General features: G+C 42.7%; 4 protein-coding genes across 7 annotated transcripts in view; 1 reads left to right on the plus strand and 3 right to left on the minus strand.

Annotated features, from left to right (window-relative positions):
• Positions 1–6,384: 6,384 nt before the first annotated feature.
• Positions 6,385–11,975, minus strand: RPL15 (ribosomal protein L15). Of its 2 annotated transcripts, none has more exons than XM_042043213.1 (4): positions 11,921–11,975; positions 10,323–10,507; positions 8,838–8,974; positions 6,385–6,741 (listed from the first exon to the last, which is right to left on the minus strand). In XM_042043213.1, exons 2-4 carry the CDS (start codon positions 10,492–10,494, stop codon positions 6,436–6,438), a joined length of 615 nt encoding a protein of 204 aa, XP_041899147.1. In that variant the 5' UTR covers positions 10,495–10,507; positions 11,921–11,975; the 3' UTR covers positions 6,385–6,435. The 2 variants fall into 2 exon arrangements, with proteins under 2 accessions (XP_041899147.1, XP_041899149.1); XM_042043215.1 differs by having other exon boundaries at positions 10,323–10,504; positions 11,921–11,958.
• An 83-nt stretch (positions 11,976–12,058) lies between these two features.
• Positions 12,059–25,513, plus strand: NKIRAS1 (NFKB inhibitor interacting Ras like 1). Its single transcript, XM_042043216.1, has 5 exons — positions 12,059–12,154; positions 13,178–13,271; positions 13,948–14,072; positions 21,781–22,022; positions 24,874–25,513. Exons 3-5 carry the CDS (start codon positions 13,979–13,981, stop codon positions 25,111–25,113), a joined length of 576 nt encoding a protein of 191 aa, XP_041899150.1. The 5' UTR covers positions 12,059–12,154; positions 13,178–13,271; positions 13,948–13,978; the 3' UTR covers positions 25,114–25,513.
• Positions 25,514–28,994: 3,481 nt separating this feature from the next.
• UBE2E1 (ubiquitin conjugating enzyme E2 E1) lies at positions 28,995–73,110 on the minus strand. 3 transcript variants are annotated; one of them, XM_042043212.1, is made up of 8 exons: positions 72,916–73,110; positions 72,751–72,787; positions 72,175–72,239; positions 70,726–70,904; positions 68,572–68,622; positions 37,868–38,000; positions 30,816–30,963; positions 28,995–29,930 (listed from the first exon to the last, which is right to left on the minus strand). In XM_042043212.1, exons 1-8 carry the CDS (start codon positions 73,093–73,095, stop codon positions 29,833–29,835), a joined length of 891 nt encoding a protein of 296 aa, XP_041899146.1. In that variant the 5' UTR covers positions 73,096–73,110; the 3' UTR covers positions 28,995–29,832. The 3 variants fall into 3 exon arrangements, with proteins under 3 accessions (XP_041899146.1, XP_041899144.1, XP_041899145.1); XM_042043210.1 differs by lacking the exons at positions 72,175–72,239; positions 72,751–72,787 and having other exon boundaries at positions 70,726–70,814; XM_042043211.1 differs by lacking the exons at positions 72,751–72,787; positions 72,916–73,110 and having other exon boundaries at positions 70,726–70,814; positions 72,175–72,289.
• A 63,772-nt stretch (positions 73,111–136,882) lies between these two features.
• The window catches only part of LOC121671596 (ubiquitin-conjugating enzyme E2 E2), a 204,567-nt gene continuing 197,270 nt past the window's right edge, over positions 136,883–144,179 (minus strand). Inside the window, exon 6 of the mRNA XM_042043565.1 lies at positions 136,883–137,664. Within this exon, the coding sequence (XP_041899499.1) occupies positions 137,567–137,664 (98 nt within the window). The 3' untranslated portion in view covers positions 136,883–137,566. The remainder of the gene's footprint in view (positions 137,665–144,179) is intronic.

A 144,179-nucleotide genomic window follows, 5' to 3' on the forward strand; every position in this document is an offset into this window, starting at 1 on the left:
CCCACCTCAGAGCTGGCCAGCTCAGACCCACTGCTCTCCCACCTCGGCTCCTCCCTGCCGTGCCTGACAGACCGTCAGAATCAGCTCATGACAACAGCGTTGGCCCACGAAGCTGAGCAGCTCATCTTTTACAAACCAAACAACTACAACTTTGGCAATCTCACTCCTGTTGAACAACAGCAACAACAACAAAAAGAACCGAGTCAGCAGCAAGCAGTAGCCCGTTGCACAGAGCTGTAAATAAACCCAGGAGAAACGAGATGGGTCAGCTTGGGTTGGCTAGGGGTGCTGGTCCAGTGTTACCACTTCAGGGTGGGCCAAAGTGGGGAAAGATGGAAGGCAGTCACTTCCCTGGTTCTCTGTCTCACACCCTGAATAGGACAAAATTGCTTCAGCCTTTACTGCTATTACAAACTTCCTGTGAAACTACCATACAATTCAATATTCAAACTGTAATGCAATTAAGGTCATTTTAGGGCAACTTGCAGAATCTGCGAAAACCATCAAGTTTCATATCTGTGATTCCTTTCCACGCTGTCATAATTTGGCTAACGTAATTATTCATGCTCAAAACTTTTCTTATTTTAAAATTATTTGTTCTTAAAATAGGTTAAAATTCAGAATGTAGTCAGAATAGCACCTACTAGAAGGTGAGATTTGCTACAGAGGCATTTTGAAGTTTTCAGTTCTAAACAGATGGGGCCATCGCTGGAGAAAATAGAACTCATGTATGCCATATGCTTTACATAGTTTTATGATTCTCGTATTTTTTACTAAACTAGCCAATGAAAGTAATAACCATAGTGGAGATTTTCATTTAGCCTCAGGAGTCAGAACAGTGATTCAGTTGTTCACGGTGTTCTCTTTTTACCTTCTCAGCAACATAAATCATAAATCTAAGAATTGGGTTTTCAGTGTAACTTACAGTAATCAACTTGTGTTTCCCATTGATATAACTATTGCTTTAAAATTGATGTTTACAATGGACAGCAATCACCTTCCCAGCACAAATCATTGGTGCTAACATGAAAATCTTAGTATCTTACCATTAGCTCATATGGGTTTTTAGTCTCTCCCTCTTAAGAATGGACTACCAGGCATCTATCAGAAATAAAACTACTTAGGTTAAGATTGGGGACTAGATTCAACACGACCAATTGAATCAAGTATTTTCTATAATTCTATTTAAAAAAACCCCAAAGCTCAAGAAAGTTCCTTTTACTTGCACGGACTTTTCCTGCGTAGCTGAATCCTGCTTTGTGTCTTTTTCTGTAAAAAAGATCTTAAACAGATATTCTCCACCAACACCTGTAGCAGTAACTTACAAAGTGAAAATAATACAAAATTTTCTGTTTTGCTTAAAAGGTTCACTGCGGCTTTGTTTAACTGTGCTTTGGCAAAACCACTTTCCAAATAGATGCAAACAAAGCAACTTATAAAACATTATTTTTATATATGGCTCTGGAAGAACTAAGAACACAAAGCTCAAAACACAGAATTTATAAAGGTTGTGTAACTTGCCATCTAAACTTATCTGACTAATCATGAAACCCGTGAGAGAGGCAGGTGGATTGTAACAGCAGATGAGTTGAAGGGCCACGATTCTCGTACAAGGAAAGGGTTCAAATAATTGCTTGTTAGTCACAGAAAAACAATGCTGCAAGAAAACTGTATGAATAAATGAACAAGTGAACACTGAACTAATGAGCTACTTCCTCTGTTTGGTGGATGAGCTCTCAGGGGATGACGACTCATTTTCATTACACGTGTGAACACTATGCAGAGTTAACAGGGTCTTGGTTTCTGTCTGCTGCTCTGTTGACACACAGCCTGGTGACAAGGCCTGGGACATGGAGGGCTTGAGCACTGGACACAGTACATTTATTTCACAGCACCAAATGAGAACTGTCCTCCTGCTCTGGATTTGGTGAAGTGCAGCTGCTGCCTGGTGTTTCAGGGAAGCAGAATGATACCAGAGACACAGGCACGTGGAGCTGTAGGTTTGTCCAGCCAGGTTTGTACCGTGGGGACTGCCCCACACAGACCTGGCTGATGAGCCCTGTGAGACCCTGGCTAGCTGTAGCCTCCTCTATCAGGTGTTCCTGTCACCAGGCAGCACCAAGGTACTAACAAGCCCCACTGAAAGACAGCTTGTCTTCTTTGTTCTCCTCCTTTATTTTTTTTCTCTTCTATGTGCCTCTCCACTCTTGTGTTTCCAAGAGAACTCCTCAACTTGCACATGGACAGCCAGCTTGGGTCCAGAGGCATTCCTCTGCTGCTCTTGTGCAAGGAGATACAAACTGCAAAACCCCTATGGAGTCAGCTATGGTCCAGCATATTAACTAGCGAGGGTTTTCCCAAAGCCAGGCACCAGAAATGCAAGGAGACCTGAGAGGGCTTGGAAGAGGGGTACCTGCCATCTGAGAGAGCAGGGTCAGCCAGCATTGGTCTTATCAGAGCCAGGCTTAATTTCATCACTCATCTGCTCCCTGATCCCCAGGATACCCCTGCTCTCCATTCCCCTGAATGATGGATGGATGACAGTATTTAATGAGATTGAATGCCATCTTCATTACAATAAGAGCCTTTAATTACATCACTGAACATCATTTGATACCAAAGAAAACCATGCTCTCCTAAATTTCAGGCAGTGACAAGGAGTCCAGAAGAACTGGGTTGCAGTCCTGGCTTTGCCAGAGGCCTCTTCTGGCCCATTAGGTAAGAGCAGGATAGCCACTGAATTAAAGGTTGTGTAAGCAGCGTAGCTCAGACACTTCCTAACTGTAGGGAGCGAGACTCTGCAACCTAAACACTCTGTGTGTAATTATTAAATTGAAGCTGATTCAGAACCCTGACACATGAAGAGAACGACCTACAGGCTCTCCATCCTTTCATACAGCTTTACATTTCAAACAATTACTTTAAAAGGATTGGATCAAAAAGTTGGTGCTTGCTCAAAGCCCCAGAAAAGAGCATCCAATTCAAATCCAAATTGGGTATTTTTGTGGCTGCAGCAGTGTTTCCATCACTCTGACTATTTTGGCTTGATACTCTCCGAACTAGACTTGTGTCTGCTGGAAAAGAAAAGAGATGTACAAAAATATGGTGTTTTTTCCCAGCTTGGAGAGTGAGTAGATAATAGAGTAGGAATCAGGCTCTATTTTTAGAGCCTCGCTTTTTAATTCATTAGCTGCACAGAACTCTTCACAGGCAGTCACTTTTCTCTACTGGGTCAAGGCTAGTGAACAACTGCTGCATTACAAGGACAGAGATAAGTGAGAAAGTCAAGCTATAACTCTCCTCCATCACTAATTACTTCATTCTAAGGCCCCCACAAAAATCACCAGTGAAATTCCATGACCTTCTGCTGCAAGGAAGGAGCCAACTGCCTCCTCCACCAGCATCTGTGCCTTCCGCAGGCATCACGCCAGTGTCCCTCTCCCAGCAGCACACAGCTGCCTCGCAGAGATTCCCAATGCTTTGGAGACAAAGCAAGGAAACAATTACACTCACTGTTGATTAGTGAGTCCCTACTTTTCAACCTAGCTAGTGTTGCCAAGTAATGAGCACTTCTATTAAGTATGTGGAAGGGAGTACTACTTGTTTATTTAAAGAACATCCTAAATCACACAATCTGTTTTTACACATCCCACCCTTCAGGACAGAAATAGCGCCCTTGCCAGGCCCTCACCTTGTACCAAAAGCTGACTGATTAGCTAAACTAGGCAGCTGACACAAAAGTGAAATCCAGCCTAATAAAAGCTAACAGTCAACTATTTTCAACAGCACCTAAAACCGGGCTGAACCAGGCTGGTACTGTACAGCCCCATTTCTCTGCAGTGTAACTGTGGTATTCATTTTGTCTTGCTTAGAAACCAGACAGCTCTATTAATTACATCCAAAACGTGCCTGCTCAGACTGAGAAATGATCAGTCCTGCACACAGAGCCAAGTAGATGGCTTGGAAACAGATTACTGGATTCCTCTATGTCTTAATAGATTAGTCTTAATAGATTTGCCTAGTGAAATTCCTGAAGCTTCCTCTTCCCTCCCCCTGCCCTCCTTCAGCTACAGCTTAGTGTCCCTGTTTCAGGCAGACCCTTGGTGTCTGGGGAGTGTTGAACTCAAGTTACAGCCTCTCACTAGGACAGTCTCAGATGACTGGTTTCTACCACAATCTTAAGGAACACAGGCTACTAGCAATCTCTTGAACTTGCAAAACAGGTTCAAGAATCAAGCAGGAAAGGCAGAGATCACATAACCTTTCTCTAACCCTGACTTCTCAAGCCAACAACCCCAAACAAAAGAAGTTTTTCCTCAATGTTTTGCCTTTTTAAAATAAAGATTTTAATAAAAGATAATTTGTCTTACCACTTCACATAAATTTTGCAACACAATGTCCCTTCAAACTCAAAATCATTTTTAAGAGCGTAAGACACTTCCAGTGTGGAATAACACTAAGGAAATCTGATTTCTCAAAGACTTGGAATGAGCTGTACATACCCAGAGCATCTTTGAAGGCACTACCATCTGTTTCAAATTCCTTCACTGGTCTGACAGACACCATGGTACACTGTCATCAGCAGTTTTCAATAAACTTTGGAGGGGACAGTGCTTTCCCCCTTATTTTAAAGCTCAAAGAGTTACAGGACCAAGGGCCAGCCTCAGGCAGGTCACTGAAGACACCTGCCACGTGCTGCATGGTTTGAAGGCTGTCAAAGGATACAGCATTAGTGCTGACTGCCCCATCACCTACTGTCACCTTCCCCCATCAGTGGCAAGGGTCCAAACAACTTAACAACCCCTAGTACAGTATCATCAGTCTTGAAGTTGTTGCCTTAAAAAAACCCCAACCAACCAAAAAAAAAATCATAGATTCAGGTTGAAGGGACCTTAAAGCCAGTTCCAAATCTCCTGCCACGGGCAGGGACGCCTTTTTCTAGACCATGTTGCTCAAACAGACAAAAGAAATTCCAGAGGAATGGACACTCTGGCCATACTGGCACTACCTTAAACCCTTAAATCTACAAACCAGACAGATCAGCCCCCTCTCTGCAATAACCTCATCCATGCTCGGGAGAGACTTCACTCATCAAATTTGCTCTGAGAAACTTCCTGTTCTACACCATTACAGGAGCTGCTTTCAAGAACACCAGAGATACTTCAAAGGAGAGGCTAAAAATATCTCCCTTCTTTAAAGCAGACAGCTTTAACAATTTTTAACAGAGATTACTTTGCCTTTTTCTTGTTTGAACCAAACAAAACACATCATTAAAGAATTGCCACCTTGAGCTGTTCTTCCTGGCTTTAAGAACACACTGCCAAAACATCTCTTCTTCAGACTACCACCCTCCTGTAGGAACTTTAACTAAAGAGGAGTATTAAGTGAATTTCTCAGTTGAAGGGAAAAATCTTGACATGCTTTAAGTCTCAGGAGAAAAAAAAGAAAAAAATCAATCCACATCCCAAGCTGCTGGAAGACACAGCTACTTTTTGGGCCTTCTATCAATGCCTTTTCCTATCACTACCCAACAGACATAGTACACAATCTGTGGAAGCTAGGACAGCCATCCACCTAATTTACCAGGAACTGCATTTCATCTCTTGGCTTTTATGTGAAAGCTGACTTCATGCTGAAAGGTCACACTGTAATTTCACAAAAAGTAGTCAAAAATACATTCACCTATAACTGTTATCCAAATGTGGTTATTTCTACCACCTAACCATGCAGAGAAATCAGAATGCAGCTCTTTAACAGAGAGACATGTTTTCTGTTCTGGCAGCAAAAGGAAGGTTTAAGAAACTGTTCCCCCTCAATCTTGACAAATGAAATGATACCTACTCTACAGTCAGTATTTTACTATTCAGCCTAAAACCTTATCATTCTTTGTGATGTGTCCACATTTTTAATACCGTGTACTTCAATGACCAGAGCAAGCTTTACCTTTCCATTCTGTGCTTAGTTGATTCAGACAATGTAGCTGAGAGGCCCGAGAGCTGGTTTGACACTGAAGATGTAAAAAACCCAGAACTTGAAAAATAAAATTGCCATTAGTATTTAATCACCTATAAAAAATAAATGAGCACTTTCAGTTTACATCTCATTGCACAAGATCAAAGCTGGCCTTCAGTCTAAGCACAGGACGCAGAGACCCCAACCTACAGACAGTGACAAGATCACGGACCAGCCCTTGGGCTTTCAATACACACAGCACACACCCTTCCATGTTGAAAGTGAAACCCACCACAGACCTCTATACTCAGGGCCCACAGTCTTCACAAGTATCAAATTACATTTCCAAAAGCCTGTCTAAATATGGAAACATCTGAACTCCTGGAGAATTCTACACTTATCCACATAACTCAAGAAGCAGCAGAAGCACTGTTAAATTTAACAACCTGCATGAGCTTTATTAGATGGCCACGTTTACAAGAATTAGCGGTAGCGGTGCAGCTGCAGGGTGTTGCGCCTTCTCCAGGCCGCACGGCGTGAGCCACCGATGGTGTGGTGGAATTTGTGGCCCTTGCCAAGCCCACGGCTCTTGCGCCCAGCTGACGTCAGCCCACGCATCTCTCTGTGCTTGTGGACGGGCTTGGTGATCCATTGGGTGTCAGGGTTCCGCCTGATGGTCTTATGGAAGGGATCAATCAGGATCACTTCAAAAAACTTGTAAGTGGAATCTTCACCCACCCAATACGAGTTCAAGACTCTCAGAGCGCCACAGTGACGGCCAGCACGTTCCTAGAGGAAAAAATGAATGCAAAAGGCTGTAAAACCATGGATGCAGCACACTCTTCATGCAGAAAGATGACTAACTCAAACATAAAATTTCAATTTTCCCCAAGAGAACCTCTTTTCCTACAAAAAATCCTCCCCATCCAGTTGCAAAGGTACAAGAAAAGTAATAGCTGAAAAGAATGCTGTGTTACAAAAAAAAAAAAGGCCGTTCGGATTCCTGCATGAAACAGGTTTTAATGACCATGAGCAGGAAGGTGCTTGGTTGACAAAAGAAAGAACTCTCTGTACACAGAAGCACCCAGTCAGTAAATATACAATGTTAAAAATAACTTCAACGTGAAGATGAAGAGCACGAGCTGCACTTGAGCTCACGGAACAATCTTTTGTGGGAAGTTATGAAAGACTGATTAATTTGCGCATCCAAAGCTACAGGGGAGAAAGGCATTTCTGCAGAGAGTAAGCCTGTACTGGTAGGAGTAAAGGAATAGCTGATGTAACAAATCTTTGTACTACTGCTGGCATATTAGTGCTCGCTATTCCTATCCTCACTTGTGGTTGGAAAGACGCAATCTTAGTTTAGAAAACAAAACAAAGCAGAAAATAGCAATTATAGCTATTATGCCATCTGCCTCTCCCATCAAGAATGCTCCGTACTTAAAACACCCTACGTGCGTTCAGTTGTAGGACTTTATCCTTATCATGGGGAAGCACGAACCAATGGACCCCATTCATCTTCTTCCCCAATGTAATCCTAACCTATTGCTACAGGCTTCCCTAAACAGCACTTGACTATTTCCTGCACACGGAGTAACATTTTTTCAAGTCCTCATTTTCTTCTAGTGTGAGAGCAACACCTATATGAAACATTAGAACACCAGCCACCCTCGACCAGCTTCTATTCGAGGATGGGAGCTCCAACTGAGGCTCTACGTTTCTATAATCTGAAAAATATAACTCTTCAGGAAAGACTGTTGTCAGATTCAGAAAATTCAAGCTAAAACTGAGGACAAATAACTTCTTCCATAATTGTCGTGAGCATGTAATTAGCCATCGGGTATCTGGGAGTAACATATATGAAGAGAATGCCATGAGCACTGAAAACAGAATTGCATTTTTAATTCAAACTCATCACCTTTGTTTCTTTTAAATAAGCATATCCCATTTACATTTTTTCATTGGGGGAAAAAAAAAAATCCCACCATATTCAACTTTCAGAAGTCACTCAGAAGTATTTTTTAAGTCCTGAGAACAGAAAAGTCTTCTGCTTCAAGACGGAAAGGCAGTGACACTCTCCCTTCTTCCACAATGTCTCATTTGAGAATGCAGACTGGTATTAACTAACCCACTGAAAAAGTTCTTTTTGTAAAGGTGAGAACTGTATCTCTTCCAGACTACTGCTGTGACAGCAGTAAAGTTTACAAGATCTCATCGAATCAAAGCTTACATTTTGAGTACTTCAGTAACAATATCTCACCTAAAAATAAATTAACCCCCAACCTGTGTGCTTGTGAGATACCAAAGCTTTTTATAAAGAAGCAGGTGGTCTCTGGCATGCTGCCTTCAGCTCCTGCAATACAGCTAAGTATGCTGTGCAACACTACTACTACACAAACAGGCACTACAGGCCTTAAGTCAGGAAATCACGTGTACTTTGTGAAAGGACCATCAGCTACAGCTGGTGATCCACACCACGTGGCAGGGAACACAAGAGTGGGATTTACTGACAAGTTAAGACACCTTAGCACACACAAATTCTTATGTCTCATGCCTAGCTCTTTATTTCACTGTGGCTTGGACTAGTTATGTGTTTTTCGTAACAAATATTGTGGCATACTTTACAAGTATACACTATGAACGTCACTAAACCAGCCAAGTGGTTCCCACAGACCCCATTTTTAAAGTCTGAATAGTTTTTTATTGTCTCAATAAAGCTTTTAAAGACATTCTGGTGCCTTCCTGCCACCATTATTCAAAATCTTTTACCCAACTTACTAACAAAGCAGCTGGTTTGGTTTATATTTTTTGTCTCTGAGTATTTTCAGCTTTTACAGACTAAAACTTTCCAACCCATATTTGTGAGCAATAACCAAAATACTCACCTCTGCTACAGACTGAAGACTCCGAGCAAACTTGAGCTGGTTAACACCATGATGTACAGGTTTACCATAGGTTGCACCTTTCGGGACTGGGCGTTTGCGACCACCACGGCGAACACGGACACGGTAGATAACGTAACCTAAAACAAACAGTGCCTTAGGAACAAGAACAATTCTAGTAGCAATTTTCATCCCTGTACCCAAAAATTTACACGAAATGCTGCAACACGAAGTCATTATACCAATTCTTACCGAAATTTACAATTCAAGGTGGATAGTACAAGATGTTTTTGTCATTTTCATTACAACTGAGTAAGGCGAGTGATATCCTGTCACAACTATTTCTTGGTTCCAAACCAGAGCTTATGGCACCTGGTTAGTCTGTTTTAGTCCCAAACAGACTAAAATCAGCTACAACTATATTGTAATACAATCATAAAACCCCACCAAAACCACTACCCAAACCCCACAATTTAGATGGCAGCACTCACAAAGCACTGAAGCACAAGCCATCCACAAACCCTGCTGAAATCTGGTCACTGAGAAATGAGGAAACTAGATGAACAGTGACAGAAATGCCAAGTCTTAGCTTTTTATTTTCTTGTGAATAAACATACCGGGTTTTTAACTGGATTTCCTCAAGTTACTCATGGATGACCACTTTTCCCATTTCTTTCCCTGACAAGTAACTGTTTTCCAATGACAGTACGAACTCCATCACCTTGCCCAAGTACATGCAGCTGTAACAGTCATAGTACGGCTTGTGTTGGAAGGAGCCTTAAAGACCTCTCAATTCCAACCCCCCTGCCATGGACAGGGACACCTTCCACCAGACCAGTCTGCTCAGAGCTCCATCCAGCCTGCACTTGAACACTGCCAGGGATGGGGTATTCAACTTCTCTAGGCAACCTGTTCCAGTGCCTCACCACCCTCACAGTAAAGAGTATCTTCCTAATATCTAATCTAAACCTACTCTTTCAGTTTGAAGCCATTCCCCCTTGTCCTGTCACTACATGCTCTTGTGCAAGTCTCCATCCAGATCCCTTGTAGCTCTTTTCAGGTGCTAGGTCACAATTCAGTCACCCTGAAAAAAGTCAAAGTAACACATGACAAAACTTGGGCAGAGAAAGGACACCCCCCAACCCTAGGATACTAAAACCACTGCTCAATTCTGTGGAACTTTGCACGAGAACAAAAACTGAGGCCAAAGCCCACTTGATCTTCACCTGCCAGAACAGCCACAGAAGGCACAGATGCAAAATTAAGTGAAGTTAAGGTTTTAAGGCTTTTAAAAGTTTAGGTTTAAGTTTAAGGCTGTGGGCACTGCTACCGACTGAGAACATTTATGATATTCTTTTCATTTCACGCAGGACACTTCCATTTATTGGGGGATACTTCAGTTCCAGATTTTGTTTTTCTGCTGTCACTGAAGGAAGCCAATGTCACTCCATCGTGAGGCACACGGACTTCACCTCTCCGTGCCATTACCTTGCTTGGCCTTGTATCCCAGCCTGCGGGCTTTATCGGGTCGTGTAGGGCGTGGGGCCCGATGCAAGGCCGACAGCTGGCGGTACTGCCAGCAGCGCACGCGCAGCAGGAACCGCATCACGTCCGACTGCTTCTTCCTCCATAGCTCCTGGATGTACTTGTAGGCACCCATGGCTGTCTACCTGCTGGACAGAGAGCTCAGTGAAAACAATGCACCAAAAGCAATTCCCAGTTTGAACATCTTCCAAGGGTAGCACTGCACAAAACCACACATGGAACAGCACTGAGAGACAGGGACCTCCGAAGCGTCTTTGTACCACTGACACCCGAGAACATGGATCACACCGGGCAGCCTTCAGCATGACATGCTGCAGTCACCATTCCCAGCAATTTTCTTCCTTTTTGCATGTTCTGAAGTGTTAAACTCCTCAACTGAAAATTTTCAGATGTGTTATGTCTGACACTACCAAACCCAATGATTAATACCTGAAACAAGTTGTAAATATCAATCTATAAAGAACCACGGGTCTGCAAGGAGTGTGGCCTTTACTGTTAACTCTTACTTTAATAAGGTTTTACTTCTAAGTGAAAGCTGAACAGTTTCATTAGTAAGTGGAAATTTAACTGTTGCTTAAGAAATGAACTAGATTGGGACTTTTGCTTCCTTAGAGCTACTCACTTGGTGTCTCCCACATCTCAGGAGAGACAAGGCCTTCATCCGCATCTGCTGAAACTGGGCTTTAAGTAGAATGGGATGTACGGATCATGCAATACTAAACAAGAAGTGTCATAACTTAGTGTCGTACTGCTGCTGACATTTGTGTTTTGCTCCACAGAGGCCCTGTGGGTTTTTTAAAGGTTTTTTACATTGTTTCTGCTGAACACCATCGGGGTCAGTTTGTATTGACTTCAGCAGAGCAAGGACTCAACACGAAGTTCCTACAGATCAAATTTTGCTCTTAAGAAAATAATGACTATTACAAAGTCCCTCTTCTGAGCTGAAATTGTCTTAAAAGATGAAGGCATTTTAAAAAATCAAATATTACTTAATTTTTACTCATGCTTACTGCTGTCTTCCTGAAAACCTCTGAGGCCTTACACATGTGCAGCAATCAGCACGTGTACCTGAACCCCATCAAGCCCCCACCTAACTCACCATCAGATACACGCAGCTCACTTTATTTACATTTAAAAACACGCCGAAAACAGTTCGTGTGTGACTTTGGATACCCCTCTTGTTTGAACGTGCCCAGCTATGGTTCATCCATTCCTACTCCCAGCCACCCCATCTTTTCACTGCATAATGGCACAAAACCCCCACGAACAAACCGCAAACCAGGGCGCGCCGTCTATCACCGACCTGCGCCCGCTCTGCCGCGCCAGGGCCACCCTGGGTGGCCCGTTCCCCTCCCCGCCCCGGCCCACCGAGGCGCAGCCCGCGGGCCCTCCTCCACCGGCCTCCCAGAGGCGCCGCGCCGCAGGAGCAGCCCCATCCCACCCGGAGCCCGGCGGGCGCGGCGGCGGGACGGGCGGATGGACGCTCGGATCCCGGGATGGGCACGGATTGAGGGAAAGGCCGCGCGCGGACCGGCCCTCACCTGATGGCGCCCAGCACCGGAAAGGAAGAACCCTGCTACCCACAACCCCTCGGGGCCACCCCGCACTTCTGGCGGCGGCAGCGGTGCCTCACGGGTAATGTAGTCCGGCGGGGCCGCGAGCCGCGCGTCCCTCCCCGCTCGGCCCGGCGCGGCCCGGCCCCCCCGCGCCCGCCAATGGGAGCCGGGGGCGGGGCCCGCGCGGGTCAATGGGGCCGGGCCGGACGCTCTGTCCAGGTGCGCGCTCGCGGCGGGGGGGGCGGCCTCGGGGGCGCGCTCTGGGGCCGGGGCGCGCTCTGGGGCCAGGGCATTGGGGCGCGGCCCGCCCGAGGGCTGGACGTGGGGCAGGGGCTTGGCGCGATGCGGCATCCCCTGAGACACCCCCTCCCCCCAACCCCCGTAAGAGCCCCAGGTTAGGGATTGGGGTGGGGACTTTGCTTAAAACCCTGAAAAGAAGCCTTTAAAAAAAGCTCTAAAATAATAATAATTTTTAAAATCGTAAGATTATGAAGAACGGCAGAGGGAGCTGGGTTTGTTTAGCCTGGAGGAGGCTCAGAGGGAACCTCATCCCTCTCTACAACTCTCTGAAAGGAGGCTGTAGTGAGGTGGGGGTCAGTCTCTTCTACTGTGACTGCAGTGAGAGGACCAGAGGAGATGGCCTTCAGCCGAGCCAGGGGAGACTCAGATTAGGTATTAGAAGAAAAATTTTCACTGTTACGACAGTCAGGCATTGGAATAGGTTGCCCAGGCAGATTGTGGGGTCACCATCCCTGGAGGGGTTTAAAAGGCGTCTGGATCTGGTGCTGGATGATGTGGTTTAGTGGTTGCAGTGGTAGTTCTGGGTTGATGTTTGGACTGGATGTTCTTAAAGGTCTCTTCCAACCTGATGATTCAATTGTATTCTAAATAATAAACCCTAAGGGCAAAAACAAAACCCTAAAAACAATCCTAAAACCTTTTCAGTGGAGGATAGGGAGAGGGCACCATGGAGTCCCTGGTTCTGCAGGCTTTATGCACTGATCTGCTCCTGTCCCTGCTCCCATCCCTCCTGTATATGGCATGGCACAGGTTGGACGGGGTGTTGAGCAACCTGGTCTCATTGGTGGCATCCCTACCCATGGCAGGGGGCTGGAAGGAGAGGATCTTTAAACTACATTCCAACCCAAGCCATTCTATGATCCTGTGAGTTAGGCTTTCCCAGCCTGCAAGTCCTTTCTGCCTCCCTACCTGCGGCTGCGGGATGACCTTTCTGTTTTTCAGTGTATGCTTTTCAGAGCACCCTGGCTTGTGAAGCATTACCTGGTTAAACTGGAATTGAAGCAGGACAGTGCCAACCCCTCCTGGTCCAGAAAAGGTATTCTTCAGCTCTCTCTATGGGAAATGGCTCCAAAGAGCCAACTGAGTCAGGGCCTGCAGCCCTGCCATGGCTCACTGGCAGAGGGAAGTGCCCCTGGCTGCTGGATGCCTCCTGCTAGAACCAACCCCCACCCATCCAAACTGATTTAAAGCAGACTGAAAAAACCTGCTTCTGCATTTGCTTTCCTCTGCTTCTGCCTTTAATGCTCCTGTTTTGTAGTTCCTATTCTGTAAAAGCTACAAACTTTCTGTGAGTGAAATAAAAAGGAAGGAACCACCAGTTTCTCGCATTTCCAGAAGCCATCCTGGTACCATGAGATTCCATCAAGCCCACTGCAAGCCCAGGAAGCCCGATAACGCCGTGCACACACACGCCAACAAACACAGCCCCTGCCCCAGGGTGTGCATGCTCCAGCGCTCCCAGTCTCCCAGAGCCTGACAGGACAAGTGTCGAGGCTGCAGCCAAGCATCAGCACCACTGGCAGCAGCCTAAAACCTGAAAAAATGGTGTGGGAGGAAACTCTAGTCCTAAAAATATCAGTCGCTGGCGAGCGCTGGGAGGGAGCTGTGCCCCCGCTGCTTTGCGCTTTGCCTTGCGCCTTCCGTGGGCTTCGCTCCCGCAGGGTGCCCATCCCTGCGCCATGCTAGGCTAACAGCCTCCCGTGTCTGCACAGGGCTCCGCTGCGGAACCGGCCCTCGGCAAAGATGGGGAAGGGCTACAAGGTGGTGGTCTGTGGAATGGCCTCAGTGGGAAAGACTGCGATTTTGGAGCAGCTTCTCTATGGAAAGCATACTGTTGGTGAGACATTTTTACTTTTGGGGGGAGGTTGTTTCCTTTTCTAGCATCTTGTTCTGTGTGAGCCCCCAAACACCAATAATCGAGGACTGTGAACTGCGCTGAGGTGAAGGAGGAAATTAATGTGGTTTTGTGGCATCTCTTGGCTGTTCTTAAAATTCATAGTCCCTTACTTAAGGATTTTTAAAAGAGCCTTGGAGAAGAACCTGTTCTGTGATGTTCCCAGTAATAAAACACAAGAATGTTTAAAAAGAAACAAACACTGAAAGTAGGTGATGTGCCTCCTGCCTATTTACAAAAGAAATATCTCATTCCATGAAAGATGCCGTAGATGCCTGAAAAATAAATAGCTGTCACATGATGAGTGTAGACTCTGTTTAGACTTCTGTTTCATCTTCTTAAAGCTTTATTTTGCTTGGTCTTGGCTAACATTTAATCAAAGCTCTGGAAAGAAAAACAGCTCAGCTTTAGGTTCCACATTCTGTGCTGAGCTTCGAAGGCCAAGCGTCTCGGCTCTCTAAGAAATCCTCCTGTGGAAAACAGACTTGACAGAGGAACAGAGGATGCCTGATATTTGCTGTGCACAAAAGAAAGGGGACACAGGCAAAGGTGGCATGTTTCCCTCTGTTTCCACATTTGGCTTTGAAACAAAGTGCAATGATCATCAGGCTGACAAATTATTCCTGCCTCACCTAGAAACAAGGGGTGGCACCAGGGCTTTGACTGATGTTTAGTCACTTTGCATTTTTTTCTTGAGCCGGTAAATTAGACGTGTGGATAAGTTGTTGGATAAACGTGAGGATTTCTAGGATGCTGCTTTGCAGCACTGCACCTTTAAAATGTGTGGATGGGAGGAATTTGCTGGCAAAGCGTGATACAGAACTGTGTGCTAATACCCGTGTTTAAAAGGAGGATTTCCTCTAATGTTGCAGCAACATCTGTTTCCAGCATCCTACCGAGAGCTAGGCACGTAGCCCCGCGTAGCTTTCAACGTGAAGGTTGCAAAACCTGCAGGCTGAAGGTTTTTCCCTCTGCTACCAACCTGCCTCTCCTCTGTGCCGGGCTGGCTGACTGTCAGAGACACCCCAGCAGCATGAGCAAGGCCACGTTACTTAAATCGTATTGCCTTGCATTAATTCCTGCCTCCTATTAGCAAGCCAGGCAGGAAGGATATTTGGGTGTTGCTGATCAGAGGAGCTATTTATGGAGCCAGCCATGTACATGATTATACAGCATCATGGACACTGGCTGACATAACCGGAGGGAGGCCTCGTGCCTGGGGTTTAGCCGTGGGTGTCCTTCTGTCACTCCCAAATGCTCTGCTCCAGCTTGGCCATTGAGCAATGTGGACCCCCTCCCCCAGCCCCCACCCTTAAAAAGATCAGTTTTCCTGGCCTGCAGCTCTGCTCTTATTTTTTTGAGTTACTGGTAAGGGAAGGAGCAGCTGATACCGGATGGAGAGTGCAAGGGGAGAAGGAAGAGGTAGTTTCCTGTTTTCTGTGATTTTGGTCAAATCTTATTCCTAAGACATTCAGAGAAAGAGGGCAAATAGCAGAGTCAAGATTAATAATTGAGAGTGTCATCAGGGAGCTGCTGCAGCCCCAAGAGATGAGTGCCCATGGCCCAGCAATTTTGATATCCCCTACATAGGCCATCAGGCACATTTGGGGGGATGTACCGATAAGCTGGTGCTTTTTGCAGTCCTGCTGAGTGGTCACCATCCTCCCTGCCTCTTCCTCAGCATGTAGGCAGTTGTGGCAGAGGGTGCCTGGAGTATGGGCTGCTGGAAATGGTTCCCAGAAGACCTTCAGCTACTGTTCCACTCTGTATTGATTTAACTCCCGAATTGCAGAGGCAGGGTGCCATTGTGAGGATCTCGCTATGCAAGGACTGAGTTTGGGGAATGGCGAGTGTTTGACTGCTCCTTAGCTGAGCTGCTATAAACTGCACAACAGTGCTACCATTGCAGGGGTGGCCCTTCCACACCTAAAACATGATTACAGGACCTTGATCCTTGTTTCCTAAAGCTTACGAGCTCCAGAAAGCTGACATGTACATCTTGGCTGCTGGCCTTTTTGGCTGGAGGCAAGAAAGGACTAGTGTGTTTGCTGAAAGCCTATCTGTTCAGAGCCAACCATCAAGGCAGCTCACCGGGCATGGCAACACGGACACAAGCTGTTTCAAAACCTGTGCTTCCTGACTGACGTCAGGAGCAGCTCTGCAGCCGCTCCAAGGGCCCGGGAGCCATGGGGAGGACAGCCGAGCCAACACAGGGAGTCATTCCGTTCCGATGGCAGGCACATCCTCCTCTCAGTGACAAGAGGCATGCTAGAACGTGGTTGGAGGCTCAGAGCACGAGACCTGCTACCATACTGAGGTGTCGCAGCCACTGTCATGGGGGTCTCCTCCTGGCCGTAAATCAGCCATGAGTCTGTCAGTGCTCACGTGCCTCCTGTTGACTTTCCTGTAAAAAGGAGTGGTGGCACAGCTGGTGTCAGGGAAGTGATTAGAGTCCTTGGAGTTTTACACTGTTATGTAAAGCCCTTGGCTTTGAGCCCATGCTCCTGGCTGTGTGTTTGGTGATGGTGCTGTAAAGCCAGTTGCACTGTGTTTCTTTTCCTAGGAAAACATGCACCTTCAGGTCTCCCTGGCTTCTCATAGATTAAGTCCCTAAGTGCCAGTGTTACTTACATGGTCAGCAGCTAGCACTCTTGCAAAGGCACTAAGATTGCTTGAGGTCAAAGAGGAAGAAGTATTCAGGAAGGAGGAATACCCCAAAAAAGGAGTATGTGTCCCTGTAGCATGTGAGCAACAGTGTCTGGTATTGGATTTTGTGCTAGGCTTTAAACTGCAACAGAGTTTGCCTTGTGTCCCAAGATGGGAAAAGAGAGGATAAATAGACGAGAGACACTCTCAGAGCCATGGAAAATAATGTAGTTATTGCATGGCAGATACTCTTGCTAAACTAATACAAGGAATTAGAAAAAAACCAAAAGGAAATGTTTGAAATGGATGCAGATTTAGCTTTGTAGGGACTATATTGCCAGAGGTCAGGACAAATAGTTGTTAAGTTGCACATATTTATGTAGTACATATACAAGTACAGCAGTGTGCCCAGGTGGCCAAGAAGGCCAATGGCATCAGGAATGGTGAGACCAGCAGGACCAAGGCAGTGATCGTCCCCCTGTGCTCAGCACTGGTGAGGCAGCACCTTGAATCCTGTGTTCAGTTTTGGGCTCCTCTCTACAAGAAAGACACTGAGGGGCTGGAGTGTGTCCAGAGAAGGAAAATTGAGCAGGTGAAGGGAAGGGCCTGGTGCACTGCTCTGATGAGGAGCAGCTGAGGGAGCTGGGAGTGTTCAGCCCAGAGGAAAGGAGGCTCCAAAGGGGGACCTTATTGCTCTCTGCAGATACCTGACAGGAGGGCATAGCCAGGTGGGGGTCGGTCTCTTCTCCCAAGTAACAAGCAACAGGACAAGAGGAAATGGCCTCAAGTTATGCCAGGGGAGGTTTAGATTGGATATTAGGAAAAATTTCTTCACTGAAAGGGTGTTCAGCCATTGGAGCAGGCTGCCCAGGGAAGTGGTGGAATCACCATTCCTGAAGTGTTCAAAAACCATGTAGATACGGCGCTTGGGGACATGGTTGAGTGGGCTTGCCAGTGCTGGTTTAACAGTTTGGCTCGATGATCTTAGAAGTCTTTTTCAGCCTTAACTGTTCTATGATTCTGTGATTGCCTCGTACCTGGGATGATCTCTCTTTTTGTGACTTAAGTGTTGTGTTTGTCCAAATCCTCACCTTCTCTTGCTGTCCTGAAGAAAGAGGAGCCAGTCTTATCTCCTCAGTCATGAAAAAGGTCCTTGACTGGCAGCAGAAGATTGTCCCACTACATACCTGTGGTACCTGGCACTGCTTGGCCCGACCTCTCTTGACCAGGCTAGCAGGAGACTTACTGGCTTAGCTTTGGCACAGGACATCTGTAAAGAGGATGGGTATTTTTCCTTAAACAGTGTTCCTGTTCAGTGATGGTGCAGACAGGAGTCTTCCTTCTGCCTTTAAAATATTTCTGGCCTCTCAGCCTATGTTAAAGCTTATCAGATCAACAGGAAGAGATGAGAACTCTCCGTTGCAGAAAACTTACCTCTGCCTCCTGGCTGTGTAAATATGGTCAGGTTATTCATAAGCAGCTACTTCAGATCCTCTTACTAGCTAGGAATGAAAACACCATATATTAGTGTGGCAGAAGCCATAATGAGAGAATTTGCCTCACTTGGTCCAGCTGGAGGGATTTGGGATTTTGGCTTACACACTTTGGACGTGCAGGCTAATTAACCTAATTATGTGTTCATAGAATCATAGAATGGTTTGTGTTGGAAGGGACCTTAAAGATCATCTCCTTCCAACCCCTTTGCCATGGGCAGAGACACCTTTTACATCTTCACTTTTTAAATTAAAACTACCTCGTGATAGAGGTGCAGTCAGCCTTGCATTTTAGAAACAGATGTAAATGGAACTGAATATTTGTAACTGAGGGTCACAACTTGGCTATTCATTGGTGAGACCAGTACTTCCCTAGCAGTTAAATCTAAACAGATCAGCTCCTTTTGAGGTCTGTCCAGCTCTTTCCCAAGTCAGGGATCCTCTGATACACTGTCATTTGAGATATAAGTAAGCAAAGCCTGTTATTCTGCACTTCACAAACATAAGGAATAGCAGGCTTTAGGAGCTCTTTGCTGAATTCCTCTGGAAAAAGACAAAAAGAGATAACACAGGAGATTATCAGAAGTACTCAAGAAGACATAAAATTTGTACTGCATTAATGCTCGAGATCCAACTGGGAACTTTTGAAATTCCATCCCTCTTGAAATTTTGATTTACTTGGGTATTTGCAATCTATCTGCTCTGCCTAGCCTAAGTATGCAGTATTCATTAGTATATTGAGCCTTTTCTTTACTTCATTGGGAAGCCACAAGGGGTTGGAACAAAACCCAATTTATGACTGAGGCTTCCCATTGCAGTTCCTCTGTGGCAGCAGTCGGTAACAAACAAAGACCTTCCTGCCTCTCCTAAGATTTGCACCAGCTGAGTAGGTGCTAGAGAGTGGCATCACTTCTGTCTATTCCTCCTTTCCCTCTCCAACTTTTTTACGCTTTAGTTTTCAAAGGAAGCATGATACTGTGCACAATCCTGTTAGTTCCCCTTCACCCCTGTAACTTCTGAACCTGAAAGCTGGCCCACTGTAGTGCTCTGCTCCACAGAAAACCTACTCAAGCTGGCAGCAGTCTGCAGGTAAGTGACTTCCCAGCACAAGCTGCCCTTGCCCACCCAGGTAGAGAAGGTGGAAGGATGCCTGGGGGTGCCAGTGTAGGAAAGGAGAATCAGGATCTTTGTGGCAGGGAGGATGGGATGGTGCCAGCACCTTTCTAGGACACTGACTAGTGTTGCTACTCTTACAGCAACTTGCTTGACCCATGTTTGAATGGAGACCTAGGAAGTGTTTGAATGGGATGGTACTAACAAGAAGTGCAAACGTCATTGTTGGCAAGATGTGGCTGGTACGTGGTCGGGGCTTTAGGAGCAGGGCCTAGAATAAGGTGAGACAGGTATTTTTAAAAATTATCTGTGTTTACTAAGGAAACTACTTGCATATACTCCCTCCCCCAGTGCACGCAGGTGAAATTTCACCTCTGGAATCTGATACTGGTGGATAAATTTCAACTCTCTCCTAAGTGCCCCTCCTATTTGACATCAAAATTTGTTGCTCTATTCTGCTGAGTTAAGTCCCAGGTCTTAAATTTTCCTCCTCATTTTAAAATAAGATGTTAAAAGACATACTTTTCACTGCTGCTTTTAATGCCATTAGGAAGAGATTGTCTCAGGATAATGTGGATATATTAGAGGCTGTTGAATTATAGTGTAGCATTTAGAGGATGAAAAACTGTATAATATTATGTGTTGCTTTTTAAAAAGAAAACTTAGGTACTTATGGTTCCTTTCTTCTTGCCAAAGCTGTACTTACTGATGCTAGATATTTCCTTGACCTGTTTGTACAATGCAATGAGGCAGAGCAAGAATATAGTGCTGTGTTTAAACAACAGTGCTGTATCCAGAAAGGGCTCTGTTACTAGCTCCGTCTTTAAAAATGCCCCTTTAACACATTCTACAATCACACAGAATGCATTTGTGCTTCCTCTTTTTATTAACCTTTGCTTTGTCCTTCTGTTCGTAGTTTTGCTCCCACACATTACCGTGGCTATATTTGGAGGCAAGATAAGTTAAATCATTGGAAACCTAGTAAGAGTTTGATCTATGAAGACTGCACAGAGAGGGGCAAAAAGAACAGCTTGTGCCACTTTCCTGCACAGGAATGCTGCATACATCATATAAAACCATCAGCGTGGGTGGAATGCTTTAGCTTGTTTGTCAATGTGAAGTGTTTTGAATAGTGTCATTGAATATAGCAAAATCCTTATTTTCATAGGCCAGATAATCCCTCGTGTTTTCTTAAACAATGCACTAAAATGGTCCCTTTTTGGCAGACAAAGAGAATAAAGCAGGACTGATTATTGTAGTCCTGCAACAGCAAACAATTGTATATAGGAGTGCAGGGGAGGCAAAAACGTGAGTTGCAGAAGGTTTGTATGAATACTTAAAACCAGCTCCAGAAGTGGCCCACTATACATAGTGGGCTATACATATATACATATAGCTACATATATACATATATATATATACATATGTATATGTAGCTATATGTATATACATATATACATATAGCTACACTATACATAGATTGTTTCGACCTGTAACCTTATGCACCTGCATCCAGGAGGAACACAAAGCTAACGTGATTTATGTGTTCTCAGGTTTGGCTTAGAAAACATAATTTTAATCAGTTCAAAGCAAGCTGCCTTGAATTACCTCACATTTACCTTGGGGAGAAGCAGAGGGAAGGAGGGCCAGTATGCAGATAAGGTGGAACAGGTGATACATATATGAAAGCTTGTTACCTTATGCATGCTCTTGCCTTGCAGTAAATGAACTTGCTCCTATTAGCAAATCTGAGTCATTTTAGATCCCTAGGGGATCGAAAAAGCTCACTGTGTATTTGAGTAAATAGAGTATGCAACTTTGTTTGCCTGCAAACATCCCCTTCCCTTTCTGGCTTATTTTCACTTATTGGCTAGTTGTACCACCAATACACATTCGTTTACAGAATTGTTCCTTTGGCTCCTGCTTCTGCAATATGATCCAGCTCATTATGAGGCAAAGAAGTAGGCTTAAGATGTTAGCACTTGACTGTCTGGTGTTACCTGGCTGTTGTACCAAAAGGGTATGTTTGGGCAGGCTCGTTTTGCAGCATGTTTGGCACAGAACTGGTACAACTGGGTGGTTGGAGTTTGGGAAACTTGGGAGGAGAGCATGTATCTTATCCTATTGTGAATGTACATGTTGTATAGATTAATTTTACAGGCATAATCATGTGCTTACATGTTAGTATATTTACAGCGTCAGTATTGGAAAGAGCTAGTGCAGTCATCTATGAATATAGCCCTCTATGGACATGCCAGGCAAGGTCAAGGCCTGGTCAAATCACTCTGTAAAACACTCACTGAAAGCTACTGTGGGGCACAATTCTGCTGCACTGCAAAGAATTCCTATAGTGGAGCTGTTCTTATAGCAGTGGAACGTTCCTGCTTGTTTTCAAACAGGCTTAGAAGAGGGTGCCACAATGGAAGATGTGTATTTGGCATCGGTGGAGACAGACCGAGGCGTGAAGGAACAGCTGCGGCTTTATGACACCAGGGGTCTGCAGGAGGGCGTGGAGCTGCCCAAGCACTATTTCTCTGTGGCTGACGGCTTCGTTCTGGTATATGCCGTGACCAGCCTCGAAGCCTTCCAAAGAGTCGAACTGCTCAAAAAGGAGATTGATGTCTTCAGAGACAAAAAGGAGGTAAATGCATGGTTGGCTAAATGCTGTGTCAGCGATAGGAAGTTAAGGTCACAAAGCCCAGCTTTTGTTTCTGTAAACGTTGTGTACAAAGGAAAATGGATGCACCCAGAGCCTTGGGCAACCCAGCAAAAAGGAGGCCTTCTCATGCCAGGGAAGCCTAATTCACATGCCATGCAGGTCATGCAAAAGAATGCTTTTTTTTTTTCCTTGTCCTTATTTCCTCTACTACAGCTAAAATTCAGTCAGCTGAATGCACCAGCCAGGACACTTATGACTAATAAAACATATGGTCTACAGCAGTGCAGCTCATATGTTTTTTTAGATATTGTACAGGGGAAGTCAAGTGCATAGAATAATATAACGAAGGGCATTATCTTTGCTTGTTTTGTATTCATGTACTTGATGGCTTACAAACTAGTGTAATTGACAATGGGTCTCCCAGACATTAGTCAATTGGCAAAGCAGCTTTAATGTATTTTAACAACCATATTGAATCAATTCAATTGTGTGAAATGACGGCTCTATTTTCCCTTAGAAAGCAGCTAGTGTTTTCAGCTGACAGTGTTCCAGCTTAGCTAAACAAATATAACTTGCATGTGGCATTAGCATTATGGCTTTTCCTACAGTATCTTTATATTCTCGAATAGTTTTCCCTGTTAAATGTCTTCAGCCTACAGCTTTCCAAATGCCTGTTTTATGCTGTTTAAAAGAAAAAAAAAAAGCATGAAGAATTAATTGGATAATGGTAGGGAGAGACTTTGCAAAAATGTAACTTGTTTTGTACTGACAGCACAAGGGTGGAGGAAGGCAGGCTCGAGTGTGACGGCAGATGAATGTGCAGTCACAGGAGAGGTATGTTAGGTGGTAGGGCTGGTGTGAGCTGCAGACTGTCACGTATATCAGGGATACAGGAGTCAAGCATAACTGCCCTGCAGGGCAAGGAAAGGTGGACACGCAGGGAATTTTTCCCAGGCACTGTGTTTTGCAAGGGCCCTGATTTGTTACTATACAGCATGTTGTAATGCAGAGGGGGAGTCACAGTCCCAACAGGATCTGTGTCCTGCTCTTCTGTGTTACCCGGCAGAAATCTCCTCTCTCATTGCATGAAGGTGCTTTAGAAAACAGCCAGTTTGCTCATCCTTTTGGAGAGCTTAAAATTGTGATTTCGACTGAGGCTAACATAGTTAAAGTGGTGGCCACAATAAGATGGATAAAATAGTTTTCATTCCTGTGATTTCCATGAAAAATAGGCTTTGAGGTATACAAGGTGAGACTGGGAGTCCTACCTTAAGGTAACTGTTAATCAGCAGATTAATGATTCTATGACTTAAAGCCTGGGCTCTACTAGAATGAATTCTTTACTGAATTGGGGATGTGTCTCCACACAGGGTGCTTCTGAGCTGGCAGAACTTCAACTTGTTGAATGGCACAGTCCCCTGTGGTGTGGCAGATGACAGAAAGCACTGATGGCTGGTTCCTTGCCTCTGCTGGCTGTGGGGGCTCTCCAGCACGCACCTTAAAGCCTGGCCAAATTTTACACTAAATAGAGGTTTTGTTCTGTTATACTGACAGAGCTTTGCCACAGCTAAAATTCAGCTGGAGCATGCATTAAATACACATGAAGATTATAGCTTCTTTCAAAGCCCTCACAGAGAGGAAAAAAAAAACCCCTAAACAGCATTTTTCCAAACACCCTGGACTGCTGTAGAAAAGAAAGGAAACCTCAGACCTCACAGGAACAGGACAAACATCTCTAGCTGGAAAGAAGTAGAAGGCATCCTGGAGTGAGCCTGACGAACAGGAAAGAGCAAGCAGGTGTGGCCACAGCAAACCCCACAAATCAGCAAGAGAGGACTTTATCACTTGATCTTTGTCAAACCACTAGTGTAGAGATGAAAACAGAGTTTGACTAAGGACCTTGAACTAAAAATGTAGGCATGGTTTCCCCTAAGAGCTGGTGCTGGTAAAATATTTTTAGAAAACAGTGAACTTAAAATAAGGAGGAGCAGTAGCTTCACATAGCCAGCACTGCCTTTGGCACTTCTAAGAGCTGAAGTACTGGGAAGGCTTCATGTACTTACTGAGTTCAGCCACCCTGGGCTGTCTGGGTAATATACAAGTCACTTGATGGATCCTTACAACTGCAGATCTGAGTTGATACCGCTGTGCTGCTCTTCTTAGCTAACCAGCTGCTCTTGAAACTGCTCCCCAGAGGATGCTCCTGGTGCTTATCTGCCCCTTTCAGCAGACAGTCCCCTTCAGTCCTTCGGGTGGCTCTTGCTGCCTGGGGCTGGGAAGCCAGTGGGGCTGGGCTGGGAAAGGGGCCCCACAGCCCGGCCTGCCCGGGCTGCTGGCACGGTTGGCTTTATTTATGTTGCGGGATGGGGCTTGGGAAAGAAACAAACAGGGCAAAATCCACCACTATGGGGTCCAGGCTCTCTGCTGCTGTGCATTTTGTCATCTCTCAAGCATCCACTGCTCTGACCTACTCGGATGTCATGCTCTTATCATTTGTCCAGGGCAGCTCAATTGCCAAGTGGAGAATAGGGCTGTTTAACTTTGGATCTCTTAGGTATTGTTTCCCTTCAAGCAATCGTCGGGGGGTTGGGAGTGGGGAGGCGAGAAGGGGAAGTCCTGCATATCCTATGATGAAAACAAGCTTCCAACCCATAACTAGATGAGGCTAATTCATATCCCAGACCCTGATCTTCCAAACTACATGCAACTTACCTTGTGCCAGTGCTAAGTTACAGAACAAGTCTGAACTGTGTTGCTACTTGCCTGCTGTTTAAAAGGATTGTGAGTGGTGGATGGTTTTGGTATAAAACTCACCCTCTTGTTTGGTTTGTAGGTTACACTTATTGTCTTGGGAAACAAAACTGACCTCCTGGACCAAAGGCAAGTGGAAACAGAAGCAGCACAGCAATGGGCAAGGGCTGAGAAAGTGAGACTGTGGGAAGTGACTGTGACAGATCGGAAAACACTGCTTGAACCCTTCACCTTCTTAGCTAGCAAACTGTCCCAGTCCCAGAACAAATCAACATTTCCCTTGCCTGGAAGGAAGAGCAAAGGGAATAACTGTGATAACTAGACTAGCTTAGCATTGTCTCCTGCTGCCAGGTCACAGTCTAAGTCCTTTTTGTGCCATTTGCTTCTTGCAGTTTCACTTAAAGCAATAATATCATTCAGCAATAAAATCAGCAAGCTTATAGCTAAGAGGTATCCTTCCTTCCCATAGACTTGGCTTGAAAAAGCTGCTGGTGGTAAAAGTGTCAAAAAGCGCTTTATGAGAGTAGTTATTTTGCATCCAGGGCTATGGAGGAGGAAGGGATAGATGGATACCTCTCTAGCAGGGGCTTTTAGCATGCCTGGGTATAGCTATGTTGAGGGACAAATCAACAAGCTTACCAGTATATAATCCCCCTGCAGATCTATAGCCTGTAGTCACAAAAAGTATTAGCTGCAATAAAGCATTCAATTTGGAAAGGTGATATGTTTGAAATGGCAACAGTTCTTTTACCTTGACCTTAAACAGGGACATGGGGCTTTTTGATGCTTCAAGAGGCTGAGATCAGTGTTTCCTGTAGAAGGGTATGGGGCAGGAGGAGCAATTACCAGATTTAGCCACTGATGTTCTGCTAGTGTCTGGAAGAAAAAAACCCCAACAAAATTATACAAAACCACCCCCCACATCTTCTGGGAAATACTAGAAGAGATCTACCCCAACACAAACCTTGTCAACAAAGTCTAGTAAGCAGTGCTTTCAGGTCCGGAATTCATGTGTAGAAACCAGAAATGCCCTCAGAGCACTCATTGATTGAACAACAACCTAAGGACAACATAGCTGTGGGTTTGTTCCAGCATGTCCACTACCAATCAGTCACATACCCATAGGTGGTAATTTTACTGAGAATTATATGGATCGATTTTGTACGCAGGAGGTCTTGCTGGGCTCTGCTTAGGGCACACTTTCCTGGCTGCTCAGCCAAGCTGCAGCAATCCACCCTCCCTAGGCCAGATAACAACTGGTACAAAGTGCTGTACTACTCTGCATGTGAGGGCTAAGGAGGGTAGGAGGCTGCCTTTTTCGGAGACATCCCTGTGGCAAATACCCAGAAATACCTGTACAAATGGCCCCAGTCTTAATGTGCTGCACATGGTCCAGCTGCAGGAGCGCAACTGCACGTGCTCTATTTGACCCAACACTGGCAAACCTGTGCTGCAGGAATCTGCTGTCCCAGGTCAGCTTGTCAGTAAACTGAACAAAAGGCGATATATAGTGACAGAATGAACAACTTTTCCCAGAGACAGCGGCCAGGTTTTGGCACCTAACAACCTCCTGTACTAATTGATTCTAGCTTGTCTTTGTATTTGAAGGCAAGAGCAGGGAGAGAGAGTGAAGTATGCAGTTTCTGTGTTTTCCACTAAATTAATGCTGTTTTGAACAAATACTGGGAATTTCACTGTGAATCAGCAAAACCACAAGCACTATTTGCACTGTCATACCATAACTGCTAAATAATGTGCTTAATGATCACAATTAAGCTTATAGTATTGCTCTTCCTGAATACTGATTAATAAAGTCTGCCAGCATTATTAATGTCAGAGCAGCAGTACACTTCATTAAAAATTAAGCAGGAATCCCTACCATTACAATGAAGGTAGACGAAACTGTTTATGTGCTTTGCTCAATATAGTTTGAATGGCTGTGGCCAAGGAGTAAGATAAGAGAGCAATTATGAATGAGCAAGCTCTTGTAATGCCCTGCTAGGAACATACAATTGTTTCCATTGCAACACTGCAGCTGAGTAAGCACTATAGCATGACCTCCCCCCACCTGGCCAGTAATAGTCACTGTCCTTGGGGATGCTGCAGGATGACACTCCCTCCTCACTCATTTCCTACGAACACACGTGTACTCCCGGCTTCTCCCTACCCAGAAGACTCCGTATCTGCATGCTTGGGAAGTGGAGGTGACTTCAGAGCAGCAGTGGTTCACCTCCTTGCTGCAACCCCTTACCACGGAATGGGTCATGTTCCTCCTCTTCAGCTCTGCATAACCCTGCTTCTGGAAGGGACTTGAATCAGCCTTGGATCAATCAAAATAAGTGAAAACGTCTACTAACAGCACATCACTAAAGCTAACCCTTGAGCCAAGGGAGTGCAGGTTGACAAGTCAGAATGAACTTAAAATGCCTGGAGATGGAACAAACGGGGATGACTGGTTCCTGTCCAGCTCTGCATGCTGTAGACTCGGTGCCCATTATACTGCCAAGACTGATGTCACCTCTAGGCTGCCAGAGCTGTGCAGTGCAAGTGTAGCTTGCTCACTCACTCCCCTGGCCTCCCAGGACTCAGCAGTGTTTTAAGACAGACAAGAGAAAAAAGATCTTCTAAATGACTACAGCCATTTTTCCAAATAGGTTACATAAAGGCAAACACATTTTCTTTGATTTGGCTAAATTTAGAGTTTAGATAATTTGAGGCATTCAGATTAAAAAAATCACCACCCACTGTTCTCTTTCATAAACTTATTCTGATGTTTTTCTAAATACCGTAGTGTTTTACTGACAAGTGATGGCAAATGTAGTGTCTCCTCTGCAAACAATGTGCACACAGTGGCTGGTACTGAGTAAAAATGAAACTTGCTGTAGTAGTTTTACATAGGGTTAATAAGCAAAGTACAGAGTATAATGTAGTAGCTAATGGGCAGAACACCTATTTTGTTCTTACTGCTCCACTGACTCAAATGCTGTTCTAGGTCACGGGGATCACCTACCTTCTGCAAAACTGGAGTCCCTTCACAAGATAATGGAGAAAAATTATTATAAAGAAGAAAAACAAATTACTAAACTAAACCATCTTTCTCTGTTCCTCTTAAGCCATTACCCTGCTGAATCAACACCATACAAATCAGTCACCCCCACCAGGTACAACAGTTAATTTGACATGTCCTGGTGGCACAAAGCAAGAAGCTGGCAAAAACCTACGAGATTAAGCCATTTACCTTTTTACTCAGTAGAGTAAAGACTACCAGAGATGCTCCTGGTGTGATGTAGCTACATACCAAATAGGCAAACAGCTGAGGGAGCTCATACACCAAAACATGTGCTGTGTCGAAAGACAGCAGTTCAGATGATCAGGGTAAGGTGCCACTACCCACAGCCACCCAGCAAAGGAAAGGACACCTCTAATTAACAGATTACTTTGGACCAAGTTAGATTTGCTCTGTATCTAGAAAGGAGGAGAAGTATGTAAATGAAATATATACAGAATTTATTTTAAAGTACCAAACCAAATCCAAGAGCGCAGATGACCACACAGCACTCACAAGAATGTTGCAAAGTGAAGCACTTGCCATGTGAAAATGAATCTGTGCTTCCGGCCTTTACCTTAAGGGAGTGGTCAGAAATGCCATATCCACAACTAACTGCCCTGTTGCTACATACCTCAATGTAAACACTGTCTCTAGGAGATAATCTTTATAGGTAGTTAAAGGATCTACAGATTTAAGTCTCCTTTATAGTCTTTTATGGTGTTGTCTGTTAGCTTACCAGGACACGATTCCTTCTCCTCTTCCAAGTGTGAATAGACCACTCCATCAGAAAAGCACCAAGACATTCTTTTCTTCCGCTTCTTTCCCTTCCAGATGGCTTACACGTTTCTGGTTGTACTTTCAAACAACATGCCAGTCCTGCAGAGGCAATGCTGTGAAAACTTAAGCTATAAAGTAACTATCATGGACTCTGTAGCAAGTTACCTCCTCATGGCCAGGTCCCTGCACAACACTTAGTGAACAGTTGTGAAGGTCTTACGCTGTCATTCATTGTATGGTTGTCTAGAACTGTCTTCCTAAAATAGCAGCAGTCAGAGCACTCACTTGCAGCTCTCCCTTGTCCTTAACCATAGCAGAAATTCTCCAAAGCGTACAGAGACATGGTTCTGGCAAGGGACAATGACAAAGCAAGGGACTAAGCAGAAATCTTTTCTTCTTCTTTTTTTTTTAAACATCTTTTTATTAGCACAGTAACAAATGCAGACTTAAGTAGCCCACAACATACAACCAATCCACTGAGTGACTCCTATTCCACACCTTACAGTTAAACAGCTTAAGGTATTTCACTACAGGTTACCGTAAGTCCTGATTAAACCCTTTATTCTTTTCACAAAGATAGATTGGCTTATAAAATAATACATTAACTACTTCTCATTTCATATATGAGGCCATATATCCACCTCTCCATATCACAGATCATGAGATGACAGTCTTTAAAAAGGATTTGTTAAATACCAATGTGCCCTCCATAGGGAAAAACAATCCAAACATCTTTTTACAAAAAAAAAAAAAAAAAACAACCCCAAAAAAAAAAGAAACTCAACCCAGAACAAAATAAATCCCTCAAACCCAAACAAAAACCAAAAACAGTGTGTAGAGTCTTGAAAGGACTTTTACATAAACGTCAACCTATGTACCTGTACAAAATTAAGCTGTTTTAATCTTTTACATATTGCAAGCAAACGGAAAACCAAAGAAGTCTAAGAAGTTTACATTCTTCTCGGTACTATATGTGAGCTAATATTGCTGAACTAATTACAGTCTTAAAGTATGCTATTCCAAATCCTAGCTGTCTACTGTAGCAAGATACCTTAAGTTACAACAACAAAATCTTAGGAAATAAAAGACTGAATAAAATCTGTTATAGAAATACCCTACTCTTTACCAGCACCCTCCCTCCCCCCACCCCTTCAAAATCATAAGCAGCTCTTTCCATCACAGACAAATAATGTAAGAGTTTGACAAAAATCCAATTTATGTAGCATATCTTTTGGTCCATTGTCTGGCCATTCTGTCATGCTCTGCTCTGTTAGTCATATACTGAGTGGCAATGCTTCCAACCAGGGGGTCAGCTGAAAAGGAAACACACCGCTTATTCAGACAAGTTACCGAATAAAAACTTGTAAATAAAGCTCAAGTGTGAATTTAATACGAGGCAAACACACAGGTAAGGTACACTGTAACAATCTAAACATACTGAATTGATAATCTGTATCTTCTCTACTTTTGTGTTTTTATGGTGATGTACTAATCTGTAACTTAATAGAGTGAAATGCCAATAAAGTTTTAAGATGTTTAAGACACAGCACTGAGGGTTTTCACCAATTCATGCATTTCAGGTTTGTTTTATTCCTTCTAAGAGTGCCTGAGATGATCATGCTAAGTGTACTTGTAACAATATAAAGCTGCCTTCAAGGAAAGATCACATCTCAAGAAGGGGTTTAATTTTCCCAACAGGTTTACTACAGTGTGAAATCTGGCCTCTCATCGTTAGACACATAAAAATGCAACCTGTAAAATGACTTTGGAAATTAAGACATATTCCTCTTAACTAGTGTGGACAGCGGGTGGGTTAGAGCAGCAGTGATGACCACTTGTGGCATAGCTGGTCACTGGTTTTATATGGACAATGGAAAGTAAAAGGCCAACCCCCCTGTTTTTGGAACTGTGTTCATGGGTCTTCAAGCTCCATTACTGAATCACTGTAGCCCTACAGACCAGTGGAGACTGGGTTTGGAAGGGGAAGGAGTTTTCACGTGCTTGTTTCCCCATGGCCTGAGAAGCAGCAATCAGCAGGCTGGTAGGGTATATCCCCCTCCAGCACCTCCAGGCCCTCTCTGACTGCCCGGGAGAGGGAAATGTGCTGGAGGCTGGAGCCAAGCTGGCCATACCAATGAGATGAGGAGGGCCACGTTTTTTAGGTGCTGGGAGGAGTGCAAGGCGGCAGGTGGACTTACCGGGGTTACAGTCTGTGAGGAGGGAGCAGATGGAGAGGAGTACTTTAGAAATGGTTAATGCTGGACTCCAGTTGTCTTTTAAAATGTCCAGGCAGATGACGCCTTGGCTGTTAATGTTACAGTGGTAGATCCTTGTCCGGAACGTTACCTGCAAGAGAGGGGTGTGAGCAGGTGTGCCGGCGTGCCACAGGCTGTGGGGAGGGACAGCACAGGAGTACCAAGCGAGGGAGTGAAGCAGCGCCCGGGCGCGCCGGCCGAGCCGGGTCCCGGGCTGACCCACGCCGGGCTCCCCGGGCCGCCGCCGCCCTCTCGCGGCGGAAACAAAAAAGAGCCGGATTTAGAACAAAAATGATTAACAGTCTCAGGAGCCAACTTCCACGGTCAATGCAAAACCCAGGCTCTGGTGGGTTTAATTTTTTTTTTTCCCCCCACTTTTTTTTTTTTCTTAAATTAATTTTTGCCTTTTTGTTCCCAGTGAAAAAAGGGCCCGGGGCCTAAACACCAGCATTTTTCTCTTTCTGGGCTTCCACGGATTTCTAAAATCCTCCAGACAGGCCAAGGCACTTGGAATGACAGCTTCCATCACTTCTAAGAGGCTCAGCGATCAAGGGGAATGTTAGTTAGATTTACTTATTTTCGTGATGTGACTGAGCTAGGCAGCTTGCCACAGAAGTTATCCGAAAGGGAAACACAAGCACCAGGAGCCATTCTCAGAACAAATTTGGTGCAGTTTGCATGGGTTAAGATTATGCACATGAATAAAGGCTGGTGGGTTCACATCCTAAATCCTCATAATTTGTCAACTATCCTCACCTAGAAATTCTATTGTCTGTTTATAGGTCACAGGAGTATTTGCAGAACACATTCGGTAAGCGTGCGGTATGACAAGAACACGCTAGTGCTTTCTCTAGAGGTGTGACCAGCCCACACATAAAACTTGCCAGTCAATCCTCATTTTTTTCTACTGCCTTTCTGATGCAAAGAATTTGCCTGCAACCCTCGCTCTCACAGGCTTGGGCAGCAGGCCCAAGTGACACCCAAGTGTGGGGTGACACAGCTACAGAACCCTGGTGACTGGCATGTCCCTGTGCACTGAATCCATGCAGTGTTTCCAAGAATGCTCCTGATGCACAGAGCACACGGGCTATTTTTGAACTTGCAAAAGTGGTTACTTGTCACACAGGAGACACCCACACTGCATGCTTGGGGAGATTTTGTGCTTTGTTTCTTGTGAGCTGCTTGGATTTTGGATTAAAACAGGAAGCAAACAAAGGAAACCCCAAATCCCTGCATGTTTGCACATTATGGGGGAAATAGTAAAATGCCTGTAAGAGAGCAGAGATGTGTCACCCTCCCACACCTTCTGCAACAAGCTGTCACTCCAAAACCAAGAACTCCTGATGCTTTCTACCTAGGGAGCCTTAGAGGTATAGCAGACAAGAAACCTAAATGACCTTTGTTTCCCAGATCATCTAATCTTCCGAGGAAAGGCAGCAATTACTCCCGGCAGTCATGTGGAAGTCCACGTGCAGCAGCCTGAGCAGTGGGCGGATCTGCCTCTGCCGCACCTGCCCCAGCCCACACTGTTCAGGGCACGTTCGTGGCATTTGCGGTTGCTGGCAGTGGCTCTGCCCTGGGTTCCTGAGCAGCCCTCAGCCCAGCCCTGCTGCTTGCTCAGTGTTTCTGTGTTTGACCTGCACCTTTGGGCTCCTTCCAAGAAGGTTTCTAACTGTAAGCGAGGTAACAATTTTGACAGATTAAACACTTCCAGAAGGGGAAGCATGGAGTATTTCCAAGTTAATACAATAAGGACCAAATAAACAGAGGTCAACAGGTCTAATTTGTAAAGACAGAAAGTTGTTAATCCTGATTCTCAGCACAAAAGCTAAATACTGTGTAGACAGTCTCTCAGTCCAGTTGACTAATAACTGATAACAAAGCATGAATGCTGCTTGCCTTTAAGAATAAGACTTACTTTTTAATTATTTTTCATGAATGAGGGGAAAGTGAAAATGAAAGAAGACTGCCTTATACTTGCAGAACATCCTGGTTCCTTAACACACCTTAAGATATAATCCTTATGGCACTAAAAGCAGTTTTCTCCAGTTAGAGGAATTCTACCAAGCACTGTGGAAAAAAATCTAAATTTGTTTTCACTTTAGCAGTAACTCAGAACTGGGATGGTGTTAGACACATGCAGTCCATCATGTTTGCCATTCACAATTTTTGCTGATGGCACAAAAGCCAGCAGTGCAGGGAACCCAAATGGAACTGGAATAGGGAGAAATTGGAGGCCCACTTGAAAACAAGCAAAAATATTTAAAGTAAATGTTCATTACACCCTAAAGATGAAAAAAAATTCTCACATAAACCTAGTACATTCAGACCAAAATCAAAAGAAACTGAGTTACTTAGAAGGTAGTGAAGAGAACAGCATGTGGAATAACAGAAAAATATAGTGTAACTGAACAATCCTTTGGAAATGTCCCACCTGAGATTACATTAATGCAGTAACTATACAGAGTTAAGCACAGCTTTTGAAAAGACATAAAAGAAGCTAATCTCAACCTTACCCTGAAGTGATAGTAGAGGTTAATTTACACAAGCAGCAGAATAGGAGTGGGTGGAAGGAAGTGGTTAGAGGTTATTAATACAAATGATCACAGCACACACACCAGATCAACACAAGTTACTGTTTTCACCTCAGTAAATGAAATATAACCCAACTGTAATGTAACTCTTGGGAAAATGCCCGTTGTAATAGTACAAATACTGAATTCTTAAATTCTAATTATACTTGTTTATTGGATTCTCCTAAATCCAGGCTCACCCAGCATGTGCCTGATTCATTTGCTATCTGAAACACATGCAAAACCAGAATACAACACAAAATGCGAAAACATAAAAAGCAGAGAACAGATTAACATTTTCAAGGTGTTGTATAGAATGCTTGGTTAAATGCAAAAGAACTTCATTATACATATTTAGGACATGAAAGAGAGTATCTGTCCCTGTATCAGATTTCTCCCACTGAAGTTCCTTGTACCATGCAACGCATTTCCAAGTCAAATTTTTAAATCTTTCATTTCTCCAACCTCAAGCACAGTAGTGCAGTCCCTCTTAATATCCTCACAGGAATCTAAGTATCACTTCTAGCACAGTCTTCTGGCTCTCCTACAGCAACATCCTCTCCAAAAACATTTGCTCCAACATACTGAATCGAACCCTCAGCTAGAGCTAGACCCAGTCCTCAAAGGCTGCACCTGTATATCCTTCATTACACGCCTCTAGGATGCTCATCAACCACACAGTATTTGTCAGTGTTTATGCCTCAACACCTTCTCTCATACATATTCCTAAGGGCTTGGAAGCTTGCCAGGATGACCATTTTCACCTCATTTTATTTAAGAAAGTAAATCCTTTAATGACATTTCATTTTCAGGTTATGAAATGTGTTCAGCTACAGGCCCTTCACGATCAGGCAGGCCACCACAGCAGCAACTGCCCCCAAAGGAGTTACCAAAGACTTAAAGAGGCCATAGAGGTTTTCTTCTACTGGTCCCACCAAGGAAGATTCAAGGGATACTAGTCCTTTTTCCTTACAGAGCTTAATATTTTCAGAGATCAAGGCTTCTAAAATGACATTCTACTCTATTCTAAAATGACTACTGTTCTGTGAGTCCTTATCATCAAAAGTGATATACACTGGGTTTTGTTTCAACTAGCTGTTTCTTTATTTCTTGCCCTAAAAGGCACTTACAGGAAGGCTACTGTAATTACATTAGCCTACCACTTAAACACGATCCACAGACAGTATTTACTCACTACTGCAAGCAGTTGGACAATCTGAAATCAACAAAATAGCAGGAATAAAGCAGGAGCAATATGATAATCATATTTTCCACATTACCATTAACACTAGTGTAAATTTTAATACAGGAGCAGCTTTGGTTCTCGAAGGAAGGTTCTTCATTTCAACCTTAAGTGCCCAAGCATAACAAGTGTGTCCTATTATAGCACCACCATGCTTTCTCCTAAATCCCATCTCAATGAGACTGAAGCTGTATGTATTTTACTTCTGTACACAGATTGTGGTTTGTAAACCAACTCGGACTTCACTAGATGAAAGACTCCATTTTAATGAAACTGCTACAATTCAGTGAATCACCATTAAACTCATCTTTTAAGGCCTCAATAAGTGTTGCCTATTTGTTTGGTTTTTTAATCCCACCCTTCTTTTCATCTGGGTGAGGGTTTAGATCTGAAGATAAAGACAAAGGTATCCTAGTCAGAAGCACCGAGCAGAAAGCAGGGCTGAGCTGGAATGACACAACTGTTTATTTGGTTCTGCATTGGGAAACTTGGCTGTCTCAGCAGCACTGGTAGTTACAGTATGGCCTTGCAAGGCATCCTACTTGACTGTTGAAGCAGCATGGTGGGAACACATCTGAGAGCAAGGGCTGCATCTGGCTGGGGAGTTTGTACCATCTACCCTGCCAGTGGTACATACTTCTACTCAGATGGAGCTGCTGAAGGGAGAGGCTGCAGAGTGGACCTCAGACTGCAGGCAGTGCCAAGACCTTTCTCCTAGGCAGGACGAGCAGTAGACCTGCCTGCAAAAGGTGTTGCCCAGGTAGAGGACCTCCTGCAGCAGCTGGCTGAGCTATAGGAGGCAGTGAGAAGCCTGCATGGCATCAGGGCTGCTGAGGAGGAGTCAGACAGCTGGTCCCAAGCACAGTCTGCACTGGACCTACAGCCCATGGCCAAACAGCCAGAAACTCCCGCTGGCACACACGGATGGGATGGGGGCCAAAAATGCAAAAGAATGGAAGCTTGCCACAGCAAGGACCTGCAGGAAGAGACTTGCCCCCAAAGCCTGAGGTGTCCCTGCAGAACCACTTTGCTGCTCTGAGATTGGAAAGACCCACGATAACAGAAAAGACACTGAAGCCAAATAAGGCAGTCCTGAGAGTTAAGGAAAGGACTCTGGAGCATGGGTATTTTTTTCATCAATCCTCCTGGTCAAAGGGAAAGGGTTCAAAAGGGCTAGTCAAATCTAGCAAACCGACAAATGGTTATGGGACTGGTGCCACAGCCGGGGGTTTGACCGGGCTTGCTTTGGGAAACCTGGTCTGCTGGGCACTGATGGGATCCATCTTTCAGAGAAGGGGAAGGGGCCTGCATGGATGAACAAGGAGCTCCTGGACAAACTCAAACACACAAAGGAACTGTACAGAAAGTGGAAGCAAGGACAGGTAGCCTAGGAGGAACAGAGAGAGGTGGGCCTGTGAACTCATGAAGTTCAGCAAGGCCATGTGTAAGGTCCTTGCATCTGTATCTGGGCAATCAAAATCACTTGTGAGATCCCACCTGGAGCACTGCATCCAGCTCTGGGGCCCCCAACATGAGAAGGATGTGGACCTGTTGGAGTGAGTCCAGAGGAGGGCAATCAAGACAATCAAAGGGCTGGAGCACCTCTCATATAAAGAGAGGTTGAGAGAGTTGGGCTTGTTCAGCCTGGAGAAGAGAAGGTTCTAGAGAGACCTTAGAGCAGCCTTCCAGCACCAAAAGGGGCCTACAGGAGAGGTGGAGAGAGACTTTTTACAAGGGCATGGACAAGGAGTCATAGCCTTAAAATGAAAAAGGGTTAATTAAGAGGGGATATTAGGAGTAAATCCTTTATTGTGAGGGTGGTGAGGCACTGGAACAGGCTGCCCAGAAAAGTTGTGGATGCTCCATCCCTGGAAATGTTCAAGGCCACGTTGGACAGAGCTTTGAACAACGTGGTCTAGTGGAAGGCATACCTTCCCACAGCAAGTAGTTTGGAACAGATGATCTTTAAGGCCCCTTCCAACCCAAACCATTCCATGATTCTATGATGAACAAGCCTGACCTGTAGCATAGAAAGCAAAGGTGTAACAACGCACACATGGGAAAGCAAAAAATCTCTCTTTAAATGCTTACTGGGCTCACAACATAATAAATTGCGTACAGTTGGTTGGACAACAAATTATTCAGCAAATTAAACAACAACAACCCTACTCTAAAGTGAATTGAATTCTAACATGAGAGAACCATCTGTGTTGCCAGAGAATCTCCAAAAAGAGATGGACAGATGTCAGCAGGAAAGCACTAGAGATGTCCCAAGGTAGACCACGCTGTTTGTGAACCGGAACCCTATCTTAGGGGTAGAATTGAAGGACCTGTTGGTACTACCGAAACCCTGAAGTTATGTGAGCAAGAACAGGCAAACAGTTTCCTTAATTTGGCAAGCTTGTATTAATTTGTCTTGCATAAGCAATTAGCATTGCTCTGCTGAGATGGACTGATGGCCTGAAGAAGTCCTTTCTGCTGCAGACTAGACCAAAGCCTGAAAGATGGTGCAGTCATTGGCATGTATCTCATCAATCAAACAACTTTTAAGTAGAAAGTTAAACATGCACATAAATGCTTTCAGATACAAGACAAACACCAAGTGTATACACAAGCACCTCGTAACCCAACACTCTTCCTGTGGTCACATATTGGAACCACCGGATAACATTTACTCACACTGGTATTTGCCTTAGAGCACTGGAACACAACAACACTGGAATGTAAGAGCTTCACAAATATAACACACCTACAGAAAGTTTGTTACTGTACAAACAGGTGAACAACACAAGTGTCCAACAAAACTGAAAAATTAAATACTACTTTATCAGCTAAAACACATGTAACTTATGCTTACAGTACCTAGGTGGTTTGAGAAACAAGTATTTGTAGTATTTCTCCTCAAGTTTATCTACTTCTCAGTTTCTCAGTCCTGTCCCAATGCTTGCACTAAATGCTTAGGACTTCTTAGAAGCAGGAAAAAAGAAAACAAGCTCTAAAGTAATTATCAAGAGGACTGGAAAAGCTGTTAACATTAGCTAATAGAAACTAATTTAATGTCTAAAATGAGCTTAAGTTTGTTCTTAAGAGTGGATTTCAAATGGGCTGTATTCCATTAACACTGCATGCTATCCATGTTTAGCACTCATGACTTAAGATGGTAGCTACAGATCTCTTACCTTTGGAGGCTTGAAGGGGTATTCTGGCGTAAACGTGATGTCAAGGAAGAAAACACCTCCCTCATAGACCGAACCTGGAGGTCCTAGAATGGTTGATCTCCATTCGTAGATGTTATCACCTTTGGGGCCAGCGCTAAGAGATAAAAACCAAAATCATTTAGAAATACTACCACAGCTCAAATAAATACGACTTCTTACATTCTTCAAGTATGATATAGAAGAAATATTTCAGTCTTACTCTTCATACACCACCTGAAGTAGAGATCGGGATTAAAAGAAGATTGAATGCTCTCAAATACTCAGAGATCTTACCTGAAGTTACCAGCGTTCCAGCCTGTTTAACAAAGCTGAGAAGCTAGAGGTGGGGTACGGTTCCATCTTCTCTCTCTCGACAGTTACAAGAGCAGCATTGCCCAGAACTACTCCTAAACATACTACACTATCAATACAACACAAGAGCTAAGTTTCAAAGAAAAATTTCCTACTGTATTTCAGAAATGGCTCTTCCATCTCAGTCTTAATAAAACTGTATCACATTAAAGACTGTACTAAACAAATTAAGGATTTTTGTTCATTTTTAAAATCTTGTTTGTTCTTTAAATTAAAATATATCCTGCACTATTGTTAAACAAAGGCTCATAGTATAATTGAAGGAAGCCAAATTAATGATGACACTCTTAAATATCAAAATTTTCTACATTTCTATAATTTTGCTGCACTGATTTCTAAGATGAGGCCACATGATCTTACCTTGTTGATATTGCTTGCATTGTGGAACTGCCTTTTTTAGGGGGAATTAAAATCACTGTGTCAAATTAAAACAGCACTTTCTCAAATTAGCTCTGCCTAATTTGAGACTGCCTAACCTGCCAGCAGCTCACTACAAGCAGTACAAACTAAAGGTGTTGCAAAGATCAAATGTCTGCTTGTTAAAATTAGTTTTACTTATATCCTCAGACACTTGCACTCTGTAGCGTGCCATATGTCACTGAGTATTTCTAAGTACAGCTCAACCTGTAAAGCCATTAATGGTGTAGGACTCCACTGCTGCCTCTTCCCTTCTGTACTGCTATGGTAGTATCTTATTTGTAAGATGCCAGAGCTGGAAAAACCCTTTGCATAACAGGAGGTGGTGACACAGCTTTTTCCATCATGGACATACCACGGTTTCAGAAATCTCTTCTCCCCTTCTTCTGAAGGGGATGGATCTTAATGTTCCTAATACAATGAAAACTAGCCTTGCTCTTCTTTCCCCCTTCTTTTAACAAGGCTCCCCTAAGACAGAAGGAAAAAAACAGGCTCTTTTCATATTACAACAATCACAGAGCAGCATTACTTGAGAGGGAGGGCAATACAATAAATTCAATATACACATGACAATATGCATTTGATTAATGTGCAAGGAACCAGAGTAATCACTAAGTGTTAATAACAATGTAACAAATAGAAATACAATTGCAAGAACATAAATTGTCATAATAACAGTGATCAGAGACACATTTTTTTTCCCTGCTCTTCCCAATACTGGTGAACATGTTCTCGACAGCAGGGGAATCCAGAGAGAGAAAGGGAATTAATTCTGTTATCAAACCTAATGTTTTGGGTTTTTTTCAGATTAACCTAGTAATAAAATTTCACAAATATGCTGGTGCTAGGTAATTCAACAATCATGAAGTTATGACTAAAAGCATGCTTCCAGGGAAAGGAAAGCAGTAAAGGAAGACAGATTCTCTGCAAATGATGCACCAGCCACAAGGGAAAGATTTTTCTCTCCAGAACACAAAACCCAGCACAGCTCAAGATCAGTATTAAATTAAAGTAAAAGCCATTCCATCCTGAACACTCCTGGCATCCCACTCCACCTTAATGACTTGTCCCTGTCCTGTGCAAGTCTATATATTTGGGCAGTCAGTACTCTCCAGCTACCACTTGTGCATTAGACTGGAAAAGTGTTGTATTTCGACAGGAAGCTCTACCTCTGGAAAGACACCAACTTAACTGTGCAAACTTACTGAAAAGGACTCTCTGGGGCACCCTTAGCCACTGCTCCAAGGAATCACCTCTTTATGTACCTATTAGCAACCTCCTGACATACTGTCATTACTGCAAGTTGCACCGGCAATCATCCTCCCCTCCCTCCCCTAAAGATGGAGCTACTGAACGGGAACAGGTACTTGAGCTTTGTTAGCACCGATTTAGTGTTGGAATTTATATCACCAGAACTGCCAATGGGGAGCACTTCAGCACTCAAGAAATGTGATGTGCGATTAGCACTGAATACAGCCCTCTGAACCAACGAGAAATATTTCAACATTTCGCATTTTATTTCCAGCTTCAGCCCAAAGGACTGTCAATAAAAAAATCCCACAGACTTAAAAAATATATTATCATTAGTAATAGTCCTAGAAATCTCTTGTATCCTATTAGGTTTCCAATTAGAGCTATCACTGCACACAAGTAATATACTGCCATATTAAGAGCACAACATCTTTGTAAGACATCAGTAGGCTTTAACAATGATGTACTAAGCTTTCCTTTTAAGCTTTTCATAATTCAATTAACAGAGTAAAACAGCTGTGCATGTCCAACTTTTAGACATTAACACTGATTTCTTATAAAAGACAGACTGAAACAGGAAGATGCAAGTCAGCTTCAAGTATGATACTGCTTAGATTTAACTTAGGATTAGTAATATCAAACAGCTCATGAAGACCTAGTGCATAATAGAAAAGTGACAATACTTGACCACAGTGTAAGAACAGTGGCATTAACTTTTGGTGGAGATACAGAAACCGTCACAGGTTAAAGATCACATTCTTTGTTTAAAATCCTTGCAATTATCTGCTTTGAAAAGAAATTCACTGATGCATGGACACAAGGCTCACTGGCACAGCTGTCACCTTGCCTGATATGTGCCACCAGTGCTCAAATTAAGTGTCTAGATCTACTAATACTACATTTTGAAGCTGTCCAACATATGACCACTGGGAAGGCAATTTTAACCAATTAAATAGAAATAGTTTCCACTGCAAGACGAGAGTTTCTGTATTAACTCAGCAGCCCACAACCTCTTCACTTCCAAAGAAAGAAATGAGTAAAAGACCAGCAATTCAGAGTGAAAAATGACATCCAAAAGAAAACTGAAAAGATCCCAACCCATTATTATCCTATCAAGCAGCATGTGTTACATTGCAGTGCAACTGAGATCTCTCTTGGAAAAACAGTGATATGCTCAGTGAAGACACACTGCACCCACTGTAACAACTTATCCTGATCATTCCCAATGATGCTGGCTTATCCCCCAGACAGATGTTATGACAGAAACACTCCTTGGGAAACCTCCCAGTGGCAAGGTATTGTTCAAGGAATATCTAATTTTCCAAGTCAAGAGGCAGGAAAATGCAAGGCATTACCTTCTGGTAGACGCAAGGCAGGGATAAAGTCTCAGCACAAGCGAGACCAAGCTCAAAGTCCTGCATGGGCCAAGTCCCAACCAGCCTTGTGCTGCTTTGGAAAAACCTGATCTTGCCCTGCCTCTCTTTGCTGGCAGGTGCCATATTCTTTCTCAACTTAAAAATCCAATAGGTAAATTAGAAACACCTAGAGCAGAGGCTAGGGAGCAGAACAATGCCTAGGTAAATTAGCTGCAGATGCCTTGCAGTACTGAGCAACTGTAAACACAGAACTCCATCTCAGAGATTCAGTGTTCATGGAGAAGACACACACACACATGCACTTTCACATATGGAAAAAGCTGAAATGACAGACAGTCTGCAAGAACACCCAGCATGTGACTTTTTTGTATTAAGCCAGCCAGAGACAACCTCCATCACAGGTCTGCAATACATGACACCACCCCAATATTTTGCACACACAAACTCAGCTTCCTCCTCTGCCCTGGCACCCTGGGCAAATCACTCAAAATACGCCTATGCCACGGAGGGAAGGCAGGACTTCTTGGTGTTCACCACATACCGCTAATGTATAAAAATCCCTGGGAACACAGCGATGGTGCTTTCCAGAAGAATGACTCAGAGTCTGTTGTTTATGTAAACATGCTAGTTCATTTGGAAACTACCCGGTCCTTTCTAGGAGTTTGACCGAATGATAATTTAAGTGCTCCTTTCAGTGAAAGTTCAGACTGGCAAATAGTTTAATTCCTCTTCTTTGAGATACAGAAGACACACAATAGCAGATCACTGCAGTGATAAATCAATATAGTTGATGCTACAAACACTAGGTTAATACCCTGATGTACCAAAGCAGTACATATTCCTTTTAAAAGCTAACTAATTTAACAGAGTAGTTTAGAAGTGCCAGAGACTGCTATTCATCAGGGTGATGAGAAGAAAGGCAATTCCATGGTATGATGAAGGAAATAACACCTAATGAAAACCTACAGTATGTTTCAGTTAAAATTGCAAGTAACAAACCCACGAACTCATACACCAACTACTCCATATCCCTATTGCTATTTTTGAGGCTACTTCGCCCTAAACATGAAGAGTCTGATGAAAGTAGTTAAGCTGTTTGGAAGCTGCACACTTGAGGAAAATAAATATAAATTCTAAAAACACCGCAGACATGACCTTTTCCAAGGGACACAGCTCAGATCAGAGAACAAACAACATATTAACGGTACATGGGAATTTCAGGGTGGCAGAGAATCTAATTATCTCTAAAGTAAAACTGCACCTTTACAAACTGACAGCAATATCAATTTTTTTGCTGTTGCTTTGTTTTCTAGTAAGAAACACTTAATGGCTGAACATAGAAGTGCATCTTAGTTATGGACTTACTAGGCAGCTTTAGGAAATAGCTAAATGTTAGAAGGTCCCTTTGCTCCTTCCCCCCCTGCCCCCTTTTTTTTTTTTTTTTTTTTTTCTTTTTCTCCAAAGATGCAAGCCCAAAACACATTAGAAGTTTTGGCTGCCAGGCAGGCAGCATATCATTCTCACCTGAAGTTCTGCTGCACCTTGATTTTCCCTTCTAACCCACCCCACTCCTGACCTCAGGGTAAATATACTTCCTTTTCTTGTAGCCCACTGGGTGGGTCCACACTGAATTTGTTCACTTATATTGTTAGACTGAATCTGGTGGAGAGATTAGAAAAGCACCCCAGAAATACTGGATCACTGGGGAAGGCAGGTGCCACCTCTACAAAGAAGCAGGACAGCTCATCTATCTTAGCCATTGAAAACAAACACCTCCAAAATCCCCCATCCAAAGAAATTTTGCTCTACAGATCTTTAAGCAAGCTGTCTTAACATAGGAGTGCTGATGAACAGAGTGAAAACCAACAAAACAAAATGTAGCTAATCCTTTGGTCTAAACATCACTTCAAAACCTTCATATTAATGCACAGTTCTAATTTTAGAAATAAACTGTCACCTTCTGCACATGCTTTAGCTACCAAAATCTATTATTATTATTTTTATTACTACAGCACTGAGACATTCCATTCATAGGCAGGACCCCACTATGCCAAGCCTGCTACAATACAATCCAAAGACCTGTGTACACAATTTACAAAGGTTTTTCAATTATAAAATAAGCATTAAAACATTACACAGTTATTAGGAAGAAATTCAAATAGACAAAACAGAAGTAGTTAAAAGGATACCCGGGGCCATCCATTTCATTGCTATTTTTTTGACAAAGTAGTTTAAAAGTGAGATGCCTCCCATTTTTAAGTCAAAGAATGGAAATTAAAGGAAAAGAAAGGAAAAAAAAATCACAACACAAGACAACTACTCCTGGGCAACCATGGAAAATTAAAGGTAATATACTGAACTACTACGTGCCTATGCGTATCAGCAGCAATTTTTGTCCACTGTCATTACACACAACCAAGCTGCTCCTCTGTGTTAACACAAAAATGATGGATTGAGATCAGATGAAATTCCTGCAGGCTCAATGAGAGACAGAGGGAAAAGACAGCAAGAGAAAAAGTTGCAGCCGGCTTTAGTTAAAACATGGGAAGGGAGCAAAGGAGGTAGAGGTAAAATTGCAAAAATAGAACTTAATTCTCCTTCTAGCTCATGTTCAGGGATATGGTTTTCAAGTACAAAACTGTAAATATTATTTTTCTTGTAAGTCATTGAAAGTATTGTGTTTTCTGTCTTCAATTTAAAATGGTAGTCACAATATTATTGCACAAGTATAAGTCCCTTACAAATCCCACCACGTTTCTAACAGAGTTAGAAATAATATCATTCTTCTCTGCATTTTCATGCACAAAATTTCTGTTTTAGCATCCGGGAAAGCTTTTCCCTTAAGTATCAGCCTAAGGTAAAATTAGGAAGGTTTGAACAATTGCACAAAGCTTAAACTGGAGGATAAATGGTGCAGTGAATTACTTTCCTACTAGGTTAAAAAAGGAACTAAATAACTAAATAGCTCTGATAATGGAGCTGATAAGGTGTAATGCAGGGATTTATGGGACCTCGAGGAAGACTGATCAGGGGGATTTCTTCGTGAGAAGAAAAAAAAAAAAAAGACTGTTTTCCAATTTATAAAAAAAATACTTGGCAATAAGATCACACAACAACCAAGAGTTACCACAGCCAAGATCTCATTCTTTTTCTATTACAAGAGGAACAGAAATGCCGTGGGGTACTTGCAAATTTAGGACTTTTACCTGAAGTATTTTGGTCTCTGCAAAATACTACTGTGAAGTTACTACTAAATTACTTGGTGAAAAGGCCAACCCTCTTAAACAATTTCACTGCAGAGTTTGATTTTTAAACCAGGCTTCAAAGATTTAAAATAAAATCTCAGTTTTGACCTCAGGGAGGTCAGGAGAAGATTTATGATATTCTCAGGAGTGTGCTACAGCTCTATTTAGTTCAACAATAATCACTCCAATTTAGGAGCAAGTCCTTATAAAAAGGGTCAAGAGAAATTAATCCATTTAGCATTGGTTCCAAAATTGAAAATAAATCCAGCCTGCTCAGTTCTCAAGGGTTTCAGTTTTTCTTTCCAGTGGCTTCTTCCTAGCCTTCTCTACTGCAAAGTACAGGAAGTTTGTCCCACTACATACATGTAGGAACATTTTCAGTGTCAAACATGACTGCAGAGAGGCTGTTTCTGTAAGTCTGAGACTTTAGTATGTACAGTATGGAAATACAGAAAATGCCAAACTAAGTAATCAATAAAATTATTTTCATTGTATGCAAATCTTTTTCTTTTCTCCTCATAGTTTTAGTTTGAGGCCGTGACCAAAAATTAAATGAATTAAAACATCACAGTTTATATGTGACCTTACATGTCCCATTAAATAACACCCTGCATAAGAAACAATAAAACAAATTGGGAAAGAGTAACAGAGAATCTGACCCACCTAACAATTAGCAATGTCTTATTTGAAATGACAAGATGATGTGATGGTAGAATCTGTGGTCTGCCAACATAACCTTATGTTATTTTTAAATCAGTTTCCTTCCTGCCATTTGTCTACTGACTAACAACTACCAACATGGGGACAGAAATTCCTACACATCATCAGACTGCATTTCCAAATTATTTATGTATTTATAGCACAGACATATAATTTACAATTGGTAAGCAAAACCAGGTGGTTTCACAAATGCACTATTTCTGCAACTACACCATTTTTTGGCGGCCTCTTCATATTCCAACAGGTTTTTGGAAATTGGTATAGAAATATAACTAGTGAGCCTATTTATTTCTGTAATTTTAAACAAACTAAACTGGTTGCCTAGCATCAAATTGACAGATCTATAATTAAGGACAAATAAAAGACAACCAATACTACTAACAAATATGAAAGTTCTTGTGTCACCAATCTCAAATGTGGTATACTCCTCAAAAGAAAACAAATCTACTTCCTCCTGGCACTTACTGGGATACAGTAGGTTACTCATACATGGAAAGGAAACTACCCTCTCTGACAACTAAACGGTTCAATAATACCCCCTTTCCCTCCATAAGCCCTAGAGGTGCTACACTGAATGATAACAGGGCTCTTTCCTAAATACTGTGCTTTATCCATTAAAGAAATGGAAATTTACTACAATTAACCTGCCATTCGAGAATCAAGCTGGGACCTACATCTGTGTTTGTGTCTATCATGCCCATCTCCTGTCTCGTTCTCATCAGTGTGAGAATACGGAAGCCAATCTCACTACGCAGATACAAACACCCAGCACATCATAAATATTTAGGAGCCCTGTAGTACATCAATTGTAAAAGTAATAAATTTGAACCCACATGATCTGGATGCTTCTGTCTCTTCACAAGTCACTTGCCCTGTCAAGGAAAAAAAAAAAAAATAGAGGATCCCACCTATTTCATAAGTCTACCTATCCAGCACTGAGCTAACACAGTGGACTGTTTATTTTGGACTTTATCATCCATTTGCCATACCGATTTCATTATAATTCTATAGATCAAGAAATGCATACCCTAAATAAGTTAGATTAAAGGGCAACAGCAGCTACAAACCAGCTTGAAAAAACCAGCCCCAGAAAGTTAAAGATGATGTGTTAACACTTGGCAAGATGCCCCTGCTATGCTGAAAATTGAAAGCAAACAAGACTCTTGAGCTTCCCCAAACTAATAAGGACAAGGCTCTTGAGGCTTCACCCAACTGCCTCCTTGAGCTAACTTTCTTACTTCCATGGGGAGGAAAAGGGCTACTTGAAAGAGAGGAGACAATACATTGCCAGACTAGAGATGCACTACCATCTCTCTTGCACTGAATGGTAGGAATTCTGCTAAAAGTCTGTACTCAGAACAGATGAAGTAATATTTTAAGATTACTAGTTTATATGCAACTTTTAAGTTTTCAAGACAACATAACCTAAGGGAAAAAAAATCTGCTCCTGTACCACATGCTCCTAAACTGACGTACCTGTCCCATCACCTACCTACCAGCCAACCAACTCCCCCTAAAAACACGCTACAAATTAGAACAATCCATGAGCCAACCAACAAAGAGAGTCCCCTCCCCTTTAGATAGGTAGAGTCAACATCACTTAACCAGAGAAACAGGCCATCCCAGTAGCTTGGCTTCACATCTTTGTATTGCTTCCCATCAGCATACCAATGCTGATACCGATAACATCATGTTGCTAAACAAAATACAGCATGTCTTGAAGGACATATCTTAAAGATATATAAAAGACAGAAAGAAAAAAAAGTCTAATCTCGATGTCTTCCCCTTCTTCTTTACCTACATTAAACCTCCTTTCCTTGCCATTCACTAAATAAATCAAGATCATTGCATTTGAATTAACCTATTTCACTGTGTGTACTAACAGCAAAACTACACAAACTAGCCATTAACAGCTCAAAATTTGGTTACTCAAAACAACAACAAAATATTCTCAATTATGCTGTACTACCCACAGCAACTCTTTCCTGATTTTCACAGTTCTAAACTATCAAAATTACCTGGCAGAAAAGTAAAGTAACTTGAAAGCACTGCCTTTGAGTTTTGAAACTCTGGCATGCACAGACTAGAAACAGAAATCTAAGATGAGAATTTGCTTTAAGTAAAACAAGATTACCTCTACACTGTAATAGAGCATAGCTGCCAGCCCACTACATAGCAGCCACTAAAAATGGCTTATATACCACTGCAAGTTGTTCTCATTAAGAACACGAGCCAGTCACAACACCTAGCCAACATTTACTGTAGTAGATGCAAATATTTTGAAGGTGATAAGAGGGAAAAACTCTTAAAAAACCCCAAAAATCTATCAAGAGATTTAAGAAGAAAAATAGAACTTCAATTTTTCTACAGCAGATTCACATGCATAAGGATAGCCTAAACAAGCATTTGCAATGGCTTTCCGAAGTTTGTTAATTTGTTTTCAAAGTATTAGGAACATTAAATTTAATCTACATTAGGAGCCACAAGAGGACTAAGCAGTGCTTTTAAATAAAGTATACAGTTTTGTGGTCAATTTGCATGCCTTAACTTGAAGAACAGATTGTCCTTAACAAATTATTGGTTTTTTTCTCCAGAACCCTATTTGGCAATTGATATTAAGCAACTTCTCTGTGCAAAGCAAAAGAACTCACATGGATGAATTTTGAACTTCCCAATGCCTTTACTTCATGACCCTTTTACTTGGAAGCATGTCCCAAATGTAAGGAAACATTAATGACAATGAAGCCATGAAGTGACAAGCAATAATAGTTTCAAGTTAGGGCATTACATCACTTACACCTTTTATGAAAAACACGTTACATTCACACAAGCCAACACTTGGTGTCTTCTCCTCCCTAATTTCAACCAAAGAGAGATGACTTAGCAACAACTTAATAAGCTGAAAGACAACTCCCACGTGTGGCAGTTAAGTTCTGCTGACAGAGGGCCACAGCATGCAGGGAACAGGGAATTACCAGGGAGCACAAGAAATCCAGGCATCTTCTTCAACATCACTCCTGGTCCCACATGGCTTAGAAACTTGCTCCTTCAGCTGATCACTGACATTCTTAGTTTAAATTAAATTTAAACTTTTGCTGCCATGAAAAAAAAAAAACCAAAAACCACAAAACCAAAACATGCTAAATTCACACTTTAAGTACCTGAAACCACTGATATTAAATAATACTTCATGTATGTTGCCATGGAGGCTGTTCTAGTCATTAAAAAAGAAAGACATTTTCCTCACAAACTTCAGGTGCAATCCAAGAAATTCACAAGAAAAGGTCTAAAATACACATTTCTTCACTGGATGGTGGTAACATTCTAATTTGTAGTAGTTCTAGCACAAGGTTTTCTATTGTATTTCATAAATAGAGGCAGAAGGAGGAGACCACACCTCACAGAAACAAGCATCTTAGAGACAGAGAGCAGCATACATTTTCTAACCTTTTAACCTCAGCATTGTTACAAGTAATATTTTGAAGCAAGAGTGACAAGATTACAACTATGTTTTGAGAGTTGCACCTTGCTTTTGTTATGCTGTAACCATACAGGCAGCAACAGAAATAAATGCCTAGGAAACTGCAAAACTGACACAGAGACAGATGAGCGGTTTGCACCCAATATTACACCATTAATTTTTTGAACACGAACTGAACACGTTGCTTCTAATTAGGCACAAATACGAAAACAGCATAATAGCACACAGTGGTATGGCAAAACACCTGGAAGAACTGCCAGCCTTAATACCCATGCTTGATGCAATTTTACATACATAACAACATAAGAGAAATAAATCTATCACTAACTACAAATTGCAGGGCTTTTGAGCATGAATGTAGGGAAAAATCTCTCTAAGAACAAAGAAAAGTGATGTGTTTCCAGTCACTCCAGATTCATTCACTTTGATTTTTCTTACTAAAAGGCATTTCAAGTATTTCTCTAAGTGAAATAAAGATGTTCAAACAGCAATACGTTTACAATGTAAATATATTTACACTGTGTTGGAAAATTTCTCATCCAGTCTAGACAATCCTACCTGAACTTTCAAAATAAAATTATAAACAGGTATTTCTTCATTTAAGTTTCTATATCAAGACCTCAGTTCAGGAAGGCCAGTAAATAAAACTCTCAGAGTACACACAAATAGCCTTCTCAACAAATTAGTGAGAATAGACAATTTCCAAAGGCAGCTGACACTCCCATCCTTAAAAGTGACTTATCTTTTTTTTTTTTTTTAAATTTTCTATTAGGTTTTTAATCAAATGTCGTTACAGGTTAGGATGAGCCAACTATTTTTCCAATTAAGGTAAAATAGCTGAAAATAACTCTCCTCTGCTGAGCTTGTACCTGTCAGAAGAATAGAACACATCACTCACCAAAAAATCATCCCAATGACAGTATCATTAACAGGTTAGCAAACTAACCAATACTAATATGATTTTTAAATTCACTTTACATAAATATATAGAAAACCCATGCAACTTTCAGCCATGAGTTAATGATACTACAAACTTGAAATCCAATCAGGAAAAGTCAACCTTAATCTTAAGTACTGGAGTAAGACACCAAAGTGAGTATTTGTTTTGTGCTTTAAGACTCGATTCTCTGAGAGACATATTAATTTGACAAAAATGTAATAGAAAATACTTTTAGAAATCACTCTTAAAAGTGCTTTTGTTATATATATATATATACACACACATATATGAATGTGTGTTTCATAGAGCACAAATTTTTTACAACATGACTTACAAAGACATTTTTTTCTAAACACAATTTTCCCCCTATAAAACAATGTTAAAATAAACTTCAGTTCACACGTAAGTGTACTAGAGATAGTATTACTGCAAAGATTTTGATCACGGGGCAAGTGCAAATTTTATCTACTAGCTTATCAAAAGAAATACAGATCCATCAGGCTGGATCTGATCTGAAGTCCACCTAAATTAACACCTTGTATCTCACTGGCTTCCAGTGTCAAATCGGAAAGAGATGGGCATCAGAAGGGCTCTGCCAGGTCTTCTGTTTTCCCCTACCATAGCAACACCCTCGGTGGTAACTGCTTGAGCCTCAACACCAGGCATCCATGTTTTCCTTCTGAAATCAGTATTATTCATAAGCTGCAGTAATTCTGTCTGATTTTGCCCTCCACAGAAGCCTGAGGCTTGCTTAATTCCTGGTTTCAGTAATGTAATACAGCATAGAACTCCTGTGCCCCATTTCATTCTGCAAAAAGTAAAAAAAATTTAATTTCATTATCTTTTAATCTCATTCTATATGCCTTTGTTCTTAGAAGAGGAAAAAATACCTTCCTGTCTGTTTTTTCTAGAGGTTAAAAAAAACAAGAAAAAGGCTCAGGCTCCTCCGGGGAAGGGGTCACAGCACCAAGCATGATAGAGTTCAAGAAGTGTTTGGACAACACTCTTGCACATGGTGTGATCCTCGAGGATGGTGCTTTGCAGGGCCAGGAGTTGGACTCAATGATCCTTGCGGGTTCCTTCCAATTCAGCATTTTCTGTGATTTTGTAAATGATACATTTATTGGTTTCGGTTTTTTGGATTTTGTTTAAAGGAAAAATCCCTGTATCTTTACATGAGAAGTCCTCCAGTTTCTTTTTTAATAAATTCCATCTCTCCTCTCCAAAATCCACCTACTTCTCCAATACACTCTTTTAGCTAAAGTGGACACCATTCCACAGAAGCTGATAGATGAACCATTACTTTGTATGTGCTTGAATTAAGCCTTTTCCATTCACATGACCCTTTTTTCAAAATGGGAAGACTTATCACCATAGGTGATAATGCCCCTAGTGAGCACAAGGCCAGTAAAGAGTAAGTTTCTTTCCCTACTTCCAAGTTTGCAGCAAACCACTCTTTGTTAAAGACCTATCCTGTAAGCATACATTTGTCAAGTCTCTTTCTAAAAGCCAGTATTTCTGTATCAGTCTGGGCTAGTTGAAATCAATGACAAAAATTCCATCAAGTTCAACAGAACTAATTCACACGCAATGCGGGGCAGAGAAACCTCTTGGGAACCTGGCAACCCCCACCCCAACAAACCCAGCAGCAATTGCAAAAGCCAGATCACTAAAGAGCACTTGGACTGGGGGGTTGCTTCATCACACTTAGCTCAGTCAGTAATTATGGCATTCCTCATTCCCACTGACAGCAAAGAACACTTTTGAAAGCATCCTTGTTGCATCTGCGTCCCAAGAAAAGACAAAATATTGTATTTTTTATGGAAGAGTAAAATCTAAAGATTTGTTATCAATCAATGCTGCTGCTGAGCATCTTCAAAACAAGCACCGAGCTTTGCTTCTGTCATTAAACTGACAGTAGTTTTTAGATAATTACAGAAGAGCAGAACCTTATAAGGAAAGCACAGAGCTCTGCAGAGAGCTGAACTCCTCTACAGGAGACATTTTAAGGTTCTTCTGTTTAAAGCCACATGATTTATTCAAGTTACCTTTCCTAGACTCCTAATATAAGAATTTGGAGGTCAGGAATATTTTGACTAAAGCCTAGGTATTTCTAATTGTTGTTTCTATTAGCTTTTGCTCAACTACCTTTTTCTTTTCTTTCTGAATCTACAGATGGGGGTTTGTTTTGGGCTTTTCTGTTATGTGGTTTTAGGTTTGGGTTTTTTTGGAGGGGTTTGTTTTTGTTTTGTTTTATATCTTTAGCATATCAAGATATTTCTCCTCCCTAGCCCCAACATGTAGAAACTGTGTAGTTTAAAGTCCTGCTGAGATCTGCAGGCATAAATGTCAACTATAATAGTCTAGCCTTTTAACATATTTCTTTCTTCACTCCTGATATTTTCCCACTCTGTGGAATTAATTCCATAACCTGAAGTGCCACTTATTAAAAAGGCAAGACATGGTAAAGAGCTTGCTACCATCATCACTTCCTTTACAGAAATATAGTGATTTCACTCATTACAGCACACTCAAGTTTAATCAACGCTGTGGCTTCTGCTCTGTGTAGGTATTAATCATTTATAAGTCTTCGGATTCTATTGCTCACTTTGTAGGTCATTTCCGTAGGCATTCCCTTGTAACCTGATCAGACATGATGCAAAAAAGTCACTTCTGGGATGACATGTTATGAAAAGGGATGTGGAAAAGGAGCATGAAAAGGGATAAAGTCAGTAAGGGAGGAGGATTTCTGGTCCCAAAGAATACAAGACAGGTGTGCACATGTGTATGTGGAAGGAGGGAGAAAACCACTTTTTGTGCAAGCTGGGATTGGACAAAGATTTCAATGTAACACTCAGAGCAAAAGTAGATTTTAGTCTATAGGCAACTTAATTGGAAGAAACAAACTCCCCCCACCCCAAACAAATCCCTCCACCATACTCTTCTGGTACAACATCTCAAGGTATCTTGTTTAAACCTAGGAGCATGAGTTTAATATTGCTCCCAATCACCATAATTAATTATACTGACTTTGAACATTGATGGTAGCCACATGCCTACCCATTCCATTTCAAATTCTGTTAAGTTCTTGGCCTCAATAATTTCCTATGACAGTAAGTTCCAGAGACTAATTATTTGTGTCAAGTACATGCATAATATCTTCCTTTTATTGCTCTTCTATTTGACATCTCTGATTTCAATAGAACATCTCTGTTCTTCTGTTATGAGAAAAAGAAAACAGATGTTTCTGATTTATTTTCTCTTACACTAGAATTCAGTGCAGCATGAAGTTAGCAGTTAAATGACTGACGTAATTCATCCTGATTGTGTTCTTCCAGACAGAGTAAACTTACCTGCCTACTAGGAGGATCAGAGAAAGATGAGCAAGGAAGTAAAGAAATTCAAACCTATGAACTTTAAGCATAAGGCTTATGACAGAAAATGAGAAAACAAATACCAAAAGCATTAAAAAATGCTCCCCTATTCAATGCTGGTATGTCCATATTTGGAAAACACTCAAACCAAACCAAAAAACCCACTCCAATGAACCACAAACTAACCAAATGAAATACAGTGTGTGCGGCTGAAGATGCTAGTGAGGGAGAGGGACAATTAAAAAAGCAAAAGAACAGAACTTTATATGTAATGTCACCCAAACCTCTGATATCTCACATACTCAGCATGCTATTTTAATCCTCATTGTGAAAGCAATTACAGTCAACAGTTGCAGCTTCTTTTGTGAGCATAAGCAAGTTCTCAGGTGCCATCATCAGGGTCATGGATGAACAGCTTAAAAAGGGATCGACGCCACGGTTTTGCAACGACATTTCTGGGCACTTGCAGGGTGTACATCTGTATTTGCGTGCAACTACCATTACCTGGGTGTAAACTGCATCATACAAAAGCACAACTTCAGTCAAAACATTTCATTAAATAGGAAAGTCCATGTAGAGGCGCTAAATTTGTAAAAGCAAGTGGAAGTAGATTTCAGAGGGAACTCACCAGATTGCAGACTGATGACATTGGTGTTACAATTTCAGTGAAAACCTTGCTTGGTTTAGTTATTGCAGGACAGGAAAGGGCAATTCAGAGGAACAACAGAGCTTTTATATTACTTCAGCTATAGGACTGATCCCTAAATACAAAAGTTGCCTACCCTCAGATCTACTAGCCTGCACTGCATCTTACGATACCAAATTCCAACTTCCCTCATCTTATTTTAATGTAAACAACGCTGCAGTTGAGGAAAAATACATACTTCAATGCTTCATTCTGCAGGATGATAGGATCCCTGATCTTTACACCAGATTTATTAGCATATATTTGCTACACATGAAAAGGCATCAGTTATATTGCCCAGCTTTGAGGACTTGAAAACAAATTTCTGGAACAGAGAAACTCTTCTTGACAATACATATCATTTGGATTAGATTCTTTTTTTTTTAAAGGTGTATTTTCAACAGTGAAACAGATTATAAATAAATAAAGTGTTACCACACAGTTAGGAAGTTCACTGTTGCAAGTCAAAACTCTGCAAAGACTATGATTAGCCAGGGCACAAGAGCACAATTAGCTCCTACCTGATGACAGGATCAGATACAAAAAGGAAATCCAGGTGGGTGAAATACAAAATGAGGTGTCCTGATTGAGTGTGATGACATTCTGACTGAATTTTCAAAAAATGTCATATATCTTTTAACAAACTTGTGTGATAATGGTACTGTTATATCTAGCTCTGATCATACAGACACTATTTAATGTATAAAGTTTGAGTACACAAAACCTGTACACCCCCATAGCTGTACTCACTCACTTCAGGGACATGTGAACACACACACTCCTATATGGTATTCCATTGCAGCTGATCTAGAATTGTATTATCATTTTTGCTACAAAGTAACAACAAGCATATACATTATGGCAGCACTGATCCCCTCTCAGTCATGAAAAGAAGTTTGACTTTACCCTTTATGCCACTGGGATTAACTGGCAAATCAGCATTATCCTTGGAGTCTGTTTTGCACACCCCTAAGAGACTTTCCTACATGTGCTTCTCCTGGGTAATGCAATGTTTATAGTTTATGAAAACACATAGTCTGTCGACTTCTACAAGTCAAATTAACTGCTGAAGAAAAGGAAACTTGATCTTACAGTAATTCTTTTCCACACAGCTACTTCTGCACATTTAGGAGGGAAAAAGTAAAGAAAAAAATAACTACTTTCTCAAAACTTCAACTGCACTCTGGTAAGTGAACACAAAATGTGTGTTTGCACACACATACATGCTCTAAACACACTGCTGACAAAAACCAGATCTGATTCAACACTGTTCCCCTAGAGCTGTTGTACAGATAGTATCTAACAGTTTTAAAACCTGCAAATTACTACGAATTACCTCATAATTTGCAAAATGAAATGGCGGGCAAATTAAAAATCAAGCTAAAATCTACTTCATTTATTTCAAAGTTGAAGTCTGGTAGTGGTTCAGCCTTCCTGCACAATTCAACTACTGCAAACCACATATTGAGAGGCACCATTTAGAGTCTTACTTACTGTAAGGGATTTACTTTTAACTGCTGGCAAAATCCAAGTACATATTCCCCTCCTGAGCATCTTTTAATCTTTATAGTTTATGTTCCTTTGATCCATGTAGAACAGACCCCCACCAAGTAGGTATGTCTCCTCAGCACAGGTTCCAGAGGGAAGGCAGCTCTGGTTCAGTGTTGACTGAGTTCAAGTATATTTCTGAAAAGACTGGAAAGCAAGGTCTAAGCTGTGCAAGCTCCAATTAAAGCAGGAAAACCAGCTTAAACTAAGAAAAAGTCTACCTATTAAAAACATCTTAGCAGCTGTGACCACTATGGATGAGAAATGCTAAGAGAGGTTGCCCAGTGGCTGTTGTGCTGGTTTCACACACTTTTCCCACTAGGGTAAAGAATGATCAAGAGACTCATCATCTCAATGAGTACTCTTACTGGAAACAGCTTTTGTGGAAAGTCAGATCCTTAAATGTATCCACATCTTGACTTTATTCTTATGAGACATAGTGTTCTACTACATACTCAAAGGCATACAGAAAGAATCAAAAATATAGGATAATTTAAGCCCTTATCTTCTTCACTACTACTTGTAAAGAGAAACCTGAACACATAAGAGAAATCACCTTTCATAATCCTGTGAGAGTGGTAAGGATGCACATGGGCCCGAGTGCCCACAGGCAGCAATGCAAGTATTAAAAAAGGCGGTTAAACAGACCTCCCCTCATCCAGATCAATGTCCTACTGCACATACATTTATCTTCTTCCTTTGTTTGCTGTACTGTCACTAGATCTACAACTGCTGAAGTCTCCTAAAATCAGAGGACTTTAACAGCCAAAGCAATGCAAAGGAAAGACAAAATCCCCAATCCTCCCACCAAAAACCATCCCAGCACAGCATGTCCTTCCTATATTTTCTTATACAGAGAAACAGAATAATAAATATGAGTGAGGAAGCAATGTGAATCTGTGCATAGCATTACTTTTTTTTTTTTTAACAGTCTATATGTTTGCTTTTCATTAGCTCCCTGTGGTGGCAAAACTATAAATGTAAAAGTTAGAGACATAAAGGGAAAAAACAAAGTAGCCAATAGCAAAGATTTCAAATACACTTACACAGCCACAGTTTGTTTTACAGCCGCTTTACATAACAATAAAAATGTAATATACCATGGACTTTTGGCAGTGTATAGAGAGGCAGCATCAAATGGCAATAACGGAATGAGCACAAATGATCTCTTCGGAACAATTAAGCAATTTCAGGACCATTATGTCCAACAAGTAATGAGTCCAAAGAGACAGAAAGGTCAAAAGTGTGAGTTTCCCCATACTGACCAGAGATCACATATATGACCCTCTGGAAGAGAGGATAACTGCACAATCATACTATATAACTCTTACTAGAAAATAACCCTGTTTAGCACACTAAACAAAAATAGAGATCTTTCCTTCAGAAGCCAAAGGCAAGAATGCATTCTTCCATCTGGTTGTCTCAGCATAATTAATAAATAAATAAAAAAGGACAATAAAAATGCTTACCCTCTGTGCATAATCAGCTGAGAAAATCATTGCCTATATATAAAACAGTGAAGTGCTCACCCACTTCAGTAAACGGTCTGGCACTTTAAAGAAAAAAAAGGATAAATAATACATATTGTACATTAAACTGTACAGAACTGTTTTAGTGACCTTGACCTTTAGTAATATAAGCAGGGACATGCAAACCCACTTTCTGGACACAGTTAATTCACTATCTCCAGCAAAGACTGAAATTTAACACTGGATCTAGTGTGTCATTAGGATATGACACATTATCTTTCAGGAAAGCCAATCTAAGCAAACATTATAGTTCCATTATTTTAATATCTAAAAAAATGAGATTCTCCCTCTGAAAAGAAATCATTTGCTAAAACAGCAATGCCTTTCCAGCTGTGACATTCAATGTGTACATGAGAGGAGGATTAGTAAAAATACTGACCAAAGAATCTTTCATTTGCCTGGCATACAGTTGTCTGCTGTGTAAATGCTCATACAGGCTCACCTTCTGCACAGTCAAATGTCCTCATAACTCCCAAGTGAAGTTTAGATGTGTCCTCTTGACTAGAAACCTTTCAAGCTAATAAAAATACTTTTCCAATGACCAAAGAGTACTACATAAAGAAAGATGACAAATTTCAATTTCTGTGTTACCTTGCACTCAGGATTATCCCATTTGCTCATTTAAGTACTTTAAAAACACTTTCCTCTTTCCCTTTCATCAAGCTACTCTGATTCATGACCCAGATACTTTAGCAATTAAAAAAAAAAAAAAATCTACATACACATTCAGTAGTTTAGCTGATCACTGCTACTTCATTTGCAAGTAAATTAATAAAACAAGAATGGTTATGTCTGCTTATTTTTAAATTCCTAATATACATTTTCTTTCTGTCAACAGGACAAACTTGCCTCTTTGGTTCCCTGTAGGCACGGGCTGCAGACTTTGACAGATGTAATGGCTTACTGCTGAAGGATCAGCGCAGCCATCAGGAAAGAGAAGGGACCAGAAAATGCTCAGCTCAGAAGGATAAGGAGGCAGGAGACACTAGCACTGCTCTTTACATGCCTGAGATGGCTTGCAGAAAGAGGCCCAGCTCCATGAGCCAGAATAGGCACTCCAGCTCTTTCTTCCAGAATTTACACCACACGGGTGACTTGGGACACACTGGATTATGATGAAGGAAAGGAAAACCTAGAAGAGAAGTATAGAGATTGCTCGGACTCTCTGCAAGAGACTGTAAGATTTACTACTGGAAAGGGATCTGGCAAAATACATTTTTTTTCTGTCTTGTTCCCTGATTTTAAGGGATTAAATCTAATCCCACCCTGTATTTTCACTCTTTCCTAGTATGTCATAGTTCAGCCATCAACTCTAGCTCCATCCTTTTTTTCCTCATTTGTTCTGAATCAATGTAGACTGCTGCAAACAGAACAGACTTCAGTAGGTAAAAGATAGCTCTCCTTTCCAGATCCAAACCCAAATCACCACTCCACCCTTTATGGCTGGACCCTGCCACCTTGTTGTATCCCCACTGCAAAGTGTTACCACACGAAGCCTCCGCTATCCAATCCCCACTTTTCAGTCTTTCCTGACAAAATCCAGTACTAGTTAATAAATATGTCCTAAATGGCTAGTTCTATGCTACTTAGCATGCAGTGAAATGTGCACCTGGACAATCCCAATGCTAAATTATTTGTCTAGACTTTACATCTCCTCATAAATAAGACTTTTCTATGAAATACAAGGCAAAATCCTTGAAATACAATGCAGAAAGTACAGATTGCACAGTCTGTGGGGTTAGAAAATTTGCTTTTTCTGGGGGAAAAACAATGTAGAAGACATACCTTACATTACATAACCTTGTATGTAACATAATATTTATAGTCATTAAGAGTACACAAAGTGACTACTAAGTACTTGAAACTGGAATGTCTCAACACAAGTAATAGCTATGCATTTTAACTCATATTTCCTTAAGCAATATTTATAGTCCTCCTAGATATTGAGGTGGAAGGTGAAGTAGGAGCACAAAGACACCAAAGAAAGGGATTAGCTGTTGGACGACTTCATTATTTCTCTGCCACTATCCAGGAAGAAAAAAGCCCCAACACTAATATATCTCAAAATACATTATCCTATTACAATGTAGTAGTATCGCAAAGTAACAGCTGTGATAACCCTGGTGTGCACAAAATCGGAAAATAACTAAATCACATACTCAAGATAATACAACACCTGCTGAATAAAACAACTCACTTATTTACCTCTATCAGATAAGGGGGGAAAAAAAGCAATTTTGCAACATAAGCAGAACTTTTTTGGGGAAGGGAGGATAGGGTGACACCTACAAGCCCAAAACAGAAAAACTATTGTTGCAGCTTGTATGCTTTACTGTTTCAAAAATCTACTCATGCCCAAGAAGAAGGCGGCCCATGGATGGTCCTCCCAATCCATCAAGAGGAGGATGCCCTGTGTCTTCTGCTCCTTACAGTGCAAGGAGCAGAAAGTGGAGCTAAATTGCTGGAGCAGAAAAACATCAGTCTTGTCCCTACTTCCACCTTTGCTGCAACTGTTCCAGCAACCAGTGTAATTTTCCTCAGCCATCCTGACGGGCCATCTCTCTCTGCTGTCCCTTATAGTCTCCATTAATACCTTTTACAATCTTGCTACCTTGAGTAGTTTTATGTCCTTTTCTGTTCCTCATCTGCAACTCACTCATCTCCCAGTCTTACCAATACCTGCAATCTGATTAACCTCACAAGGGGAGTGAGGGGATGGAAAAATTGGAAAGACACTATTCTGAAGAAAACATTAAGATTTCACTAGAGATTTCAACCCTGGGATGCAGCTGAAAGACAAGCAGCAGGGCAGCTGAAGGCCTGGCACTAGTTACATCCAAAACTTACATCTCCTAGGTCACTCTTGTCGCTACTGTACATCTTCCTGCCTCATTTCCTAGATTACAAGGGTGCTGTTGAAATTCAATTTAAAGTAGGAAAGACAGAATCACCACAATTTTAATGCAATGGAGAACTCAATGAGATTCATGGTGTTTTGAGACATAGCACAGCTATTTAAAGCCTTCAGTCTTTTCTCTCTCCCACAGTCACCCAAGTGTAAGGAGGCATGAATACTTTAACCAGAAGTCAAAGCACTACAAAATATGATGAGAATCTCATATTAAGAATTACCCCATCAAAAAGAAAGCTAGACAATTCTTGTTGATAAATAACTTACAAGGAAGACAAGGAGGACACCAACTATAAAGGCTTGTATGCATTCACCTCCATTAAAAAGGTTACTAAGACATACAGAAAGTATTGTGCAAATACAGTATTACAACAATCTGATTGATCAGAGACTTCTGATAAAATGACCTTTAGTAGTATACTACAGTATTGATCTAATTACTTTAAAACTGTATTATTACAGCTGTGTACATTTTAGCAATCTTTCAAAACCACCTGCAGCAGCTAAACACTGCTTCAATGAAATAAATTGCACTTTCTCCACCATTTATAGGCCACTTCTCAGAGCAGCTACACTTGTTCGGAATATAAAATAACACACTGAAACTTTCTAGAAGTTGTCCACTTGAAAACTGCAAATATAGGACAATCCATAACAGTCGACACCTAAATTAGCACCTTAAAATGTCAGTGAAGATATTCCAACTGCATCTAAAACCTTTAAGACAGTTTCTCTGGCAGTTTCCTTGTAAAACAATCACTGTCTACAATAAATCTGACAAAGCTCTCAGACCATACCAGAAGTAGTTTTTTTTTTTTTCATCAATTCACCTATTGTGAAAAGACACTTTTGATTTCAGAATTAATTTTTAATGTTTGGGGGCTTTTTTACTCCCGTGCGCAACTCCCTGCACAATGTTAGGCATCAAAAGAAAACACAGCAAGACCCCTCTCCTGATTTCTCCCAGCGAGACACTGGAATTGGCACACTGGCCAACATGTATTGCTCAGATACCCACAGCAGAAAAAATATTAAATATTAGCAGCCCACCTGCTCCAGAAAGCTCCTCCCCATTTTGTCTTTACAATTCTCAGTACCAGTTCAAGATTCTCTCTGTTTCCAGCAAGTCCAGCAGCTCCAGAGGGAGAGATGAGCAATCTTTTTAAACAGTCATTTACACTGATACGAAGTACAAAACACATCTACTAGCATGCTGATCTGATTTGGTTCACACTCACTTTTGACTCTAAAAGTTGAAGCTCCTGGAGGAATTGAGACCTAAATTCCAAACTGTTTCACAGAAACAGAGAAGCAAAGAAATCTAACAGGACCCTACATCTTTAATCGTACAGCCTCTTTAATCCAATTACTTTGTATTTTCTCTTAAACAAATAAACTGCCAAAACTTGGCCTGAACCCCGTTCTCAAAACAGCTCAATTTCATCTTATCTGACTCATATTATCAGTTGTGAAATCATGGAAGAGACTGGAGTGAGTGGGGAGATTCAAACCCCACATCTGCCCCGAGCTACAGTCTGCATGCCCCACGCTCCTTTTCTCCCCCAGCTTCCTTTCCCCAGAGTCCAGGCTAATAAAGAACACTGCAAATTGGATATTGAAGTTAAGCATACAGCTCTGCAACATCTCCTTGTAATGTCAATTAGCCCCTTACACACAGAAAATATGTATTAAATGCATGGTTGCAACCATTACACTTTCTCCAAATGCCTCGGAATTTCAACTGCATGTTGCTGAAATTTGCAAATTGGCAAGAGAAACAAGAAAACCCCTCTGAATTCCTGAGTGCACAGTGCTTATTTTGACAGTTGTAGTTTATTTATAGAACTTGACAATACATGTTCTTTCCTTGTTTTGTAATATAATGAAGTGAGTATTTAGACCTCCACTGTTAAGCCTCAGAGGGAAAAATAGGTATAAATTTATTTCCTTCAAATAAATGTACAGATTGGCAAGATTCTACCTATAATGACTAAATTGCATCATTAACTTAACTTAGTTTGAAACACTTTGTTTTGTGGAGAAAGCATAGCCCTTAACTTTGAACGTGGTGTGAGTCTGCACAGGTGTGCAGTAGTCTCTTAACCCATTCCCATAAAATAGTATCCTTTTTTTAGTACATTAAATGCTTCTGAAAAGGTGCTGCATGGAAGGCTGGTCTGTCATGTACAACTACAGAAGAGTGCAGGCAGAGGCTGCAAGTTTCACTACACACAAACTCACTGATGACATGAATCCACTGATGAACCAGTGCAGGTGAACTCCATTTCCATCCCCAGCACCACGCCTTCCAACAGCGGGGCCAAAGCAAACATCTGCCAGACGCAACGTTACCGGCTCCCAAAACCAACCCATTCCTCAGAAACCACAAGGCTCTCAGTCACTGGCAACCTGCTCTTGTTGAAATCCTCAAACACGAACCTATCCTCCTCAATCTCCCAGACAAGCCAGTTATCCATGGGTAATTTTGTCTTCATATAAAAAGGCAAGATGGATTCAACCCCTAAAGTATGAACAGCACACGTATGGTATTTCCCATTTATGTCTATGGAGTATCATACACATATAATGCATATTTCTTCAAACAAAACCAGACATATAACCTGCTGCTATACACATATCCAGTATAAAAATCTAGACAAGCAGTGCTGGAATACAACTGAAAAACCAAACAAGACTGAGTAACTGAGAGGAAATATAAGAATTTGTCAGATAAAACATATATGCAGCATCATAAACACAGTTGCACAGTGCCCTCCAAGGCCAGCAAAACTGAAAGTCAAGTAATAAAATTAAGTGGTATACAAGGGAGTGTGCACAGAAGGGATTTCAAACCTCTTTGTTCTTAGCCATGATACAATTTCACAGCCGCTCTCAAGATTCATCATTTCCATGTTTGGCATGCAAGAGCACAGAATGCAGTTCATTTGGGAATTCCCAAGCCAGGATGTGCCAAACAAAATCTACCACAGCATCAGCAAGCTTCTGCCACAGTGTCCGAACAGCCTGGCCATCAAAACACTTCTGACAGTTAAAATAAAAACAGAAGTAGCTTCAGGAAAGTTAATTCCTGTAATATTAACTAATTGAGCCTCAGCAAAGAAACTGCTCCTGTGCAGTCTTTGTCTGAGTACATCGGGCAGAGGACTTTGCCTGCAGGAGCTGCTAACCTCCACATACTTAAATTCACCCTGTGTAGAAATGTATTATTTTTATGGTTTGCAAGCGAGACCATACACAGCTGCAGAGGATCTCTAAATTAGTTAATACACCATTTCAAAAGGAAGAGTTATTTCTCCAGGGATCACATGCCAAACAAAGCGAGGAGGGAATGCTGAACCACTGGTAGTTTATACGACAAAAGATATTTTTCAACCACACACAGCACTAATTATGAAGGTCCTTCCTATCCTACATCTGGAAACTTCTCACAGAAAACACATTTTCAACGCAACACAAGAGGAAATAGAAAAAAAGAGTTCTAAAACCACTTTTGTAAGCTGATAATTCACCTTCATTAAAGGTGATATTAATTTTTTATTTATGCAAGGGAGCAAAAGCTGGCATATGTGTCCTTCCTGATCTAATAATTTGACTGTGCATACTAAGAAAAATATTAGAAATATTAGACATTGTTACTTAGAAAACATAAGACCAGAAAGTTTATGCTAGAATATGGTTGTGTTCAGGAAGGACTATTTTACACATGATAATGATAATAACAAAAACAACACTGATATTAGAGTTTAACACTGACAATCCATCCTTAGATAATATACAAGATTTAAAAGCAAAAGCACTTAAAGCATTATTGGAGTTGAAAGTATTGAAAAAATACATTTGCAAAAAATTACAAGCACCATAAAAAACAAATGTAAGCAAGACAAATGCCAGACTTCCATGGTATGTAGATGAAATATAGTAATTATAATATGAAGCTGTTGAGTTCAAAACTGCCTTTGAGCCACACATTTTATGCAGACTTCTCTCAAGCCAAGAAACTTTAATTCCACACTGCAAAGTTTTGAAAACTATTAATATTCCATACATTATAATGGAGAGCACTTCTCCCCACCATCTTTACTGAGACACATATTTATTAAGTGCTGACAGTTAACTTTCACGAGACTCTCAAGGAGATCTGGTCCTTATTTTGCAAATTTACAAAAACTTGGCTGAAGGCGCCAAGAATCACAACTGTATTTTATTATTATTTTAAAAATGAATTTGTGATAGCATTTTGCTCTGAAGCAATGGTAAACCCTGCAGGTAAATGCCTCCTTCAGCAAAGGTTTGAAAATTATTTTTGTTTAAATAACAGCTGGTCTTGCCTATATGGACTTAAATGAGGCATGTGGAGACAAAGTTGTTCCAGTTTGGTTAGGATAGACTAAAAAACATTAATTCTAGTTAATATCCATTTTGGTCCCTCTACACAGATGGGAAAAATAACATTAAATTACCATGCTTACATACAGTCAATACCAGACACCCAATAAAACACAAATTCAAAGCCCTTCTCATAATGTAACTGATGCACACAGTTTCAGCAGAACAGCTCAGTTGCAAGTTAGCTTGAAACAAAGGAGATTTACATTCATTACTCTACTTTGCCAGAGACTTTCTGCATGACTTGGGCAAGTACCTTGTTTTTTGTGTGCTCTAACTCCCCATTCCTAAAAATGGGGAAAACCACTTGTTCCATAACTTCACATCAATAAGAAGATTTACCATCAGGAGATGCTTAGATATAGAGGTTGAATAAACGACACGAAGCGAATAAAAAGTACTTAAAGCTTTAATTAACTTCTCTTAAAGCTTTGGAGACTTCATCACAGAGACAGAAGGAAAGCTTTTGCACAACACTCACAAGTGTTACCAGCAAACAAAAGTCAGGACTACCTACATAGCAAGATGGAACCATATTTTGACATCTGCAGACCCAAAGCAAAGGCATGGCACCTCCTCTGTCACCAACATATACAAAAGACCAAAAGTAAGAAATTCCTAGTAACCTTCTCTGAGTTCTAAAGCAAGAGTTAAACTCTCTGATATAATACAAAGTAGGAGGAGAGATCACCAGATACACTCTTAAAGATTTAAAACACTTTAGGTCCGAACAGTTATTCTCCAATTCATATTAACCACTAACCACCTTTTGAACTTGAAAGCCACATTTAACTTTCATAACTCAGTATTAATATCGGGAGTCCAATCATCTTTCAGAAATTAAAGACCTTCAGAGCACTGTCCTTCTGAAAATGATGAAGAGGGCTAAAATCCATTCAGAAGTAGCTGCCAAACATACACTACACTAGGACACTTATGAGGACAGCATTGCTCCCATCAGGAACCCACGAATTTGCGGCACATATTAAATATACCTTTTTAGAAAATGTTTCCAAGTCCAAGAATCTACTTTTTGAATGCAGGCCAAACAGAGACTGTTTCCATGCACATATTCTGCACCTCTGCACAACTAACTGTACTAGCCTGTGAAAATCAAAATCACAGCCTGAGGAAGGAGACAGAAGGGCAAAGGGACTATGAGAAATGAAGCAGTCAGTGAGAGACAAGCCCAAGTAAGCTTTTGGGGGACACACGCAAGCTATGGAAAAACCAGAAGCAAGGAAAGTACTGAGGAGAGAGGAAGTTCTGGAATAAAATTCCCCTCATATTACCCGCATATGTGTAAAAACCACACAGCTGCTCAATCACAGGGTGTTGAGTGTGCTTGGGGTTTGGGTTTTTTGGTTTTTGTTTTTTAAACAGATGATCTGTGGGTTACACACATGAAAACACAGTCACTGCAAGCTACAAAAATAAAAATGAAACATTTCATTTTAAGCTATTTTGTTTGAAATGTCAAATGGTTGTCACTATTTGCAATTGCATCTTGTATGTCGTATTTTATAAGAACAAAAATACCTCATATAAGATGTGGTAAAACTAAGTTCTTACTAAAAATCATTCACAACCTGAATCTTTGTCTTGCAATATACAGAGCTGCTCTGGGATGTGTTAAATATCTTGAACTCCCATTACTGCATTAAGACTGAAAGAAGAACAGTATTTCGCAGTGAGGCCAAACATTAAAGCACAGCCAACCACGAACTTCTATCAAACACCAAGTATAAAACAGGGGAAAATACAAACATGGTGGTGAGGGGTGTAAGAACAGATGTCCAGGAAAAAGAAAAAAAAAGAGTATTATGATGTTTCCAACATAACACGGGATACAGTTTTGGACGAACATTTTCAAATGTGACTTAAGGCTTTGGCAACCCATAAAATTGACAGCACAACAGGTAGTATGTGGCATCATACATAATGCCCTGAATATGTAAGTTTTAAGATTAAACTAAAAGAATGAGACGCCTAAAAGGAGAGGACTGGCCTCTCCTCCAGTGACGCCTGAAAAAAATCTGTAGAGGCACAAAGGCATCAGAGATGTGAGGGGCAGGAGGACAGAGGAAAAGTTAGAATGAGCAAAGCCATAAAGGCAGGAAATTGAAACTAAGTTCTTGAACTATGCATTTAATATCTCCTTCACAGCATGCCAGTAATGTTCATACGAAAGGAAAAAATATAAAGGAAAGCAGTGACACTGTTAGCAGGCTTCCCAAGAACAAATTTTGGCAACCTTAAACATCATGCAGCAACCAGAGTCTCTCACATGCTTAATTTCCCCACAGTCATAAACTGACTATTTCTATTTCTTTTTTTCACAAGAGGTGAACTTTCCCCATAAATGCAATAGCTGAAACTCATCTCACTGTTGTGGCAACAGGCACCTGCCTACCTTTCTACAAATCAGCTGCTACAGAGGCAAACTCTCAGTGCTTGACTGCACAACTGGAGCCTTGTTAGCCATAAGCAGAGCTGCTCTCCTTCACTCTCAGCACCGTCTTTACAGAAGTAGGATGACTTCACCCGAAGATGAGCAATACCAAAACTCCTTTGGTCACATACACACACAACAAACCCGTCCACTCACGTTTTCCTACTTATCAACATATTAAAAGGCAGTAACAACTACACCAGTTTAATGCATTACTTCCAAGAGTTGCCAGCCTTCACTGTCACTCATTTGAAAGTCAAAAGGAATGCAGAATACTTGTAACTCCACTATGGACGAAGATTAATCATCACTACTTGTACTACAAACTAATTTTTACCATTAGAAATATTTGTGAGGGCTGAAATAGCACAAACTTACTATGTGGGCCTTGAAGTGCATTATCCTCAATGGTCTATGTAATTAAAAAAGAAAAACCAAACCTATACTGTATTTTGAATAGTAGTCTGCTAGTTCATCTTTACCTGTGGATGAATCCAATTGAAACAAGGACAAACTAGAGTTCTAATATTATTTACACAAACCTTCAGAAGAAACACGCAATCTAACACACTCATATACTATCACAACTTTTGGATAGATTTGCAAAGTTCAGACTGAAGTCCCAGCACCTTGACCATCCAGACTCAGTTATCTAGAGAGCAAGTAACAGTGCCTGAGATGTGCCTGCTTCTGTGTTTCCTTCTCATGAAAATCAGGTGAATGTGGAAGGAGGAAGGAAAAGCATGTGGACTTCATCCTGACACAGAGCTGGGATGCACACAGGACAGACATCTCTAGCCCAAGAACTGGAAATTTTGTAATATTCAGGTAAGCCATTACTGTCCCTAAAACAACATTGTCCCAGTTAAAGATTTCAGAGCTTATTGGCTACCATGCCAACAGCACAAAAATCTTCTTAGTATCAGACTAGATGTCACACATCACACTCAATCCCTCCTTTAATTAATTTTGATCCTTGGGACTGGTACTGAAAGGGTGGCTCTGGACCTGTCAGGCTAACTCTTGTGCTAATGCCTCCCCACAGACTAACAGTGGCAAAAAGCTTCAATAAAAAGGTTCATGTACATTTGTGGGTGGAAACTCAATACTAGAAAGACCAATTTAAACAGTTATTTATAAACATAATTTTCTCTGATTTCTGCTATTACCAACATCAAAAGACATCAAACCTCAGCTACAGCAAGAAGATGGGAACAGAGTTAGGCTGTGGCAAACAGACCAGACCAAAAGCCTCTTTCCTCTTGGATGAGCAAATATAACCAAAGATATTACACTACTACTGTCTCCTCTCCAAATGCAAAAGAGGCTCAGGGACACCATGCAATGAAACAAATCAACCTGGTAATGTTTTAAAAAAACAGTACAAGTTCCTAAAACATACTTAAAAACAAGCTGCTTATAAAGGGCAACAATATCCCTGCTTTCTGTTTCATCAGCTAAGATGTATGTTCCAGTGGGGCACCCACTGAGTGAGAAATTCGCCTTCTCTTCCACTGTCAGCTGCTGTTCACAACAGAACTCTGAGCTAAAAACCTCATAGCATTCTACTATTCTCTGCTCCCTTGGCAAGACTCTTATTTATATAAGATTAGTGCAGTCAGGCATTAGAGTTATAAACTAAAACCAAAACAAACAAGGAGAAAGTTTTCACACTCTTCTTTATAGACCAGTTTCTGAAATGTACACACACAAAACAGTACAACATATTGAAAGGCAATTGTTAAAAAAACAAAACAACCCCGCAAACAAATAGAAAACTGGTCAAAACACATACAATCTCTGGAGATACCCCACCTGGAAACTATTTAAAGTCGTGCAAGCATTCATGAAAGTAGTTGGCCACCTAAACAGCCATTCCTCTGCTCCATCCAGAGCCTCTGAACAGAGTTACAACACACAGGCACACTTCAGCCCCTCACCTTCCCCCACCCTCCTCAGGTAAGGAATCGACACCAACCTGCAGTTGGGAGGTGGATCTAAGGTGATGTCAGCCAATTCCTTCTGAATCCTGTGGCAATAAAGCAAGAAGGAACAAAGGTAAGTCACTGTGTGGGATAGCAGTTAACACATTCGCCTTGCAGACATACTGCCACTGTGAGCCTGCCACAGCACATAAGAGAGAGGCACTCTCAGCTGCAGCCTCCCACCAGTCCAAACCCCCCCTAAGCAGGACAGGCGCCCTGCCCTGTTACAGAGACAGGCAGAAAAGCAGACAGGGATCATGCACTGAACCCAGACAGGTGCACTGCTCAATGCTCCTACAAAGATGCCAACCACACAGTGAAAAAGACTGTCCGCTTTGCTCTGCCAACCAGCCTGTAAATGAGGGGAAACCTCTGCAAATGTGATGCACCAAGAGGAAACTGCAGTCTGAAAAGGAATTTTGTCTTACGGGATTGGGAGAAACAGTCATTGCCAAATTGGCTCCCTCCTCTCTCCCCCAGCTTCTCATCACCATCCTGAGAAAAAAAAAACCACAGCCCTGAGGGAGTCAATAACTGCGCCATTCTCAAGGACACTTTAAGAAAGGTGAATATCTATTTCCAAGGCTCCTGCACATTCCTACTACCTTCAATTCTTCCTTCTCTTCACCCTTGAGAGCCATACAACATCCCCATGTACCCTCCCTAGGGCTCCAGACGCTCCCTCTCTCCACTGTGCTAAGCCAACACCCTGTCCTCCCGGCCCAGACTATTCTGGGCTTACGCTGCTTTTGCCACAAAACGCCCAAACAGCTATCATCCTCTTCCCTGGAGTCCCATTACTGTCACTCAGGCTTCCCTTCCAGATTTCCCCACCCAGCCTGCCTCTCTTCTGCTTTAAACACAGCCAGCATTCTCCTGCCACTTGTCACACACAAGGACCACAGCCTTTCCACAGGAGGCAGTTTAAAAATCTTCTCCTTAAAAGAGTGAAGGGCACAACACGTAAACACTGCTTGCCACTATCTATGTCCGTTTACCATGGAAACCTGCTAAGTGGAGATCTGAAATAACCAAACTGCCTAAATGCTACAAAGCCACAGAGAACTTAGTTGCTTCAACAGGGTATTTGCATAAAACCCCAGTCACTTTTGACACCTACTGATACAACCTCTCTGCTGCTTGGCAAAGCTGTTCAGTGAGATGGTTTATTATTCTTACTGAAGGATTGCAAGTTTGCTTGAAAACTTCCATTTGTCAGCTTAGCTCCCTGGAGCAGGATGGTGCTGAATTCAGGTGACACACAGAATAAGTAAGAAAGGGTAACAATTTTTTTTTTTTTTTAAATGAGTAGCTCCAAGAGTCAATCCAAGTGAAGAAAACTGACTGACATAGCTGTTCTGGAATTACTATTCTATGCAGGTGTCTCTCCCTACACATTATTCTGCAATAAAAAGTACTTTATTTTCAAAAAAAGCCCAAGCCCACTCTGTGCTGTGAGCAAAGACTATTTTAGAGCAGAATGTCCACAAGTGGACCTGCTCTGGATTGTTTATTCCAGCCAGCATCCAACCATACTTAGAAAATTCAATATAGGTGATGAACAGACAAAAATAACAGTAATGTATTTGTTGGTAAAGATCTGGGGCTATATTACACCCCTTACACTGGAGTGCACTCCCCCAAAGCAAGCAAACTCAAAACTTCACAAACATTAATTAATCTCCAAATCAGTCCTGGAAAGAAAAAAAAGACACTCTAGACTCCAACCCACAAGAGATGGAAATGGGTGTTGAAATGCAATGCCTTACTTCAGACCATATAGCCTCCAGTAGCAGAGAAAAAAAATACGGTCTAAATGCCAATCCTAGACCATTCCCATAACAAATGCTAGTAAGGAAAAAGGAAAAGACAGCAGAAATAATTGAGGGTCAGAATAACAGCCCAGAAGAAGAAAACCCAGGAAAAAAATTGGGATAAGCAGGAAGAGGGACCAGAGAGCAGAGAAGTTGGGCAGACACTCACTGCAGCAAGACCCTGAAAAAAGTGAGACAATAGCAGTTTAATGTGGAAAGGTTGAGCACAGGGGCTGCAGCTGAGGAATGAGAGAAGCAAGGGAACGGAGCAAAATAAAATGAGGAAGAAGGGAAGATGCAACAAATCAGTGAGAAAACTGACTGCAGCCTCACCTCTTGGCACTGGTAGATAGCAGTTTAGAGTTTTTACTCATGCTGACTTTGCTTTCCTTCTTCTTAGGCGTGCTTGCCTCTTTCTCCGTCTGTTGGTTGGAGGATGAAGATGAGGAGGAGCTGGTGCTGGCCCTCGAATCGTCATCCGACATAGCGACCCCCCCACCACACACCCCAACCTGGAGAGGAGACACCATGGGGCGTGGGGAACAAACAGTGAACACAAACACACACAGAGAAAGGCTGCTGACAATCTTGCTCTGTGTCTGGGTCATGCTCCTTTTAAAGGATCCTCGTGTCTCCCTCTCCTCTCTAGGCCCTACAGCCACAGCAGGAGGAGCAGTAGCTTCCCCTGCACTAGTAACACCGAGGAGCAGGGGGAAAGGGACTTTAAAAGCTTCCTCTCAGAAAGCAAGTGCAAAATGAGAGGAGACTGGAACGAGGATGACTGCGAGGATCAGGGAAGCTCAAAGCAATTCTTTCTAATCTCCCCCAAACTGCACACACAAGAAGAGCCATCACCACCCACCACTATCGAGCCTAGGGGTGTAGGAGATAAAAATGGAACAGCGCCGGTCCCTTGGGCTCCCGGGAGGCACGTGGGGGAGGCAGGAAGGGATGGGGCTGGGGGGGTGACCGTCGCCAGTTCTAAAATGGAAGTGGGGCATCACTGGCAACACAAGGAAGACCCTGGCAGATGTGCGACCTGTGGTGGGAAACCCCTGCCTGCTGAATAACCCCTGTCTGTGGGATCGGGTGTTGGAAGCCGTGAGGGCACACGGGCAGGAAGGGAGCAAACCAAGGGGAAGGGCTACGGAGGGAGTGGGGTGCACTGGTGGGACCCAGCGAGGCCCACTGCACCGAGGGGCATATGCCAGCCGAGGGGGAAGGGAGCAGAGGGTCTGTGCCGGGGGGGGCGTGGAGGAAAGGAGGGCCAGGGCCTACGAGGGTCGAGAGTGGAGGGCCCGGGGAGGCCGGTGTCAGGGAGGGGGGCAGCGGGGGCCAGAGGGAGGCAGCCCGGGTCCATGCGAGCACCCCGGGGGCAGGGGGGAGGAGGGCGAGCACGGCGGGCTACCGAGGGCAGGTCCACACCCGAGAGGGGCGAGAAGCCGTCGGGAGGGATGGGGGGGCTGGCAGAGCACCCCGGGAGAGTTCGGGGGAGAGGCGAGGGGGGCAGCCGCGGGCCCAGGGGGGGCGGCACACGGCCGCCTCCCTCCCAGGGCCACGGGCCCCCAGGGAGCTCCCCTGCCCCCGCCGGGCGACAGCCGGCGGGGGCCCGGCCGAGCTGCCCCGGCCGCGGGCCCGGAGGGCCGGGGGACAGAGGTACTTGACAGCCCCAGGCGCGACCCCCCTGCCCCGCCGGCTGCCGCCCCATCGCCGGGCCGCGGCCGGCCCTGCCCCTCGCCCCTGCCCCCGGGGAGGGCGGCGGGGGGTGCCCCGTCCCCCTACCTCTCCCTTTGTGTCTGGCTGCTCCTCCTCGGTGCGGCTGGGCCTGGCCACTCGTGTCTCTCTCGCTGGGAGAGAAGCGGAAGTGCTGCAACAGCAACTATTAAACAGGCAATGGCTTCCCTGGCTGCCTCCCCCACCGCCGAGCGGGGCTGGGGGGCGGCGGGGCCGGGGCGCCACCCGGCGCGGAGCGGGGGGTGGCGGGGGCGGGCGGCGGAGCCCCCGCTCCGGGGATGGAGGGGGATCCCGGCAGCCACGGCCCCCCTCCCCCTTTCCCTCCCCCCGGGGAGGGAAGAAAGGGGCATGCGGAGAGGGACGTGAGTTTTTAATGGAGACCCTCTGAAAAGTAACCTGCAGGGGTGTCGCGGGGGAGAGGGACAGGCTCCCTCCCCGGCTCCGCTGCTGCTTCCGTGCGAGAGCCCCGCGGGGACACGGTGGAAGCAGGTGGCTGGGAGAGGGGCAGCTCCCGGGGCTGCTTTTTTAAGGCTCAGAGGGGGATATTAGGCTCGGCGCTGGGGCTGCTTGCTTTCCTCCTATTCTCACAACTGTTTCAACCCCAAAGCTTCTCCCCTGCCTCACCTGCTTTGTCCCTCCGGCAGCAGCAGCAACTTCTCACCTGTCTCAGTTTGAAAGCAATAAGGGGGGGGGGGGGGAAGAAAAAAAGAAAGAAGAGCCTAGCCCAAAGCCCACTCGCCCCCACCAATCCAGGCAAAAGGAATCCCCGGCAGCTTTCCCGTCTCTCACCTGTTTCAGCCCTAAAGCAGCAGCTGTGTCCTCCCTTCCCTCCCCCGGCTCAGCCCTGAACCAGCAGCAGGAGCAGCCGCTTCCCACTCGCCCTCGCCCGGAGTTCAGGATTCCATTGTCCCCCACACTGCATTTGGTGACATCACTGACACACAAAGAAGGGGCACTTCGTGATGTCATCAACGCATGCTGGGAGAGAAAACAAAATTCTGGGCTTGGCAGCGACAGCACTAACACACACACACACACACACACACACACACACAGAGACCCTTCAATTTTCCAAAGGTAAAAGTATTGGGTTTTTTTTTTTTCCCCCCAGTCCCCTGATGGGGAGCCCGTCTGCGGGAAAAGGCGTGTTGTATTCGCTAGCGTGTTATAATCGCGAGGCGATTTACTCATTTCTCCGAAACCTCTGCTGTCCATCTCTCGCTCCCTGTCCACCCAACGGAGAAAAGTGATTTGGCTGGAGCGACCCACCACCCCCGGCCCATGCGCGGGGAGCAGCCCCGGTGGGCAGCCGCGGTTCTTCCTGGAGGTGCCGGACCCACTTGTGAAGGGACAATGGGGACCAGCATTCCCACCGACCTCACCCGGGGCACATTTGGCTCGGTGCCGCCAGTTTCCACAGCCTATCGAGGGATCGCCTATCCAGTTACTTGGTATCTTCAGCGGCCGAAAATACACTGGACTGTCACCACCACGCACCGCGATAATGGATCGGAGTTTGTATGTCACCCTTTCTCCCACGGGAGGACCTCGAGGTGATCCGCAGGCACACAGCACTGCTGGCTCGACAGGGCGCTGTTACGACATGACGCCTTGGGAGTCCCGAGGGGTCAATTACAAAACCGAAGCCGCAGTAGCGGCGGGGGACGGGGGCGGGGGGACATCCCGAGGCTGGACATCTCCGCTCCGCAGCGACCGCGGGGGGGGAGCGGGGGCAGCCGAGGCTGGCTCCTCCTGGAGCCCGGGCTTCCCGTCTGACGCTGCCAGGCGCTGCCCGTCCCCGGGCTGCCAACATGGCCCCAGCGGCGGGTGCGGGTCCGGCCGGGGAAGCCTTCCCCGCTGCCCGCGGCGAGCGGCCGTGCCCAGGTGCTGCCTTCGGGCTCCTGTGGGACCCGGCGCTCTGCCCGCCGGTGGCACCGGTGTTGTGAAGTTGGCCCCCGGGAGGAGCCTGCCCCTTAGCAAGGGCGGAGGTTTGAGTGGGGGTGAAACTCTTCAAGCTGGGGTCTGGTAGTGGGTGCCCGTGGCTTCTTTTGGGGTCAGCTGTCAGCCGGGATGCCTGGGGATGCTGAGCCCTTCCTCCATGGGACAGCAGCTTCACATTTTGTGACTCAACACCAGGATCTGGTCATGGCACTGATCTTTCACCATTTATCTCCTGTAATCTTTGAGCCAGAGGTACCCCCAGAGTGGACATCCGTGCAGGGAGAGTCTTTTCCTCATCTCAGCAGCACCTCATTTCCCCATGACCAATCCCCAATCTACCTGCACTCCCCAAATTTGCTGCCTCTTCTCCTGTTTGAGCCGTGCAGTGTGCTAAATATGTACACCCCAGTGACACTGTGAGTGTCACCCTGACAACAGAAGGAATTCCACTGCAGTGTCACGCTTAAATGGTCTTTGTGTGTGGGTTTTGATTTTGGGGCTTTTTTTTCTGCTAACCTTCTTCTTCAGTCTTTATTACCTCTGGTACCATGTATTAGGCCTCAGTGAACTGTCTTCCAAAAGCAATTTGCTAGCAGAGACAACCTGTCCAGTTTGACCTACGGGAATGACACTTGGGAAGCTATGGTCATCCTACCTTCTAGTAACTGTGGAGCTGTGGTGTCTCCACCATTGACCATGGCCCTGAAGACACATAATAAATGTCATGAAAACTGGCATTTAGGTAAGGGTGGGTGATCTGATTACTTCATGCCCCTCACTGAAGAAACGGGGTCAGAATTGAGCTCCTGAAAACTTTGATGAGCCTCTCTGTCAGCATTTTCCTAACTGACCCAGGGGGCTGTGGAGGATGGGGCTGGCAGTATGGTGCTATGTGTCAGGTGACAAATGCAAAAGATGTGAAGAAACGGAGCAAGGGGACCAGGCTTAACAAATTTCACTGCTTATATGGAATAGCTCTTTTAAAACAGCAAATCTTCATTTTCACCACAAAAAACCCCAAAACAAAACAAAACAAAAACCAAAAAAAAACCCCCAAAACCCTCCAGCCCTTTCCTGTCGTCACAGGAAACCTTCAGCAAAGTCAAGTGAGACAACTGATATTAATAATGAAAGCCCTCCACTTCTGTAATAAGGGGTGGGGAAAATGTAAAGGTTGCTACAAAATCAGGTGCTTTTGCTGTATTATGTTACTAATCTTGGTAGGGGGTTATCTGTAGATTAACCTTTTCTGTAGCACACAATCCTTGGTAACCCTATTCAAAGTAATAATACGATAACCAGTAGCAGCGGTTATTTACTCTGAAGCCTACCCAGAAATGCTTTTGCTGAAAGCACCTACTAATGTCAGCACTCGAGCAGCTGTTACAGTGGCAACTCCCATTTTATGACTCACCTCCTAGGTCACGGCTAGGATCAGCAGTGGGCTGTTCTCCTGTGCTAGCCATGCCATACCCAGAGCACTGGAGAGAGAGGGAGCCAAGAGGCCGACTTCTATGCCCAGAAATGTTTTTGCAGCTTGCCTTGCTTCCAGGCTTGGCCTCTCAGCTCTGCACAGACATGGAAAAATGGGAAGAGAGAGTAATACATTATTCTTTTCCCAGCAAAAAGAAGAACAACCTCCTCCAATCAATCTCGTCCCATCTTGGGAATTTTGGCACAACATCACTGATCTTCTTCCATTTCTTTCCTATAGTGTGTGCACTTTATTGGGTGAGCTTCCCTTCTTATCAGTGCTTCCTCTTCCTGTCTCCTTAGTTTGTTTTTTTTTTATTTTCTTGGCCAAGTTTTGCAAAGAACTTGCAGAGGAAAACTGACCCAGATTATTCATATTCCCTGTTCCTCAAGCTTTTTTAATCGATGGCACTAGTTCAGTGTAGCAACTGAATAGGATTAGTCACTTTTCCCTCTGGATTGAGTTTGGAGGAGGCTGCAAAGATAGATGACTGGAATCGAGTTGCCTTTGGGGCTTTGAGCTTAATTCACAACAGAAGGTAGCCAGTTCAAATCGCTCTGAGTCTTCTGCTGAGGGAAGGTGATTCGGATTAGTTCTTTTGTACCATCTCAGTTCCAAATACATTTTCAGCATTATTTCTGACTGGTCTATTTGGGTCTGAGCCAAATCTCCTTATATTTCCAGCAATTCCAGTGAGTTTTGCATCAGACCTTTTGTGGGGAGCAGAAAGAAATGCTCATCTCTTTGGCTCTCCTAATACCAGCTTGCCGGTAATGTCGCACTTGCAAGTGACAGTGGCAAAGCAAGAAATATACTGATATCTCACACAGTCCTGTGATGACACACTTTGTCCTTTCTGTGTGACCCTGTGATAAAAGGTGAGGTGGCAAGGAAAAGTTACAATAAGCTCAGGACTTAGGATACAACTATTTGAATAAAGCTAGACAGAAACTCTTCCAAAAGAGGAAGGAACTTCATTCAAATGAGACAAAACATAACAGAGAATACACAAGTGGCTTATTTGTATGACATAAGGTAGTGAATTTACCCGTTGGTTTCCCACTCGCAACTATCTTGCCATAACTTAATAATGCTGTCCAACTTCCCTTGCTGTAATTTTCTCACACAATACAGCTGTTAGTCCTTAGAATTATATCTTTTTCAGTTCCTTACAGAAGAATGGAAGGGTCCACAAGCAGAAAAAGACTTGTTTCATCTCCTTTTATTCCAGTACAAAAGAGGACTTAGTTGTGAAGGGAAGGTTTAGGTCTCATGGTCATTACCACTTAGGTTTGGTTCTGTTTGAGATCAGTCCTGGGACCTGAAGGCCTTGCTGGGAGACTGTCAGTGTGAACAGAAATACCTGAGATCTGTTTCATGTTTTTGCATTGTTTTAGTCCTGGCTGAACCCCTATAGACGTGGAGACTGGCTGGCAATTAATTCCAAAAGCTTAAGCAGAGAAGTATAGCTGCATGTAAGTGTACATATCTTCTGCCTCTACTGTGCTTCTTTTGTGCATCTCCCAGTATATGGTCTGGTTCATTTTGGTAATTGAAAAACTGGAAATGCTTAGATCAATTCAATTTCACAGCATCATAAGAAGTTTCAAGAGATGTATTTCCAGGGGCTTCTGCCTCACTTCCAGGTGATGAGATTGAGTCTTAAAATTGCTTTACCTTGAAGATACAATGATTCACTGCTTTCTCAGTTTGCCCAATCTATAGCTATTACTTAGCAATCAAGACTGAGAGATATATGGTGCTTCCCTTTTCTGTGTCTCTAGCATTGACTCCATATTTCTGATCTTCATTTTCCGTCCTGTAAAAAAAGAGAATGATATCTGGAATTAGACTGATAGTATAGATAGAGGTGCACACTCAGACTTCACCCATAGCAATTCATTGGACTTTTTTGTCACTTCCTTTTTTGTGCCTGATGGATTGATCTCCTTTTCTGCAGAATGCTGCCTCTCTGTTCTTCCAGTGGTCTCTGTGCTTCCTTTGGGCTTTGCAGTAGCTGGCTATGCTTTTCTTTGTAGAATCATACACTGGTTTGGTTGGAAGGCACCTTAAAGATCACCTAGTTCCAACTCCCCTGCCATGGGCAGGGACACCTTCCACTAGAGCCCCATCTCAAAGCCCCATCTAGGTTCCCTGGATTGCTGTATTACAGACTCTTTGACTTTTTCTCTTCTGGTAGTGCATGCTCCCCTAGTTCAGATGTCTTCCCTGTTTCTGCCTATTTTTTAGTTTACAGGAAATCTTGCTTTATTGATCATCAGCAGCTTTCCATTTCTACATACCACTTTTCCTTGGCAGCAGTACACAGGTTCTGAAGAGACTCAGATAGTGGAGGGATTATACTAGACTAAGCAGTAGATGGACTATCATCAAACAGTACTGCCATAGGAAAGATCCCAGGGTGATGGCATTCCTGTTGTCAAGAGCTCTGGAAGAGATGAAAGATGTGGGCCAACATGACCCAGACAAATGGACTCCTGGAAGTGACGGGTCAAACAGCAGCAAATGCACTGCTTTTCCCTCTCTTCTTTTGCTAGCATGCAGGAAAGTAAAACTTGACATTTAAACTTGTGTTTGCTTTTTATTTGTCACCACTAAGTGGCCAATGGCAATGTCCACTGCTGGAGCAAATCCGTAGCTGAAGTACGGTTAGGTTATGACATGCCTATGCTGGCATAGCACCAGGTGTACCCCAGTAAAAGCCAGTCTAAAAGACTGGTTTGCCTGCAGAGAGTGCACCTCCTGATGCTGCATTTTGTCTGTTCAACTGTAGTGCCTGCACAGCTGTCCAAGAGATCTTCTTCTGGTGTATGCTGAACCTTGGAGTGTCTCTGTCTTGGAACAAAATAGTCAGATAGGAGAACTTCTGTGGATAGCTTATTAATAGTGTATGCTCACAGTTTATGCCTCTGCCGTTGATAATATCAGATGAAAAAGAACAGTATTTATCATATGGTCACTAGGATGTTACAGATTGACCATGGAATACATACCCTACAAAATCGCTCAGTGTGGAGATGCAGATCTTCAATAAGATGCAGATCTTCAATAAGACATATGTCAGTCAATTGTACTAAATGGGCTGTTTAAGAACTCAGTAATATGTGGACAAAGTAATTTTCCCGGTATTTGAGATAAAAGGGTTTCTCTCCTTATAAATAATGTTTACACCTACAGTCCTTTCTTTCTGTGCTTTCAAATATTTCTCAGTGTCACAGTAAGTGAATCTCTGGCTCAGATGGGTTAGTACAAGAAATTCTGCTTTGCTTGCTCATACGCAGAATTGGTAATACTCTAGTTTATTCTTTCTATTAAAAAAAGAGAGATTTCCCATCTGCTCCAATTCTGTGGATTTCTAAATCCATGTGAGGAAAAAATCTACATGTCCTAACTTCTTAGAAAATGTATTTAGTAAGGATTTCAATTGAGTCTTTCAACCTCTGCCTCCTCATCTAACAAAGGTTCTTCTCAACAGAGAAGGATCAGGAGAGGTGTTCAGGGCTCAGTAATTTCACTCTGTGGCTTGACTACAGTTCAAGACTTCAATGGTCTTCAACTGCAATTTTTCTCCCTAGGCCTTCTTATTATTACAGCCCTTCAAAAGGAAGCAATGGAATCACTCAGACTTTTACAGATCCCTGATGCTGCATTCTCGGGAAACCAGTGTATTGCAATTCTTTTATTCTCTTTTTGTCTGACCAGTACATGAAAACAAAGAATAGAACATGCATCTGATTGTTAACCAGCACTTATATTTAACACCTGAATCATATAGTTTTTCATCTTTATTGAGTGGTAAATTATTCTTCATTTCCCGTGTAAATAATTAAAACAAAAAGGTGTAAGTTATTAAAAACTCCAGTGTTAGAGAGCCCTGAATTTCAAGACTTCTTGAACATTACTGTCTATTTTTTTTCTTCCTGATATAGGCCATGATAACTCTTAGATTATACCAAAGGTTATAGAAGTGTTCACAGCATGGACTAAAGCCTCACATGTAACACTTTTTCATTATCCATTCTCACATTCATGTTCACCGAAGTTCCATGTAGCATATTCAGCAATTGCTGACATAGAAGTATAAGCTTAGGAAACCTAAACATTTCTGAGTACCTATAAAAGACTTTTTTTTGTTGTTGTTAAATAACCTTGTGTTGTTTTGTTCTGTTCCCATACCATCATAAAAGGTGTCTTTGAAATGTGACTTCTTGCTAAGCTAAAGAGCATCATGTCTATGGCCTGAAGGGCAGCTAAATATTTCAGACTTTATCCGCACAGACACATTTCACCCTTCACATCAATATGACTATACAGATACAGTTAAACAAGCATAACCCTATCTGTGAACTCCTGTCCCACCATTAAAATGCTGTCTCCAGTTCAATTAATAGCCTTTCCAGAGCAATATAAGTCAAAATTGGAAAAAGGCTCACTTCTAGAGTGTTCACACAAGGTACTGTATCAGTATAATTATATAACATTATATAATATAATAACTTCTTTGGTTGCACAGACATGCTTTGGGAAACTTTAACCATGGTGTAATGAAGTTTTGTTGCCAATCTCTTCATTGAACAGTTCTGCTAGAGCTGGAACAGGAGGAGTTTCCTTTGGTGCTGTGTTTGCAACTCTTTCTCAAAGAATTCATTGCAGTTTTTCTACCCCTTTGACTTTTTCTTTGCTTTCCCTCTCCCAATAGCCTGAAGCACTTTCTTTCTCCATATTTGTATGACCATGATTCTGGGATTGTTTTTTACCTTTTCCATTTCTTCTTCCTTTTCTCTGTCTTTACTTAACTCTCTGCAAGTGATTCCCTGAATTTTGGCCAGTATGTCCAGTCAGCCAAATTTTTTTCTCCCATCTTCTCCAAGAAGCCAAAGTGGTCAGTTAGTTCCTTTCCCCCATTCCTTCTCTAGTAAATGCCACTACACGTGGTCCTTCTCCATATCTCCTGTTTCTTCCAGGCTTCCAGGCTGCTCCTTGAAGTGCCTTGTGACTGTCCATGGAAGCAGCTTTCTCTCGATGGATCAGTAACACAGCAAATGCTCTACAGCCTCACAGGTCCATGGAGGCCTATAGTTTGAGAGCCACTACCTATTGCATCTGTTGATGGGATAAAAATAGGAGCCCTTTGGACATGAACCTTTCATTCCTACAGCATAATTGGGCTTTGGGCATTACCACAATATGAACAGGATGTAATAATGTAATTGCAGAATTTTAAGTCCTGTTTCAAGGGTTTTAACTTTTTTTTTTTTTGAACCATACTCGAAGTCAATAGATATTTTTATAGAAATAAATCTATTTTAGTAAGACATCTCCCAGCCCAGAGACGTGCGTCTGGTAAAAATCCAGTGGTGTATGTGCTTAGAACAAAGCAGAACATCATGCCTCCTATTAAGAATACAATGTTCAAGGTGTCAGTGAAACTGCACAGCTCTGTGGCACTTTGGGTGGCAATCGTACCACACCCTGGAAGGGTTTGTTTGCAAAACTGAGGTTGAAAAAAAATATAAAAGTCACTGAACAACAGATGTCAAGAGTACTTCCTCTGCTAGGTATAGTCAGAAGGAGAGTTGCTCTTTGAAGATTTTCACATAAATTGTTGTGTCCTCAAAAACGAAATTTGCATTTCAGATCTCAGAATTTATGTATTGAAACTACAGGCAGTCTTTACAGCATAGGCTGGTATGAAAGGCATATTAATATGACTTTTTAAAAACAGCTAATAAGGAAATGGAGTATTACCATTTTTTCTAGGAATTTGTTGACAAAGAACATGGAGAATTTTCAAACAGCAGAGACAGGACTAACACCTTTCCAATGCCACTTCTAAATTCTGCCATTAATTTTGCTTTAAATATCTGCTAATCTCAGAAGATGCCAGTTTACTTTTTGTCCATGTCACAGAAAGGTGACACTCACCCTTCTAAATACACAGTGTCACACAGAGCAAACAATGCAGTACTATCATCTGCAATCTGGGAAACTGGGTTTATTTACCATGACAGTATTTCACCAGTTTACCTTTTATTTAAATTCATCGAGCCTCATGTACTGACTGATGAAGTCAACAAGATTCTTTTCATTAGTTTAATCTGTTTCAAATCAAGCCATTGGATAGGAGCAGATTTTTAGAAGCAACTTATTAGTGGAAATGCTGCTGCTTTCTGCAACTTGAAGTTTGCCATTGGGGAAGTCCTTTAGTTGCCTTAACATCTGTGCTGTAGTTGTGTGTTGTGGATGCGTTACCCAGGTATTGTGGGTTTCTTTAATTTAACTGCCTTAATATCCATTCTGTTATGTTTTTTCCACTGCTGTGAAATATTATTTTCCCATCTTCCAGTTTCTGTGCTATTGGCAGCCCTTCCTCTGTGCTTATCAGAAAAGCAAGAGAGAGGACAGTGTCACACTTGAATGATTTTTTATAAGGTCGGGATATGCTGTGGGTTTCACAATAAGACAGCCTGGCCAATGGAGTTTGTATATATAGATTTTTCAGTTTTGTTGCAGCTGTGGGATTAGGCAGCACAGTAAAAGAAAAAAAATGAAGAGAGGGATTCTGACTTTGCCTTGGCATAACTCTATTGAGTTCAGCAGGCTTACTCCAGATTTACACTGGAATAAAGGGAGCGCAGAGTCAAGCCAAATAGATCAGTTTACAGTGCTTTTGGAGGCATCAATTTACTCAGCCAGCTGGAATATCTTACTCCCCTACTGCCAAGGATCTGGGACAATTCACAATTCTAATACATTTGTGGGCCTGCTCTTTGTGGTGTGTAGATGTGTTTGCTTAGTAGAATTAGGAATCTGTTTAACAAATTTCATACAGCAAACCCTTCCCTCTCTTACGCTGAGGGACAAAGTAGAAAATAAGATGCACAGGGAATTTCCTGCCTCTGTAGAAAGACAAAAACCTAATGAGTGCTGCTGACCTGTAGCAGACCTGGATTTAGCCTTCCAGCCACTGCTCGCTTATGCAGCCCTCAGAAGCAAACTCAGACACAGGTCTGAGTGCTCTTGTTCATGGGGAAAAGGATGCCAAGAGCCTGCTGTGAGGAGCCCTGTCCTGACTGATAGGATTTCTCCCACGCTGAGCAGAAGCTTTTCTCCCCTTCATTGGATGGACAGTATTTTGCTTCTTCTATTAAATGGCTTAATATACTACCCTTGTTCCTAGTGGCACAGGCTTAAGCAAGCTTGGAGGTATGGGCAAAAAGGCTGTTTGTTTCCTGTATCAGTGGCAGTTACATGAAGTAAACTTATATGTGTTGCTGTTTGTTTGGAGGTTTTTTGACAGATTTTTCTTTTTTGTTTTGGTCCTCCCCAAGGTGTGAATTGCCACTTGGCAAAAAGTATCTGGACACTAGAATGTGTCATTTGGTGCCCTGAATGTTTACATCCAAACCCCTGCCACTGATGACACAACATGCTGCAAGAACAAAAGTCTGTTGGCTGGAGCCTGAACTGGTTTCCTAATTCACACCTGTGCATTGGCAGACAAGCAGCCGTCAATCACAGACTCCCGCGTATCCTGGTGTCTCGGTTTGAGACACTCTTATGGGCAGGGCTGGAAACATTTCTGAGTGCTGGTAGGAGGCGTTGGGTAGGAAAAAACAAAAGAAAAAAAGTAAGAAACCAAAGGTAATAGATTTATAGGAGACAGGGCTGCAAGGAATATCAGGAAGCTGGATTGACTATACTTGTGTAATTCCTGACAGATGAGATTTAAAAAATAAATCTCTTTGAAATGCATTATGGCCACAGAGCCACAGATACAATTTGTTAGAAACAAATTACTCTCTGCATCTGCAAAATCTTAAAGCACCTTCCCAGAGTGGTAGACAGGAATTTGAGTTGCTGTACAAAAGTTGCTATCTCTTGTTTTATTTGAGTATGTATGAAGTATTTGTATAAAATATTTATCTACAGGATGGAGGAGTGTAGATGTGCATGATTTTTGTAACACTCTGACAAGAATTGGAATTTTCCTAGAGTAAGACTTGTGTAGCATGCTTGAAATTGGGCTCGTAACCAGCTTGTACAACTTTCAAGCTTATAGATGGATTTTGTGTTTAAGAAGTAGAAGTAAATAAAAGCAGATTAAAAAAAAATTTACTACTATGCAGCTAAATCTTCTTTAGAAATGTATCAAGGCCAGGTCTCCTCATTAGTTTCTTTCTTCATTAGTACTGGAAGAACAAAGAACAGCATTTACTCTATATTCTAAAGATTAATTGAAGTGGGGGATGGAGCAGTGAAATTGAATTAGTAAATTATTAACCAATTTCTAAGTAATAAGAAATAATCTATTACAGAGGCTATCCCTCCATCTAGAGATTTGTCTTAAGCATTTGTCTTTAGGAGAGTTGGAAGGAATAAAGGGATACAGGCTAGAGACAATCCATCAAGTCAGCTATTGGAACATGAATAATGAAGACCTTTGAACTTGGCAAATCTTCCAGATATCTCTCTCTCAACTGTGACTTACAGATTTTTCCAGGGTTGCTGCTTAACCTAATGGCTTCTTTTTAATTTTGCACCCACTGTTATTAAAAATGCTCCTGTTATAATCTCAGCATCTGACAGCGAAAGCAACAGTTAACAAGGCCTGAATCTGGCAGTGTGTCAGCTCAGGAACTCCCTCCAGCCTGCAAATACAACTCCACCCACTCACATTTTCAGAAGAGGAGCCTGGTGCCAAGGCAGCGCTGGCAAGGTGGCAACTGGGGAAGTGAAGGTTCTGGCTTCTTTGATTTCTGAAGCTGCCTATGAACAACCAGGTTCTTTCTTCCTTTTTGAGTCAAACCTCACTTTGATGGCTGGAAGGTTTCCTCATTGCCTGTTTCTAAGATTAAAACTCTGATTTACTTTTAGAAACCAAAATAAGTAACACTGGTGTCCGACTGAAACCAGCAGACTTGCCTCGTGTAGTGTTCTGACTAAGAGGAAAGGTCTGGCTCTCACTAGGAATACTTCTGAATAGCCTTGTGGTTTAAGGGTGTTTTGAAGCAGCTCACAGGGGTGAGAATTTAATCTCTCCATCCCTCCTGGCTCCTGGCATATGGGATGCGCTTCCAGCATGTGTGGAAATATCGGGAAGGAGGAAAGGAAAAGGCTTTTGGGGTACTCAAAAGTACCTCCACCCACCCCAACTGCCCAATGGAGGTTATGGCTGTTCTAAATCCACCTGGTCTCCGAGTCTGGGAAGGGCTAAAGCCCTTACACTAGGTGTAAATCTCTATTCCTCTCTGCCTTCATGGTGGTCTCCTTTTGCCCTGCTTCATATATGTATCTCTCAGCTCACAGCTGCAGCCCACAATACAGACACAGTCTCTGCTCAGATGTGTTTTGTCCCAAGGTCTGTGCTCCACAGTTTATAGGGCCCAATGAATGGTCTTGATGGATTTTAGGGATGGGAGGGGGGAGGCCAGAAGTTGGATTTTTTTGGAAACCATCTACTCAGTGGTACCTGAGCTGTGCCAGATTTCCATGGCGGGGCTGCAAACTGTGCAAACACGCATTGCTGTCTCTCAGACTCTTGCTTAGGCTTTAGTGCAAGCCCACAAATAAAGTACTGCATTCTTTACTCCCACCTCCAGTGTTAAACGAATAACTGCTTGACTCATTGTACTCTGTGCAGAGCTTTAATGAATCACTTCAGCTCCAGGGGTGAGCCTCTCTCCCCAGCCTCCTTCCCTGTGTGTCAACGCCCCTGTCTCCTCCCCACCCTAGTCCAATGGCTTAGACCATCTTCCATTCATTTCCGGGGCCTGCCAAGAGTAGGAAGTGGCAAGGACACAGGTAAAATTGTCCTGTGCCTGGGTTCATTTTCACCTCAAATGGTGCTCCTCTTGTTCCCTATTAGCCTACAAGAGGGGCCTGGGTCCAATTTCTCCCTTCTGCTCTTCCCTCCAAATGAGTGTTGGCTCTGGTTTGTTAACAAGGGACCAGCTACATACCTCAAGCAGTTGGTTCAAAGTTTCTTCAGAGTACACTCTACCTCTGAAAAACTGAGAGGAAGCTCTTGGACTTGTTCTGTTCAGCTTCACTGTGTAATTGGGCTCTAAACCACGTCAGACCCAGGGGTAGATCCACAGTGATTGCCCGTTGTCTGGCAACACTGACTGGTAATGATTTCTCAGCAGAGCTTTCACTTGGAAAACTTAATTCCTTCTTAAAATGCTCTCACGACACTGTACGAAGATGAGCTTCAGTAGCATCCACAGCAGATGCACTTCTGGGTCTGGCTCTCCCATCCCTCACGCCTCATGCAAAGTTCTGCTCTTCCTCCTGCTGTACAGAGGCACACTGCATCTAGAATACATAGACGGGGAGAGCCTGCTGAAGAGTCAGAGTTGTTCTGACTACAATGCATGTGGTGCTCTCTCTCAACACTAGTCTGCATTCACTCTTCCTCTGTGACTTGGGCAGGCTTGCAGTCTCTGAAAAATTCTGTTTTCTCCTTCTTATATCCCAAGCCCTTTGAGTTAAACCATTACAAAGGAAGATACAGAGATTGCAAAGGAACAAGGGATTTTCTTGTAATTTTAGCATTTATTTCCTTCTTAAAGATGGAGTTGTATAAAATAAGTGATGTCCTGGCAAAGGCTAGTGTTATGCTGTGCCAGACAATTTTATCGCCCCAGCCCATGAAGGCTCTAGTGTACAACATAAAGCTGCTTTGCTTTCCAACATGCCAGTTTTTTCAGTGCCAGGCCTCCCTTGGCGGCGCCAAGGAGTTTTCCTTCAAAATCAGCCCCTCTTCAGCATCCTTCTGCCCTGCTGTCGGTACCACCGGTGCCGAGCCGGAGCCGCCCCGAGCAGAGCCGTGCGGGACGGCGCCGTCTCGGCGACAGGAGGGGGAGCTCGCAGCGCGCCGGCTTTAATCGGCGACTTAATTTAGCAACGCTGCAAAATCACCACTGCGGCTGAGATGTCCACAGGGCATTTCTCCACACCTCCTCCCCCACCCCCCGCAAAAACAAACAAAAAAAAAAAAAGGGGGGGGGTAAGAGGGGTTTATTTTGGGATTCAGGTTACGATGGAGAATTAAACTAAATTAAAGGGGAGTTCAGAAGCAATGCGGCAGCTGGGAAGTGATGGAGAGGGTGGATCTCCATATATATTTATGGTGCTAGCAGTGCGGAGTAAGATGCTCCCAGCAGTCAATAACACCTCTCCTCTGGCAGACTGGGACAGGTTCACTGCTGGTGTAGGCTTCTCAGTTCAGCTGAGGGATCAAGGGTTGTGGCCACTTACACTAGCACCGAATTTAGTTGTTTATGTGCTAGGAGTCCTGTGAAGAGAGCAAAACCCATGCCAGGGGAAAAGTCTTTGTTTCCAGAAGTGAGACAGAAAAGCATCAGCTACCAGTCTCAACATAAAATCATGAGACTCATCAAGCTCTCCTCTTGAGTATGAATTCAAGAAAAGGGTGCTCAAGTCTGTGCTGTTACATGGAGTAATAGGGGCAGAATTTGGGTTCATGAACAAACTTCCTGCCACCTCTTCTGGCCTGACCCAAGGCTCAGCCCAAGTCAACATCAAGCTTCTCGAAGTTAGGATGCTTTTCTGAAAAATTTATCTCAAATTTGGAGGCACCGCACTTTTCTTCTTTTGCATTTGCTGTTTTTACTCTTTTCTCTGAGAAGTCAACTGAAGGCAGAATCTGGGGAAAATTCCTAACTTGTCAAAGCTCCTTCCTGAGGACATTTCTCCCCAAGACTGCAGAGGAAATTTCAGCTTTCGGAATGCATTTGTCCAGACAAAGCTAACATCAGTTTTTATGGAGCTAAGCCACAAGGAAAACCTGTGTTGCTTTCACAGCAGTGGTGAGAGCAGGTTTTCATGGTGGTGAGACCAAGCCCTGCCTGCCCTCATGCACAGCCTGCTGGTGCAGTACTGCAACTGAGCTTGTCTCTAAAGTGGGCAGTGGTTTTCCTAGTGCAGAGAGCCCTGTGGAAAGTTAATCTCCTAATATGTAGTGACAAATTGGAGAGGGATTTCTTTTATGGCCCCCCTAAGTGCCTGCATAATTCTCCTGTATAAAATCCATGAAAATTCCCAAATTTGATATCCGGCAATCTCTCATGAGATGGCTTTTTAAGGTAAAATATCCCCCTCCTTATCTGTAAACTCATGACCCTCATTATTAGTGCAAGCTGAGCCTATGACTAGTAAAAAAGAGCTTACCTCTTGACCTAGAGGAGAAAGAATCTAGAGAGATCAAAATATATAGTGCCAAATTAAATAATTTCCTGATGAGCTCTCACAGATAGAGGGTTGCATCTTCCCTTGCTGTGGAAAAGGGGCAGGTTCTCTGCAGGCGCAGAAAGCTTTCCACAGATACAGCCCTGTGATACATTTAAACAGAATGAACCTCATTCTTAAACCTATCTAAAAATGTTAGTAGAATCATGAACACTGACCTTAAAATGAAAAATGATTTGCAACCTTTGCAGAGGTGTCTTTATCATAGTGCCATATTTTAAAGTATTTTATCCACTCAGCTACACAATCCTACCATTCATTTGCCGTTGTCATTTTACCTACAAAAGAATTCACTTAATATCCCCCAAAGCAAGAGAAACGTAATGAGTATTACAAGAGGAAAATTATTACCAGTATATTATATAGAAAGGCTGTAAAGTTCAAACAGAGGGAGTTGTGTGTGCACACCACGTTTCATGCAAATTACGCTTAATAGTTTAACGCTGCATTAGATTTTGCCTCCTGAATAAAAATGCTTCTTTAGTTATTTTTCTAATAATCTATGTAACTTTGGGGAACTAATTAAGGCAAACCATTTCCAATGTGCCTGTTTAGCTGCCTGTATCAAGTGGCCTGATTTTCAAAAGTGCTGACTACTGAAGCTATAGTAAATATTTTGCATCCCTCACTACCTGGTAACTTTTATGTGGTCAGTATAAATTTAGGATCCTTATGTCAGCTACCCATGTGATACTTGTGTTTTAATTATTCTAACTGTAAGGCCATAGCTCACAGTAAGGAAATTAAATCTAAGAAACTTTCTTAGTAAGCTTATTTCTCTTTTACTTCCCCCCCTTTTTTCTCTAGAAAAAGATGCCAACCTATAAGACTTTCAATGTATAGGTGTTTCTGTAGCTGCAGGAAAATGCTGATATTGCTTCTTGATTGCAAAAGGAGCATGTGACACATAATTAATCCAGATATGGACAAGGATGTCTTCCAAGAGTGGAAATGGAAAACTAATCTAGAGCACATATGACACACTGGATCCAACACACATGCTTCCCTAGGACTTCTTGGCTGCTTCACATCTGGCTGTCTTGGAGTGCAGGCAGAGCTGCACATGACTGCCTGCCTGCTTTCATGGAGATGATTGCTGGTCTGAAGCCTGGCTTTGCCTCCAAGGCTTCAGTTTCGTCAGCTCAGTGAGTGCTACAGCACGGTTTATCTTGCCTGGACTAGGGTTTTGAATGTATTCATTTGCTTCCAGTGGACTAACACTATCCAAAATGAATGGTTTTAATACTAAGCCTTTGACTTGATGTATATACAGGTTTCATAATGATGTAACTAACAAAAGTGCTAGCATGATTTTTTTAGTTTTGTTTTTTTTTTTTTTAAATCCAGGGACATATCCCACAGAAGAAAATCCCTGCTGACAACTGACTTGAAAACTGCATACCGAGACCTTATTTTGACTACTGATACAGATGCTGATTTCTCATTGACTTTAGCAGAAGATCTGCTTTAGAAAGGATGGAGGTGTTATGTTCTATATCACCGTATTGGCTACTGGAAGCAGCTGTGCTTTCCAGTCACAGGGAGAATTATTGAGGTCTCAAACAGGATGCTGAGGTTCCCATGGCTGAGCACCTCTGGAAAGATTTAGATTTGGTTTCCCAGGAACTTATATATTCCCTGAAAACGTAGATGAACAGGAAGACAAACTAATTCTTCATTCCTGAATGCCATATGTTATATAAAGATTTACAGAGCTGTTCATAGCAGGTGCTTTGGCTGTGCTGTTTATTGCTTCAATGAGAGACCAAGTAAGATTTTTATATTCCTCTCCCATAATATTTAATGAGCAATATTTATGCTTATGTCAGAGATACGCTTTGAGCCGTGATTATTGTCTGCAATTTTGCTGTCTAACACAATGTCCATCTTCAATACTCACTGTTACAAGGCACCATTACAAGTCAGTGGTCCTTGTCATCTGATCTTACAAAACATAGAGAGTGGTTATGGTTTAGGAGGCTGAAAAGGTCTGTGAATGTGAGTAGTGAGTTATGAAACTGTTGAATTTTTGTGTCCTGAATCTGAAGAGCAGCCAACCAAAGCAACATACCTACAATATATATATACACACTCATAAAAATGCACACGTGCACACACACAGGAACAGTACAGGTATGGAGACAAAAATTCAACTCTGCACGTGGGTTCTGAATAAAATATAGTAAAATAAATCTCAAGCTCATTGTCTCAAGAGCATCCCATAAATAGAAAAGTGCTCAGACATGTTTGACCCTGCTAGCAGGGTACCATGCATCAGCTTCTCTGTAATACCTCACTTGAAGTATCTGACTCATCATTCATGCTGCCTCCCTTTTACAACAGGCCAAGGGGATGGACACAATCTCTCATCTCATGAGATGCTCTTTGTTGGGCCCTGTGTTGAAGGCAGGAGTCTGAGCTCTGTTTCTGAGGGAAAGAGATGAAACGAGACTAATTTAAAGGAAACATAAGGGACAAGACCTTGGTGGGGCCAAAACACTGTAAATGTATCAAGTGGAAATTTGCATCAGCTCAAGACAAGGACTGATGTACTTTGAAAACCAAGAGCCTTAATGAAACAGGGCATCATTTCTCTTTAAATATCTGTTATCTCTTACAGGTCAGATTCAATCAGCACTCCAAAATGCAATTGATAGGCAAAGACTGAAAAAGTACTTCAGGCTTCCCTCAAATATTCATCTTAGTAGAACTGTGTTCAAAGTACAAAACTTCCATTGATATCTTTGCAAAGAGACTTTTAATCCTTCTCATGGAAAGGTGGAAGGAAAGGAAAGTAGAGAGTGAGCAACACTCATGCACAGGTTTGTGAGAAGGGGAGGGAGGGGGTTTAATGTCAGGGAAGTCGTCAAATCTGGGAAAAAACTATTGAAAAGGGCTTTCACAGTAGCTCTCTCGGGGAGAACAGTCCTTCAAGCAAGTTCTCTTGGGGCTGAATCACACAATTCATTAGAGACAATTGGTAGGTAAAATAGTAGCAATGATCTTTGAAAAAGAAAGTCCAATTTGCACTTCCCACTTTGTCATATGCTGTCAGGAAGTGTTACACAGTGCTATTAAACAGCTGTTGCTGTTCCTCTTAAAGACGGATGATGTAATGCTGGTAGAGAGTCTTGCTGTCAGGAAATCTGTGAAGCGGGATGGAAATACCCCTGGCCCCCACCCCATAATACTGTGAAATCTTAGTTGCCCTGGCTTTCTTTCTGAATTCAAGAAATTCCATTTTGTTTCCTGGGGCATTCCTGGGCTGGATTTTAATATTTTTCTTGCAGAGACAGGTTCTGTCACCAGCAACTGTCACTTTGAATGGTTCCAGGTCTGGGTGAGGAGGCAGTGGAGAAACAGGGAAGAGGATGGTGGGACAGGAGATGATGGTCATTCAACTAATGAAAGCAGGTTTTTTAATAGCTAGTCCTAGTACTTCAGCATGCTTTTTTTTTGTCTGCTGACAGGCAACAGTTCTGCAGTGACATCTACACTGTTAGGAGATTTGGAAAGGAATTAAGACTGCACTTGCTTTAAACAGGGTCTGACTAGCCCTTGTTGACATCCTCCTGATTGACGCCAGCATAGATGAGAAGAGAACCAGTCCTTAGGGCTTATAAAAAGCCCCCACATTACTAAACTAATATTTTTCATGTAATTAAAGCTGGCAGAGTGTTGGTGTTACCTCAGAGAGAACTGAATCAGTACCTAGTCACTTTGGTCCACATTCCTGCTATTTTTCAGGAAGTCGAATGACAATGAGAGGGGGAAGGAGGAGCTGTGATGGATGCGTGGCAAAAAGCACCAGAGTGCAAGAAGATGGGGGAAGAGGCAAGCAATTCCCTGCTTCAAAGCACCACCCAGCAAAGTAACTAACTAAGTGGTGCAGCTGAGGCTGCCAGCCCACATCTGATAGAGATGATTTGGATGGCTACACTGAGTTGTTCAGTGTTCACTCCACTGCATGAGCCCAGCTGGTGCTGTGAGGCTTGTATGGCTGTGTCACCATGAGCTCTGCCAACCCACCACCAAACGGTCCCAGCCGGCAGAACGCTCCTCCCACTCAGGTTATCCTGTCTGCAGCAGCTGGGGAATGCCTTTTGTTGCAAGGCACCACTAGGCACATGATGGGTGAGTCTCTCACTGGAGACGGACCTTGTGGGAAGCTGCAGTGGAGAGCCTTGTTCTTTAACAAACTCAGCATCTCCTGGGTTTGTGTACCAAGAAGACATTTTTATGCCTGCATGCAGATAGTAGGTGTTACTTTGCAAGAGCTTGTATTTTAAGGTCTCACAGTCATTAGTTTAAATGGACTGCCAATTCAGATGCTCCTTGCATCACACAGCTGCAAAGGAGCTGTTATTGGGATACCTTTACTGCTGATCCAGTCCAGCAGCAGATTGTGCAAGCTGGGACTCTTAAGAGGAAACAGCCAGGCTCAGTCCCACTGCCACTGAAGACAATGTCTATTTTCAGAGTGTAAGGGATCAAATGCCAGTGGGAAGAGCCAAGAATTTTCAGGCTTCTCAGAGGAATATTATGAACAAAGCAGAGTAAAAGCAAAGGTGTATAAAATGCCTTGACAGTGCCTTTTAAAAGAGTTGCCATGTGTTATTTTAGCCAAGTCTTTATTCATTTCTACTTAATGTTGTGTGTTAAAGTTCTCAAAGCTGCTGGCAATACTCAGTGGAATAATTTTAGAGCAACCTTGATAGAATGAGCAGAATAAAGGATTGTTCAAATATATTGTAGCAAGATAGCTTTTTAATAGAACAAGTTATTCAAAACACTGATGGCTAGGGCTTGTGAATGGAAAAAATCTCCCCCGAGTTTAATTACCCCCACCTGTCTTTATTTCCTTCGTATAATTCCAAACACTGTTCGCTTGTGCTGGATGTAGTCCAGTTGGAAAGTTGGTATTTGTTCAACGATGTGTCCTATTCATAGGCTGGAGGTCCAAACAGGATGGCTACAACCATCCACCCTATCTGACCTCCCGCATAATGTAGGTTGTGGCATTCCACCCCGCAAAACCTGCAGTGGAAGGAATTACTCTTTGCCGCTATTCCGGATTCAGGAAAGCATTTCTATTTAGAGCAGTCCTTAAGCACACACTTAACTTTAATGATATGCTTAATTCCCATTTAAATATGCAGTTAAGTGCAACTTTTGAGTTTGCACCTTTGTGAGAAAACATTATGGGGTCCAGTAACTTGGTCATACTGAAAAGTGTACTTTATGATTCCCAGAGCAAAGTTAAATCTGAGGAGTTTATTCAGAAAAGTCAGATGGCTTGCTGATGTGACCTCCAAAGAGGTCTGTTTTGTTTGGGGATTTTCAGGCCCATAGGGCTGCAGTGGTGTTGCCAGTTGCAGTATGAAACTGCACAGGAATATAGTGTGATATCCCTTTTAATTTCACTTACTAGAAAGGATATATGAATCAATAATATTTCATTAATTCAGTAACAACCTCTGTTAAACCTCTCAAAAGACAAGAAAGAAGAGAAGCTGATTTTGTCTTAATTTTCAAGGTTTTTTTCACTTGCTTGGGGAATGGAGAAAATCTCTGCTGCACCATAATACCTTACCTAATTGAGCTCTTAGATTAATGTTTAAACTTCATTTGCAAGTCCATTACCAAATCTAATCAGCTACAAAGGTACCATTAAGGAAAGGATTTTTTTAAAATCCACTTCTAATTCACATTTCCCCTCACAACTGTCCAAGGCGCTGGCAGTGGCTGCAAGTACTGTGTTATAGATATTGTACTTATACCAGGAGGGGAAAAGAAACTACAGAATATTTTCAGTGGAGATAATAACATACAAAATTACATTAAGTTCATATGGTGGTATGAGCCAAAAAGGGATTGGTTAAATCTTGAATCTACTGAAATTTTCAGTTTTCAAAGAAAAACAATACTAATGTTCAGCCTCTTTTAAAGTGACGATAGCACCTTTGAGAAGGTGTTAGATTGACTGCACTGAAGGCTTTTCCATAGATCTATTACCTGCAAGAGATGTGCAGCATTATCCACAGCTTCTTCCTGTGAACTGAAATCCTGGCACAGCCCAGAAGTTTCAGGTCTGCTTAATTTTCAGTGCTCTTGTAGTCTTTAGCCATGCTGTTGACAAATGCTCTCCACATTCAAAGTGAAATGTTCCTTTTGAGCTGCACATCAGAGCAGGACCACCAACTTTTCAGTACTTGGGATAGCAGACAATATAAATGCTAACACACAGCTGACCTGACTAAAGCTGAATGGGTGACTTCAAGCCAAAGACTGTCTCTCCCATTACCTAATCCCTGAGACATCCAAACTCCCATCCTCATCAGCACTTAAAAAAAAAAAAAAAAAAAAAATCTGGATTTTATTTTTATAACTGTTCTCAGAAGATAAAGCTGAAATGAAGATCTAGAAATGAGTAGTATGATATTATACAGACACCACTACCTTCAGGCAAATCAAAATTTTGCTGTTGTGTCTGTGTAATTGGGGAAATCTCTGCCTACCCAGGGTGGTTGACCCAAACTTTAAAAGGGAGGGCTGTTCAGAGGTAGTTGCTAATAGTCAGGGGTTTAGTGACCTCTTCTAAATCTCCAGATGCATATATTAATTTCCTTATCCCTATGCAGCCTTTGCAGCCTGCTTGCCCATCAGCCTAGTAATCTCTACAGAAAGCAGTGATTGGGAAGGAGTTTTGCAGAGTGCTGAGAAGAAAGTAACGCAGTTGCTACAGTAAAGATAATATTGTGCTGTGCTGGCTTACCCACTAAAACAAGGATGTCTTCTGCTGGTCAAAAGTTCTCTGATTATGGACAAGAGAGGCCTTTCCACCAGGCTTCTTGGCTTAAGAAGCACATAGCATAAAACTGTGGAAACTGTAAGGTCTCTCCCATCCTGTACCACTGGCCTGCTGTGTGCCCTTCGGCTTCTCTCTTATGTCACTTGTCTGGTTTGACAAAAACAGGAATGATAATTGTTATATTAGCACTTACCTATGTAGAGCACTTGGAGATCTGTGGATAAAAAAAGCACTGTGTAAGTACTTTTGCAATGATATGCTGCTGCCTTTCTGTCTCCCTGTGCAGGAGAGAACAAGAGCAAAGAACAAAAAGAGAAGCAGGTAAGAATGATTAATAAATATGCAGCCTATGATGGCCCCTCTCCCCAGATAAATGTAATAGTGACAATGAATGCAGAGGAGGAGAGGGGCCAGCATATGGCAGAAATGAAAGTGTAGACAATGCCAGTATTATATCCACAGATCCTTGTCTCCATGGGCTTCAGTCACCACAGTGTGCTTGAAGCTGGTCAGAAGAATCCCCAGCAGAGGTATCTGACTACATGTCCTTAACATAGGATCACTCTGCCTGCTTTAAACATGAAGTAAAAGGAGGGAGGAAGACCCCCAGGGTTCAATGTCAACAAGATCTAAACTACTTGACATTCTCGTTCTGAAATGCCAGCTCTTAAATTATCAAGGCCTTTTTTCTTTCCTTTTTTCACCCCAAGTGCTCTGTATTTCCCCATGTAGCAGTGTGCAAACATTTTATCAGCAAATACCAAGGGGCTGGGGTGGGGGTGTGTGTGTGTGAAAAATCGGCTATCTAGAACTGATAAAGCAATTTGGCACAGACACAGCAGCCATCACTTTTAAATGGCTATGGGCTTTCCGAGGTTTAAAAAGTTGCAGGGATAAAATTCTGGGGATTGACTGCTCTGAGGGTGAACGGGAAGCTGTGCTCGCTCGCCCCATGACATTCCTGCTTGCTCCACTGCCTGTGATACTGAGACTGTGCCCTAATGAAAGGGGTTATGCTGCTCTGCCGTACAGCAACAGTCCGTGACACTGTGCTAACAGCATGCTTGGGACCATTACTTAAGTGATAATCTCACTGCTCCTTTGTTTTATGAGGCAATAATCTGATTCCCATGTGCATAAAATGAGGCCAAAGGGTAAATAGTTTCTTATAATGAGGGAACAACATTAAGACTGATGAAAACTAGAGGTCAGTGTTATTATTTCTGTTATGACACCCATTCATTTAATAATCCTTCTGTTCATATCCTAACAGCAGGGACCATGTCCTGGCTTTTCAAGGCAGTATCTGTCCCCTAATAAAGGCAGATATTATCCTGCTGTCTCTCGTATCTAACTCAGCTCACTCTCGATATGGTTCCTCATTACAATCACATCTGAGAGACTCCCAACATGGCTGCATGGTGAAGGACTACTGGAGAAGGACCAGAGACACTAAAGAGACATTATCTGCATGGCCTCGGGGTATCGGTGGCAGGGAACTCATCACAGGTTTTCTGTTTCCCGATGAGCTTCCCACTTACAGGATTCTCCTTCCTTTCTGCTGCATCTTCCCCTCCCCCTGAAGTATCTACTATCTACTGACAGTTTACCATTCCCAGCTGGGAAAATATTCCCAGTATGTGTTAGTACATCAGTGATGCATTTCTACAGATCTTTCTTTGTTTCTTTTTTTTTTTTTTTCATTTTTTTCTTTTTTTTTTAGAGAGAATAGGAGCATAGTTGTTATACTTAGAATGGACCTGAACATAGCAATATTACTGGGTGTTCTTAATCACAGAATAAAGTAAGTAGGCTTTCTGAATGGGAAAGTTTTCCAGGTGTATGAAATGTATATAATGGTATATATAGTTTTGTAAACCATCTAAATAAATAAAACATTTTTATATAGACACTTGTTATACAATCTGCAAGTATCCTGGATCCACCCATCTTATTCTCTTGTCACCCAGTTAACCTCCTGTTCGGTAAATTCCTTCTTTGTCTTAATACTTGCATATATTCTTCTGCCTGTTGAGTATATACATATATATATATATAATTATTATTACTGTTGCTATCATCATCAGTATTTTTATTACTTATGATACTGTGCTGGCTAGCAGAGGCAATGTACTGGAGTAATGTACATGGAACAATAGGTACATCTCTTTTTTCACATCAGCTATGGGCAAGAACATTATTATAAAAACAGATGGGTGATAGAAAACACCTGTCAATGAATGGGGGCTTTATTGTATGTTTTCTAACTCATTTAATGTACAATATTCGATATTACTGCCACTTACATTAAAAAAATCCTTACTGATAATAATAGTGAGAATATTTGACTTAGAGTTCCAGTGAAATCAGAAGTAGAGTTGGCTCTAATGTTCCACATCCAAGATCTTTACTTTGCTTAAACATATTTTTTTCAGGTGGTCCTAAAGGCCAAATTTTCAACAGTTGGATGAAACAGAGAGGCAGGTAGGACAGACAAAAAGATCATTTTAGAAAAAAACATTTTTATTATAGGAGCTAAATGAAAACTTTTGGGATGAATTCCTTTCAGGTCTTCTAGAATATTGTCTCTTGCTTTTGGGGAAAATAGGAAAGCTGAAAAACCAGATTATTTGGTACTGGTATTGTGAAACTGAACTTTATGATGGAAGTCAACATTCTCCTAGTTGTGGAAAAGATACTGTGGAAAGTTGTGGAAAAGAATAATCCAAATCTTGGCAAAATATAAATTGCTGTGTGGTTTATTAAAAAAAAATTTTTTCTACGGAGTGCAGAGTTTGAACTAATGCAGATGGACTTCCCAGGTGTGCATCCAGATCTATGCCAAAGTAGCAGAAGTCCATTCTATTGACCAGATGTGGACCAGAAAACTGCATAATGACTGACTGAATGTCAGTGAATCTGATAAAACTTCTACTCGAAAAACTCTGTGGAGACTCCCTCTAATTTCAATGGTCTTTGGACTGGGCTTAGTGTTAGCTATTAGTCACAGATAGTAATAGGAACCTCCAGATGATTTGTTTCATTTGCTAAGCAAATGAAGACATTTGTTTAAGCAAAAATTGAAAGCATAAATTTTGAGTTAAGAAAATAAAGAAAATTTGTTTTCCAAGCCTGTTGGTAGGAAAGAATTTAGCAATGGAAATTCTCACCCCCCCAAAATAAATTAATTTCTTGACCTCTAATATTATTACTAAAGAGTAAAGTTATAACTAAAGTAGTAATCTTTTGGTTATTAGAAGCATCCTCCACTCCTCCCAAGGTGCCAAAAGCACCAGTTCATCCTCTCCCAGTTGACAATATCCTGTAGTACCAGAATACACTCCTTTAATTCACTGATGCACAGAAGTTAAGGTGAAAAAGGATCATTAGATATTTGGCATAGCCTCCTGTGCATCACAGACCATTAAATTCCTTGCAGTTATGTCTGTAATGAAGCCAATAATTTGCATTTGGCAAAGGCACAGCCTGATTTAAAGATGCCATGAGACAAAGAATGACTTGTTCCTTTGATCGTGTGTTCCAATGGTTGACCACCTTCACTACAAAAAAAAAAAAAAAACAACACCAAAACAAAATTACTTTTTAAATTTGAACTTGCGTGGCCTTAGTTTCCAGCCATTAGTCCTTACTACAATCTTCTCCACGAGGCTGGGGAACCCTTCTATTTCTATTTCTGCCTACAACAAAGGTACTTTGTGCTATAATTCAGTGCCTTCAATATGCTTTGCAACAAGCTAAAACACTAAGCCCTCGCATCTCTTGCTGCAAAGATTTCTCTCCTTTCGGATTTGTTTCAAATACCCTTTAAACCCATGGACACCAAAACCAGATGTTGTATTCCAATATAACTTGCCCCAGTGTTCTACCCAGAAAATCACTTCCTTAGTCCTACACAGTAATCATCAATTTGGATGTCCCAGAGTAAGACTGCTCATGTTTTATCACACAATTGCCTTTGGAGTCCATGCTGAATGGCTCTTCTGCTATAATCATTTTCAGATCCATTCTTCTACAGGATGAAGTCTATACCTTTGGCTTGATTCCATACTGCTAAATGAATTGCTTTACATTTCACTGCATAAACCCACATTTTCTCAGAATGATCCAGGATTGCTAAGCTCTTGGTCGGTTTGTATGAGTGGTCTGTACTAAAAATTGTCTTGATGTCATCTACAAATTTTATTAGCAGTGATTTTATATTCATTTCCAGGGAATTAATTTAGAGATGTTGAATGCCCTTGATCCTAATGTTGATGCTTACAGAAACCCAATAGAAGCCCCTCAATACCATGTCATACAGTTATTATCTCTTTTTGAACTCTTAGTAGTGTGTTTCCCAGTCCACTGTAGGCTTACTCTGTGGAAATTGTATAATGTTAAATTTAAACAAAATGGCATGAAGCACTATGTCAAACATATCAGCTGGTAAAAATAACTGTGTAGCTATAACACATTCTGTTTTCCACAACGTCTGTTGATTGGCAATTATTATACTTTAGTCCTCCAATTAATTATTAATTGAGCCTTGTATCATCACATTCTTTTTTTTTCCCCCATGGGATTGAAACCAGGCCAAACAGTGTATATATCATGTGGTGACCCTGGAACCTTGGGGTGACATCTGCTAATGACCAACACAACAGTGATGCAATTTAATAGTCTGATACGTATGCAAACCTAACACAGGGCAAATCTCATCTATAAACTGTATTCATGAAACTTCTGTAAAAGTCAGCTCTGTAGCAATTGAACTTACAGGTGCTCCTGAAGATCAGGCACAGCTCACCATAAAATACCTGAGGACATAAGGTATTATTACAAATGTCTGGGGAACCAGCCAGGACTGTGTCTTGTGTGGTCTTGAGATGCCTGGAGTCGCTAGCACAGGCCCAAGCTGCAAAACTGGGACAGACTGTCCTGCATCACACTGGGACCCCTCCCAGCATCCAAAGCAGGCAGGACCATGGGAGCATTCAGGTAGCTCTCTCTTCCCAATGACAAGAAGTTTTCTGCAGCTCCTCTCAGCATATGTTTGGGTGGGTTTTTCTGCCTCTGTACTGCTTGACACAGGTGTGTATTAAGTACTTGCTGGCACCTTTCACAAAGGCTAATGTGATGTTTGCTCTCTCTCTCTCTCTCTCACATTCATCCCAAAAATAAGTGACACAAAGCTAGCATTAAAAATAACAAGGTGCCCGAAGACATTAATGGCCTTAATAAACTGTATACACATCATGAGACATACAAGCAGTACTCACAGGCAGTATCTTTTGTCCTGTCCAATCTACAAGTCATTGCAATTCTGAGTCTCAATTTCCCCAATCTGTACCTACCCAATAAACAGCCATTCGCAGCAGGTGTATTTTTATTCTGTGCTTGAAAACAAAAAAGTGGTGATAAAAATAGAAAATCTCCACTAGGAAACACACACTAACACTATTTAGTATTCTGAATAAAACTGAAACTTGCTGGAACCCTACAAGTATAGATAGCTGACGTGCCAAGAGTACATCGTGAGCCTCCCTGGGCTCAGTCAAGATTTTCCTGGTTTAGCTGGAAAGAGCAAAGCCTACTTTTTTTCTTATTGCTTGTATTTATTCAACATGAGTATCCAGTTAAAATTGCCTGGATCACGACTCTGATTTGTCTGCAGTGCCACTGGTGGAGAAGCTCTAACTTGAAATTAGGCCTGAAGCGTGGTGGTAGGAACCCACCAAAAAGGTGTGCATGGGACACCTCCTGAGGATATGTGCTGGTAGCACAAATGTTGAAAGTACTACATGTAGCTCCAAAGATGAAGGAAAAGAAAGCCCAGTGGTTCAGCCCAGGGGATTAGGAAACCATGTGTCCGATGATGAAGGGCCATGTTTTACAGTCAAATGACACAGACAGTGTATGATCCAGATGATGATGGACAGAACAGGAAATACTGAAAGACAATACTGTAGTCATCAGTCTTGCTACCAGAGGTGCTGTGAGCTTGCTTCTCCACTGCCAGTCTTGTTTGCATTAGGCAACACAGCTATTTACACTTTTAAAGAAAATAGAAGCAGCAGTATGGTATTGCAAGGTCAGCTGCAATCGTACAAGTTATTGGTGGCTATCTGGAAACACAGGAAACAACAATCTCTTTCCTCACACCAGCTCAGTGCTGCCTTCCTGTGTAGCAACAGCTTGCAGATGAGGAGCCGAGAGTGGGTTTATTTTCCTTCCCCTCCATGCAATTCTTTCATGACTTGTGCAGCCTTATGTCTTGAAGAGTAGCTCCTGCAAATTTCGTCCATTCCCATGAACTGGTCTGAAGGCAATTGAAGTGGAAGTGCCGCTGTGGGAAGCACCATCCCTGCACCTTCTGCAGGTTTTAAAGGAGGTGTGGGACCAACAGTTCAGAGGACGGAGAAAGAAGTGGTGATGGCCTTCTCCAGTTCTTTCATGACTTGTCCAACACACACAGCAAGGACGACAGCAGGAACATCAGCAAGGTGTCGACCGGATCTACCTAGTGTTGGTCCTAACAGCAGGCTGTCCCCAAACAACAGAAATACCCTCCTGCCTCTGTTTCCCTGCCTCTGTGGGAATCAATTCCTTGCAACAGATTAAAAAAAAGTTTTAAGGCAGGATAGTCGCCCTCCTTTGATGGGTGGTACGTGGAGCCTTGCAGGTGTGACATCTGCAGCTCCTGCTGAGCCACCTCTGTCCCCAGAGGTGAGGCAGGCAGCAGGTGCTGGTGCTGCTGGCGTGGGCAGCCCATGGTTTCCGTAGGTGTGCAGCCTGTGCAGGGACTGCTGCCACAAATTCTTTTCATGGGAGGGACAGGAAATGGTGTTTCTGTAGTGCAGTGGAAAGCAAACCATTCATTGCTGTCAGGGTTTCATCTTCTCACAAATAAGATCTTTGTTTAGAAATGTGGCTTTGTAGTTCTGTGAGAACCAGTAGAGTTCCACTTCCAGGAAAATATTAATGATTAACCATAAATAAGTAAAGAAGGATGAGATCTTTGTGGTGTCTGCTGAGAGATAGCAGTTATTTTGTCATAGCTGACAAAAATCCCAAGCCTGTGGCCTGTGAATGATTAGCTCAATCTTCCACTTACCCAAAACAAAGGCACATGTCACATGGCTATTTTACAAATTTATCCAGAAAATTTCTTCCCTCCCTTCAGTACGTAACCCTGGGAATTCTTACCCTGAACCTCCCCTTGCCCCCTGTAGCAGGTCAAGGGTTAAGGACTCAGATTTGCCCAGATTCAGTGAAACTGGGCTGCAAAGTTTATTAATTTTTCAAAGGTAGGAGTTAGTATCCATTCTTCCTCCTTATTCCTCCTCCATCAACACCAGCTGCTACAACGTGTATTGCCCTATAATACACTTTCTGTAGGATTCTGGTGCCCTCAGGTGCCCTTCTCCTCCCCCATCCTCCCAGATGAACACCTGTGAGAGGCAGATGGTACAGCTAATCCAAAATATATTTCTTGAGTCCATGTAGACAAGCTGCCAAGCTGCTGATTTTTTGGCACCATGCCTTGTGGCATCCATGGCTGGTGAGAGACGCAGATGCTGCCTGAAAACAGCTGAAGAGGAAATTCTCCCAGTGTCTCCAGAGGTCCAGGGAAGGTGGCTGCTGCTGCTGCAGGGTTCGTGGGCAGACGTCCCACCGGAACGCTTGCTGGGAATGCCTCATGAGCAGGGCTTCTTCACTCATGTCTTAATCATCTCTTCCTCCAGCTCCACTTCAATGGGCTCCATGGGCACTGCCTTGCCTTCTCACACTGGAGGGTGAGAGGCCACTTCTGGCTGGACATGGCAAAATGAGGAAATGTGTTTGCAGGAAGCTGGGAGCTGTTGTTTCTGCTTGCAGACTTTGTGTATATGCACACTCAGAGACTCCAGCAACAGACATCTCTGTTCATTTGTTTTCAGGAAAGATAAGCACTGGCACATATTGATGTCTGCCAGGGGTATATAATACTCACTCTCTTAAGCACTGAGCTTTGTCAGAGTGGTTGCACAGGTAAGCGAGGGCAATTCCTCAGCAGCCATCACCCCCAGCCCTCTGAGCGGCAGTGACAGGGTCCCTGGGACAAACCACCACCAGTAGTGGCTCAACTCCTTCCAGACAGGAGAAGTACCTTTCCAATGTGTGATTGTGCCTGGGAAGTAGCCTGGTTCCCACATGAAGAAATGAACTCTGGGGTAGGATTCCCTACCCAGGCACAGCCACAGCACCCCCCTTGACATTTAGATATTCATGAGGACCTCTCACAACTGAAGCTGGAGGCCAGCAGTCATCAGGAAAAGGAGCTGAGACCAGTGCACCAGCACATAAGGCCAATAAAGAGTATCAAAGATCCAAGATACTGTGCTCTTCCTATTGTGTGGGACTTCAGGGCAGCGTTAAGTCCTTGCACTACCTGGCTGGTTCTGAAAGGCACATTCTCATTGCCCAGGATCTGCTGAACGCTTTGTGGACAGGAAGGAGAGCACAGTTCTTGCCTGAAGGGGGTAATGGTCATTGGCAGACTAACAGTGAGGAAAAGGAACAATTAAGATGAAAAAGGCATGCCAGTGTTGGAAAGTATGTGGTTTGCCCCAGTATATTTTGAGAAACTGGAAGAAAATGATAATTTTCTTTCCACTATTTATTCTTCACAAGTTCTATAGCCTTAAGACCTGTAACTCAGGGTCTAACCTCCTTCATTTCCAGTTTTCAATTATTTTACGCACATTTTGCAGAAAAATACCTCTTGCTCCTCCCCCAAAACCAGGGTACTACACCCAGCTCCTTAAAAACACAGGGGTACCTAACCCCACTGGGATCAAATAGGCTTAACCTGATTTAGGTGCCCCCATACCTTTGAGGATCTAGGCTTTAATCAACTCATTTAGTGAGCTTCTGTGGTCAAAATGCACAAACAAGGTCTTAAAGCCAGTGGCTCTGAGACCCAGTGCAGAACAGGCTCTCCAAATCCAGACGCCAAGGCAAAGGGTTAGGGAAAGTCCCAGAAAGTAGTGCTGAGATGGATGCAGGTGTCCCATTTCTGAAGCAGAAACACTGTGTCTGCACTGGGTGATGTAGTAATGATCAAAAAAGTGCCATGCAGTATGTGCAACAGACCTGTTTCTGCATTCCCAGTAAGGCAGCCCCTCCTGCCTCTGTTTTCAGAAGGAATCTGATTTCTTGCTGAAGAGCAGGTGATCCAGAAGCAGGAAGGCACCATGGAGAATTTCAGCTGTGCCAATACAGTTTTGTGAAAATCCTTCTTCCCATTAAAGGACATGAGTAACAAATCAACATCAGCCACAAGGAACTCAGTATAGAGGCTGGAAGGAGCTCACAGCTGTGACTGCTCTTGCTGCCGTACCACAGAGTGGAAAAAAAGCCACCTCTTAAAAATAATAATGCTGTTCTCATTACCACAGAGCTTGCACACCAAACCCACTCTACCACAGAATATAACTCTGCCAGGTACTCTGTAAACAGAAAACAAAATCAAAAAGAAGAAAAAAGGTGCCTTTTGGCTGGAGAAGTTTAAAAGAAGAATAGATGTGCTATAAGCAACAAGAAGCAGTATTCCTGTTGCAGCAGCTCACCCATAATCAAGTGTGGGCTGTGTTTTTTGGTAAATTCTCATAAGAAGAGACAGGGAGAAATTTCAGTAGGAAAACAGATTGCTATTTCAGTAGTTTATGGGTAGCCTGTGGGTATGAAAATGTAAGTGATGAGGGCTAAACTGTACTATGCTATGAACCGTGGCAGTGCCAACCCCAAGGCTCGGTGAGGGCTCTGCTCTCCTGAACAGATGGCAGCTGAGCATGAGGACACAGACATGCATGGCAGCACCCAGCCTCTCCAGGAAGTCACTTATCTGCTACCTTGCTCAGGAGGTCTGACACAGCCATACACACATGATTCATGCTTGGGTTGCTTTGTTGCAATGCAAACAGGTGTTACAAAAATTTGAGATAGTCCTCTATGCCTTTCACAGATGATCTTGGCTTTGATCATATAAGACACCAAAATTTTATATTATTTTATATTATCCAATATTTCACTACCTCTGGATTGGCTGATGGATCTCAGGAGCCTTTCCTAACAGTGGTATCGGGCTGGGGAACCATGGGTCCATGACTTAAAATAGTCCTAGACCAGGATAATAATTTTCACTGTGAGTTTATCTAGGAAAAGCCACTTCTTGGTATTATTACACAGAAGGGTTCACTGATACCAAGTTATGTGTGTGACCTTGGGAAACAAAGAGATAATTTAACAATGTCTAATGCAGGAACTGATTTCCACAATAATCAAGACAGGTGATAGTACCAGTAAATAGTAGTAGTTATCCATGGTGAGTCAAACTCCTGGATTCACTTTCTCGAAGAAATGTTGAATGAGCTGGAGATATGAACAGAGGCAAATAACCAGGTCAACAGCTGGCAGAGATGTCTGCTCCTCTGTGCTCCTCAGGCAGGACTGGGGTGTAGAAACTGTTTTGTAAGGATTGCAGCATTACATGAGGCAACAGAGAGCCCTTCTATCTAACCACAGCATGACCCTTCAGCCTTGCCTCCTGTACCTGAATACCCTTCACTTTAACCCACCACAGGGCACAGTTCACCTGGGTTGGTGTTTATCAGTAGCAGTGGGCTTTGATACTGTAGCAGTGTCTGCAGGATACATTAGAAGGGGCAGAGGGAGCAGGGATAACTGCAGCTTGAGTAATGGCAGTTCTTGGAGGGGCTAACACTTCTGTTTTATTCAAGAGGCACTTGCCAGGCCTAGGGCTGTGCTGGGTTTTGGCATATTTCTTAGATTGCTTCCCATTCAAGTCAGCACCAGCATCCACTCCAGCCCTTCTCTTGCTCTAAATGGTGTGAGAATGCTCAGACCAACAGATCTGGAAAAGAGTAAATGGCAGCAGGCACCTTTCCCTGGGCACTTGTGGAAGCATCACTACACTTGACAGTACTCCAGGCTACTGCTCTCTCTAAGGACCCTACTCATTTCAAGGCTTCTAGCCCAACCCTCAACCCTTCTGACACAGCAGCTTGGATGAGAACCACCTGTTCCTTCAGATGCAACCAAATCCTGCTGGACAGCCTGATCCCCTGCTTGCTGGGGTGGCAGGATTGCTCAAATTAGGAAGGTACCTGAAGACCAGTTTTGCACTTCTACAAATTCTGCAGAGTATTGATGCAGGAGCAATGCTGAACGCTTGAAATCAAGGAGAGCCGAGGACTAAGCCTGAAGAGACATTTTTAGAATGCAGATATCTTAAAAACATGTCCCGTCTGCATTTTTGGGAAAATAACCTCCTTTCAAGATCATCCTCCATGGTTTCTTTTTCATTCTAGCAGTGCTCAGGGTGTTAGGTAAATGTCACAGCAGTGAAAAGTGAAAAGAGGCATTAGTGCAAATCATAATCAGGCCTGAGGATACAAATCCTCCCTCCAGGTACATCACTGTGACCCTGACTCCAGGAGGGCAGTGCTCCAAGCATAAAATGGGGAGTTCTCTAAGGTCAATATGGATTAGAAATTCAACTCAAGCCCAACATGGCTACACTGTAACCAGCATGGGAATCCCTGCATACATATTCACCTTTTAGGTTAGCTTTCACTGTAATTAATTTCCTTTTATAATCTCCGTTTCATGTTTACCAGCACCAGATTCTGAGCTGATGTAGATCAGCAGCGATCCATTGCTGTTAAGTGAGTGTCATTATTTCATAGCTGTTGAGGGGATGGCCCCTAGATATTAATTTTGCCTTTCTCCTCTCTCTTGACAGGAATAATCTCTTTTAGTATTTGAGACTAAATAAAAAATCACCCCTTGGATAGCTGAATCCTGTAATTCCCTCCTGGCCTTCACTTCTGCTTACTGCTGGTGGAAATGAAGAATGCTGAGCACCTGGCAGGATCAGGCCCTCAGGAGGCTCAGTGGCTGTGCCAGCTCTCTAATTCTGGGGTAAAGATAATAATCGGGCTTGCACTGAGTGTTGACATATATTTATTAATTGCAAGGTGCGGCTGGCTCTGCACTTTGCTAAGACAAACATTCACAGAACAATGTGCACTGAGGAGGCTGGAAGTCATCCAGCCATGTGTCAGCAGCAGCTGAGAGGGGAGGAAATTGCTAACTGTCCCGCACAAGGAGGCAGGGCACTCAAAATCCGCTTGGAGATGGAAGGATCTCTTTTTCTTGGGCTCAGCTTTCCGTTTGGAGAAACCTTTCCTGTTTCACCACAAAGCCGCGGCCCCAGCAGCTTGTGACACAAGACCAAGATGACACAATTGGAGCCAGGCTTTGTGCCAGGGCTGGCAGTGATTTAGTGATGTTCCTAGAGAGCAGGGGGAGGAAGGCCCTGGCCCACAAGCTGAAGGTTATTTGAGCAGAGTCATAAGTTTAAGGTAGGAATCACATGAATCCCAGAGCGGTAGGAAGGGAAGGGAAGGGAAGGGAAGGGAAGGGAAGGGAAGGGAAGGGAGCCTGCCTGCCTGTGGAGTGGCTTATTCTACAGGCATAAAGTGCTGCATGCTCAAGGGAGAAACAGCAATGAGACTGGGACAGAGAAGAGCTTTCATTCTTACTTCTGGTACTAAAATGATAAGTAACAAGTGACTACACTGAATTTATTTACTGCTCTGTAAATGGGGCCCAATGACTCACTCCTTTTAGTGCTTTCCTTTATCAGTGATGAAGTTACTCTCTCTTGTGAGCAACTACTTTCCTTCCTTTTCCTTCAGCCAAAGGATTTACATAGAGCAATACCAGATAAGCAAAGGCAGTGTAAGACAGCTCACTGAGTTTATACCTCAGCTTTGGTTGAATTATGCCTGGCAAAACTGCAGCTAGCTTGAATGTGTCTGTGGGCTCTTCCTCACAATGCCTCTTCCTGCTTTCCCACACAGCTGAGAGCACTTTGAAGCTGCACTTACTCATGTCACTTAGAGCAATTTTCAAAGTCCACTTAACTTATCTGCCCTGTCACAGCCATGACCAGCCTGGCACTAATCAGGATGTTCAAGAAATATCAGCCAGTTACTCACAGTTGTCTGAATCAGCGAAGAGGAGAAACTTCCTTTCTCATTTTAAATAGTTTCTATATGTCTAGAGACGTGTTACAGAAACAGAAACTATACCTGCTAAAATGCCAGCATTAATCCATTTGATGTATTTAAGTGCGGCTGTTTAAGAGCAACATATCAAGTTAATGTGATACTGATGGAATAAGAAATGGCATCAGAGAGTTTCAAAAGATTTCTTATCACAAGGAAAAAAAAGGATTTTGACTTCCCATTTCATTTCTCAGTGAATGAGAACACCTTTGCTATTTACATTATTTACTGTTTACCATAGTAGAGTCACTACTGAAAATCAAAGTGATTTGCAGAGCCCTGCCAGTTCTTTTTATATCTCCTTTGCTGACTCAATAAACATCTGACACTCCAGTATTGTAACTAAGTGTACTGATTCTACCCTCATTGAAAACATCTTTGAAGAGAAAGGAATTGTTCTGCTTCTGCTTAAAAATGTGATTTGTCTGGCGAAGCATTTGTAAAAGCTTTTCCCCCCCAATGTTACTGTGGCAATTGTAAGCAGTTAGGCACGTACAGTATCTTGAGAAGCTATGTGAAATCTTCTGATATGCAAATACACTGCTGTATACATGGCAAAGAAGAGTTTTGGGCACATTTACATGAAACAGAGTTGCAACAACAAACTATTCCCTTATATACCACTTTGAAATAAAACTTGATCTTGAAAAATGATGCAAAGTAAATATTCCACAAAGCCTGTGGTAGTAGGGAAATGGTTCTGAGTTCAGACCAGTTTGGCCCCAGGCTAGTTCTCTTTCTCCTGATATAGCCACTCTTAAATAAAATAGAGGAGGATTGAAGCCAAGGAGCCTGAGCAAGGCACAGCAAGGGAAGATACTCTGGTAGCAGCTGGTGAGGACAGGGCATTTCACATCTCACCCATCACTTGGCAGAATTGAAGTGGATGGGTGTCCCTATGGGAAAAGGTGGCCTTCCAGTCTGAAGAGGACACATTGCATCTGGTCCGTATCCACTCTTACATACAAATTCAGGCAGGGAAGAGACAATGGGAAACCAGAAAGAACAGTCTAACACAACACCACTCTGGTGTTCTTGGATGCCAGCCATAGGCGAGTCTTCCAGGTAAGCATGGAACACAAAGGAATTCATGAGCACATAAATCATAGGAGCTGAGGATGGGAAAGGCCACTGGAGGACTAGTCAGTGCAGGCCTGTTTTCTACAGGGAATTTCCCAATTGACAGTTTTAAGAATTTCAAACAATAGGGCTTTAACTTTCCTTTGGAAGCAATTCAAGATGGTTAGACACCTATCTGAACCTTTCAGCATCTTGGTGTGTTTCATGCGACTAACACTATATAGATTCCTAGCAGCTCTTCCTGCAGGCCATTAGGTTCAGATTTCTTTTTTGCTGTTTATTCCAGGTTTATTCTATAACAAAGCAAACCCAGAAGTGGAGGTAGTCACTTCAGGCTTGTCTACACTGCTCACTTCCCCATATTTCCTCTCAGGTAAACTGAGTCAACAGGAAGTGATGTTGTGAAAGGTCCTTGGATGAACAATGTGGATTACAGTGAACTGGGGAAATGCATTAGAATAATGGAACAAGAAATGCATGTAGCATTGTTGTGGTGTGGCTGCAATGTGTTGCAGTTAACCATAATGTAGTCTGTGCAGCACGTCCCTAAGATTTGAGCCACTTCCACAAATTGCTCCTAAAAACTAGGCTGAGTTTCAATAAGGCAGATCACATCTTCAAAAGACCAAGCTTCACTGGTCTGCACTAGGGCAGGCTGTTCATCATAAGCTACTCCACAATAGATTCCCAAAGAGGAAAGAAAGGGCACACAGAAAGATTGAGGAAACCACCTCTGCCCCTTACATCTGAGAGTAAGACTGTTAGAACAGGAAGAGAGACCTGCCTGTGCTTAAATTCCACTTTGTTTCCTCTGTAGAGATGAATAGTCTGTTGGCATTTTGCAATGACTGTGAGGAATTTCAGTGGTTAATTATATCCTCTGTTTCTTGCCTTGCTATCTCTATGCACATTCACACAAGTCCTAAAAGGAGTTTACTGTTCAAGTGCCTAGGCTCTGGGCCAGGAGCAGTGCCTAGATAGAATACTGTGAAACATCTCCTCATGTGCTGTGATAAAATGCTTGGGGACATACTATAAAGAGCTATGAGTGCGCCTGCAAAGTCATGAAACGTTATGTCATCGGTCCTGTGAGCGCTGCAAGGTTGTGATCTCAGAGCAGCCTCTCAGCCAGAGTGAGAGAGTAACAAATCTAAATGGCATTAAGCATTCAAGGGCTGTGTCACCATTAGATGGTCGTACATTTCAACTGGGTGTGCCGAGGGTGGGACAGAGGTGGTTGGACAAAATATGCAGGTTAGTGCAGTGGGAGAAGTGGGGGAGTAACGTAGTGGGTGACAGGAAGGAAAGGATGAAAAGCAGGTGACAGCAGTAGTGGCATAGTGGCAGGACAGGGGGAGGCCAACAGAAAATTCCCAAGGCAGTGATGTACTTAACCATTTTTTCTTGCCCTGGGTTGGTCACTTGCTGTCGGTGTGTGAAAGGGAAGATGGAGGTGTGCCACTGTGGTGTGCCAGGTGAGAGTGAGGAAGTGGGGGAGGAAGGGGATTTGGAGTGTGATAGTTTAGCCACATCTGGAGGAAGACAGCTTGTGTTAGCCTATGGTTTGTTTGAACTTATCACCACCCTTCACCTTCCCTTTCACATCAGTCTCACCACCATTTATATTAAAATGCTAATAAAATGCGAAGAAGGACAGACGCTTCCTACTGAGGTCCCTCACCCCGGACTGGCAGTCTGCACATCCATGCTCGCGCACAGTCTGCCCTCTCCACGCATCTCTCCCTCCTGTGTTACAGGGAGATCCCTGATTACAAGCAGGGATGCTCTTGGGGCCCAGCCATGGAGGCTGTTCCCTGAAACCCTGGACAGGTGAGGGGAGAAGAGCAATACAGTTAACTAAGATAGAAAGCAGTAAACACCCCCAATGCTGAAATGGAAGAAGGGACTTACCCCCTGGCTTCCCTCAATATACTACAATTCTCTGGCTAGGTCTCACCAGATACCCCCCCAGTCCCAAAGTATTCAGAAGTCTTGACTAACCTGAGGCAATCATAATATAATATAGTTTAGTAGGAATGATCCATGCCAAAGCCCCCTCTCACCCATCAGAATTTGGCAGGTAGCACAAACCCTGCCAGAATCTGACTTCTTTCTTTACAAAGCACTTCACCTCCAAGCTCCTGATTGAGAGTTACAAGGTGCCCTGACATGTTCTTGCTCCAACAGTTCATTAGCTGTGTCTTTCAGCAATGGTTGCTGTATTGAAGTATTTCTTCAGGGCTTCCTGGCTCTCCCAGGAGACAAGGAGATGCAGGATCAGTGGTGGGGCGGTGCATCAGGCAGTGCAGTTGTGTCCACAGCAGAGCTTTGCTGCCGATTCCAGAAGATTGCATGAGAGCATCTCATGAGAGCACTGCACTTGAGTGCAGTGCTGGCACTGAAACACAGGCTTGGCCATCTGGCTACGTGATTGCAAATGGATGTGCAGGTACTGATCCATTTTGGCATGACACAAAAGAAAGCGGGAGGGCAACTGGAGGCCAGTCAAACCAGCTGAGAAGCGTTAATCCTCACTCACAGCGCGCTATTAGTGAGCAGAGCTCAGACTCCAGTGTTCATACCCACTGGAAACTGCACTGTGTGGGTGCAGGGAATTTCAGTGAGGATAGAGCTGAGATTGCTGGGAGCCTTATGCCAATAGGCTCTGAGAGTAACAGCAAATGTGGGAGACAGGAGGTATGCTGTAAATTTCTGTGGGTTTCCTGAGACCAGGCCCTTCCTCTTGGCTTTTTGCCCTCCTCCCTGGTACCGGGGCATAGCGAGTCCTTTGGAGCAAGTTCTGTCCCTTCAAATGGGTGTGAACACAGTGGGTTGAAGATCTGGTTTGGATAACTTCATCTGCACACGAGTAAGTTCAAATATTAATAGTGAGGTCCTTTCTTGCTTAATTGTCAACCTGTACTAACCCCTCTGCCCGTGTATCTGTGTCACAGTGGCAGATAAATGCGTGGCAGGAAAGGGTTAACTTGTTGGGGGGCGGTGGTGGTTTGCAGGCAGAAGGGAGGAGCAGGGTAGTATTTCTGTATTAACATGCAGCTGGTTAATGCAGCTGAATAGCCCTGGCTCAGCTGTTACCTTTCTCAAAGCCAATGGCAAATGATGAAAAACCGTGGTAATATCTATTAAAAGTTTGTGGAAGGGGCCTGCTCAGTGGGAGCTTTTCCATCTCACATACAAGTGATGATTTAGAACAGAAAAAGATCCCCTCGAGGGGATTTTGTGAACCATGCAATGCTAATTAACTCCATTGTTGTATTTTGTTTTGAACATAAGAGTCCCTCTGGGATTGCAGTACTCTTTCCTCCTGCAATAGATTTCCATTTTGCACCACTGTATAAAATCTTCTCCACATCCCATCAGCAAAAGGGATTAACAATAGGGAGAAGCATATGTGCATAGTTTTATGGGGTTCTAGGGAGGAATGTCTCTCCCTTCACCTCCCAGATGCATTCTCAATGGGGGTCATTTTGTACATCCTTGCTTTCGCTGTTTCTTTAACCTTGAATTAAGAACAAGTGTACATCAGACATTGGGTAGCATCTCTCTTTGATCTTTAGCATATTCAAACCACTTCTGAACATGCTGTGCTGGAGTTTGTTTTAGTGGTTGGGCTGTTAGGGCAGAAATGCAAAAGTTAAAAAAAAAAACAAAATCAAAACCCGGCCCCACCAAAAAAAATCAACAAAAGCTGTCAACACCAAGAGTGGAAGCACTGATGAATGAGTGATTTGCTCATATACAGAATATCCTGAAAAGAAAACAAGAGAATAAAAGCTCTCATCTGTTTGAAGTCCTTACTGGCTTTTGCCAACAATGTTCAGAAGAAATTTGACTCCCTCTGTGCTGGATCAGCTCTTCATTTTCTGGACTTCTGGTGTCCCACTTCAGTTTGCCCCAGCTTGCCCAGACCCTCTTCTCTTTGCTCACTCCTTTTGTATTGAGTAAAGTGGATCCTGACTGGCCCTGCTGCTCTGGCTATTACAATTTAGCAACAACTTCACTGAAGTCAGAACAAGGACAATAGCGAGATCTTTCAGGTGAAATCAAATGGCTTCTTAATTTTTCAGCTTCAGGCTCTGACCTCCCTCTGCTCTGAGAAAGCCCAGATCCTCATAGGGTGTCTTGGATATTCTCTTCTCTCCACTGCCATATGTTTCAGCTCTGTACAGGCCAAAATTTAGAGTGTTGATTCCTGCTTTAGGCTATTCTGTTGTTTCATGGTAAGAAATACTTAGCAACCTGTCCCAAGGGAGAGGCTATTACTGGAGTCTCACTCATGTCTTCTGGATGGTACTGGAACTGCACTGGGAGCTACCTGCCACCAGCTGTAATGGAAATATTGCATGAACTTGACCAAGAGAAGCAGGAATTTGCAAATATGAGACTTTTTTGTGCACCTTATAACACTGTAAATTCTTAAGTCTTGATTCTTAATTCATCCTGGAATTTATTTAATGATAATCAGGGCAATTTTTGACTCATCTGATTGAACAACTGGACAGATATTTAACAGCATCTTCAGGAATGCAAATAACACAAGTCATAGAGGAGCCCAAGCACTACTGCCTTTGCACTCAAGACCCTGACGGCATGACTGCTGCCTCCAGACCCAGGTGGAACTGCTGTCAGTCGGAGACACTGCAGCTCAGCAGAGACCCTACTGTTGCGGTCCCTCCCCCTGCCATGGAGCCCTGGGAGAGGGGCCCTGGGGGGGAGACACGGGGTTTCCCTGCCCCTGGTCAGTCTCATTCCCCATCGGTTGGTTTGTGTTCCCCTGTGTGGCCAAGGACCCTCAGGTCCCGTGACTGGGAGAGTTCCTGAGCTGAGCCCCGGCCATGCGGCTGGAGAAATAAACATCTCTGAAATATCTGCCACGAATCTGTCCATATATACTTCGTTTCCACGGGACTCCTGGTTTGAAATATGCTTGTTGCAGTAATTCCCGCTGCAACAAACTGGTGGAGGAATGCGAGCAAGATACCGATCCCTGAGGAAGATTCGGGAGTAAAATAACCACTCTAGACCTCTCTCTTCTCATCTTGGTTTGGATATTCTCTCTGGACTATGGAAGAATTGTGGGAAATGGGGCTCTCTGAGCCACAGAAAGAAATGTACCTAGAAGTTAAAGGAATCCTTGAACAACAAAACAAAAAAGTTATGGAACCGGGAGATCTAGAACTTTTTTTTAACTGGCTTTTCAAAAATTTCTCCTATATTTCTCAAGACTTACTTTTTGATATTGAACCTCCTGGATCTTGTCAGGGGTGTTTTTGGACGAGATCTTGTGGGAGATGAAAGATCAAACAGAACATGTATTAGTGATTGAGCCCTTGTGTGGATCCATGGTGGTCAGTGAAGCTATTCAGGAGCATTTATATGGTCCTGTTACCCCTAAAGCTAAGGATGGCCATAGTCCCGTGGCCAAGGCCGCGCGGCCGCCATCCCTGTGGCACAAGCTGGCGGAGGTGCCTGCGCTGGATGCGTCCGGCCCCCTCGGGAGCGCGCGCCTTATCGCGGACCCCATCCCTGTCTCGGGGTCCCCGGCCACGCGGCCGCGAGTGAGGGAGCGATGCCGCAGGCGCTGCGGGTGCCGTGGGCCACGAGCAGCCAGGAACCGGGCATCGGCGTGGCAGGCCGCTCTGAGCACACGGCTCGGAGAGCCCTGTGGGGGGAGAAGCGGCGGTTTCCACAGCGACACGAGAAGCCGCACAGCGCCGAGCCGAAACGGGGCCGCTCTCAAAGCAGCGTGGAGTTGGCAGAGCGGAACCGCTCACAGGGCGCGGAGCCAGAGCCAGCGGCGATGGCAATGCGGGGCCGCGCAGAGCCCGGACACGCGCCGGAGCAGCGCTGCTCGGAGAGCGCGGAGCAGCCGCAACGCGGGGGCCCGGCCGAGACGTCGGAGTTGGCGACGCGGCGGCCACGCGGGACCGGCAGCCACGATGAACACGTAAGCACGGGATAGGAGGAGTTGTAGCCACGAAAGTCACAGGAACTGTGAAATGGTACAATGTAAAAAACAACTATGGATTTATAACACGAGATGATACAGGGGAAGATCTATTCATCCATAGAACTGCCATCAAAAGGAATAACCCTAAAAATTACCTGCAAAGTGTAGGAGATGGGGAAGTTGTACAATTTGATATAGTGCAAGGAAAGAAGGGTTTACAAGCAGCAAATATTACTGGGCCTGGAGGTATTCCAGTCAAAGGCAGCTGTTATGCACAAAATTATAAACAATATCCATCCCAGCAATTTCCCTATCCACAGCCTACTTCCCCCTTTTACCCTATACCCAATATGAACCCCTTCCTAAGTTTACCCTATCCCCAGTTTATTCCTAATCCGTTCTTCACCCCATGGCTTCCCTATACAATTCCATTTCCCTACAATTCCTCTCTGATGCCGAGGGGGGGATGAAAAGAGGGAAAAAAGAAATTAAACCCTCTCCTGCCTCAGTTTCCCCACAAAGCATGCCCGGAGGGTTCTGTCTCCCTTCTGTCAGCCCTAAGATGTTCCACAGAATCTGATTGGACATTTAAAGACTCAGGAGGGTGGCTTGTTTCGTCTTGAAACTGTTCTTGTTATGTTTATCCAGTTGTTCTCATTCTCCTTTTATTAAAATAAAACAGGTGAGATGTTGGGGTCCCTCCCCCTGCCATGGAGCCCTGGGAGAGGGGCCCTGGGGGGGAGACACGGGGTTTCCCTGCCCCTGGTCAAACTCATTCCCCATTGGTTGGTTTGTGTTCCCCGGGGTGGCCAAGGACCCTCGGGTCCTGTGACTGGGAGAGTTCCTGAGCTGAGCCCCGGCCATGCGGCTGGAGAAATAAACATCTCTGAAACATCTACCACGAATCTGTCCATATATACTTCGTTTCCACGGGACTCCTGGTTTGAAATACGCTTGTTGCAGTAATCCCCGCTGCAACACCCTACCCTCCCACCACATCTTCAGTCAGCTAAGCACAGTCCTGTGTATATTAAACAGCTTTATCAGAGATCCTGTGGGGATGCTCATTGAGGCAACAGCCTCTGTGGCACTGGTACTAGACTGATGAAGTAAAAGTTTTCATGTAAAACTTCCCGTTCTCCCCGCAACATCCCTCGCTTCCCTGCCAATCCCTTTTTTGCTTTCCAAAAGGAGGGGAGTCAATTAAAAATATCTATACTGCCTCTACCCCAAACCTTCCAGCAGCACCATAGCTTGATGGGTTTTCTCTTGGAATAGTGCATTCAGTGATTCCAGTAGAAGATGCTCCTGAGACCCTTCTTGTTCAGATGTTATGACATTGTGTTATGCTGTAGGCTCTTGAGGGCTATTACTACATCAGTTGTAGTTGTCTGTTGCTATACTGGTCTGTAGAGCATGCTAGTGCGTGTAAAGCAACATACTGAAAGGACGAGAGTCATTCGTTCTGAAAATGCTGCCTAATCTTTTCTGCTTGAGTGTTACAGGTCCATTTAAATACGTATTTTTCTCCTTTTCTTTGCAGTGCTTTTACAGAAATTGACAGAATCAAAAAGGCAAAATTCAAGGGGAGGGTCTTGCCATTCTAAAATCCTTACCTTACTTCAAACACATATAGTGTTGTAGTGACCTCAACATCTTCTCACCCACATCCGTAAAAAAGCTTTAACCCACTCAGCATGCAGAGAAGGAATGGTAAGAGCCATCCCATTTTTGAGAAGCATTTCCAGTGCAGTGTTCTCATCAGGATCAAATTTTTCAAATCCTGCTGCTTTTGTTACCCTTTATATAGCTACAAGGGAAAATTTCTGTGAACAGAAAACAATCCCACAAGTTATTTTTTTCTAGTCCACCCTCTAAGCTGATCTTCCTTTAGTGCTTGCTGGCCACTGGCTTGTCAAGGAGCAGGAGGGGAGAGCAGTGAAGGCTCTGCCAGCATGGTCCTCATCATGCCAGCCTGACAAGTGTGCAGTGGGGACACCAAATACCATGGGAGGAACTGAGCCCCTTGTTGCCTCCTGAGATCACAGTGAGCCACAGTGCAGTGAAGGTTTTCCACAGATATAGAGAGCGTATTTTGGTTGGAGCTGCTCCTGCTCCTGGCATCACGGAGGCATTGCACCCCTCGCCCTTTCTCTCCCAGGCTAAGTATAGAAGACAGCTGAACTCCCAGAAGTTCCATTGCCACTTGGAGTTTTGCAGCACAGCTCTTGACGAGTAATCTCATCAGCCCAGGGAGGTGCCCACCAGCTTCTCTGGGGCTCTGCAAGAGGCTGCACATCCCCAGCGTGCAACCCACAGCTGGGCCTGCCCACCTTTGGTTTCCTTCTTTCAGCAGCAACATGGAAATATTTTTGTGGCTTCCATGGTATGGATGCGTAGTGCCAATGTCCATTTGTCCTCTGTAACTTGTGATTTTCCACACCCTGCTAGAATGAGTGAGAAGCAACTCTACTGCTACTTGAGCAGCTTTTGCATACTGTGAGGAAGAAGCTGTATGCACAGAAGGGGGCACAGGGAAGGTGGGAGCTTATTTCACAGCCCCTGAGCTTTCTTCCAGGTAGTTTCTGAGCTTTGCATTTCCATGTGAACATTTTTCCCTGTCAGACAGAAAAGAATGGAAAGGCATCACGCCGAGCACAGGGTACTTACAAATATTATTTTAACGTGTCCCTGCTCTTCCCTATCTTGCCCTAATATTTGCAGTAGGTAATTTTTAAAGCCTAAATAACATAGGCTTGTGATTGAACCTGCTTTTTCCAAGCTGAAATCCACCCCGTCCCTAAGTAATTGCTTTGTCTCTGTTCCCCTTGTTAAATCCTCAGGAGAACAGGGCAGAGGTTCAACCTCCAAGTCTCACAGCCAAGACAATCCCCAGTGGTCACCCCTATGTGCCTGGGGGTTCTGAGGTCACCTGTATCACACCTCAATATATCCCTCTGCCTTCCTCTGTCCCTTTCCACTCCACCGTCATGAGTCAAACCCAGATGTTTTTTTCCAGGAGAATAGGGGTGCCCTGCCCGGTGCTGGCAGCCCTATAGAACTCCACCAGGTCAGGTCCCTGAGGTGCCCAAAGTCTCCCACTCAGCTGCCAGCCAAGTGACAGGAGGCAGAGGCGGGTGTCACGCCAGGATGCATTTCAAAGCAAAAGAACCCTTGTTTCAAGTCTGTGCAACAACCTTTCTCCCAGCAGACTGGCGATAAAGCTTTTAAAATTAATTTGCATAATTGGATCTTTAATTCTCTTTAAATGGAAACCAAAATGGCACTGTTCTCAACAAAAGAGACTTTCTCAAAAGCAAGGATTGGTTGCAAGGTAGAGATGTGTTACTGAGCTGAAACTAAGCCCAGATAAAAGATAATTAGGCAGACTGAACCAAATTCTGCTTACAGACAGAGGGGAAAGTCTGAGGTAACAGCATGGACTTCAGTAAAATGACTTCACATTCATGTCAGCATAACTGAGCCTTGGTCTGCAGTAACTAAGTTTTGAACTCTGTGGTTGATTAGCAATCCTTTTCATTTATGTGGGTTTTTTAAATTCAAAAATGTATTCGATTAATAAACACTGCAGATATTTTTGTATATTTGTGCAAAAGACCAAGACACCAATTGAGTCAATCTGGCTGTGGTCGTTTAATTCAGTGGAAATTTTGGCCCATGAAGATCCTATTAGGAGAGCTGTGCATAGAAAACCAGAAAGAGTTCAGCTAGTAAAAAGCCATTTTCATGTGCTTGTAAACGAAAAGCAACCTTTCTAATGAAGAGCAATGTATTTTATCTCCCATCCCCCCCGAATTACATGTGAAGCTTTATATGGTGTTTTTACCTTAAAATAAAATTTTTTTAAAAAACCAATTCAAGTACATATAATCCACCACACTTGTTTCTGAAGAGCTGTTTTTATTGTTAAACATATCCAAATAGCAAGGTACAAACATGTTCTACAAGAGAGCTTGGTTTTCTCCCCCTGCTTGCAATAATTAATTATTTAATCAAATACAAAGAAACTCCACTGGTGTCCTCTTCTCACCAGGGCTGTTAGTTACCCATAGCCTGGGCACTGGCTAAAGGCATATGGCAATGACCTCCTTAGCCTTTGCTTTGAAACAACAGTGAAATAGAAACAGAGGAGCTGGGGCAAGCTGGCAGAATACAAATGGAAGATCTCTGTGACTTGTCAGTCCTCCTGGACTCCATCACTGCTTGTGCCATGGAAACGCAGTCCAGGCAGCAGGAGCACACGGAAGCCCCCAGCTAAATTCTGCTCATGAGTAGCCCGGTGTAAATCCAGAACAACACCAACAGAGCCACTGGACTTAACTGGGATTTTCATCTGGCCAACCACAATGCCTGAAAAAGTACGACATAGATGGACTGCTGTAGACACTGCCAGGAATAAAGCTGAGCTGTCAAGGTTAGTTGCAAGTACTGCTACTTCAATCAATTTTAAATAGTTTACAGCTTTCACAGATATCAGTATTGCCCTTTTTTTTGTGGGGGGATACTTTAAAAAAAAACATTGTAAGAATAAAAACTGTGCTGCTATAAATTAGAAAATCCTCATGAAATACAGCGAGAGCAACACATACCACACTGTGGCACCAGGGATGTGATCTGTTTTAAGAAACACATGGCTTTATGTTTAATGAAGGGAGCCTGTTGAAGGATTGCAGACCAGGAGGGCACACTAGATTTGTTGTTTTATTAGGTTCTGGGTTATGTACTTCTCCTTTTGCTGCGTATCTGACAACATACACCATTCCTCTCAAAACTGAATGGGCTGGGGGACGGAGGGCAGACAAAAATCATTTATGAAGGACTGGAGCATTTTATTTTCTACCTTTTGAGAAAAGTGTTAAGAAAAAAAACGGTGTTATTTTGTCTAAACTAGAAACAGAAACAGATGGAAAGAAAAATGGAATTTAAGCAGATGGAGAAGAACAATCATTCTTCACAAGCACAGGGAAGGAATTGTTAGAAATACTTCAGTACACTCACCAACATCCAGTTCTTTTAAATCATGTCCTTTAGATGCAGCAAAAAATCCTCCAGAATATCAGGGTGAGATCTTGACAATACTCCCTGGAGGATGAATTGGAGGCACTTTCCATCACACGTAGGATAATTTGTACTTTATGGTGTCAGAAACCGCATGGCTGTGATCAGACTGTGCTACAGTTATGTGCTTCACGGTCCATCTCTGGAACTGCCTGAAACTAGTGAGTAAAGGGCACTACTGGGGCTGGCATTTGCTGCCCCTCCTCATCCAGCACCATGGTAGAATGCTGCCAGAAGAGTCAGTCCTGAATTCCTCTCTAACATTGGCTGCCTGCAGGGAGGTGTCCTCACCACATTATTTGGATTTTGTGATCTGGCAACCACTGCTGCTCCATTTCAAGTTTTCCCGGGTTCATTTCTCAGAAAACTGCTCTTTCCAGACGTGCCCCAGAAACCTCTTGACATCAGGTTAGCAAGTTTGCGTATAGTTGTATAGGAGTGAGATTTGAGGTAAAAAGTGATGAGCTGGAATCTGGGGCTCAGGCACAAGAAGGGCTGGATCATCCCTTCCAGCAACAGCTCACATAAGTGTAACACGAGGCCATATGTCTAAAATGTGATTTAAAACACCCCTCAAGACATCCAGGCCCCCTGCCTGTACACTATGGAGCTGTCAGAATGATCTCACAGAAAATATGAACAAAAGTGGGCTCCAAAATCCTTTTCCAACCCCAGACTTTAGCATTGGAGGTCAGCTGAAGGAAGGTTCACTTCTGCTTGTTTGAGTTTCATAGTCCCAGGCCAACTCCTGAAAGACATAGAAACTCTCCTTCAGCCTTTAATATGACAGCCTTCCACTTAAGACAATGATTTGAGATACACAGGGACTTGGGCTCATCTCCCTTCAAAAGTTAGACCCATGCCTCCTTTAAATTTAAGGAATAGATGGGAGTGAGGACAGGGTATCCTTCTCTTGATAGTCTAGCACTGTGTGGCAATGAACATGGACTCACAGAGTCACAGCTAAGCAGAAAGGAGCAGCAATCCCCATCTCCTCTCCTAGGTCACTGATTTGGCAATGAGTGTGAATACAAATTGCTCTTCAGCTCTCCTCCACAACCCATATCCACACCTGAGCCTGTTCACCTCTTCGGCATATCATGGGTTTCATGCATTTGGTGCCTTGGTGCTAGCAGAGCATGTAACCCTGGCAGGATTTTGCCTAGCAATGGATTTGGTTGGAGTACTTCAAGCTTGTTGCACAATTATGGTATTGTGGTTCCATGATGTCACCACCTCATCTGGCAGCACTTCCCACTCTCTTCTTGAGCCCCCTTGGAGAACACCTTTTAAACTGTTTGGTATGAGTATTCTACACAGGCTCCAGAATATTAACAGTTGGATTTTCTCACTCCCCCACAGTGCAAATACCCTTTTATTAGCTGCTAGAGCTACTGGATATGCTGATGACAATGTCATAACAAAGCTCCAGCACTAGTTCGACTAACAGACCCCATATTTACAGCCTTCATAAGGCTCTGGAAATGGAAGATTTCCCCCTCGCTATTGCTGCCAAGGAATAATCAGTGAAGAAGTTGGCCAGGCAGAAGTGTAGGGGTTCCCTCTCTGGTGCCCCAGGCTTCTCTCTGGCAGGGAATGTGTGCACCTTTCTGCTAGAGAGCTGCATGCAGCAGCACTGCAGAGATGGGTGTCCATCCCCTGGGATCACACATGGGGGAACACCCTCCACTTTTAGTGGTAGAGGCAGATTTCAGTTTTAAATCCATGCTACTTTTTTATCATGAGCTCAGAATAATAAGCTGTGATACTTCAGTGAGAAAACCCAACACATTTTAACATTTCTGTGAAGACATTCAGAGAAAGTCCCAAGCCCATGGGGTCTGGTTTATAATTGCTGCCAGGCTGATAAATCCTGGAGACAGAGGCATCTATATAAAAAAAAGACTTCCAGTAGCACAGGAAAAGTGTGTAATACCAAGCTATCATCACCTTCTGATAGACAAAACATTTACAGTTTATTGTCAGGAGAACTCTGGCTACAAAGCCTTTCCCTGAGCCAGGGTAGACTGACCTTTTGCAGTAGGAACAATAAGGCAGCAAACATGGCTGAGCTGTCAGAACTTCTGCAATAACCCCAAATCCTTTTTGATATGGGGAATCAAAAGCACACAGCTCTCCACCACCTCCTAATAATGCCCAAGACCTCAACAGTGCCTTACAAACCTGCTACGTAGTTTGAGAACTAGGTGCAACACCTGCTTCCCTGCAGCAGCCATTTGCTTACCTCTGGGTCGGTTCCTAGGAATCTCACATCTAGTTCCCCAAGCATTAAGTACAAGAGTTTTCATTTCCTATCGTGCTATCCTAATGCAACCTGCCCAAGAAGCCTCATCGATATGACAGCAGCAAATAGCTTGACAACTTCCTCCTAAATAACACGCTCCCACTCTGCTTTGCGCTCTATGGCTCATTCCTCACTGGGTATTTTAGGAATACTGTATATGTAGTTGAAAGTATGTAGTCTTTAAGAGTCAAAGTGTATGGCCCTTACTCCTACCACCTTTTGAAGCACTGCTTAATAATGAAACAACTCAGAGAAGGCTCCAAACAAACCTGAAATGGGTACAATTGCTCTTCCCTCTGTAGTGCATATGTATATAAATACATATAAAATAATAGAAACATTTAGGTTGGAAAAGACCTTTAAGATCATTGAGTTCAACTGTTATCCCAATGCCACCATGTTCACCACTAAACCATGTCCCCAAGTGTCACAATCACATGCCTGTTGGATGCTTCAGGCTTCACGATTCTACCACTTCCCTGGGCAGCCAGTTTCAATGCCTGACCACCCTTTCAGTGAAGATATTTTTCCTAATATGTGTATATATACATATATATGTATAAACCCTGCTGTATCACATTAGGGAGTTTAGCAACTGGTCCTTGCACCGACCTAGCCTACCATAAAAGCAGCAATCCATTCAAATCTCTGGGTTAATTTGCATTAAAAGGAGACTTTTTTTATTTCATAGAAGTTCATTAATAGGGGGAGTGAAAAGGAAGAGAGAACTTAAGGAAAAAAATGAGAACAAGCCAAATAATGAATCATGGTGGGAAATTACCAGGCTTGAGTGGTGGACATGAAATGCAAGTCCACATTTAGAACATTGCCTAAGTATGTGTTCAGCTGTCAGCTCTAGGGGTGTTTAAAATCAAAAGGCACTTTAAGCTTTTTGGGTTTAACTGCTATTTAAATTGGTTTAAACTGTTATTTAGATATTTGAGTTCCACAGATCCCTAGAAGTCCCTAAGTACTCACTACATCAGTTTGCTCAGTGTCTTCCTTACACTCAAACCCCTTCCGGTGCTTCAGTCATTCCTCTGCCTACTTGGGGGGTCCTTTGCAAGATCATCCTGAGCCCAAATAATTTTGTTAAATAACTGGATATTACTCCTCTCCTTAGAAACTAAATGCAAACTTGATCCAAAGAGGATAGGAATTCTTCCATGTGTCTTTGATTCAGGCAGTGAAATCCTAAGTACAAGGCAGGCTTCTCTGTTTCACATTTTTTGTTGGCAAAGTAGAAAATTCTCCATTCAGCACGCAGAATTGCTGCAGTTTGCTTAGACACCAAGTCTCCATCTGCTCTACCAGGGTTGTAAACCTCTTGGCTTGGGTCTGGGTTCTGCTAGTCCTTTACTTCTCTTGCCTTCTTTCCTTATCTGAGGGTAAGAAACAAACCATAGAATCATTTAGGTTGGAAAAGACCTCTAAGACCATTGAGTCCAACTGTAAACCCATCACTGCCACGTCCACCACTAAACCATGTCTGCAAAATGCACATTAAGTATTCAGTTCCTGTCTGCAAAAGGAATTCCAATTAAAATAAACAAAAATGCTGAACGAAAGTGAGGATAATAGCATTTTATTGCTGCACAGCAGGGCTGTGAAGGTAATTAAAGATTCAGAGGTTGGAGTAAAGGGAGATGTATATGTTCCCTAGATAGATGCATTCATTTTCATTTTCATTTAAAAATATAAACCCAAAAGATGACTGTGACTGTACATGTTTCCCTCCTCCACCCCAGACAATTGAATCCATTTACCTGGAGTTTGATCAAGTTACAGCACAAAAAAAATTCCTATTTAAAAACAAGGCCCTTCTCTTCCTCTTTTTACTCACATCTTAATGCTTTACAAAGCAAAACTCCAGACACTTTGTGAGTCACATATCACTACCAAATAAGTTGCAGTCATTGAACGGTGCCTCATAAAGGAGGCAGGAAACAGGAAAAGCTCAAAATAAAGCGGTTTGTAAATTAAAGAACTGAGGGGAAGAATGGATAGGAAATGAGTCCCTTATTTCTTCTTCAAAATTATTCTGATTAATGAGGAGAAAGATCAATAGCCTATCTGCAGCTGCCATGGGGAAGACAGGGTGAAGAGTGAATCCAGATCCAAGTATCCCCGTGGTGCCAACACACCACATTCTGCACAAGCTCGATATAATGAGCTGCAGGGTGAGATCTCATGCGACTGCACTACTTTACCTGTCTGTCCATTCAGTTCCTCATTACAGCTCAATGAGCTCAGTTACAGGGTACCAAAAGGAGAAATGTATGGCATAGATTTGTGAGTAGGCAGAGAAAGGATTGCTTTCATTCCTGTGGCACTGCTTTCCTCCTGCTGTAACAAGAGCCCCAGATGCTCCGGGCTTCCCCTGCACTGCTGCGGCGCGCAGCTCGGAAGTCATGTGTACGAATTTTTCCACAACACGTGGCAACATCCAGGCCCACAGCATACTGAAAGCGGCTAAACATTCCCACTGATGTTTTTGGAGTTTGTTTTTAAATCAACTCCTAAATGAAGCACCTCAGATATTGCTGCTTCCTTTATTAATGTTTGGTTTGAGGACTTCGTAATTGTGTTTAGCAGCTTTTGTGGGCCAACAGATTCCAAGACAAAATGACCTGGCAGGGTGCTGAGGCCATTTCCACTGTTTTTGGAGCGCTGTGTAGGGACAGAATGACTGTTTTTTGGATGGAGACCCTGGGTGAAACAAGGCAAGGCATCATGCTCCCATCCACTTTGGCTTGCCCCAGAGACAGGGAGAAAGTACCCAGCACTATTTCATTAAGGTTTTGGCATGTCCCTTAATGGCATTTGTGGTAGTTACAGGCACAAAGGAAGCATTTATCCCCGGTTGTTTTTCCCATCTGCAGCCATTCATTTGCAGATTTGCCCAGAGATCAATTCACACTGGCAAGAGAGATAAGAGGGACCCCTGACGCTGGACTTCAGAGATTACAGCAGCCAGGCTGCTCCAAGGGCAGTTGCAGAGCCGCAGAAGGGTGCTGTATTTTTGAGCATCCTCTAATATGAGCATCCCCTGACACATGCACCCCACGAACGCTATCACAGTCGACCTGCTTGCTCCAGGCTCTGCCGAGAGCTGATGGACACCAGCACTCAGATGCAGTTAGGGAGGGATTCCTCCTTTCTGCAGCAACTGGGTACAGACAAAGCAACACAGAGAAAGGCTAGTGACAAAAATTTTTTACCGATACACATTTGGAAGAGAAAACTTGGTTTCCATTGCCAGCTCTCCAGAAGACATGGTCTCCTTTTTGGCATAACCCTGCTCCAAACGGGGAGGCAATCAAAGGGATTTTAGCAGAAACCTCTTAGCAAGGGGCACTGCTCCCGCAGCCACAGGATTGACTAGCAGTCAATGGGACACAGCTCTTAAAGAGCTGCCTCCCTGACTATAAATACTTTGAACATTTAAAAATGCTTAATGTGAGTGTTTGTGAAACCGAGGAAAGCAGCTATACAATGCTCATATTTAGATTCACTGAAGAAAATATTTTCATTTGGTACTTAACTGTATCCTTACACTTGGGTTTAAGCCACCCCTAAAATTGGCTCAGGCTGCCACAAAACAACAGCTTAAACCAATTTAATTGCTGTCTGCTGCAATCCCACCCGACTTCCCACTCCTGGATGCACATTCCCCATCTTCTTTCTTACGCCAAGTCTCTTGCTTGTCTAACCCTGGTCTGAGCCATTTGGGCATGCAAGCCAGACACACACCCTCAACACTTTAAAACCCACCCTTTTTCTACCGATTTAGCATGCTGGAGTGACTCGACACCAGGTCAGATGCACACTAGAGCCAGTGAAAAGAAAGGCGTGGAATTGCTCAACTGAGGCAGGGTGGGACCACGAGGTTCAGAAATATGACACCTCATCCCTGTAGTCCTGCTCCCTCCACCTCTGCCCAGCCCGTTTAATCCCATCCCATGCTACATTATCCAAAGTTTAACCTGACCCTCCTCCCTAGACACACACACACACACACACACACGGTTTCTGCGAGGTCAGTAAATTCACTCAGCTCAGCAAGAGTCCTTACCAGCATGGAAATGCACGACTGGAGGTGAGAAGGGCTTCTCCCTTTCAACATCAGGGAGCCATTAGATGATCTAAGCGGTGCTGTGGTGCTGTCAAGCCATATCCTCAGGCTTCTGCATGCATTTGAATCCCTGTTACCCTGAAATCCGGGCTACAGAATTAGAGCCAAAGATTTAAAATGAAGAGAATCGAGGAGCTGAGCAATAGCCATGCTTCCCAGGAAGGCTCCCGCAACTTCGGCTATTCCTCCCTGTAGCAGCTGTTCTACCTGGTCATTCTAATAGCCCTGTTTTAAGATAACGATACCAAAGACTAAGTCAGGTCTTTCTGGAAGAGGTGTAAGTCAATTTATGGGAAACTCAAAGACACTGAAGTAGCTGGAACCTAATAAAAATAAATGGAAAGGGAAAAAAAGAAGAAAAGAGAAGAAAAACAAAAAGAAAAAGGAAAAAGAAAAGAGAAAAAAAAAAAAAAAAAGAAAAGGCAAGAAAAAGCAAAGCCCTACAGCAAGAAGACAGCTGAGATTTCTGACAGGATACCCTTCACCCAGTCTGGATTTACCAGTGTTTTGTGACATAGACAGAGTCTTAAATACGAAGATAAGTGCTCATCTGTAAAGAAGTTTTCTCATACATTATGCAGCACCCTCTTCCATACTTCATATATATCTGTCTGTACCTATAAATAGAAAGGATGTCTCATGTACATTATCATATATTACAACCTCTGATGACGTGGTAAAGGAAAAGAAATAAACAAAGGAAGTAGTGTGCTTCACCAAAGCATGCAAACTCCACAGGGCCTTGGTTAGCCAGCATCAGGCAAACCAGTGCTGGAAATAGTACAAAAAACCTGTGGAAAAGCAAAACAGTGGGAGAAAAGACAGTAAACAGATGGGTTTGCTGCATGTCACACAAAAGACCAAGTAACCTTGTGAAGAGGCTAAAAGACCAAAAAGAATCTTAGCGTGCTTAAAACTGGAATATTGCACAAAGTGGCACGGCACAAGTAGGGAGAACAGGCCAGAGCAGGTCTGCTGGGCAGCACTGGGAGGAAGAAGACAGGATCTGCAATGCTGAGGCCAAATTCAGAGTCAAATCCCAACTCTCAGCCTGAAAGAGATAGGGACTAGAACTGCTAATTGCTTTCCTTTTTCAGAATGTGTCACCTCTGCATTGCTGGAGGGTTTCTTCCTTCAAAAAGGAAGAAAAATCTTCATTCTCACACATTTTATGAACTGATGAAATATCTTCACAACTTGTTTTCATCAGTGTTTACTTGTTTAGTATTTCAGCTTGACCACTGTGCCTACGGGGCTAATGAGCTGTGACTGGCAATACAATTAAAGATAGATTTGATGGCATCCTGGCGGACAAAAGTGTTTTAATTAAACTGAAAGAAAATTGTTGTTTATGGGCCAGGAGCCCATATTGAATAGAAAAAAGTAAGCCTTTTGATAGGAAAAATCAGTGCCACATCTAAAGGATGGGGAAACTGAGGTTTAATTCTTGGCTCTAGCAGACTTCCAGCAGAGCCCATTACTTCGGGCCAAGGGCATGTTTTGACTTGTTTTTTGGAAAATGTGGAGAGTTCAGTCTCAGCCTCCCTGTAACTTTCTGGCTATTTTCACTAGGGAGGGCTGAGCAGAGCCCAAAGGAAGCTCCACACTGGTTAGAATCAGCGCCACTTCCTAGTTCTCCCCACAACTTCGCTTAACTGTAAAACTCAGAGCTCAGTTGTTTAAAGGCCAAGCTAAATCTGAACCAGCCAGGGTTACATTGAAAACCACAAGATTTATAAAAAGCAGTTCCCTCTCTCACTCTGCTAGGGCTCAAAAAAAAAAAAAAAAAAAACAGCAAAACTTGCTTTGACTTTCCAAAGAGTAAAATCTCCAAGTTTGCTCTTTTAATCAACTTCAGTTACTTCTCACCAGCTTTGAAAATAATATAGTTTTGAGCATTGCTTGATTCATTGTGGAAGGAGATGGAAGGAGATTTTGGAGAGAGAAAGAATGGTAATGAATCAGTTTCTCCAAGGCAGAATTATCACATATAGGGATTTCAAGGCCAGGTAGGCAGCTTCCCCTATTGAAGTTGTGCAACATGTTGCACTTAATTACTATATTATCACTTGCTTCACTTTGTCAGCTTTTACTGCTTGGTCTGAAAGTCCTCACTGGATGCCACAAGTTAATCAAAAAGACACTTTTCCTGTTTTTATTCAAGGGGTTCCTTTTGTTTTAGCCTTGTCAGAAAAAAAAACCAAAAGAGGGAAAAAAAAGGAAAAAAATGTTTAATATTAACAATGTATATACCTCCACAGCTGTAATGGTATAGTTTATATCTGGAGTCTGACAAAACAATGATGTGTGAAGTCTGTGAAAGACAAAAGAAAACTAAAGTTACAAGACTGACAGTGTAGGCCATCTGAGTTCACCATGAGTGAATGAGAAGTGTAGAGGCAGAGGCTCATTTACACAAGAACTGAAGTTGATTCAAGGCCACCATTACCTCCCAGTGATCATCTCTCTTACAATTTAGATTTAAAAGCTATGGTGCTTTGCAGGTCTCTCATACTTTCTGTGGGTGTCCTTTAAGCTGCAGGTAAATCCGTCCCATTTACAGTAAGCTTTCACCTGAAACAGAAAATACATCCTAAGGTTTTATCAACTGACATCTAACAACTGAGGCACCTCCTGCGGCTTCGGTTGCTGCAATGAAGCAGTGTTTTATTTTGCAAAAAGGCTCATACATAGAAATACTCATGATCCTTTCCCTCATGTGACATGACAGGTCAGAAGCATTGGTACCTCTGGTCCACAACCTCAGATGACACTGTTGTCTAAATACACATTGAGAATACATGGTTTTAGTTGGAGTCAACTCAGGAGCAACAGGAACACGTTTAAGCTCAGAGAGCCAGTCTAAAAAACCCAAAAATGAAACTAAAAAAAATTGCAACCAAATTTCAATAAATAGAAACGGAATCATGCCATTAGGCAGCTCTCTTTAGCCTCAAGTAAAAGTCCTATTTACCCTGGCTCAACAACCAACTTTTTTGGTAGTCTTCTATGCATGACCTGGTCAGCATGGAAAGTCTTCACCCCTTACCCACTCTTCATCCAGCTTCCACCTCCAGGGCTGCCAGTTGTGGCCATCAGACCCAGAGAACAGGCCACAGAAAATCTCTGGAGCTCACTCCTCCACTTCTAGATCTCTTCCTCCTGGCAGAGCACAGCTGGTTAGAGCACCAGCCTGAACACATCACGTAGTAAATCAACACCTCTCTTTGCTTATGCTACTAATGATACCCCAGATTACTAGCACTGAATTGAATTTACTTTTCAGTGTGTTTTTTACATTTTGTTTTTCTATCAGCTGAAACAATAAAAATCAATTCCTGTAGGGCAATTTTTATTTGGGTTTACATAGTGTTATATATTCAGATTTTCAGTTTTGCAACATTTGTGTGGCAAATCCGTGCAGGACTGTTTTTTAAGTACTTCTGTGAAATTAAAGTAAACCCATACTGAGGGCAGACACTTAAACAAGCAAAATACTTAAAAACAAGTTAATATGAAGGAAAAACAATATAAGGGAGAAATGTTATTTGGCCAGCTGAAGGAGATTGGTGAGAGAGATCTCATACATATGCAAGAAATACAGTTATGTGTATAAGTATTTGGAGGACTGGTGACACAGATAAATAGTTTTTTTCTGATGAGTTTTGTATTAGAATTGATACAAAATACCATTGAAATCTTCCCCCCTGGGCACAACTACCTACCATATAAAAGGTCTTGTTTGTGAAAAACATCTTCACATGCTGAGCTTTGTGGATCAAGGATGGCTGTGCAGATCTACAGGTTGTGCGTAACTCACAGGGTATGAATTTAACCATGGAGCAGGCTGGTTGAGACTGTGCATAGGTCTTGTGGTCTGTCCCTCCTGCTTAGGAAGGGTGGAGCAGTGTGGTAGCTGCTGTAGGGAAAAGGGAAGTAATTTCAACCACTACTTAGCACCCTAACACTTCCCTGGAGAACTCCTGACTCTAAGATATTTTACTTTTCCCAAATGATTTAATAAAGACCTGGAGATATTTTTTTTTTCTCCTTGCAGATGGGCTTTCTGGGAGCAGGAATGTTTATTTGGAGGAGCAGGTCTTTAAAAGACAAGTATTTAGCGTTGGGAAGTTCAGACTGAGGAGTGATTTTACTTTAGCAGATTTAAATATTTCTAATAACTTTAATCATTCTTATTCAACAGCACGTATGAATTAGGCAACTAACATTTCAATATGTTTCTCTCTCAAGAGACAAGGCTAAAAATTTCAGGGCTACGTACTAGGTGTCTAGTGGAAGTTGCTTGTTCCCATTTTACCCTGGTGTAGTGCAACACTAGACATAAAAAAGCTGCTCTGTACTTTGGGATAATAATCTATGACTATTTTGATCCTTAATTCACTTATTCAGACAAGTTTACTTCTGCTAAACCTACAGAAAATTTCCACTGACATTTCCCCCTTTTTGAATTCCTAAGTGCATCACCATTAGTTCCTGTGAGTGTTATTTTTTTGATTTCACCTTCTGCACTGATGGAACCACCCTTCCCTTGTGGTCAGCACAGGAGATTGTTGTGCTTTCACCCACCACCACATTGCTGGGGGCACTTGAAGGTTGAACCAAACCCTCTTTGGTCTTGGAGGTGCCAGCCTGTGTCCAGAGCAGGGATATGTATGTTAAAAATGCAACAATACACTCACATATCTGATCCTGGGGGCTCGGCAGGGCAGACACAGAGATGAGAGGAAAGGAAAGGATGTGTACATTGCTGGAGGAACTTGTACTGCATGAGTGCAGTGTTTATTTCTGTAATTACTTTTTGTTTCTTCTTGACATCTGACTGCATCTCTTGTCCTTCTTCCTCCAGCATTTCAGTGCCACCTCTGAAAATTAGACAGAGTGATCACACCTTACAGCTCCAACCAGCACATAGTGGGGCTCGAGTGACTACCAGCATTATTTGTTTGCAGACTTCACCCAATCTTTTATTCAAATTGAAAGGAAGAAGTTACAAATAGGATTACATTTTTAAGACAAGTAAGTCCACACGTGCTGCACTGCAAAAGAAATAGTCTTCTTCCTCTAGAAAACTATTGATCAAAGTTATTATAATTTGCATTTTTTTAAGTAGATAAAATGGCAAATGTACATGGTAATGAAATACAGTGTTTTATGATGTATATTATGAAATAGAAGAGAATGAGATTATTTCTTTAAGCCTATCAATTATTAAATTATCATTAAAATGTATGTATATAAATAATTTTAAGAGACTTTCTGATTAGATTACCTTGATATGACAGAACACATTGTGATTATTCTTTGATGCTTTGCAATACGGATTTAAATTCTAAGTAGATTACAGGAAGATTTTCTTTTGAAACAGCAGCAAGAGGTAATGGGTGGACAATACCTAATGAAGCAGAACAGGAAACAGAAGCGACTTTTTAATTGACTCAGTTAGTTTCCTGTGTAAAAGATGACGAACTTACCACCATACAGATTTTTTGGGGGAAGCTTCATTCAGTTAATTAGATATTCAACATTCAGGGCATTTAATACAAACCGTTCTGCTACTACTTGCAATATTGGAAGACCAAAGGAGAGTGCTGTTGTGAACTTTGAGATCAGGAGATCTGCAGAGAGAGAATTTGTACCTTAGTGTAAGTGCTGAGCACCAGGAGGATTACATGCTCTTCCACAAAAAGGAGAATAAAGCAGGTTTTAATCTCTCGTTTTGCAAAGATGGCAGCAATCTCTAGTGCTGGGGTGGACTTTTCCCTTCTTCAGTGAGGTGTAGGAGCACCACACTGAGAGAGTGCTGTGCCAAACGGAGCTTGCAGCAGAGGTGACTGGTGTTTGCTGGGCTAAACAAGGGATTTGGGTGCCTGAAGCCTGAGTGAAGAAGCAGATTGAGGAAACGGGGAGCAGCAGAGAGGAGCAGGGATGAAGGCTGGATGTGGTCTAAAGGACAAAGGAAGCAGGATTTTTGCAGATCCTTGGCATTGAGCAGTGATTACTAGAGAAATGTTCACATAATTGAGAGGTGTCTGAGAAATGTAAGCGGGAGAGTTTGAAGGTAGGCAAGCGCACAGCTCAGCTGTGCTATCAGCAAGGTGCTTCCAAAGCTGATGAGCAAAACACTTCCTTTGCCCCATTTATGACAAGTGAAGAAAGGAGCAGGGCTCTATTGAAATATGTGTGGTAGGAGCCTCATTCATGTGAAGAGGCTCCATTCAGGGCCTTACAAAGGGTATGAGTCAACTGCAAAGAAAGGAGGCATTTCACAGAAACTGAAGTGTGACCCTTTGTTTTGCCTGACCCCAAGGTCCTCAGTGACACAAAAGGGGACCCCAGCACTGATTCTGCAGCAACAAATGCCTGTTGTGAGTAAGTGTATTTGAGGAGCAGTGACAAAAAGGAATGACCCGAGGTTCTTGTTTCCAGCCCTTGTTTCCCAAGGGACTGTCAAGGAGGGAGTCCTGAGTGCAGCCTCACTAAGGTGAAGAGATGAGAGTGCTGGAAAGCTCTTCCTGGTGGATGCATTTCCCTCGAAAACCTCTCCCTAAATGCATGATCTGATCATCCATGTGTACAATCAGGACACCTGGATAATGAAGTTTTTGGATTTCACTCTGCAAAGTCTATAGAAGTAAAAGCACCTTTTATTCAGCTGTTACGTGAAGTGGGATTTTTCTAATTTAGGACTGGCAAGGGATTAGAGTGTTTTAGTAACCCTGTCTTTGTTTTAACCTTCCATTAGCCCATGACTACTTTTTTTCACAATCAAAGTACACATGAAAGGGATGTTTTGCTTTGCTCTTTTCATTATTCCAGAGAGCTGTAGTCCCTATTAAAGTTCATGATGGCATTAGGGTGCAGAATGATGGATTTAAAGGTATCATAAAACTCTTCCTGGTAAGTAGTAGTCCCCAAATATATTCCAGTTGTGACCAGAGAGAGGCTGCTGGAGGCATCCCAAGCAGCCATGCATTGGCGCTCTGCAGATCCTTTGAGCTGAGGAAATTCATTTGCATATGGATGCCATGCTAAGGAGGCCAGCCCGGATTTCATTACTGCTAATGATGTGTGTGGGAGAAGTGATTTAGTTTATAGCCAGTGACAGGCATGGCACAATGAGGAAGTACTTACTTCATGCAAAGCTCTTTCTTGCTTCTAAGACCTAAAAATCAGGGGATTTCAAGCAGCTCCAGTGTTACAGACCTGGTGTGTTCATGACCATGAACAGAGCTGTGACTGAGGCAAGGGAAGGAGGGAGAAGGAAGCATCAAGATGTAGTATTGATGCCACGGAGGAAAGGACAGGAAGAGAAATGAAAGGGAATGAAAAGCAGAAGAGAAGAAAGACCAACAGAGGATGGAAAAAACCAGCAGGGAGAACTGGCTGTGCAGGAGCTGTGGCTGCCAAGGCTGGACGTTTGGACTTGGGAGGTGACAGAATTTTCACTGGGTCTTTGCTATAGTTTTCACAACTCAAAATGCAGGCAAGCACTTTGGGCCAGGGTAAGACGTAAGATCTTCAGAGACAAGTTTCTGAAAACTGGAAAGGAAAAAAGGGACCCCAGGATAACACTGGAGTTAGAGTAGCTGGGAGTTGCCTTATTGCCTGAAGGCATCTTCCTGCTCCGCGGGAGTCACCTCTGCTTTCCTGTTGTAATAGACATTGCCTCAGGCAAGGGGGATCGGAGAGGGGCCTGGGGGCAGATTCTTGGCATCTGCTTCAGGGGTCAAAGGGACTACTATGCTTAGGCAACTTCAGGAAGGGCTTTTTGAACTGGCATCAGTGTCTTGGGTGGCCTCTCAGCTGTGCATAATAAATCCATCAAGCAGAAGAAAGGATCCAGAAAGAAGGAATGAGTGAGTGAGGGGAGTAAATCAGAGGGATTAAGGCACACCATACCAGCATGCTGAGAGTGTCTAGAGTATGCACTGCCCCCAGAGGATGTGTCAGGACAGAATTTAAAACGTTGAGAAGGCTTGGAGCAGGAACCCAATTCTGGGGTTTATGGGTCCTAACACCCCTTGTGTTTTATACTCTCCCTCTATCATTGCACAGGGTAGCAGGGAAGAAGGCCTGTGAGCTGCGGTCCATAGCTTGGGCATGGGATATGACCATCCATCTGCAGCTCACAATACGAAAACCTGAACAATGGTCTTTCAAGAGGAATCACTCCTGCCTTATTCATGGCACAGCAGCTGGTTGTAATGAATTTCAACTGTTTGGCTGCAATCACCCACAATGCATGCAATCAAAAGGGTTATGGCCCTGGTCACTCCTTCAGCAGCGTGGAAATGCTATCTCCAAAAATACAGGACGGTTTTGGGAACCTTGATTTAAGCATTGTTCTGCAGTTTTCTGAAGAGGGAAATCAGCCGGTCAGTTGGACAGGGGGATGTGAACACCACTTCAGTAATCTGTGAATGGGGAATGCAGTTTGGAGAGCTCCCTGATTTCTGCTCCGAGTTGAACTCAAAGGGAATGGAACAGTGACATTTAGCTGGGGTTACTAGAAATTAAATATTGTTTACTTGATATTGCAATTGAATTCAGAACAGCTGTAAGATGTCTATAAAGAACAAGCCCCAGTTTTAGCATTTGTGTGTCCCTGAGAAAATACTGAAATTTGCTGAACTGATGGCCTTTGTATGTGGTTTTAGGCCAACTGTATGCTCTTGAATGTTTTAGTATGTGCAAGTAATTTGAAGATCTTCATACCCAGCTGTCTGGAAACAGCACACAGACTTCACCAACTAGTAGAAATTAGAAAGGTTATTTATCATAAAAGAAGAAGCACAAATCAGCTAAATTTAGAGAGGATCTGAAGAGCAAAGGTGAGACAAAATAACATGCCTTATTTCCTAGATCCAGGGGAAAAAAAAGGAGAAAAAGAGGTTATGCCAATGTATTATTTTTACTGGGCCTCTATTGGCAGACAGAACTGTGTTGGGGATGGCTCATTTCTCCTCAGCAATAACAGCAGGTTTTAAATAATGCTTCATATTTCCCAGGTTTAGCAGATGAAGAAAAGTAATTACTTGGGAGGCAAATAGAGCAGATTTGCAAATAGAGGAGAATGTTTTATGGCCAGACTTGCAAAGATTTGGCTCCTGCAGATGCATCTGCTTTAATCAGTGTGGGTTGATGCTGGCTGATTATTTTTTTTGAGATCTTCATGGTTCTTAAGGCAGTAGTTTTATATTATCCAGGATAATGTGACTGTACAGCTTCACAGAGAGGGCAACTCACCTGAAATTTCAAACTGCACAGCTTTTGAACTGTAAGAACTTCTGGCTCAGAGAAGTCTGGGGTTTGTATTTTGTTTTTGAAATGTCATTGTTCTTTCATGTCTGTATTTAGGACCCATTGGCCTCTAAATGTTGTATGGCTGGGCTTGTAAACACTTGGCTTCTACAGACACCAGAAGACTCTCTATTTGCTTTGATCAAGAGAATATGATTATTTCTTGGAGATCCCCGTGATTCTTGGGGTGGTAGTTATAGACCATCTACAACTACATCAACGTTCAGCTTTTCTTGAGGAGGAGGGCAACTCACCAGCAGATTGAAGCTGAATGTCTGCTCAGTTTATTAGCAAATGGCTGAGAGAAAAACAAAAGAGCCTGGAAACACTGAGCAATGCAGTGGTGGGTGTGGAGGCCCTGTGGTGTCACCTTGACTGCTTTAGATTTCATGAGGATTGAATTAGGGTGGAGTGTGATGGGATTGGGTCTCCTTGTATGTTTATAGTGACCCTGTTGTAATGTATCTTCTTTAAGATAAGATCTTCTTTAAACATAAGAGGCAAGGAGAGAGGGGAGAGGGCAGGCAAGCACTGTATATAGCATCTGTAACGTTTAATTATATGAGACAGGGATTTTCCAATATGCCTTGCAACACAAAGAACATTCAGCTATCAGCATCACACTATGTATTTTCTAAATCACAACACCCACACATTTCCTTAGCCAAGTAGAAGTTTTCCCTCCATGGCTGCATATCTAAAATTAGCCTGAAGGTCAAATCTGAATAGAAATACCCTTACCATTGAATGTGCTGGGAACGATTGGTGCAATGGGCTCAATTTTCCCATTGAAAACCTTCATTTATTTTTTTAAATAACAGTTACTTTTACAGTCAAAGAGCCTGGAGAAAGGCAAAATGAGGCCTGCTGTATAAAATCAACATCAATATTCTGCTTTCACTGCAAGGCTATTTTTATAGCCGACTATTTTAAATGTAACAAGATGGATATAGTGAAGCCACAGTGTAAAAGATGCAGCAAGAGGCTTCTGAATAGCAAGGCTGTGCACAGACAGGTGAAAGAAAGGCCTTGAAATTTGGAAGATGTTTGTATTTGAAGACAGACACAATGAAGAATTCTAAGTTAAGGAATGCATCGATGAGAAGTGAATAGTTCAGGTCTAAAAATAGTTTTTTAACCTGCAGTTGTATTATGTGAGGACTAAGCAGCCTATGCTGCATAAATGCAAAAGCACCGTCTTGCAAGAAGTGCATTTATCAGCCACAGTGTTTTATTGAGTGCTTTAATAATACAAGTGTACATCAACTGATCCACAGTCAAAAGTGGCAGGTCCCTAAGAAATTTACAAGCACTTTTTTTTGTTTTTTAAGTAAATCAAAATACATATTAATTTGTTCAATGCAATAGCCTTTTGTGTGGGAAACAGAAGGCTAGTGATAAACACAGTCTTAGTAATGCACAGTGATTCTTGATTTTAAGCTTTTATACAAAACTTGTTCCCAGTAGCATGCACCCACCATTAAAGACTTCAGTACAAAAAAATAACCCTAAACACTACATTTAAGTAGAAACGAGATATAATTCTGAATTTGTTTGTTTTCCCCAAAACCACATGAAAGAAAAAAAAAACCAACCCCACACATTAATACAAAGCTTTGTGATAAAGCTCTATACTATTACAGATCCAACATTCTTTGCACTGATAACCAAAATTCCCTGTCTACATTTGAGGGAAACAACTTTCAAGTTAACAGAACAAAAAAACCCAGAACAAATAAAAATAAAAATAAAACAAACAAACAAAAAGAAGTAAGGACAACCTTTTGTCACAAAATGGTTCAAAATTTAATAAAAAATAAGAATGAAGGGAAGGGCTATTGATGCACTTAGTGAATGTGCTTGCACAGGTCCAGCAAATCCTAGAGGAGGTTCCTATGTGGCGTATCTCTTGGTCCACTGTCTGGCCATTCTGTCGTGCTCTGCTCTGTTAGTCATGTACTGAGTGGCAATGCTTCCAACCAGGGGGTCAGCTGAAAAGGAAACACAAACCGTGAAACACGCGTCAGCCTTGGGAGGATGAAAAAAGCTATTTTCAGATCCACATTCCTTCAGTTCTCTTAGGTCTAAATGCAACAAGGTGCCTACATATAAGAGCCTTGCTTTCAAAGCATGGATGGAAGAAGAGCAGGGGGAAATGGATAGTAGTTAGCTATACATGCCTGGCAAAGATATAACTGAAACAATTTTCCAAAGTTCTACATCACAAAAAAATGGTCCAATAATTTTATTTTGAGCTAAAATTCACCTTCAGGTGATGTAATTTATTTATGGTATTAGACTCCCACAAGTATATATATTCTCACCTAAGAAGAGGATGAGATCTAATTCTATTATCAGGTTCAATGTTGTTGTTTTTTTTTTTTTTTAATACTTTTAGTTTCAAAGCATAAAGAAATATAAGGAATTAGGGCAGTAAGTACTATTTTGAATGCAACAGAAGTTAATTCCAAATTTTGGGAATTGTTATTTAATTTATGGGATCTTTCTGAGCATTCATATGGCCAGAATGCTGCATGATATGATCTGGATCTATGAATTACTTCACAAATAATTAATCCAAACCAATCAGTCCCCTGAGAAAAACAATCCAAGACAAGACATTCCCATAAGTGACTGTATTTCATCAACATTTTTCTCTTTCAGACAACATTTTCCTATTCTCACTTTAAGCAGACAAAATGTAAAGAGTTTTTCCCTCTTTTGAGGGAAACCCATACTCTTGATATTTCTGCTGCAACTTTCTGAGATTGTACCATACAAGTCCAGAGGCACGGATCCCACACTTTTCCCCGACTTAGGACAGATGAATACGACTTCTTGTGAAAGCCAGGTAATGATCATCTTTTATTTGTCTGAAGATGGTGCCATTGAACAACATGAACATCAGCTTTGCCGGTACAGTTGTAATCTGAGGGTGGTGCTTGCACTATTAACCACTGGAATTCTCAGGACAAGATGTCAGGCCTTCTGTCAAGCAGATTAAATCTGGGCTTTTTTGTTTGGTTTTTGATGATAAGAGTTTATGATAGGGGAAGTACATTGGCTTAGCCAAAACATCGAGTGGCTGACTGCCAACCTCAGCGAATAATAGTGAGTAATATCTCATGAAAGAAATTCTTTTGCTTTCCATGCAAAACCTGCATTTTCAGGAAGAGCCTGTGATTTGAATGTTAAGTTTGCACCTTCTAAATTAGTAACACAAGTTACCACTGTGACTGTAGTGTACTACGTCCCAATAGTCTCAGTCCTGCAAACACTTACTGCATGTGCTTACCTTTAATATCTTGATATATCCAGAGGAGGTCACTGAGGCCTGGACTTGATTATTTTTACATGCACGAGTGTAAAAGAAGCATATCTGGTCTAAGATAGATTTTAGAAGTTGTAGACTAGAAAGTATATCCCCTTTAACTCCTCAGCCAAGGAGAAAAACTGTGTGAGGGATTTTGTCCTGTGCAAATAGGAGGCTAACAATCTACAGGCACTTAAGTAGCAAGAAGTTATTCGTGGCTGGAATGAGATTTGAGAAGCACTGCAGGGTAAATGGGGAACCTGGGCAATGGGAAAGGGCAACATTTCTCTTCACGAAAGATTTCCCTACATACCAACAGGGAAACCTTGTCATAGTGTAATGGTAGCTTGGGGATGAGCCCGAGAGCACTGCTGCAAATTCCCACACCCTCCTCGGACACAATGCCCCTGTGCAAAGAAACACTCCCACAGACTCCTGGAGAAATGGAGACTAAGGGTTGAACTTGAAAGGAATCTTTGAAGCAAAATTTGAAGCATATCCTGGTTTTCATGCTTGTTTGGGAAGGTGGGGTTCGGCCTCTGAGGCATCTGGTTGGGAAGGGTTGCAAGAATATCACGGCATTACCATCTGGAATGCGGCAAGTTCTTACTGAGGTTTAGTGTGTATTTAAAGTGATGCCTCTGAGATCTTTATAAAACCTTGTATGAGTCAGTGAACAGTGATGTGCTGTAGTAAAGGTTTATCTAGTTCAAATCTGAAAGTGCAGGATGAATGTTTCTGTGAAAGCATGTCTTTCACATTGAGAGCTGTAAATTAACTTCCTTGATAAACTACAAGGATACTGAGGATCACATCATCATCCCCAATCCTGCATGATAATTAGAAAATTTGGTTTCCTAGCGTGGGGTTCCATCTATATCTCCTTTCAGAAGCAAGAAAATACTTCAACAGCATACATCTTTACAAGGCTTTGGAAGGTACAGGCTCTTCCCCCCACCTCCTCCTAGAATGGGAGGGTGTCTCCTTTCCTTTGGGGTGAGACAATGAGTGAGAAGAGTTCTTGGTAAGAAGGTGAGGAAATCTGTTGAAGCCCAGTAATGCAGAGAACTGGGCTGTTTATTTATCCACATGTTCAAGCCTTTGCCTCTGCAGTGTTTTGTTTGGCAGTTGAAAGAGTGGAGGTGATGGCCTGTAAGATGTCTGAGGTCTACAAAGCTTTTGTTGTAGGTGTGTAAATTCCTGCTGAGTGATCTAAGAATCAACTATCAGTCATCTCAGGTGCTTCCCCCAAGCCAGTGCCTCCCTCTGCAGGTGTCTGCCTGTATGAAGCAGGACTGTGGAAGCAAAGAGAGGTCCTTGCTTGCTGTAGCATGAGAAGGACCAGCTGCACCCACAGCCAGCTGCCAAGCAAAGGCTACTAAAAGGTACTACCAGTAATTAGAGAAATTACATTGATTTTTTTCAATTTGGCTGTATGTTTTATTGGTTATAACAATATTGAATAAAAAACCAAACCCACAGTTTGAGAAAGCCACTTGCTCATTTGAGACTGCAAACTGAAGGAATAGAAAAATAGTTACTGACAGCAAGGCTCAGCTATTTCACATCTCTGTCAGAGGGTCTGGAGGTGTGTTATACGTAGATATTTATGAGGACTTCAAAAAGGACACTTCAGTAGGTGTTGGAAGAACTGGCTTATTTTAGCAGTTGCTGTGAAGCCTTCAGGAGGCACAACTGCTTTGTTTGAGAAGCCAGGACAGCTGGCAATGAGGGCCATTTAAACTTCAGACCAGAGCCACCCAACCAGGGGCACACTGGCCAGTTTGAAGCAGCACGCCACATTTGTGCCATGGGATGTAAGGACAGTGTGCGAGCTCCAGAAATGCCATCGGGCTCTCCCTGCATCTGTGTGGGCAGCTCCAGCCAGCCAGCAGGCCCTAGGAGACACATCTCAACACTTCATGAGTCATGAGTCACCACTGCTGTGTAATTCGCCGTGACGGGCCATAACACTGAGATTACAAGATAAATTGAAGCATCTTAATTAAAACAATTAAAAGATTTAACTCCCAACATGCACAAGCCTTTTTTATAGTAGCCAAGTCCTACCAAATATCAAGTATGAGGAAGAAATCCTACAAAATACCAAGTATGAGGAAGAAATAATGGTTCCCATTTACCCCCCTAAGCTATGTAGCTATGGCTGAGCACCACCTGGTGCTCAGCTGGGCTGCACTGTTTAAGGGGTATTGTGAAATATCCATTAGTAAGGCCAAATATGTATTTATAAAACAACCACTGCATAAACTATCTAATTAAGAGATGAGAAGAAAAACCAGATCCCAAAATTCATAACATTTTCCCCTTGTTTCCATTTCTCACTACCAGAAAACTGTTTCTTATTTTCCATTTGTATATACCTGTGGTTTTATTGTTTCTGTAATTAGTAAACTACTGTAGTGCTCTCCCCTTTTTTTTTTTTTTCCTTAAAGAAGTAGCATGATTCATCAATGAATCAGGCTGCATTTCACAAATTGACTAAACGGGACTGTGTCCAAATGACAACAATAACCAGGGGATAAGAGTATAAAGCTATGCCAGAAATGTGTTATCGAACCTAGTGAAAGAAATGAAAATAAACCCACAATAAATTAATAAAAACAGCGTATCTATGCAACTTGTGTCCTGGCAGGAGAAATGTACTCTTGGATCACCAGAACCATGGTGGCTGGCTTGAGAGTTGGGATGGCACCCTCTGTGCACAACTCCTTCCCTGTCCTGTGGGCTGGAATGGGCTTCCCAGCCTTTGGGGCGCTGGTGGCTGTGCCAGCCAGGATGAGGCAAGGTGACCCGTGATCCTGTGTGGTACTCAGCAGCACTGGACCCCGGGAGCAGGTTTGCAGGTGGCACTGCCTGTGATAGCCACATGCAGGGAGCACGGGAAGTCCTGTCCTGGCACACACCCTCAGCTCACCAGAGGAGCTGCTGCAACTCTGTGGACCTGGAAATCTTTAAGGCCTTGCAGTTTACTGTTCCTTCCAATCTCAGACTCTGAACTTCTAAAAACCTGCCCTAGGATGCCTCTATAACCTTTAATTTATGTAAAGGAAATTTTTTATCCCATACTCTGATTAATGCCATGCAAAATATTAACACACCAGGAATTACAGCATCAAATCTCATGTTAGAGGACAGTGCACGAGCGACGAAAAAATATAAAAAAGGCACCATATTATACAGGCAAGGACAGGAGCTATGGTTCAGCAATGTAGTTTACAAGGAAAATGTCAATCAAAAGAACTGGACTATGAAAAAAATCTTTAGGATGATTTATTGGAAGACTGCAGCTGATAAATCCCTCCTCACCTCACCATATGTAATCCTCATGTTATATCAGAATTCATGAAATTGCCCTGTATGTATGTGGTTTTGAAAGCTGGGTGAGCTGGAGCTTGTCCCTAGCTTAAAAAGGTTGGATGCACTGCTCTACAATACCTTGTCATCTTCTTTTGCAGCCACTTAATATGACTGTATAAGGAAGAACATTTGTGTCTCATGTCTGTTGTAAGGCTAATCAAATTTACAGTTCAATTCTAAGGAGTTAATGCTATTGGGGATTTGGATGAGCTGAGGTTTGGTCATTACAAAATTTCAGCTGTGTTTAATGCCAGTTAAACTGCTTTATCATTCAGAAGACAGACTATAATTCTTCTTTAAAACTACTTTCCCCCCAAATAAATGAAAATATATTGCTACACTGTATTTTTCTCGGCTTGTATTTTTACATATTTCTATGTCAGCAAATAGCAATTTCAGAGCAGAATTCATCTCCTGGGCTTTGCAATGCTCTTTTAAAAATACAGCAAACACACTCCAGTGAAATAAAAAATGGAGATGGTGTGTTTAACAGCTTGATTTCAATGTGCCTTCCCCATCAACCACACAATATGCAATGAAATTCCAATTGGTAATGCCAACATGGTTAAAGAGACACACATTTAGACTTAAAACGTACATTAGGGGTGTTTGTATGCATTTTATATATTTTATATGAGCATATATAAAGCAGAATTATATTTCCATTGCAGTATTTTGCAGTTTTAATAGAGAACAGCTGATGGAGCCAGTTATTACACCACCACAAGAAGGTTCTCAGAAAGACTTCTGGAGTACCTTAAAACCTAAAAAACCCACAGCCCTATAAAAATCTTCTTCAGCGAAATATTTAGAATGGACTTTTTTCTTGGTCGAGGTTTAGATTCAGCTCTGTATCAGGTTGTAAAGAGTTGGGCTCCAGCTAAAGAGCAGAATTAAAGTGGAAGAATTTCCAAAGGTTAGATGTAAGTTGAAAGGTCAGTCCTTCTCCTGAACTAAACAACTCCCTGCTCATAGCTGTGAGAGCATCCCACTGAGAGGCTCTACAGAACTACCTGTACTAAAACATCAGTCAGCAAAAATTAAATGTTTCCTGTTCTTTGGACAGGATGTGCGATAAGAAACAAATAAGTACTTTTCTAGTTATTTTAACTTCAGTTACACGTTTAGAAGAGTTTTTGGTTTAGGTAACACTACTTTTTTTTGTTTGTTTCTTTTAGGACAGCCTCTCTTTCCAGATATACTGTGTTTGTTTTTCAATTAAAAAATGTGGAGTGCTTGAGCTTTTTTTTTATGGAAAAGTCAATGTGCTCTGTATGTCATCTACAGGATACCTGCCTTGGAGTCATCTTTATACAGCAGTACAGGCAGGACTGGTTACCCCAAAATCAAACCTCCCCAGAACAAAAATTTATATCTCCAGTGACTACAGTTTGTTTGGTGGTTTCATTGCAAATAGCAGTGCAGGACAGAATATATTTCCATACTAGCTTGCAGTGAAAGCCAAGATTTTTGAATCCAATTTTTGTAGCTTTTAATATTTTACCAACCTTTATGTCCCAAAAGGTAAACAAACAAACAAAAAAATTAGGATTGGGGCAACAGCAGAAACTAACACTTTACTGAAACACCAGTTTTCTCAATAGCAAATGCTGACAGCTTGATTCACACCAAAACCACCCTTAAACTTAATTTAAAAATTATTTAATATATAATTATACTTTCTTATGTTGTTTTCAGTGGTATCCAGGTTGGCGTTATAAAAAGACCAGCCAGTGCAAACGGCAAAGGCAGTGTGAGACATGCTATACCACATATGTCATGGAACAATTTAGTACTCCAAGAGGAAGGGATTAA

This window comes from Corvus kubaryi, unplaced genomic scaffold (assembly GCF_017639235.1).
Source record: "Corvus kubaryi isolate FWS band 111438036 unplaced genomic scaffold, C.kubaryi_AGA036_p1.0 37398, whole genome shotgun sequence".
Taxonomy (NCBI): domain Eukaryota; kingdom Metazoa; phylum Chordata; class Aves; order Passeriformes; family Corvidae; genus Corvus; species Corvus kubaryi.

Bases quoted from the DNA above. Each gene is read 5' to 3' on its own strand.
- RPL15 (XM_042043213.1), bottom strand. From the start codon at position 10,494: ATGGGTGCCTACAAGTACATCCAGGAGCTATGGAGGAAGAAGCAGTCG. The intron at 8,975-10,322 runs GTAATGGCACGG...TGTTTGTTTTAG, and splicing joins GGGATACAAGGCCAAGCAAG to GTTACGTTATCTACCGTGTC. The intron at 6,742-8,837 runs GTGAGTATTTTG...TTTTTCCTCTAG, and splicing joins GTCTTCAGTCTGTAGCAGAG to GAACGTGCTGGCCGTCACTG.
- UBE2E1 (XM_042043212.1), bottom strand. From the start codon at position 73,095: ATGACATCACGAAGTGCCCCTTCTTTGTGTGTCAGTGATGTCACCAAA. The intron at 68,623-70,725 runs GTGAGGCTGCAG...TTATTGCCACAG, and splicing joins CTATCTACCAGTGCCAAGAG to GATTCAGAAGGAATTGGCTG. The intron at 29,931-30,815 runs GTAAGTCCACCT...TTTCCTTTTCAG, and splicing joins CCTCACAGACTGTAACCCCG to CTGACCCCCTGGTTGGAAGC.
- NKIRAS1 (XM_042043216.1), top strand. From the start codon at position 13,979: ATGGGGAAGGGCTACAAGGTGGTGGTCTGTGGAATGGCCTCAGTGGGA. The intron at 14,073-21,780 runs GTGAGACATTTT...GTTTTCAAACAG, and splicing joins CTATGGAAAGCATACTGTTG to GCTTAGAAGAGGGTGCCACA. The intron at 22,023-24,873 runs GTAAATGCATGG...TTTGGTTTGTAG, and splicing joins TCTTCAGAGACAAAAAGGAG to GTTACACTTATTGTCTTGGG.